The sequence below is a fragment of the Ursus americanus genome, chromosome 8, assembly GCF_024610735.1.
Source record: "Ursus americanus isolate L20-20 chromosome 8, mUrsAme1.1.p, whole genome shotgun sequence".
Taxonomy (NCBI): Eukaryota; Metazoa; Chordata; class Mammalia; order Carnivora; family Ursidae; genus Ursus; species Ursus americanus.
In genome coordinates, this window is record NC_142134.1 from 33,965,525 (window position 1) to 34,087,420 (window position 121,896).

At 34.0% G+C, this 121,896-nt stretch overlaps 1 long non-coding RNA gene and 1 pseudogene across 2 annotated transcripts; one reads left to right on the top strand and one right to left on the bottom strand.

Moving 5' to 3' along the window:
- Nucleotides 1-48,718: 48,718 nt before the first annotated feature.
- Nucleotides 48,719-121,400, bottom strand: LOC148109562 (uncharacterized). Of its 2 annotated transcripts, none has more exons than XR_015725403.1 (4): nucleotides 120,960-121,400; nucleotides 115,642-115,729; nucleotides 55,565-55,645; nucleotides 48,719-49,259 (listed from the first exon to the last, which is right to left on the bottom strand). It is a non-coding gene; the product is annotated as an uncharacterized LOC148109562 (long non-coding RNA). The 2 variants fall into 2 exon arrangements; XR_015725402.1 differs by lacking the exon at nucleotides 48,719-49,259 and adding an exon at nucleotides 52,500-52,716.
- Nucleotides 52,963-54,604, top strand: LOC123775913 (large ribosomal subunit protein eL13 pseudogene; annotated as a pseudogene).
- Nucleotides 121,401-121,896: the final 496 nt, after the last annotated feature.

Below are 121,896 nucleotides of genomic sequence, written 5' to 3' on the forward strand. Positions count from 1 at the left end.
GCCAAAGATGTAGTCATAACACTATTTAATTAAGGAGAAATATTATGAAGTTCACAAATCTCAGCAAGGGTGAGATTGTCAGTGAAAAAGCAATTCATCACAATGATAATGCAGTCACATGTTTACAACATTTATAGAAGGATCCAAAATAGAAAGAATATCATCACTGTGCTTTAACTAGATATAATTCCTCATCTTATTAAGACTCAGAATCAGTATTAAGACAAGTATATATAGATAAACTTGTTAGTGCTAAATCTATGCATAAAACAGCAAGAAAAACAGTCATGGAAATATGTTTATACTTTCATGTCTTCAAAAATATTAACAAAGTAGGATATTCTCATTATTTAAATAAATAATTTGTGCTGTTGAATCATACACATTGTAGATTACATGCATTTTTTTTCTCACTTGTTTGCCTAACTTAATTGTTCTGATGAAAGTGTCTATATTGTATATATACCCTATGCATTCAATCTGTTTCATTCAAAGACTCAGTGCAAGAGTAATTAGTGATAGAGAGCTGATAATCTGACTTTACAAGTGGGTCATAAACCAGATCTGTTATTGATGTTCTGCAGGCAGAGATCTTTCTAGCTCAATCATGTAATATAATCTAATATTTGATTTTTTACTTAAATCTTTTATGCTTCAGTTTCCTCATCTGTAAATAATGGGACTAATGCTACCTATTTCAAAGATCTGTAACAAGGATGAATGCATACATTTACAATATACCCTGCCTTGACAGCAGTATTTCTTATCAAATATTACTGGGTTTGGTCAATAAAGATGAGGGTTGGTTTACAGATATTTTTATAGGAAAATATAAATCCTGTGTAGTATTTTCATTTTAAACTGAGCTTGGAAATAGTTTGATCTTTTTAGATAGGGCTCTAAAAATAGACCTTATTCTAGTTTTTGCTATCCTATCATGCTGCAAATCATGCTGTCAGACTAATGAACACTAGTTGAAAAGCTTTGAGTTATTTGTAATTAAGCTGCTTTTTAAACCAGTGTTATTATTGTCATCTTAGAGAAACTTTTTGCCTGAAAAGTGTTCAGCACTTGAAAACAGCAGTTATATTAATTGCCTCTGTATCGCTATGGAGAAAAGAGAGAAAAAGAACTATCTTGATTTTTTTAAAAGATCTGGTATTTTGGTAATTGGCCATATTCATTCTACTTGGGGAAGTTTTTAAAAGTATTTCTCAGATTTTATTAAACATAATAGCAAAAGAACCAATAACAGCTCTAACCTATGCAAGTTTAATACGCTAAAAGCTTCAACTTCTATTATTTATTTAGATCACCTTCCCCCCTCCCCAAATTCTGGCATATTACTTATTACAGTCTGAATGTTTTTGTCCTTCCTAAAATACATATGTTGAAATTCTAACCCTTAAAGATGTTGGAATCAGGAGGTTGTGCTTTGGGAGGTGCTTAAGTTGTGAGGGTAAAGCTCTCAAGAATGGATTTAATGCCTTATAAAGAGACTACACAGAGATCCTTAGCCTCTTGCATCATATGAGGACACGGCAAAAGGCCGGCCATCTATGAACCAGGAAAATATCCCCAAACACTGATCTTGAACTCCCTTGTCTCCAGAACTTCGAGAAATTAATTTCTGTTGTCTAGAATGCTACCCAGTTTGTGGCATTTTCTTTCAGCAGCACAAATGGACCAACACATTACTGAACATCATATTATTTTTTTTAAAGATTTATTTATTTACTTCAGAGGGAGAGAGAGGAGGGGGAGGAACAGAGGGAGAGGGGAGAGAGAATCCTAATCCACACAGGACTCAATTTGGGACTCCATCCCATGACCCTAAGAACAGGACCGGAGCCAAAACCAAGAGTTGGTTGCCCACTTGACTGTACCAGCCAGGTCCCCTGAACATCATATTAGATTTGAATTTACAAGAATGATTATGGTGGGTATCCTCCTCCTGAGACGTTAATAAGAGTTATGCTCATTTCTCACACTTAATGAATTACAATTCAAGGTTTTTGTGTGGCCACCTAGAGTGACCAGATATCTTTTATTTTGGGAGCAATCTCCATTTTGTTCAAGGAGAAGGGCATTGTACCAGGGACTAAACTAGATGGTTTGTATGTTTTATGATAGTTAATCCTCATTACTGATCCGTAAGATTAATACTATCAACCACCAGTGAAAAAAGAACAGAGGTTCGGTGGTCCAGTAGCCTGTCCAAGGACATTCAGTTAGAGCAGCAAAACAAGTCTATTGCTCTAAGCCTCCTACGTCTATATGTTCATAAAGTATTTTCTTTAAAGACATTCCTCTTTATACACGTGTATTTAATTTATATAATTGTCAAACTCTGAGGCTTGAGTTTTTAAAAAATTCACTTAAGGCATAATTATTAAAATGGAAATATCTCTCTTGTGAAGCGCACACATCAAAACCATTAGATAATGGTTTAATAATTATGTCTATATAAGATAGCAGAGTTCTGAGAAAATGAAGTACAGATAATCAATGTTGTTTCATGAACTGAGTTACTATAAAGTTGTCTGTGAATAGTATGTTCCTAATACAGCAAGCAGACATGATTCATAGCAGGAGGTTTTTGGCAGTTAGAGTGGCAAATATGTGGAATAAGAGTAAGGTGGTGGGAGCAGGTTCAACAGAAATGTGTACGAGTAGATTAAAACCCCGAGATGATCATTTATTACATTTACATAAATTAATCAGTGAAATAAAAATTCTCTGTGCACGTACATATGATGTCCTATTTTAGATATAAAATTAAAGAAAAATAATAAAAATTTTGTTTTTGATAGAATTCAGATAGAGCCAATAAGAAAAAAATCAATAAAAAAGTAACTTTGTCAGCAGAGAAGGAAGGAAAACCTTACTTATGTCCACCAGAGGGTAGTATTGTAACACTGTAGCATTTCAAATGAGCCTGGCATCAGAAACATATTTTGGGTTTTTTTTCTTTCTCTCTCTCTCTCTCTCTTTTTTTTTTTTTTTTTACTGAAAACATTAAAAAATTTTTCTTAATTAGTAGTTTTAAAAGTTTTTATTTAAATTCCAGTTACTTAACATACAGTGTAATATTAGTGTCAGGTGTACAATATACTGACTCAACGTTTCCATACAATGACAGGTGCTCATCACAAGTGCACTCCTTAATCCCCAGTCACCTTTATCACCCATACGTCCCCACACACACACCCTCTGGTAACCATTAATTTGATCTCTATAGTTAAGAGTGTGTTTCTTAGTTTGCCATCCTCTCTCTCTTTTCCTTTTGCTTGTCAGAACCTCAGCTTTTTCGCGGATAGATCAGTCATGACCCCATCTAGTGAGTGTGTTGTGAGGATTAAACAAATTTACTAATATGACACACCTAACACAATACCTGGCACATGGTAAAGGATAGGTAATTTTGCTATTGTTATGTTTATTTAAATAAAAAAACAAGATCGACAATATGCGGAAAACATAGGAACTATGAAAAGCAACAAGGGCAAATTTCTTTCTCCTTTCCCAGATTAGGTCTGGCTCTATTGTGGCTAGTTGACATTTGCCTCATTTGCAATTCATGGCGCCTCAAGCCTAGATCAAAAGGAAAGATCAAGGAATCAAGGGAACACGGGCACAGGAATATTCTTATTTGACAGGCATTAATCTAAGATGGTTTCACATTCTCTCTAGACTTGCCAGTTGTTTTATTAAAAGTTTCCATGCTCCCTTGTGGGTGAGTGCATCCTGTTCTTCCTTGCTGAGCCCAGTGATGGGGAATCTTATCACAGGCAGAGTACCTCCCCTTCAGCGGGCTAGTCAAACTCTCAACTAGCCTTTGGCCTTTCTAGCAGTTCACTATGCACAGTCTTTTGGTATTGGGGTTCCAGACTGTCTGGCAAGAGCTTTCCTGGGTGGAAACTATTTTTTGGTCTTTATTTTTATTTATTTATTTATTTATTTTAATAATAATTTTTATTACGTTATGTTACTCACCATACAGTACATCCCTAGTTTTTGATGTAGTGTTCCATGGTTCATTGTTTGTGTATAACACCCAGTGCTCCATGCAATACGTGCCCTCCTTAATACCCATCACCGGCCTATCCCAATCCCCTACCCCCTCCCCTCTGAAGCCCTCAGGTAGAAACTTCTAAGATTAATTCAAGTTGACTTTTCTAACCCAGGCTCTACCTCTGACCTTAAAATTTTCACTACTTTGATCTGTTGACATGGATCAATCCTTTCACCTTCAGATTGCTCAGGCTTGGAGCCATCCATCAGTACAGCAAACACATGTAAATGCTCTCTGGGAGACCCACAGCAAGCTTGCTTTATAAAATATTTATAAATCTCTTGAACGACTCAACATTTTTAAGCTCTCAAAGTAAGTACCACTTATTTATTTACTTTTCACTTCGTACTTTCTTCCATAGTAATCCTATAAATATAGAAGTTATAATCATAATAAGAAACATCAGGTATGTGAGATAAGTACACTAGAGTCATTGCTACTTCTAGACCAGTACTACGATAATCTTAAATCATCTTAGAATGGATCAAAGCCTTATTTATTTCTGGGTTCCCAGTAATGCCAAGTAATGTGATTTTCATGTTTTAACATACAACAAAATTAATGACAAATAAATGAAATGCTTAGTTATATTTTACTTTATTTTTTAAAGATATATTTATTTATTTGACAGAGAGAGAGAGCACATGCAGGGAGAGCAGCAGGCAGAGGGAGAGGGAGAAGAGACTTCCCCTCCGAGCAGGGAGCCCCATGTGGGGCTCAATACCAGGACCCTCAGATCATGACCTGAGCTGAAGGCAGACGTTTAACTGACTGAGTCACTCAGGTGCCCTGAAATGCTTAGTTGTATTTTAAATAATTCATTTTATGAGACAGTCATGTTCATCTCATTTAATTTCCACTCCATAGTAAAGAAATTATTCTACTTATTTTCTACTTAAACTATTCAACTATTAACTGATGGGGAATTTAAAAATCAAAAAAGCAAAATCAAGACTGTGAAATATTCTTGATATCCAAACAGCTATGTAGTAGTGGTTAAGAACAAGATGTTTGTACCAAGTATTTCTAAATATTAGTACAAGTCAAGCTGTTTACTCATTATGGACTTGTCAGGTTAAAGTTTCTAAACATTAATTTCTTCATTTGTAATGTATAGATAATATTCATGCCTTCATCATAGTATTTTTTGGCCAAAATTCAGTGAAATGCACACTTAAAATAGTTATTATAACATTTATTGCATTGTAAGCTCTCAGAACTAATCAGTTGTTTTTTGGTACAGCAATGTTATCTTCTTTATTTCTTTGTTATCATTATAATATTGATTAGGTTATTTTCTGTTGCTGGAACGAAAAATGAAATTCAAATTAGTTTAAGCAAAGAAAAGAAAATCTACTGTCTCATACATTTTAACCATATAGGGTTCTGTATAGCATCAAGTACAATCTAGGTGTCAAATCATATCACCAGGAGTTAAAAGATCTCTTCTTTGCTCCGCTTCTTCAGTACTTAGTCAATTCTTGATCCTAAAATGGGCATGAAAACATTGAGTCCGATAACTACATTCTCTCTTGTTTCGAGCTGCAGGGAAGAGTTCAACGCTATCCTCTCCAGCATTCACAATAAAGAAAAAAAATGTGTTGCAAAATACATCACAAGGCTTTCACTGGGACAGGTGACTAATATTTTACCAAATTTTAAGGCCATTTTAGAAATTTCAAAAACAATTGGCTCAGAACAGGACCATGTTTTTTCTTCCCCTGAAGTCAGAGTTCAGGGCCTTACTTAAACTTTCGGTTACAAGAACAGGTAAAATGAATATCCAAATAAATGTTAATGGGAATACTAGGAATGCATTCTGAGTACCTACAACATGTTAAGTATTTAATATTTCAAATTGGTAAGCATATTTAATGTGTAAAATGGAGGAATAATAAGGTTTTCATAGCATTTTTAAAAATTTTTTATTGTAATATTAATCCCAAATGAAACTGTGCTTAAATTTAAGTTAATTTTGTTATTATTTTATGACCACTTTTATCTAACCTTTTCTAAATTGAAACATAAAAACAAATATTACAACTTTTGCATTCTATTGGGATTAGGTCAGAATAAAAATATTTACTTGGAAGAAAAACTTAAGTATAAACATATACAAAAATATTATGTATGCAAAATATTTTAAATTTCAGTTCAAATAGATACTCTTTGGTATTAGGGATTTGGAGAAAAAAAAAGCAGACAAGTTTTCTATCCCAAATATTCTGACCTACAAGTGGGTACGAGTGTGAGAGAAAATGAAAATGTACACACAAAGAAAGGAAGGTAATATGAGAGAAAGTTAATGTAATATAGAGTGATAAGAGGTTTATTATAATGAACAGTCAAGAAAATTCAAGGATAATTTTAGGACTTGAATGACCAGTTAGAGTTACAGGTAAAAATCTGGAGGTTGGTGATGAGTAGTTATGTTGTCCTAAAAAGAGGGCACTGTGTACAAAGCCTTTACAGGAGTATGTTTGGAAAAAAAGAGAGAGAGAAAGACATATATTTACTAACCTATTCCGTGTATGATAAAGCATGGAATATATTTAGTCAATGAAGTGAGGAGGAACCCAATTATGATAGTGCACATTATTTTTGTTTATTTATTTGAGAGAGAGAGAGCATGGGGGATGGGGAGAGGGAGAAGGAGGCTCCCCACTGAACAGGGAACTCAGATGTGGGGCTTCATCCAAAGACCCTGGGATCATGGCCTGAGCCACTGGGGGATGCTTAACTGACTGAGCCACCCAGGTGCCCTTATAGTGCACATTCTAATCAAAGTAAAAATGGGATTTTTTGTTGGCAATGGGAAACATTTAAACAGAAAGTTATCATGAGACTGCTTCGATGCATGAATCACATATATTTTTATATTCAACTATCCCCATTAAAAGAGAAGGGAAGCAAATTATGGGGATGGTTACTCTGCAGACTGTTGTACTCCTTGGCCATAGAAACCTACATTAGATGTAATCAAGCTTGAAACTGCCAATGCTCACTGATTAAAATATATGGAAAGAATATTTTTAAGAGCTTGCAAATTACTGAAAAAATAAGTTAAAAGGTTTGCTGTAGGTAATTAAGATTGCTGGATGAAGATAGCTTCACTGACATTCTTTAAAAAATTGAAAAATTTATTGAGGTCCATAAAGAAACTTCGATTATAGAAAAATTAGAGTAACTGATATGGAAGATACATTGTGGATGATATAACAGTATTTTAAGTGTAATTTTAAGTGTAATTGAATTTTCACACTTTGTGAGGACTTAAGGACCTATTATCCAAAAATGCAACTCCAAGGCAATCATGGTATGACACAATATTGAAATGGAACTTTTATATATTAATTACGCCTTATTTTCCAATGGTCTGCATAAAACAATACAGTCATGTGCTACCATATTCAAAAGTATACATTACTGAAGAAAGTCTGTCATTGCAGCTGAAATTCATGTTTAAGCGTTAGAACAGTGTAGTTTAAAGAGGTGAAGAAATTGGATTTCTTTGGAGATGGTTTATAAGAGTCTGTGCCCTCCTTTTTTTGTTTTTTACGATTTTATTTTTAAGTATTCTCTACACCCAATGTGGGGCTCACCCCCCTAATCCGAGATCAAGAGTCGCATGCTCTACTGAATGAGCCAGTCAGGCGCCCTGACTCCTTGTTTAACACCTCTTGTTTGCACGATGAGAATGTATCTCCTTCAACTCAAACCAAGTGAGAGAATATTAATTAAAGGTAACTCTTGGAAAGCTTTGTATGTGCTCCAACATTTTAAGGGGGCTTAGAGGCTGGTATTAACAGAGGGCCTAAAACGATTAAAAGTGAAATGCTGCGGCTTAGTTGCCTAGCCTGGCATTCTGAGAATATATTTCCACCGAATATTAGGGTGAGGATGCAGCTTTCTTGAGCTCATTTCCTTTTTAGAAAAGCAATTTGTCCAGAGGGCTTCCCACCAGGAGGAGGCTGGCAAAAACCATCAGATGCAAAAGCTGAGGGGCATGTTTAAGGAAGCCAGCTCAAGGGCAGAATTGCCCATATCAAAAAGCTACCTCTGGAGGCCCCAGAGCAGGTACTCAGAAGACCCATGAGGTCCCTCTAAAGGGAAAAGAAGTAGCGTGGAGAATCTGCCTCACCCAGAAGGCAGCCATGCTAGGCTACATACAGATCACTAAGATACACAGCAATTAAGTTCTTCCCTACCTTTTCCCTTTCCTTCGCCCTAGCCCAGAGGAGCAGAAGCAGACTCTGTTGTTACAGTAAAGAAGCACGCACCTGCTGGGAAAATAGAAAATCTGTCCACATCCATATCCATACTGCCGTTTTCCTGCCTAAAGCGGGTCACAGCAGGGGAACAAAGAAAGCTTTACACTGGATCAGTGCATGGAATTACTTTGCAAAGATGCTGACTGAACATTTTAATTACTGAAATGACACTGTTCTTAGCAGTCAAAATGATCATAAGACTTTTATTATTGGAGACATCAAAAAACTGTGGTTTCTCTAAGTGGTAGGGCCTCAGAGTGGATTTGAAGGGACAATGCTCAAGATTTGAGTTGATTTTTCTAATTTCCCATTTGTGTCTCATTACTTACAATGAATTATATATATATATATATGAATGAATGTAATATGAATATATACAATGCATTATATATATATATGTATATATATATATGCTTGTTTTCTCATTCACTAGTATGTTACACTTTCTCATTCACTAGTGTGTTACACTTTCATAGTCTGTGCCAAAACTTGCCTCAGTGCTATGCTTCTTGAAGTAAATTTGAGTCATGAGTTAAACAAGTACATGGAAATACAGAGTATATCTGGGTAAGCAAAGTGGTGTAGACTTGATCTTGCCCCTACTAGGTTGTCATTACTGGTGATGACAGGGTTGAAGTGGTCTTCTAGGATAATTTGCACAATAAATTAAATGCATAGAACAAGCTCAAAGAGCACTGTTTAAGAGTTTTCCATACCTATCTGTATGTTAAATACTTTAAAATTAGAATGTAGAGAAGTATTTTTGAGATAATAGCAATATTTCATGAGATGGAATGTAGAATGTACAATAAAAAGAAATTGAAAGATAAGCCTAAGAAATATGAGAAAAGTTTGGTTCTAATGACAAGAGAACTGATAAAAGAAGTTGAGATGATCCAATGAATATTAAATAAAAATTGCTATTTATAATGAAAATCCTGGTTGTTTGTTCCTTCCTAGCATTTACTCTTTTTCATTCTGCCCAATAGCTCTGTTATGTTAAGTATATAGAAAAAAATTGTGTCTTGGGATACCTGGATGGCTCAGTTGGTTAAGCGTCTGCCTTAGGCTCAAGTCATGATCCCAGGGTCCTGGGATCGAGTCCTGCATCTGGATCCTTGCTCAGTGGGGAGCCTGCTTCTCCCTCTGCCTGCTGCTCCCCTTGCTGTGCTCTCTCTCTCAAAATAAATAAGTAAAATCTTTAAACAAAAATTTGTGTCTTGAAAGTGGTAAAAAAAAGATCAGTAGATCCTTTGTTAATTTTTTATGTAATTTCCCTGTCTATGTTGTACTCTGCTGAATGTTTGCATTGGCCCATGTGGTCAGTGAACATTCTGCATATAATGTCTGAATTCAAGTAGCAAATTTTTAGCCTGGTCACTGGGTATCACCAGAGCAGATATTTTAAAATACATTTTATTTAGTGATAATTTATTTTAGTAAACTTCATTCATTTGAAAATTTAGAATTTGATGAGTGTTGACCTAATACGTTGCTAAAACCCTCAAATTATATAAATAATGGCAATGCAGAATGTTTTTGTTCCTCCTACACTGTTCCCTCATATCTCTTTATAGTCTACTCTTTCCTTCACCTTGTTGGCTCCATACAATTACTGATCTGCTTTTTATTAATATATATTAGTTTGCATTTTCTTGAACCTTATAAAAATGGAATTATATGATATATAGTCTGTTTCTGGCATCTTTTATTCCACATAAAAATTTTGACATTAATCCATTTTCTTGCATGAATCAATAGTTGTTTTATTGTTTGGTTCTTTTTAAATTACTGAGTAGTATTTCATTATATGCACATATATTATTTAATCTTTTCATCATTATTGGGTAATTAAATTGTCTTCAAATTTTGCTGTTATAAAAAAGATATGAATATTTGTGTTCAGATTTATGTGTGGATATATGTTTTTACTTGTTTTGGTTGAATACACAGCTTGGAATAATTGGATTGTGTTTTAGGTGAATTTTTACTTTTATAAGAATGTACCAGGTTGCCTGGGTGGCACAGTTGGTTAAACATCTGACTTATGGTTTCAGCTCCAGTCCTGATCTCAGGGTCATGAGATTGAGCCCTATGCTGGGCTTTGTGCTCAGCATGGAGTCTGGTTAAGGCTCTCTCTCTCCCTCTACCCCTCCCCCTGCCAAAAAATAAATGAATCTTTAAAAAAAATTAAAAAAATACAGAATTAGCCAATTTTTTCTAAAATAGTTGTATCATGTAAAATACTCAACAGAAATGTATGAGAGTTTGCCTTTCTAAATCCTCGCCAGTGCTTAATATTATGAAACTTTTAAATTTTAATGGCCATTTGCTGGTACTTGTCATTTTAATTTTCATTTATTTGATAGTTAATGATGCTGAACATTTCTTGATATGCTTATTGGCCATTTATATATTGTAAAGTATTTGTTAAAATCTTTACCAATTATTAAAATTTATTTGTATTATTGAATTAAGAATCCCTTGTACTATGTACAATTTTTTTTATCAGATATATGGTTTGCAAATTTATTTTTCTCATTCTGTGGCTTATATTTTCATTTCTCAACATGGTCTTTTGAAGAGAAAATGTTTTTTAAGTTATCAAGTTTTGCTTTCAGTTTTTAATAATTTGTGCTTCCTATGTAACAGTCTTGTCTATGGTGATACTGCATACTATGCTATCTTCTATGAGTTTCACAGTTTAGCTTTTACATTTATATCTATTATTCATTTGGGTTAATTTTGTTATTGTTTTAAAGTAAGGGTAAAAGTTATTTTTAAAAATATGGATATCAAGTTTTTCCAGCATCATCTGTTGAAAAAAACATTTATTGAACACCCCATGAACTAGAATACACTCTGATTTTGGGAGTCATTTTTCCTCAATTTTTCCTTCACCGCAAGGAAAACAACATGCCAATCAGCCCATTGAGCTGCTTTAACACCTTCTTCCATCAGTTTTTCCACAGTTAGTCATAGTACAGTCGCCTTCCAGATAGCATGCTGTCTGTCCATCTTGGAACTTCCATCTGTAAACCAAGAGAATTTTGTTGGTCAATAGAGAGTAGATCATAGCGTACTGCCCATTTGTCAAGAAATCCGTGAACTCTTCAGGTGGTTCCAAAGTCAAATCTAGAGGAAAATAGCCTGCCTGCTCTCCAGTACCTCCTTGCATTCCTTCAATAGCATGCCTTTGAATGAACCATTTTAATTTTATTATGGCAATCACCTGGGCACTGCTTTTTTTATTAGAGTGTTTCTTCATCATTATCTAAGACATTATGGATATTTCAAGTTTCAAGAGTATTTTATGTATTTCATGATAGGGACAGTTTCAAATAATGCCCAGTAGTAATCCAGTGATTGTTTCTCAAACAGTATGTACTATAATGTCATGTCTGGAAATTTTCTGATCCAATATTCCAGAGGTCACACTGGGCTTTTGCCATACATTCCAGTCTGGAGAAGTATAAGTTGCAGATACATCCAAAGTGATATCTGAGTGAGCATCACACAGACTGAAAGGCACTGATGGAGTCACACTGTTGTCCAATGCAGATATAGTCTGCTCTTGTTTAGGCCCCATTCAAAGATGTCGTTTTGGGGACATAGGACCTATCAGTATTCTCAGATGTGGAATATAAATCCTCCAAAATACAAACATGACCAGTCTCTACACTTTCTGCTTAGTCCCAGAGATTGTGGATCACAATCTACTTTTAGTTGCCTCTAAAAGTCATAAGTGGCTTCTATCTAGGTTATTTTAAAAATTTCACCATTTGGGCAAAAGCCTTTGGACTTTTGTTGGTTTTATTAAGCAGCTTCTGTTAGTCATGTGTGTCAACACTATGTTTAAGTCAAACCTAGATTGCTCTTCCCTTCCAGATATTAACTTATCATCACTGTAGTGTATTACTATACTCAGGATTTGCATTAAGTCCAAATCCCTTCTAACCAACAATAAGTTGATGAAATCAAAGAACCCTGCAGCATACAGTGAATGTAAACTGGATCTTCTTCATGTGAACGGAAACTGGTTGATTCCTTTTCCAGATTGGTATTGAGAAAAAAACAAAACAAAACAGAAAAACATTTACAAGATCCTTGATCACCAATCTTTTTTATTATGTTTTACTTTCTGCACTTTTGAAACCATATCAAGATCTGCTTGTACTAGAGGTGGTATGTGCGGCTTAAGAGCTCAGTGGGGCTGGAAGAGAGAGTTAAGCTTTAGATGTCTGTCGCAGTAGCCAATTAGAAAAACAAGCCAAAAACTAAAGAGTTAAACTGTTAATCATTTACTGTGATAGTAGAATTAAGAGTCAAAAACTCAAGAAGGTGTCAACTTCCTCTGTACCATTTTCTCCCATGGAATGGTACACCATTTGAGTGCTAAGTGGCTCAGCACAGATGTGGAGGTCATCTCACTGTTGAGAAAGCCCTGAACAAAAGACACTGTTAGGTTTGTGGACTCTGGAGTGGAGAAAGGATAGGGGAAGGAGTGGAAAAACATTGGGTACTGAGTCAGTATGGGGAAAAGGGTCTTCAAGTTCTCCCCCACCTATCCTCCATAAGGAGGTCTTGGAAGAGGCACCTGAGGAAGCCCTCTGCCCAAGACCTCAGATAAAGAATTCTAGGAATGATATCACCATCAGGGCTGGGAATGTAAACAGGTGAAAAGCTTGACTAGCCAAGGGAATCTGAGTCTTTGTACAACTCCCTTCAGAGACTGGGATGTACTGGCTAGGCACCAAATCTGGTATGGAGAGGGCAGATTCCTACTGTGAGGCTTGCCAGGTAGAGCCATTGTAACTGCCTATGGTCATGCCAAAAAAATCACATATAGATTTTCAACCAGGAGCTGGACTCCTTTAGTATACTTTACTCACATCTTAATAGTCTACTCTTAGATGTCTTTGAGCCATCCATCCTTTTCATGTGTCATTTGGGGTTACCGTACAGGTAATTTGTTGGTACTATCAGTCCAGCTTCAATCATGCTGTTAATTAAAATGGCAGTCTCCTTTTATTTAGCAGATATTCTGTACTGTTTCAGTCCAACAACCTGTGTGGGTCTGGGCATTTCTATTGATTCTCATTTAGCATGTCCAATTAATACAATACTTGCCAAAGGGTAAACTTATATGCTTTTTGTTTTATAATACTTGTTAGGGAATGTGTTCCCTAATTAGGCATAATATCCATCTTAGTATTATATTCAAGTAAAGGAGATGCAACCACTTCCCATAAAGTCTGTTCAAACTTTCCAATTTCTATCCAAACTTTCTCCCCAATCCCATCAATTGTTATATCCCATATCCTTCCAATTTAACTGTAACCCCTATTAGGTTTTCACCAACAGGTTTTGGAATCACAGTGCATTAGGGTCCCATGTTGAGAATCCCCAAATAATTTATCCTCCACCCACTGGTCATTTTATACACACACATGCAAATGGCCTGGGGTCCATTCAAGAAATCTTGTCTCTTTCCTCAATCCTTATCCCAATTAATTTACTGATCTATTGCCCCCAGCAATTTGAGGTCAGGTTTCTCATTGTTCTCTTTGCTTTCTATCTTTTTAACTTCTTTCAATGTAGGGTATATACAGTGGATTCAGTTAGTGCCATTTCATGTTGAGGGACCATCTGGGGATCCTATTCATTCAGGAAACCTTTAACAGTGTTGCATCAGACTTTTGTTTCAACCCCATCAAGGTCCACGTTATTCATCCCATTTCTTAGCAACCATTTAACAATTTCTATCCTGTTGGGAAAAAAACTCAGGACCAGCCACTTTGGCTTTCCTCATTCTCTTATAAATCCCTCTACCTTTCTTAGTATCTATAATAACCCAAAGGGGAAGCAGAGACAGCAATCATGATGTAGCTTCTTAAACCATGGCTTGATTTCGCAGTAGTAAAGTCACACAGTGCTAATGAGTTACATTGTATCTCCCCCCAAACTCATATGCTTAAATCCTAACCCCCAGTACCTCAGAAGGTGATCTCACTTGGACATAGAGGTAATCAAGTTAAAATGAGGTCATTAGGGTGGGTCTTAATCCAATATGACTGATGACCTTAAAAAGGAGGAAACTGGATACAGAGACATACATAGAGGGAAGATTATGTGAAGACTCACAGGGAGAAGACAGCCATCTACAAGCCAAGGAGAGAGACCTGGAACAGAGAAGTCCTTCGCAGACCTCAGAAGGAAGCAGCCCTACTTATACTGTGATTTTGGACTTCTAGCCTCTTGAATTGTGAGACAAAAAATTTCTGTTCTTTAAAGCCAAGGAGTCTGTGGTAGTTCGTTGCGGTATCCTTGCAAAGTAATGCACATAGAGTCTCCATGCAGAGGAGATCTCCTTAATCACAGGATTTACTATGATCTGGGTAAAGGTCATAATAAGTAGGTGAATATCTGGATCATCATAAGGTCAATCCAGCATGACTTGCATATACGGCACGTCAGCTACTTCATCTGGGAATTTCCACTTGACTTTTAATGGATCAAAGGCTAATTTCCCTTCTCAAGATTAAACAAACAAACAAACAAACAAACAAACAAACAAACAAACAACTTATATAAGTTTTCATCTACTCTCCCAGGCTACTGTCCCCTGGGGAACAACGTGCTATACGTTTGGATCATGTATAGACATCTGTGATTGTGCAATCGTAATTTGTGCATTCTGCATCAACCCAGACATGCACCTCTGTTCTGCAGCATTCAAAACCAAGGAGACTGCTCCAAAGTTAGTCACTCACAAAATCCATTTTAGTGATGTTCTTCAAGAAGCTGGTAACATTGACTCACACAATAGGACAGCTTTACAGTGTATCCCCTGGTTTCAGGGGTTTCTTGGTTTCTCCTAGCCCCACCACCTGGGATAACTTCGTGGTGACAAGATGTCATAAAGGTACTAGGTGTTGTTCTAGTTTAATTTCCTCCTTTGATAGAATCCCTGAAGCTTCGTACCATAGTTTGGGCTGATGGAAATCTGAGCTCAGCGCAGTGCCAGGATTTGCCCCAACAATGTCCTTTAATCCCATTTCTTAGCTAACAGAGATAACAATTACCAAGAAATGATATGTTTAGCTTATTTAACGTTTTCTTATGCATCCAATGAGCTAACTCCTCAGGAATTGGGTCTGTCATTTCCTAAATTCCATTGGTTACTTTTATCTTCATTAACTGACATCAGTGGAGTTGTCATCTCATGCCTGACAATGGTCAGGTCACGTGGCAGCTATCCAGCTACCAAAATTTTAGCATTTTCTATCTTCATCCTTCCTTTTCCCAAACCATGCTTTTATCTTGTTTCAGTGAGTCAGTGATGCTTTTTATTTTTTCTTCAGTTTTTTTCTTTGTTTTATGTTTGATAATTTATAATACTGTGTCTTCAATACCACTGATCCTTTTCTAGAATGTCTAATCTACAATTAATCTCATTCAGTGTATTTTTCTTCTCAGACATTAGAGATTTTATCTCTAGGGTTTCAATTTGGGCCTTTTTATAACTTCTCTTTACTAAACATGCTCGGTTTCATCCAACTTCTTGAACATTTTGTCTATGTAATAACTTATATTTCTTTTCTAATAATGCTAACACATCAGTCATTTTTGAATCATTTCATTTGATTGAAATGAAAATACGACCCTATGCTTTATTATGCTATTTATGTCTAATGATTTCTTATGTGATGCAAGTCATTGTGATTTTTCTTTGTTGATTGCTTGATATTTTTGTATTCATATAAATATTCTTGAACTTTGCACTGGTAGTTACTTAAGTTACTTGGGAATTCTGAAGAAACAATAATGACTCTCCCCACAAATGTCCACATCCTAGTCTCCTTAATCTGTAAATATATTATCTTCTATGGCAGAAGGGACTTTGCAAGTGTGATTGAGTTAAGGATCTTGAGATGGTGAGGATGTCCTGGCTTATTCTGGTGGCCCAAATATAATGATCAGAGTCTTAGTAAGAAGAAAGGAGGAAGATCAAAGATAAAAGTAGAAGAAGATGTAACTAAGGACGCAGAACCACACGAATGTGCACTTGCCGACATTTCAAAACCCTTTGTATAAAGAGACACATTTTATGTGGTATGTGTCTTTCTCTGTCTGACTTATTTCACTCAGCATTATACCTTCTAGGATTGTCCACTTTGTTGCAATTGGCAAGATCTCATTCTTTTTTATGGCTGAATAGTATTCCAGTGTGTGTGTGTGTGTGTGTGTGTGTGTGTGTGTATGTGTGTGTGTGTGTGTATACAACATTTTCTTTATCCATTTATCTATTGATGGACACTTAGGCTGTTTCCATAACTCAGCTATTGTAAGTAATCCTGCAATTAATAAGGGTGCATATATATTTTTGAATTAGTGTTTTCATTTTCTTTGGATAGATACTCAGCAGTAAAATTGTTGGATCACATGGTAGCTCTACTTTTAACTTTTTAAGGAATCTCCATAGTGTTTTCTATATAGCTTCACCAATTTACATTCCTACCAACAGGACATGAGGGTTCCCTTTTCTTCACATCCTCATCAATACTTGTTATTTCTTGTCTTTTTGATAATAGTTATTCCCACAGGTATGAGGTAAATATTTTGTAGTTTTGATTTGTATTTCCCTGATGATTAGTGATGTTGAGCATCCTTTCATGTGCCTATTGGCCATCTGTATATCTTTTCTGGAAGAAGATCTGTTCAGATTCTCTGCCCACTTTTTTATTGGACTGTTCTTTGTTTGTTTTGTAATTGAGATGTATGAACTCTATGTATTTTGGATATTAACTTCTTGTTGGATAAAAAATTTGAAAATATCTCCTCCCATTAAGTAGGTTGTTTTTTTCATTTTGTTGGTGATTTCCTTCACTGTGTAGAAACTTTTTAGTTTCATTTAGTCTTATCTGTTCATTTTTGCTTTTGTTTTCCTTACCACTAGTTCAGATCCAAAACAAACAAACAAAAAACAAAACAAAAAACCCACTCTAAGACCAATGTTAAGGAGCTTACCACCTATATTTTCTCCTAGGAATTTTATGCTTTCAGGTCTTACATTAAAGTTTTTTAATCCATTTTGAATTAATTTTTGTCCATGGTGTAAGAAAGTTGTCCATTTCATTCTTTTGCATGTAGCTGTTAAGTTATCCCAACACCATTAATTGAAGAGACTGTCATTTCCCCATTGTATATTCTTGCCTCCTTCACCATAAATCAATGCATTATGTATGTGTGAGTTTATTTCTGAGCTTTTTATTCTGTTCCATTTATCTATATATCTGTTCTTATGCCAATACCATATGTGGAATCTAAAAAAAAAAAAAAAAATCAAAATCCAGACTCAAAGATACTGAGAACAGATGAGTGATTGCCAGAGGAAAGAGGGCTGGGGGTGGGATCCAAAATGGGTAAAGGGCATTAAAAATTATAAAGTTTTGAGTTAAAAATAAATAAGTCATGGGAATATAATGTGTAGCATGGGGAATATAGTCAATAATATTGTACTAACTTTCTTTTTAAAAAAGATTTATTTATTCATTTTAGAGAGAGAGAGAAAGAAAGAGCGCTCATGGGGGGGAGGGGCACAGGGAGAGGGATAGAGAAAATCTCTAGAGGACTCCCCACTAAGAACAGAGCCTGACACAGGGCTCAATCTCATGACTCTGAGATCATGACCCTGAGACTATGACCTGAGCCAAAATTTAGAGTTGGATGCTTAACCGACTGAGCCATCCAGGTGCCCCAATATTGTATTAACTTTCTAATGTGATACATGGTAACTAGACTAATTGTGGTGACCATTCCTCAATGTATACACATGTTGAATCACTATGCTCTATACCCGAAGCTAATATAACATTGCATGTCAATTATGACTTAATAAAATTTAAAAAAAGATACAGCAACCAAATTTTTATTTATTTTAAAGATCTTATTTATTTGACAGAGACAGAGTGAGCGTGAGCAGAGGGAGGGGCACAGAGAGGGACAAAGGGAGAGAGAAAGGGCCAAGCAAACTCCTTACGGAGCATGTAGCCAGAATCGGGGCTCAATTCCAGGACCCTGAGATCATGACCTGAGCCAAATTCAGACGCTTGACCAACTGAGTCCCTCAGACGCCCCACAACCAAATTTTTTAAAAAGCCTACTACACTGTTATGAAATAGAAGAATGCTATATGCCTTACAAAAAGAAAGAAATATTTAAAATTTGTCCTAAACATAAGCGCTGCTATGCCTCAAAGTGAACAAAACTCCAAAGTTCCAGCAATTAGAGTTAGGATGAAGCCATGCTTAGCTACTCTCACTGGAAAAGTGGTTGCCATTCTGAAATTCAAATCTCTTCTGTTTTGTAGGGTCCATGGAACCCAGGGAAATGCTTTCTTTTTTTTTTTTTTTTTTTTGTTTGTTTAATTTTGTTTTACCTTCCCAGGCCAGCTTAGAGCTGGGAAAGACTGAAAGGAGCTATGAGCAGACATTCCTTACTACCAGTTTTGCAAAGTACAGATTTCTGAACTATTATGTAACATTGCATCTGATGACTTTAACCATCTTTACTCCAATTGGTGACACTTAGTTCTCATCTTACTCCTGACATTGACCATCCTCCTTGTCTGTATTAGCTGCCAGACATCTTATTAGGATTTGCTAATGTTTCTAGAATGCAATTATTGTGAATAACTATGTTAGAAGTTTTTCTCCTTCTTTCTTTTTCATAAATTATTATTTTCAGATATTTTGCTGCCTATACTAGAGTATGGTTCCAAAAAACAGCTGCCTCTGAATTTGAGGTGGGAAACCGACAGACTCATGATGTTATTTTGAGTGAAATTTCTTTCTAGTGTCACTTCTACCATTTACCTATTTATTATGTCTTCCCGTAGCAGCCATGAACAGGCACCGCTGAGAATGCCCGCTGTGCAGCGTAGATGACTGGCAGCACCAGCTGCTGCCCCTCCAGGCCCACAGTGGCAGTCACCCTAAGCCTGACCATTCCCTGGGCTATTCCCAGACAGTAATTTAGCACAGCTGCAGTACTAGCTTCGACTCATTGTGATGGGTCATGAGACTTGAATAATGGGTAACTTTGGCTCTGGTCTCTGCATTAGCCTAGCTGAAATTTTCAGAATTTTGCTGAGATTTAAGACTCTTTCTATCCAATTCTCATACATTCATCCTTTCCTGTGACATGTCAGACTGCTTTAGAGTCTGAAGGTTATCCTTACCTACTCCTTCTCCACTCTTTTTGCTTCACAGGAGTTTCCTGCAATAAATCTCTCACCATTCTACCCCCTCTTGGCACCTGTTTCTTAGAGGATCCAAACCAAAGCTCTGCCACTGAGGAAAATTGTCTGTATTACCTGTGTGCGCGTGTGTGCATGCGTGCATATGTATGTGCGTATGTGTTAGTGGGAGTGCTATTAAAATTCATATCACTTATGGAAAAACCACTCTTCTTTGGCTAGGTCTTCCATATAAAATGGCAGTGATATAAAGATAAAAAAGCTTAAGCTATTACAGTTTAATCATTTAAAAACATTTCAAATATTTTAAAAAATAATTATTAGAAAACAGAGAACTTAATAGGGGAGATAAAAATGTGTGCCAAAAGAAAATAAAGATAAAACACTAATATAACATTTTATTTCTTTTCAATATTTTATGATGTTCTAAATAAGGAAAATGTCATAAAATTGCCATTGATTGGCTGACTCCTGACATTGTTATCTACATGCTTTAGAAACTGTAAATTGGATAAAAATGGTCAACAATAAGATCAAAATACCTCCTACACATATTGATTATCTGGGGAATGTGCAGCTACAAATAACACCATGTATTCTAGAGATAAATGCTGTTTATATAAACTTAAGAAGGCAGTATCACTTCTGTTTCCTCTCTAAGCCCAATTAAACTTCCTCAAACTTTCAAATGTTCCATTTTATTAACCATTTTGTGTTCTATTCTCTAGTAAAGCCCTGCTGGAATCAGATTATTCCATAGTTCTTTCTAAATAGAGTTGTTTTGTTTTCTCTAATTTCTCCTTTGGGGTTTGCATAAAAATGACATTCTCCCGCTTGATAAAATTACCTTGTAAAATAAGATTAATTTTATTAAGCATATATTTACTGCTAAAGGAGGTGAGGCTATCACAAAATAAAAATCTATTTTCTAATATTTGCCCTTTTTTCTTTATATTTACATTTGTTATATGAAGTGCTGTTAGAAAAAAACTATGACTATGTATGAAGAATGTTTGAAAACATTAAAAATATTTGTTGATTAATTCAGTTTCCCAAATATTCCTTTTCTATGCTTTTGTCCATGCTGATCTATTTGTTTGAAATTTCTTACCTAACTTTTGTATACAAAAAAAATCAACTAATCTTCTGTGGCAGATCTTATATTCTAAGATCTGCCACAGATCAATTCTCACATTTCATAGGCTGTTCTCACAATGAGATGTCATACTTCTCCTATGGAGAGGTGGGTCTATTGCATTCCACTAGCATCTAGATAGACCTGTGCCTACATCTAAAGTATATTTTATAACTTCCCAAAATTATATCATAAAATGCAATACCACCCACTTGACTGTCTTCAGACGCTCACTTTTGAATTCTAGCCACCGTGCTGAAGGTGAGGCAAGAAGAGCTTGCAAACCACTTGAGAGAATCATCTTCACCTCGATTCTTCCAATTCCCAATCAAGCCACCCTGTCTCAGGCCGCAACGGTCAAAATGAACCTTCCCTGCTGAGTACTTCCCAAATTGTAAGCTCAAGGTCTTAAGTGTTGATTATCGTTTTTTGCTGATAATTGTTAACTGTTGCTTTAAGGCATTGGTTTGAAGTGGCTTATCATGCAGTGATACTAGATGGAGCATCACTGTTTTAGTCTGGTTGAGGCCGCTACAACAAAATACCACAGACTCGAATGACTTCTATACGTAGAAATTTATTTCTTGGGGGGCTTAGATGGCTCAGTTGGTTAAGCATTGGACTTGATTTCAGTTCAGGTCATGTTCTCAGCGTCATAGGATCCAGTCCTGCCTCAGGCTCTGTGCTCAGTGGGGAGTCTGCTTGAGATTCTCTCTCTCCATCTCCCTCTGCCCCTCCCCCAGCTCGCATGTGCTCTCTCTCTCTAAAATAAATAAATAAATCTTTAAAAATTTTTTTATTTCTCAGGTTCAGAGGTCAGGATGCCATTATGGTCTTGTTCTAGTGAAAGCCCTCTTCTGAGTTGCAGACTGCCAGCTTCTTGCTGTGTCCTCACATGGTGGAAGGACCAGAGATCTTTCTGGGACCTCCTTTATGAGGATACTAATCCTCATGACTTAATCAAACCCCAAAGGCCTCACTTTTTACTATCATTACATAGGGCGTGAGGTTTTCAACAAAATTGGTGGTGGTGGGATACAAACATTCAGATTATAGGAATCACTCTCCAATATCCAACTCAAATATTTCCTCCTTTGTCAACATTTTGGTCAAATCCTCCAGAAACCAGTAAAGCATTGCTTCTCTGTACATTAAAACATTATTTTCACATCTGTAACCCAATGCTCATTTATATGCCTAGCTCTTTTACTATACTAGCATGTCTTCCAAAGAGTGTATGATGACTCACATGGTTTTCCTATTTTGTTGCCTATCTTAGTGCAGGACATAAGGGAATTTGTGAGAATGTATATTAAATGAATAAATCTAAGTATATAAATGAAGACAGAAATGATTAAAACAATGAGTGATTGACTAAATAGTTGTTTGATTTTGAATATATTAATGTATCTGAATGTTAAGATAATAAAGATATTTTCATTTGTTTTGCTTACATATTTTTTACGTTTACCTCTACTTTATTGCATTTCTTTGGCCAATTTTATGCCCTCATTTTCTGATTTAATATTAGACTCTTAGAATTTAGAAATAAATTCTAAATGGCCTTAGTCATCATCAAATTGTTTTCTAATTAAGAACAAACATACAGAGATAATAATAACTGACCCAGAACTACGTAGTATAAGTAAGAAAACTGGACCAATGACTATTTCTCCTTACTTTAGGCCAATATAATTCCTTTTGTAAAATTTTATTTCTTTTTTTTTTTTTTTTAAAGATTTTATTTATTTATTTATTCGACAGAGATAGAGACAGCCAGCGAGAGAGGGAACACAAGCAGGGGGAGTGGGAGATGAAGAAGCAGGCTCATAGCGGAGGAGCCTGATGTGGGGCTTGATCCCAGAACGCCGGGATCACGCCCTGAGCGGAAGGCAGACGCTTAACCGCTGCGCCACCCAGGCGCCCCTGTAAAATTTTATTTCAACACTCATATTTTCTTACTGAGGAAACCATAACCCAGAGAAGTTCTATAATTTGCCTTAGATCAAAAAGATAATTGGTAGCAAAACAAAACTGTGTATATTTTAAAACTAGTGTTTGAAATCACAATCTGGTCTCAATCACAAATCAGTATCTCTCATACTCCCACGCATTGTATATGGTTGTGCTTAATAATTTGTTTTAAAACTCAAATCATAGAAAGTTCATCAAAACTTCATAATGCAATATAATGAAAAAAATCTCACTTATTTAGGAAATTGTAGTACTATTATATTCCCCAACACCTTTTCACTGGTCACTGAAGCACTAGTAAGTCATACAATTTTCTTACGAATATGGTGTGTCCTTAGTCTATAAGACTAAATATATACATTCTCCTCAGAGTATAAGTAAAAAGACAAGCCATAAGTTTGTTTCCCAAGTTAAATTTAAAGTTTCACCTACATAAACTCATGACTCATTTTATCCCTATAGTATAAATGTTACACACAGTATTAAATAACAAGCTTCTTGGCATCAGTAATGTGTTTTAAATATCTTTGTTTTTTATTTACTTAGCTAATAATATCTGATGAATTTCATATAGCTACAATTTCTTTTCTAAATGTGTTTGATAAACTTTAATTTATGCTTGCCTAAGTTGTATGTTCCAGATCATTTATTTCCCTGCTATACATTTCACCTTATTGTTAGCATATGATATGCAGAGCAAAACCTCCAATTTTGTTCTCCTATTTGGCTTTTATGCCCCAAATTACTTTTCATGGCATAGAAAATGTCTTATAACCTTTGCAAGTTTTGCTTGCACCAAAAATTTATCATTATTCTCCCAGAGAGTATTTTATGCTTACGCTATCAGATTGCTTTAACTGTTGCTCTGTGCACTTTCTATCCTATTAAACAGTCATGGCCTTCTCTACATAGTGATGATAAAATAATTTTAAGCCCATATATAATAAACCATGTTTTGCCTATCCTCTTGATCTTAAAGGAATTCTAGAAGTTTGAGAAGCTGCTTTTGTGAAAATATTTGCACAAGCAGCCTTGAAACAATATGAAAAACATTTATAAAACAAGAAAAAATAGCTATACTCCTATCACTCCAACAAGAAAAATGGTTTTAATTTAGAGTTTATTCTTTTCTAGTCCTTCTCCATATCTATAACTAAATTTTACTTAATGATTAAACTATAGTTATTTTGAAGAAGAAAAATAAAATATTTATTGTGAAATCATGTTTTTATGCAATTGTTGCACAAATCTTTTCTGTGCATTAATTCAGTAGATTTTAATATGAAAGGAAAAGATCTCTGACAAGCCCTGATATGTGGAATGTCTCTAAAAAGCAAAGTGAAATTGAAAATAACAGGAAAAAACATGAAAATGGCAATATACTTTCCTGAGATAATTGTGGTCATCACCATTTTTGGACAAATGGCACAATATTATGTTATCACAAAAAATGGGTACATATAATAGCCAAAACCCATTCAGATCAATTTAAAGTTAATTTTTAATGAATTGAAATAAAATAAAATAAAAATTCAGTTTTCAGTCACACTGTCTATATTTCGGGTGCTCGTAGTTTAATATGACTAGTGGCTATCATATTGGAGAACATAGATTATGTAACACTTCCATCAGTGCAAAAAATTCTACTGGACAGAACTTTTTTTTAATGGAAGATCTTGTATAGGCCCCCATATCTTCTGATAACTAATTAAATCAGTAAGTCAATTTCTTTGAATATCAAGATTCTGTATATAGCTCTTTTTAAACTTCTAATTTCGCAGTTGAGCCCACAAGAGAAATTGGCTTGAGTACATCGATCTCCCCACTATTTTAAGAATTGGTCATGTTTACTTCAGCATCATTGTGTATATGTCACTTACAGTGTTTGACTATTGTAGATAACTTTTAAGTTAACTAGGAAAGTAAATTATCTAAATTAAAAACAACAATGAGTTTGCCATGAGGCAAACCACCAGGAATTTTTGAATTATTGAGAGATAGAAAACAATTTTTTTCCTATATTCTGATTGCCAAAAGGGGAAATTTTTCCCTTAACTCACATTCTTTTACTCCTTTTACTCCTTTATTCATTACACATCTGCAGAAGAGAGTGATTTATGTATTGGTAAATTTGGGAAGGTAGACATCACTCTTTCCTACCCTAATTCTTCATGGGAATGAGACCTGGAAAGAGAACCAGTATGTCCCATTGCCTGTTAAAGCCATCAATATTTTGGTTTATATAAATCTTTTTCTCATCAGTTAGTCTCAAGCATGGAAACAACAGCGTTAGCCAACCAGTTATTGCCTTCTGAATGTTATCTTCTCTTGGCCAACTCCTAAGGGCAATATTCCATACTACACCAAAGACTGAGGAGCCTTCCAAACAATATCCCACCAGCTTTTTATAAAAAATCACAAGCATATTCTACTATCCATGAGGAAATTCAAAGGATCCAGAATAGGTAAATGATTCTGAAAAAGAACAAAGTTGGAAAACTTAAACTCCATACTTTCACATTATTGTCTGGTATTGACACAAGTATAAAAATACAGCTCAGTGGAACAGAAGGGAGACCAAAAATAGGTGCATATATATATATATATGTTTTCAATTATCTTTTGAAAAAGGTACTGAATTTATTCAATGATGAAACAATAGTCTCTTCTACGGGTATAGGAAAATGATGGGTATCCATATGGAAAAACAAAACCAAAACCCTTAGACCAGTGTTTCTTTTTTTTTTTTTTTTAAGAGTTTTTTTTTTTTAATTAATTAATTTATTTATTTGACAGAGAGAGACAGCCAGCGAGAGAGGGAACACAAGCAGGGGGAGTGGAAGAGGGAGAAGCAGGCTCCTAGCAGAGGAGCCTGATGTGGGGCTCGATCCCAGAATGCCGGGATCACGCCCTGAGCCGAAGGCAGACGCTTAATGACTGTGCCACCCAGGCGCCCCTAGACCAGTGTTTCTTAAAACTTTTTTTTTTTCATTCTCATTTTCCCTTCACAGTAATCTTTTTTTAGTTTATTCTTCCCTAATCACCCCTAAAACTGTGAGAAATAAAATGTCTTTTTCTGACTCTGTAACTAAGTAGAAAGCTCAGAGCTTGGTAACATTATACAGGTTTAGGTGAACTCTATTCTCAATCAGAATGCTATTTAGTTATATTCTAAAGTCTCCCCAAAAAGAAATTTGAATTTAATACAGTCTCAAGCAGAAACTGTAAATGATTTCCAGAAGATTGTGCCTTAGGCTGAAGTTACTCAGCCTTACAACCTGTTTGCGTAAATGATTTTAAAAGTGTCTGAATCTAGAATACAAGTCTTTGATCCAAGGCAATCAAATACAGTTATTTAATGGAGACTTCTGGGGTTTTAGACTCAAAGCTGCCTTATGCAGCTTCTTGATATATTCCTACTGAAAAGAAAATTACTGGTTTGTTATTGAGTGTGGAAAGAGATTGCTATCAAGGAAAAGCATACGATCCTTGGTAAAGGGAATAAAAATTTGAGTAGAGACAGAGTAGCTCAGCAGAGTTTGTTGATAAATGGGAAGTGGCATAGCATATTCAAGAGTATTTCACAAGGGGAATTTCAGGAGCAGTTTACCACATATTCAGTAGTCCCCATTACTCATAGGGGATATGTTCGAAGACTCCTAGTGCCTGCCTGAAACCTTGCATATACTATGATTTTTTTCCTATACCTATGATAAAGCTTAATTTACAAACAATTCACAGTAGGAGTACAATAACTAATAATAAAATAGAATAATAACAATATAGTGTAATAAAAGTTATGTGAATGTGGTCTCTCTCTCTCTCTCAAAATATCTTACTGTTCCATGCTCACCCTTTTTGTGATGACGTGTGATGATAGAATGCTTACGTGATCAGATGAAGCGAGGTGAATGACATAGGTATTATAGCATAGTGTTAGGCTACTTATAATCTTCTGACAATATGACATAAGGAGGATCATCTGCTTCCAGACGTCAGTTGAATGTGGGTAACTGAAACTACACACACACACACACACACACACAAACAGGGATAAGGGAGGACTACTGCATACATAGACTGCCTCACTGCCTGTGTGGCCAGTGAAAGAGCATTTTGATGGTCAGTCTACTCCCTTTGCTGTAAGGTCTGAACGCTATGAATTTCTCCCTGCCAAGCTAAAACATGCTATTTACTTCACTGATAGTAGTTCGTTAAATGAAAGTTGTGAATTCTGATGAACTTATAGATGGTAAATTCTGGCAGAAAAAAAAATGAGACTAAATATACACAATGGGATAGCTGAAAGTCATGAGTGTATTTAGCAATTAGTCTCCTGCCCAAGGAACATATTTGGATATTGATATACCATTGCGCTGAATCTAATGACCTTATGATATGTTCAGGTAAATGGGTCCTAGATCGTGGAATGATAAAAAAAAATTCACATATAGGGTACTAAGTTAAGGAAGTCTCTAGGGGAATTTAGAGAAAGAATGAAGGTGATTATCAATTATATGCCCACCATAAAGACCCCGTTGCTGGCTTAGAAGAGGGTCGGAATACCAAAGCAAGTGCTTCATTCAGATCTCTAAAATTAATGAATTTGGTTCATGAAATGACAAACATGGCTTCATCAATCCATGTACAGAAAGAGCAAATGACAATCCATTATCTCTTCACCAAGGGAAGACACTAACGTGCAAGGAACTGTACTCAATACCCACAGAGGGGAAAATACTTCAAGACGGCTTTAGCAAAATTCTTTTGGATAATTGTTAATAAGTAGATGACCTAGGAAGTCCTTACCTAAGAATGTTTCAGCAGATCTCTTTAGATGGTGCTCTTTAAATTGCTTATGGTAAATTAACTTGAATTTATTGGATGCAGCTAGCTGGAGAATGGAATTATACACATAGACTCTCTACCCACATGCCTAATGAAGTATAAAAACTAAGAAGCTCTGAATTAAATGATTTCCTTTTAGCTAATGTGATGCACACTTAGTACTCTTCCATTACTCCAAAAACAAAACATGTGCTAGTTCAGAAAAAGATGCATTTCTTTTTCCTTCTTTTTCTTCTTCTTCTTCTTTTTTTTTTTGAATCTGCATCTCATTGTTTGAGTGTTTTGCAGAGATTGATGATGCTTTCTTTTGCACTTGCTTTTTGCTTATATCCTTTGCTAATAATTACTAAAGTTTGGTGTTGGGTAAAATATGATTGTGTGAGCCTGCTTTTCAATAAATTCTTAGTGATTATTCTCTTTTGAACTTCTTTTTTTTTTTTTTTAAGATTTATTTATTTATTTATTTTAGAAAGAGAGTGAGCAGGGGGCCGGGCAGAAGGAGAGGGAGAGAGAGAATCCTGAAGCAGACTCCCCGCTGAGCGTGGAGCCTGATGTGCAGCTCTATCCTAGGACACTGAGATCATGACCTGAGCTGAAATCAAGAGTATGTCGCTTACCTGACTGAGTCACCCTGGTGCTCCTCTTTTGAACTTCTTATTTAAAGCACCTAACACTTATTTAAAAACTAAGATATTTCAGATTTTTCTCCCACATTATTCAGAATACATTATGGTTTTAAGTCTATGGTCTATTTTGAGTTAGTTATTGTGAAAAGTATAAAGTCTGTGAGATTTGTTTGTTTATATTCTTCTTCTTTCTTTGCACGTGGATGTCCAGTTGTTCAAAAATCATTTGTTGAAAAGAATATCTTTTCTGTATTAAAATTGTCATTGTGTCTTGGTCAAGATCAGGTAACTTCTCTTGTGCATGTACTACGTGGACTTAAAAAAATAAATAGCATTTAGATAAAGTCGGTTGGTGTTGTCATTCGAATATATATAAATGTTTTATTCTACTTTTTCTATCAATTCCTGGTAGAAAGCTGTTGAAATTTCAAGTATGACCTTGAATTTGTCTGTTTCTTAACTCTTTCAATTTTGCTATATTTTTTGATGGCCTATTATTATTTGGATGCATTTTCTTGATTGCTATACATACGTTTTTGATCAATTGACCCTTATTACTAAGATATACACATCTTTAACTCTGGCACTATCCCAGTCTTGAACTCTACTTTGAACATTTAATAAAGCCATGGCAGCTATCCTATATTCATGGTACATTAGTTTTTCATCCTTTTGGTTTTGATTTTTATGTGTCTATGTTTAAGGAGTGGTGTTTTTATAAGGACTACACAACTGTATATTTTTACTTTTTTCTTGTGTAAAAAAAACATATAGAGACAATTTCTATAATAGGGAATACAGGAACACTTTTGTGTGGTGGGAGTGATTGATGAAAAGGAAAAATAAGAGTAACCATCTTGAAGATGGAGGTACGACTGATTTACACAGGAATTAACACAATACCTAACTTAGAGTATAACACAATAATACAACAGAACTCCATATTCAGTCTATTTTGAGAGCTTAGTTTGTGTATTTCCACCCTGCACAACTGCATTTTCAGTAGACTTACATTTAAAATTCTTTCTAATAGAAACTTGCCTGAGTGGAATTTAATATCAACAAATTACTGAGATTGTTTCTTATAGAGAATGAGTGTTGGAGAAAGCAACCGTGAAAGGTTTTGGTGTCGATTACATCAGGTAATTTGATGTCAAATTCAGAGTACAAAACTATTTTTATACATTACTCAAGAAATCCCACAAAGAAAATAACAAATGAGCATAAGTTTTATCTTGCCTTACTCCTGCTATTTTATTTAGGCTTAATTTTTAAAAATTCATTTCTTCCCTAGATTGGAAGTTGTTTTGTCTAAATATATAAGTGAATTTTACAGTTGTAATGAAATAAGTTTTCATCACAAGTATTCTAAAACATGACTAATGTTAACTATAATTGTTACAGTCTTGTGTGCCAATTAAAAATAAATAGTAAATAGGTCATGTAAAAATAATGTGCATTACTCTTAAAATTGAAATTTTGTTTGGTTTCTCCATTGTTTATTTATTTAAAAGTCTTCTCTTTAAGAAATGAGTTTAAAAATGAACTAGATTATTAATATCTATAATTAACATTAAAGGAAACAGACATCTATAGTATGATGTATCATTACTATTTATCACCTTTATCCCTAAATATACTCTATTTTGAATCTATAATCTTAAAAGTATGATATCTTGCTTTTAAAATACTCAAGATATCTTTACTTCATCCTGTTTTCTATTAATCCACTTAAATCTAAAATTTCTTAGTTACATACATATAATTCCTTATTTCTGTATTTGATGGAGGCTTTGACTCAACAGAAAATCCTTTTCATTATATAATTGAAATTTCTTCCTGATTTGGGAAATTGGAGGTGGAATGGTGGCTGTCAGATCAATGATGTAAGAACCTCTATGCACAGGAACTGTCCTAGGGACTGGGTTTATCAGTATAGGAGTGAACAAACTAGACAAAATTTCTGTTTTCATGGAGCATACATTCTAGTAGCGTAAGAAGGTAGATAGATAAATTGGATAGATGATGATAGATAAATAGATGATAGATAAATAGATAGATAGATGATAAACTAGATAGGTAAAGATAGTGATGAGATTTATGAAGAAAAATTAAGCAGGCCCAGGATTGGAAAGTGACATGTATTTATTTAGATGGTGACATCAGGAAAGGCTTTTCAAGAGAGCTTCAAACATTTGAACTAAAAACCATTAAGAAAGTCATAGAAATCTTTGAGGAAGACCATGGAGATAGATAACCAAAAAGCACAGAAGTCTAGAAGGAGACTAGATAGAGGGGCTAGAAGCTTGTGAAGAAGGTAGAAAGTGGTATTCAACATCACGTAATCTCATTCTTTGTCCTCTACTCAAACTCCAAAATTCCATCAGTATTCTTCCTCAGATTAAAGCTATAAGACCCCCAAAAATCTGTTCTCAGTGACTGTTTTCTTTCTTTAAGTGGGACTACTTTCAATGTGTTCTCGCATGAGTGGAGAGAATTCTCAACCAGAACAAGTGAGAGCGTTGGCTACGTAATTTTGATTTAGCCGAACTATGCTCTACCTCGTCAAATACCAGCTACATTCCCGTTCAACTACATGTACTTTAGTTAGAAGTATGTAAAAATTCTATAGTGTTGGATGGGTTGAAGTTTCCTGATTATATTGACTTAACACATTCTATTGTTAATAATCTAACACAGAATATCTCCAAGTACACATAGCCACATAATTATACCTATATAATTCATGTAGATTTCTAGAACGGTGCTATAATCTAGGTGTTGATTTAGACCAGTCTTGTAAAAGAAATCAGTTTAAGGTTCAAGGTGATCAAAAAGAAAGAATACAGGCACTTGATTTGGGAGACTGAGAATAGTATTTATATAAATATGCAGTAATTGAGATTATACTAATACAAATATTATTTATAATACTAGAAAAGACCCATTCTTTCCATGGCCTTCCTGATTTGGGACAAAGGTCATCAGCTGATCTTACCAAGTAAGACAGAATTTTTCATGTCCTAGCATTGAAGCAGGGAGCTAGGGCCTCATGGGAGCCCCTGTAGCCCTGTCATTTTTATTTCATTCTTTCAACACATACTTATTTATCTCCCATTCTGTGTCAAAGAACTCTAGCCTGTCAAATTATTCAAGTTTTAGTTTAGCATGTGTCAAGTCCTTTTATTAGTTTTCTATGCAGCCAATAACTCTATTAGCCAACCAGTTTTTTTTTTCTTTATTTTCTCATACCACATTCTGTGGGGAATGATAGATAATTAGCTAGATATTTGATTCCTTTTCCCTGGGGTATCTAAGTTCCAAAGTTTTACTTTCACTCTTTTAACATGGGATAGTGTATTTTTAAGTGCACAGCTAAAGGTTTCATCATCAAATTTAATGGTTGCAAAAATTTATCATGAACCTATTGTTAATACTGACACAAAAATATTGTACATCATTATTTTAAGTGTGTTAATGAAATCTAAAGATCACAATGATTTCCATAATTGTCCATTTTTAAAAAGTGTGAATAATTGATACTTCTTTCTATAGCAGTTTTAAATTTTCTTTCTTTTCTTCTGAATTTATAATGTCTATTTCACTTTCCCCAAATACTAATGCAAAAAATTTTTAGTTGTAATTTAAATATTTCAATAATATTTTAAATTTTTTATTTTCATTCCGGCTAGCTAACATACATTGTGATATTAGTTTCAGGTGTCAATATAGTGATTCAACACTTCCATACATCACCATGTGCTCATCAAAACAAGTGCACCCTTTAATCCCCATCACCTACTTCACCCATCCCCCTGCCCACCTCTCCTCTGGAACCCTGTTTGTTCTCTATAGTTAAGAGTCTGTTTCTTGGTTTGCCTCTCTCTTTTTTTCCTTTTGCTTTTTTTTTTTTAAGTGTTTATTTAAATTTTTGTTAGTTAACATATAGTGTAATATTGGTAATATTGGTTTCAGGAGTAGAATTTAGTGATTCGTCACTTACATAGAACACTCAGTGCTCATCACAAGTGCCCTCCTTAATGTCCGTTACCCATTTAGCCCATCTCCTAACCAACTCCCCTCCAGAAAGACTCACTTTGTTCTCAAGAGTCTTTTATGGTTTGCCTCCTTCTCTTTTTTTTCCTTCCCTTATGTTCATCTGTTTTGTTTCTTAAGTCCACATATGATTTAAATTATATATTTGTCTTTTTCTGACTGACCTATTTCGCTTAGTATAATTAGTTTTTAAATCCCAATGACCAGGTTGTTTTATGTGTTAACAATCTCTTAGATTGTTATCTTATAAGATAATATTAATTCATACCTGATAAACATATTATATAAGAGAAGTCATGAATAAGTGCATGAAACCTAAAATGGCAACTAAATTATAATTATAACTTTTAAAATTTATAGGACATAGATATATAGGAAAATAGGATATTTCCTATAGATATATAGGATAGGATATTAGACAATTAAATGACCATATGAAATTGAAAAAAATTATTATAGATAGGATATATATATGTAGGAAAATAGGATATTTCCTGTAGATATATAGGATAGGATATTAGACAAAGAAATGACCATATGAAATTGAAAAAAATTATTTTAGCATTTTACTGTGGGCTGTGAAAATACTACATATTTATATTCAATTTAAAATGACCCCCCAAAAAATAAAATGATGTGTACCTTAAGAAAAATTGTCATAAAGGAATAATAAAAAGAGATATGGACATGTGAGGATTGTTATATATGAAAGAGTGATTTTGTGTCATGCTTGAAAACTAAGTTCTGGAGTTACATATTTGACAAAATTTAATAACATCAATATCTGAAAGGGATCAATTAATGCTAATTAAATGAAGTTGCTTTCCTAAATTTTAAGCTATTATGTTTTGAATTAAATTTGGTAACACTTGCACTATCCTTATACATAAAAAGATATTCCATTTTGAAAGTGTAATTTAAATGGCATTATGAAAATTACCAACAAATACAAAAAGAAATATTGAGTCTCTGGTAAATAGGGGACTTGAAAATTTTGAATTAAGAGTACTTTAAAGTGCATTATTTATAGAGGAATCACTAAACTATTCCATTTATGTTAAGCTAAACCTAATAAGCACATGGTAAAAAAGGATAAATGTTCCTAGAAGTAGTTGATGAAGGACAGGGAATAAGATGCTTATTTCAAAGTTAAAAATAATTTATTTGAAATAGTTAATAACGTTAAAGAAACATTCAAAACATTTATTTTATGAATTGAATAAAAGAAATACAAAGCACTGTTAGGACCTATGAAAATTAAACTAAAGATATAACGATGTTTTAACTTACATAGGGAACTTCTCTTCTTTAAATCAAGCAGGAAGACCAGGACACAGGTGTATGAGAGAGTTTACTATGTTTTTGTGTTTTGAGAACAGGGAAGATGAAAATATATTCTTAATAGCAAATCGTTATTTTTCAGCATACTCTTTTTACATGTCTAAAATATGATTCTAGGATGGATAAATAGTTGGATGAGAACTACATTAATACATAGATGTCAACTTTATTGGTTGGATGAAATAGGGCATGATTACCTTTAATATATCTTATTGATACTTCAGGAATAATTATTCAAGACAATAATTGGGATGAAAGAGTTGAGCTGCTTAAAGAAAACTATCATTTTTCTTTATTTCCAGTGAGAGCAGCAATGTATTAAAAATATGTTTGTGGTACTTTTTTTGGAATCAAATTATATTTTTGTGGACGGGCCCTTCAAAGTAGCTGCTATGACATTGTTGGATGTATAAATCTAAAGTACAATTTTAATCTTACGTGATTCTCCCCTACCATGTAATGTAAGCAAACTTTCTTCACTTTGCATTTTAGTGTAATCGTAGAACTTTAGAAATTTATCAAGTTTCACACATAGTATACACATCAACAAATCTTAAATTTTGGATTGTCAGTTTGTGGCTGTGTCATTTGCACAACAAAAGAAAATTAATATCAATATGTTATGATCTACACTAAGGTTTAAAAAGTCCCTGCAAAGCCAAGATGTAGTCCAGGTATGTTTTTTCCCTTTTGTTGAAAACATGGAATATTTTTACTATATCAAAGGTAAAATACAAGAATACTATTTAACATCTTCTAACAATACATGGCCACTATCTGATACCACCTGTGGTAAAAGGAAAATTTTTTAAAAAGATAAGACTTTTTTTTTTTTTTAAGGAGTCTCCACGCACAGTGTGGGGCTTGAACTCGTAAGAGTTAAGTGTTGTACACACTGAACCAGCCAGGTACGCTAGTCTAGCTTCCTTAATGTAAGTAAGCATGGCTGGGAAAGAAATAAAACGATGATATATTCCTTAGCTGTTTTGATAATAAAATAATTGATGTTAAATGGAATTTTAAAAACAACCTTATTATAACTTCTGAGAATTATCTAACGTAAGTCCTCACATATAAAAACATTAAGGGGCAACATTTTTCCCCAGGTGTTAAGATGATCTTCAGCCAGTCTGCCCTTCTTTTTACTGACAAGCTGAGTGTCAAATAAACATAAATATTTGAGTTGCCAAAGTCCATCACAGATAGAATTTTGTGATCCTCTCAACTTTATTAATGTCCTCAACAGTGAGTCAATTTATTTTTATTTAATTAGAGGTGGGAATAAATCATTTCTATAGTTCTAGTAAACAGATTTGCCAAGCCTACTGTTTTGAAAAGTATTTTTGAAATTCTTGATTTGATTTCCTCCTTTTCACATTGAAGACCTAGGATAATTATTTCCAGACTAATGTTAATCCAAGTCATTGGTTACAGAAATCAAATCACGATTTTAAACTGCTTTGAAAATTATGCACTCACACGAACTGTAATGCTAATGTGGTTTTCTGAGAATTATCGAATACAATAAGTGGTGTGATACAATCTTGTGAAGTTTAATTCAGTTGCTCAGTGAAATAGTATAGATTGAGTTATCCATCCTTGACCCGCTGTTTTAATTGCAGTTACTTTTTGAGAGTTGACTCAATTTTAATATATATAATGCGAGACAGTTACCATTCCCTTTATTGCTGATAAGAATATTGGTGATGATACGCACAGCTATGTCCATTAGAACTAGAAACCAATAAAACAATGTGGTGAAAGATAAAGCACAATTTTTATGTTCTGTTTTCGCTAGCCACTGTAAAAAGAAGAATATTTGTTTGACCATAGCACAAGGTCAGGTGACTTGGTTGCTTCTTCAGGCCGCTGTGGCTGACATTGGGCCACAGACCTGGTATGTGTATCTTTTTTCTTTTCTTTATTTCACTTTTGTCTCTTTCTTTTTCTTTCTTCCTTTTATTCTGATGATGCTTTAGTCCTGTAGGCGATGTCTCTAGATATGGTGGTACTCAGAACTAAAGAACTTGCTGACTCTATCAGAACTCACTATGTAATAAATTTAAAAAGTCAGAGAGCTGACTGAATAGTTACACACTTTAAGCAAGGCTGAAAATTAGCAGAATATCATATTGTTTCAAGGAAGCAGCTATTTGTTTATAAGGTATTGTGTATTTTTGATGTGAATTTACTTTCAGTCCTTATATTAGTAAATATGTATCTTCTGCTGTCCTTAAGAAGGGTGAGTGTTGATAACGTGTTAGTCTTGTATGTTACATATCCCTATTTTGAGAAATCTCTTTCAAAATAATGTGGATTTACTTCACATAACTTAACAAAAGTTTACCAATGTATCTTATGTACAAGACTGTCTCACTCCATTTCTCTATTTTTCATCACTCATACTATTGAATGTGCTTTCATTCTTACAACAACCTTTGATGGATTTTACAGTCATAGTGGACTCATTCTAAACCTACTTCTTCCTAGATTCTCTTCCTTTACTTGACCTATTTCTGGGAAAGATAATGAATCTTATGTTATTATCTCCACTCCCATAATTTAAATCCAGTTCCAGGCCAGCTATCTTGAAGATAATTCTAGCTTATTATCAAAGCATTATGTAAAACTCAACACATGCCAAATCACCAATTTTATTTTTAAATTGTCAAAATGTCCCTACTCCAAAACTTCAGAACCACCTTGAATATGAGGACAATCTGGTCAAATCCTCTCCTATCCCATGTGGATCAGAACTTGCTCGTGGATCTCTCATGTTATCTAGTGGTGTTCACAGCAGTCCCCGAGAGAGGAGTGTTTCCTTCCAAATTCTCAGTGTTGTCATTGCTACAATTTAATACTGACCTCCATCATTCTATGTGCAATATCATAGTAATTGCCTTCTGGAAAGCCTACATGACCCCGGGTCCTCTCCTTTTTTCTCGAATGCTGTACAATATTTTACCCAACTTCCTAGTGCACTGAATTTTATGTTTGTATCTTGCTTATCATCATTTACACTGGAGATTTTATTTTGAGAAATGAGTAAACCATGCCTAGTGGTCTTAGAGCAATAAAGAGGCAAGGTTAGATGGAAAATGTGTGTCTATTATCTTCATTCATATATTCTCAGGGTCTAAGAGAGGAAATAAAAAGAGAGACTTTTTATTTGTTTAAGCACATAGTGTGTGTTAAAAAATACGCCAGATGTCTTGTGACTATACCTTTTCTCCAAATTGACTGTGACAAGGGAAAATATTTGCATGTGTGGGTAACTTATTTGATGGTACTTCTAAAGGATAAAGTGAAATCCAGAGTTCATCTGGAGATAAGGTTGTTGGAGATGATTTAATGTTGTCCAATTTTATTTACGCTACCTTGTTTAAGTGGTTGGCCCTAGTGCAATCTGTGATGAGACTCTAGAGAAAGAGGTGCGGGTCTCCTTGTTTTCCCATGGCTGGATTATAGAAATGTATAATGTATATAATGTACAATCAGGTTCATACATTAAATTAAAGTAGAAATGATACTGTAGGAATAGTAATAATAACAGTAAAACTCAGATAGCCTTTTACTACACAGCAGGCACTATTCTAAGTTATAGTTTATGTATTAGCTGATAAAATTTTTACAATAATCTTCTGAAGTAAATAACATTATCAATATTTTTACATCAGAAAACTGAGTCACAGAAAGGCTAAGTAATTTGTCCAAGGTCATACAGCAAGGAGGAGCTGGTAGAACCATGATTTTAGCATAAGCCAACTGACAGCAAATCCTCTATGCTCAACTTCCTTGCTGTATTACCACAGGGATGGGTGTGGGGAATAAAGGGATAATGACCATCAAGTCTTTCACCTGGGATAGTGCAGGATTATGGTGCTTTATTTTCATGATGTGCCTTATGGAGGCACCAGGCAGTTGCCTGAGGATAACCTTCTATGGGATTATAGATTAACCACAGGAAAAAATTAGTCATTCAGTTTTTAAATTCAAATGAAAAGAAATCAGACTAATGAGAGTTTCTAGATGAAAAATTAACTAATACAGAGGATGTTCAAATGATACCCAAGGAATATCCACTGTTAGGTTTTGAGTATTATATGCTGTATATCTTGTGGTGCCTATGGGGTTTGCCATGGGCAATCTGGGAACTAAAAAGGAGTGATTGCCTAACCTTGAAACAGATATAAATGAGATGAGGATTCTACCTGTATTGGTTGAAACATTTTCACTCTTTAAGAAATAATTATTTATTCTTTTTCTCCATTTGAGCCCTTGAAGAAATAGTCAAAATAAGGATAATTTAAGAATCACAGGGACAACTTAAATATGTGCCAATAAATACCTGGAACACTAGCATCTTTTTTGTTGTTGTTGCATTTAAGGTCAAGATGGCAAATGTGGATAATGAGACAATACAATGTTTTGATTTTTTTCTATGTTGTTTTATTCACTCAAACTTTTTATTAATTTTATAAATAAATATTCATTGAATATTTTAAGTGTAAAGTGTTTTGTGGGAAATTGTTAATAAATTACACCCTACAATAGATTAATATTCATATGTTGAAGTTCTAATCCCCGACATGATGGTTTTTGGAGGTGGGGCCTTTGGAAGGTAATCTGATCACGAAGGTGAAGCCCTCATGAGTGGGATTGGTACCCTTACTTGAAGAGACACAAGAGAGATGATCTCTTCTTGGCCATGTGAGGATATAGAAAGAAGGCAACCACCTGCAGTCCAGGAAGAGGGCTCTTACCAGACACTCAATGTGCTGACAGCTCGATCATGGACTGGCCAGCCTCCAGAACTGTGGGAAACAAATATTTGTTGTTTTAAGAAGAGATTTCTTTACTACTTTATTTTAATTTGATAATTTCTGAGATGCTTAAAAGAGCTAATAATTGAAGTTGTACTTTAGTTCAGGGTTCATTAACTCAAACAAGAAGAGATAAAGGTAAATGCATTTCCTGTAGTTGGTTTTTTATCACTCAAACAGTTCATTCTGATTCTTAATTTTTGGAGGTAATACTTAATGCAGGACATTATTTCTGATAAAAGTTCATTGATTTTTATGATGAAATCACAGCAATTAGACAGATATGGAATGAGGATCTGCAGACTAGATAAGAAGAAGGCAAATTAAGAAAAGGACACAAAAAGAACGAAGAATGATTCTAAAAAGAGCAAAACAAGTTTAAAGCACTATAGAAAATTACAAAATGGAACAAAGAAACAAAAGTAAATGTGAACAAGGAAAAAAAAGAAAATTGAATAGAAGCAAAGACAAAAGAGACAAGGAAATTAGCTTGTGGGATTTTTTTCTTTCCTTTCAACTCTGGAGATTCAGGTTTTTAAAAAGCAAGCTCTAATTACCTATTTAAAAGTTTCAGAGCTTTCAGTCTTCATTTTACTTAGGATTAAACACACATAACACACACAGACAGTAGAGTAGAGTGTTATGTAGCACAGAGGATTCATTAGGATTTATTTATAGCAGAAATACTTAAGATATAACATTCAAGCAGTAAAATTAATTTTTAGACAAAATACTAAAAACCTAATTTTATTTACTTTTGACTTTGAATACTCACTCCATTAATGTGAGATTTAAATATCAAAGATTCCAAATTCCTTCACCTACTAGAGAATTTCTCTTGAGTATGAGTTAATTTTATTGCAAATGAATTATAATTGTTTGTTCTTCTCATCAATCTTTAAATATATGAATTTTTTACATCTCACCCAAGAATTGCTTCCACTGTAAAATAGGGTGAAAAGTGGTATGCACAAGTAAAATTCTAAAACCTGCACATTAGTCAATTATTAGTTAGCATAAATACACATTCATTTTTAAAGCAAGATATCTGACATTTCCAAAGGAGTAGAAAAAAACAGTATTTACAGCTCAACAGGCCCAGAGCAGGTCCTTTTGTGATCAGCTAGAGTGAAAAACCTCATAATTTATGACTCATAGGACATTTAGTAGAATTCGCAGAAGTATTTTGCTTCTGTATTGGGGAAATTCTAGTCCCAGATTAATCACTTCTCTGTACTCTAATAGCAAAATTTAAAGAAAATATCCAAAAGAATTTTAAATGGGTATCCTATTAAAAATTATCATTTATACAAAAAAGTAGAAAAATTAGACCCACTATTAACTAATTGAAACCAACCCAGAAATAATAGGAGTTATAGAAATAGTGGATAGAGGCACTAAAAGAATTATTACAACTGTATTTCATATGCTTAAGAAGTAGAATACATATTAAGTAGAGAAATGGAAGATGTAAAAAAAGACCCAAATAGACCTATTTCAAATCAAAACTGCAATGTCTGAGAATACACGGAATGGAATTAATAGCAGATTAGAAATTGCTAAAGAATAGATTAGTAAATTTGTGAATTTGAGTCTGAAACAGACTTTAGCAAGAGAAACTATGCAAAATAAAATAAATAAACAACAAGAAGGGAAGAAAATGAATAGTGCATTAGTGAGCTCTGGGGAAGTTTCAAGTGTCCTAATATATTTCTAGTTGGAGAATTAAAAAGAGAAGGAAGAGAAAAGGCAATAGAAAGAATACTTGAGAAAATACAGAATATTTTCCAAATTTATGGAAATGATAAAACAGCAGATCCAAGAAGACAAATAAATGTCAACAACAGTTCCAGGGCTAGGAGAGGAAAAATGAGAGTATATTACCATTAGGTTCTTAGACTATATGTGAAGGGCTATGATATACCCTGGGTGTAGACTGTGACACATTAAAGATATATACAATAAACTTTAAAGCAACCACTATTAACAAAAATAATTATAACTAGGAAGCCAACAAAGTAGATGTAAAAAGAGCATACAACACTCACCTAAAGAAGGCAGAAACAGAAGAAAAGGGAAGCAAAGGACAGTTAGGACAAATAGAAATTATAGAACAAGATGGTGTATTCATATCCAAAAATACTAATAATAACACTAAATGCAAAGATACCTAATTAAAAAGCAGAGATTATTCAATGCATAAAATTTGCAAGAACTAATTATATGTTGCCTACAAGAAACAAATTTTAAATATAAAATACAAACAGGTTAAAGAGGATGAAAAAGATATCCCATGGCTAAACAATTGAAACAAAAAGTTAGATTGACTATATCAATATGGAAAAATCATTTTTAGAGCAAAGAATACTATGAGGAATAAAGAGAGTTATTTCATAATAAGGGAAAGCTTATCAGGAAGCTAGAGCAAAATATTATGCACCTGATGACAAAGCTTCGAAATCTATGAAGCAGAAAGTTATAAAACTACAAGAAGAAATAATCAAATTCACAAATATGTTTGGTGTGTTCAATAGCCATCTCTAAATAATTATTGAAATAAGTAGCAGAAAGTAAGTATGGCTATAAAATACTTGAGCAATACCATCAATCCACTTGACCTAATTAACATTTATAAAACATTCCACCAAATAACAGAACAGTAACATCTTTTTATGAATTTGTGAAAGATTTACCAAGATAGAACACTTTCTGAGCCATAAAACAACTGCCAAATCTATACAAAAGTCATCAACTTATACAAAATCTGTCCTCCGATAAAACTGAATTGAATTAGAAATTAGTAGAATGATACTTGGAAAACCTCCAAATATTTGGGAACTAGACAACACAATACAAAATATTTTATGGTTCAAGATGTAATTAAAAGGGAAATTAGAAAATGAAAACATGATGTCAATATTAGTAATATGGAGTTAAAACAATTAGAGATATTATTATAGCACTAAATACTCATTTTAGGAAAAAAGCCCCGGTCAATGACCTCAGATTCCATCTAATAAACTGGAAAAAGAAGAACAAGTGAAACCCCAAATAAGCAGAAGGAAGGAAATAATAACGATCAGAATGGAAACCAACAAAATAAACAGAAAAAAGAATAGAAAAAACAATGAAACCAAATAGGTTTCTTTATGAAGTTCAATAATATTGATAAACCTCTTGGTTAGGAAAAAATAGAGCAGAAACAAGTTATAAAATCAGGAATGAGATAGGAGTCATCAAAACATATTAAAAGTACGGTAAGGGAATAGTATAAAAAAAAATTCATGCCCCCAAATTCAATAACACATTAAGTAGGCAAATTCCAAGAGACACACACTTCCAATGCCCACTAAAGGAGAAAGAGTAATAAGATACTTTCTATTTAAAATAAAATGAGTTTAAAATATCCTCACAAAGGAAACTTCAAGTCAGGTGGCTTTATTGTCAAATTTTACCAAATATTTAAATAAAAAATAAGACCAATTTACTCAACAAAAGACAAAAGCAAAGACTGCAAAATGATGAAAGCATTGGCCAATATCTGTCTTGAACCTAGATTTGATAATTCTTTAAAAATTAAAAAAAAATGAATGTAGCAGCTTATGAAAAGAATAATGCATCAACAGTAAATGGGATGTATCTGAGGAATGCTAGGTCAGTTGAAAGTTCGTAAATCAATGTGAGATACCATATTGACAGAATAAAAACACGCGCACACAAAAATACTATTTCAATAGAACGTGTTCATCGTCGGGTGACTTGATATACAAATTGTGTTATATCCAACACTGAAATATGACTCAGCAACAAAACAGAATGAACTATTTACACTTGCAATACCATGGGTAGGCGAATATGAAAATAATTATGCTAAAGTCAGACAAAATACACTATAATTCCATTCACATGACATTCTAGAAAATGCGAAGAGATCTTTATTTTTTTTTAATTTTTAAAAGATTCTTAAAATGTATTCATTTGAGAGAGACAGAGACAGAGAGAGCACAAGCAGGGGGAGAGGCAGAGGCAGACGGAGAAGCAGACTCCCTACTGAGCTCAATCCCAGGACCCTGGGATAATGACCTGAGCCTAAGGCAGATGCTTAACCATCTGAGCCACCCAGGTGCCCCTTGAAGAGATCTTTAGTGACAGAAAGGACATCGGGCATTTCTGGGGATGGATGTGTGTGGCAGGGAGGTATAATGCAGGAAGGAGAGGAAATAGCTATTACCAAGAGGCATAAAGAAGCTTTTGGGGTGATGATAGTTTCATTATCTTAATTGTGGTCATAGTTTGTGAGTATATCTATATATCAAAACTTTCCAAACTTTACACTTTAAATATTTTCAGTATATGATATATCAATTATATATCAATAATGTTATTTAAGAAAGGACATATTACTTTTTGACCAGTCTACAGTAAAAAAAAAAAAATTAGTAAAGCTCATATGAAATGGCTATTAATTTAAGGTTCTGATATTTGAAAAATATTTCCCAGATAATTCTGAAATAGTTATTTTTCAGCTAACAGCAACAATTTTAAGTCCTAGTATTGAAAAATTAATAAAATTACAAATGGATTAGACACACAAAGTACTTTAATTCCATTTATTCGCTTCATCAATAATTACCGTTTGGCAATTATGTACATATATATTTACAATATAAAAACTGTATTCCAATAAATGAGATAAAGAATAGGAAGAAAATAAATGATGGTGATGATAGATAGATAGATAGATAGATAGACGATAGATAGATAGCAATAGATGTGTGTGTATGATAGAGTGAGTACGAGCATGGCCGGGGAAGTGGAAGCTAATGTTTTAGGTAGAGCTGTCAAGCAAAAACCTCTTTAAGAATATGAACAATTAGAAAGTCATGAAAAAAAAAAAAAAAGGAAAGTCGTGGAGCAGTTTACCACCGGGAAATTCCTTCCTCCCTTTCAGAACATCCCTACTGTAGAATGGATCTTTACCTAAAATCTTGGGACTAGATGCGTTCTTAAATTCAGAATTTTTAAAAACATTTTTTTGGAAATAACATGCTCAGTGTTGCTATAAGCTGTACTCTACTCAAACATCCATAGTTTTACAGTAAAACAAATGAAACATTTCATGCTAGTGAGGTAAGTAAAATCTCTAGATAGCTTTATGTCAGCTTAGGTCAGATTTTAATACCATGTAATTTTGGACTAGGACCGGCTTTTCACCAAAAATCATAGAAAAACTTGTATCTGTATTATTTTACTGAATACAGCTTGGAAACCCTAGCCATTCTATCCTTCTCAATTAGTTGCTGATGAAGGTATAATATAGCATAGCTACTTTGGAACTAGAAAGAAAAGGATGCATTTGAGGGATAGAGTAAAATAAAATGTACAGACAATTAATTCTACCTAGCACAAAAAATAAGTACGATAGGTAACAGTTAAGGGTCTGAAACAAGAAACACTAGGTTTTAAACTTGACTTCACCATTAATCAGTTATAAGACCTTGAATAATTGACCTAAATTATCTAAAATTCGATTGAGTTACTTGAAATATGGGTGTAATAATACCGTTAAGAAAGGCTCTCAAAACTTGGAAATAAGATAAGTGGTTATGTAGTAGTAGAGGCCCATCTGAGGACTACTTAATTATTTAGGAAATGTACTTTGTTCATTCCCTGCTCACTGTTTATTAAAGGTCCCAGAATTAGTGAAATTACATGTTACTTGTAGACTTTTTTCTAACAGATATGTAAATTATTTCTGCCCAGTAAAAAATATAGCCTCAAAATTTATGGATTATTATCTTATAGGATATTAATCACATTAATCAGTTTTGTATCTAGACTATCAATCTTATTCAAATATTATTTTATTTAAATATCTATAAATGCCTAGATCTTCAAATACCTTGTACTAGCCTTACCATATTATTCCAGTATAAATTCCAGGATGATTCCAGTAGAATGAATTTATTGAAATCTTTTATACATATGAAGTTTATATTTGTATAGGGGGTCATATTTTTAACATTTTAAAAATTATAATATTAGCAATATTAACATTGTAAGGCTGGTTTGAGAATTAAATGAGATAATCTAGGCAAATGGCAAGTATTCTGTAACTTTATCTGTGTTATTTATTTCATTATCTTTATTGTTTTATATTCTTTAGAAATTCTCTAGTGCATTTGGTGTAGAAGAATGTAATTGCTGCCCAGATGCATCTGTGAAGTGAAGTGTATTACTGAAGGATATAAGCATTCATAAAACCTCTCAGATCTCAGCACCAATGCCCCAAGTGCTCTCTCTAGCCTTTGGGGCAGTTGGGTGGGAGAGGGGCCGGTAGAAAGTATTGAGAAGGAAAGAACTTTCTTCAGAGAAGAAAGGAATGCAGGAACTATGCTTAATTTTGTCCATTAAGAAAATCTCATATAGCTTCTCCCATGAAGAATGCTGTCAAATTTCATTAATTTCTAGGAAACATTTTGTAATCCCTTTTATATCCAGACAACTCGACTCTTAGAACAGGAAGCAGAAAAAACAAAACAAAAAAACAAACAAACAAAAAACAACCTCATGTTTTATTATAGGTCCTTTTTATCACATAACATTTTATTTTTATTTCATCCATATAGCAACTCTCTATGAAATTAATGTCATCTCCATTTTAGGGGTGAAGATACTGAGGCTCAAGGAGTTTTAACTATTTTTTCAATATCATAAAACCCATTTGTTAAAGAACCTGAATTTTATTTGCCAGTCTCCAAAGCTTTTCTTCTTTCATTGATACTTTACAACCTTTAAGAATGCAGAAAAATACTCAAGACTTTATTTCTTTGGCTGTAATTGCTATGTTTGAAAATTAGGCAATCATACTTTACTTGTACTAGTATGAAAATTTTCTTGCATCAAGACAGTTTTTTTTCTCCTTTGATACAGTATCTTTTTTTCCCCCATCAGATCAGCATTTCACACCTCATGCGGAGAAGTGCTAACAATATGCATTATCTCTTTCGTCTGCATACAGAACACATTCTTTTTCTTTTTACTAATTTTGACTACATTTAACTTAAAAATCCAGAAAATGCTTGTAGATTATCACATGGATTGATTCATGGCTTTCATGGTTATCCTACTAAGTATTAGGATTCCAGATTACATATATATAATCCATAAATATTCCCACAGAAACTAATATTTGTTCCCAATTTGCTACTGTGGGAATTCTGATTGTTGTGTACTTTGAACTGTTTGGATTTCTGATTGCTCTGTACTTAGAATGTTCTCAATAATTGACTGCATAAAACACCATAAGCATTTAGGAATGCAAAGTCAGAATTTCTCTTTCCAGAAAGCAGAGATAACAATCCAGTAGGTAGCTGTGAACATTAAGTAAATTTTGCATATATGGCACTTAAGAATTCTCAAACCTGAACTAAACTAATATGATTAATAGCCATTTTATACACACTCAGTAATCATCTTTTTCTGATTCCTGTCAGTACTCATGGAAAATGAGTTGGGGTTGCTGGTTGTCAGACTGAAGCATATTTTCATTTCCATCAGGTTTGTACTCAGCGAACACTTTTATGAATTGTGTAATCAAACCCCAAATGGTAAATCATTTGATTTATGGACTGGCCCTACTTCATACAGCAACATTTCTATCTTTTCTTTTCTAGACAACAACACAGTCAAGACACCTCCAGAATACTCACTCTATTCTTTTGTTTTCTGAGCCACTGTGTGACTGAAGACCTGAGTTAGTGGCTTTGTTATCATGAGATAATCCTGCAGTTGCTTTTGAATTACCGCACATGACTGTAGTTAGTAATTGCCACTCTGTAAATGCAGATAATGCTTAGCTGCTCTTGAAGATAGCCTTGTATTTAAGCATACCACAGCTCTGTAAATTAGCAATTCTCAAACGGGGGCCGTAATCATAAACTCATAGTTTGCACGAGCAATTTAAGAGAGCTTATTTTAAATTATCACTGCTTTGTGTTTGTTGTAGACTGCCAAATAAGTCAATGTTTTGGTTTTAGTCCTATTATTTAATTTTTAATTTCAAATAATGCTAGCGTGGGAAATAAAATTTCCATGGGTTTATGATAAGCCATAGAGCATAATACCTAAAAGTCTGAGTTCACAGTTGGACTATTTGGCTCAAATCTCATATTTTCTTCATATTGGCTCTACGACCTTGCGCAAACTACTAAACTTCTAGAGAGTCTCAACCTATAAAATGGGAATAATAAAATTTAGTTACTTCATAAGTTAGGTTTTGTGAGTTAATGCATTGAAATTATATAGAACAATGCCTGAAAGAATAAGTGCTTAATAAATACTATTTTATTCATCAAAAGAGGTCACAGATGTTCTTTAAAAATGAGATATACTGTAAAAACCTAATAACATGGGCTGCTAGACTACAGAAAATCTAGATTCTAGTGTTGACCTTGATTTTGTACAAGATATGCAGGTTTCTTAAACCTCTCTATACTCATTGACTTTATTTTTTTTCTTTTTTTAGAGGATATTCTAAATAATTACTTCAAATCTAGTCCAGTTTTTTTTTTTAAAGATTTGATTTATTTATTTGACAGAGAGAGACAGCCAGCGAGAGAGGGAACACAAGCAGGGGGAGTGGGAGAGGAAGAAGCAGGCTCCCAGCGGAGGAGCCTGACGTGGGGCTCCATCCCAGAACACCAGGATCACGCCCTGAGCTGAAGGCAGATGCTTAATGACTGAGCCACCCGGTGCCCCTAAATCTAGTCCAGTTTTACTGATTATCTTTTATTTATTATTATTATTTTAATTTGAGTATAGTTGACACAAAATGCTACATTAGTTTCAGATGTGCGACAGCATAGAGAACCCAGAAATAAACCCACAATCATATGGTCAATTAATCTGTGACAGAAAAGAAAAGAATATACAATGGGAAAAAAGCAATCTCTTCAATAAATGATGCTGGGAAAACTGGACAGCTACATCCACAAAATAAAACTGGACCACTTTTTGATGCCATACACAAAAATAAACTGAAAGTGGATTAAAGACCTAAATGTGAGATCTGAAACCATAAAAATCCTAGAAGAGAACACAAGAAGTCATTTCTTTGACTTTGGCTATAGTATCATTTTTCTAGATAGGTCTCCTAAGGCAAGGGAAACAAAAGTGAAAATAAACTATTAGGACTATGTCAAAATAAAAAGCTTTTACACAGTGAAAGACGCCATCAACAAAACAAAAAGGCAGCTTACTGAATGGGAGGAGATATTTGCAAATGACATATCCAATAAGGAGTTAATACTCAAAACATAAAAGGAACTTACATAACACCAAAAAAATGAAACAATCCAATTTAAAAAAATAGGCAGAAGACCTGAATAGACTTTTTTTTCCCCAAAGAAGCCATATAAATGGTCAACAAACACATGAAAAGATGCTCAATATCACTAATCATCAGGGAAATGCAAATCAAAACCACAATGACATATCACCTCACACCTCTCAGAATGGCTAAAATAAAAAAAAAATACAAGAAATAACAAGTGTTGACAAGAATGTGTAGTAAAGAGAACTCTCATAAACTGTTAGTGGAAATGTAAATTGGTATAGCCACTGTGGAAAAGAGTATGGAGTTTCCTCAAAAAATTAAAACAAATACAATATGATCCAATAATTCCACTAATGGGCATTACCAAGGGAATGAAAACACTAATTCAAAAAGATATACACACTCCATGCTTACTGCCAGCATTAGTTACAATAATCAAGATATGAAAACAACCTAAGTGCCCATCAGTAGACAGGTGGATAAGGAAGATGTGGTGTAAAAACAGAATGGAATATTACACATCCCTAAAAAAGATGAAATTGTGCCAGTTGAGACAATTAGAAGGTATTATGCTGAGAGAAATAACTCAAACTGAGAAAGACAAATACATATGATTTCGTTCATAAGTGGAATTTAATAATATTTATACTCATTGACTTCCAAAGCATGTTAATATGTACTCTGCTTATCTCATGAGTTGGTTAAGATAGAGTAATATAATAAATACAAAATCTGTTGACATTTTGAAAGTGTTATTATCTTTTATAATATTAAACAAGTGAAATAATGAGCTATCTTTGATGGTGTATTTTAAAAACATTTTTAAAATGTATTTTCTAATATAAAAAGTATCATCAAACGCAAGGAAATTTAAACAATAACCCTATCCAACTTTAGTTGTGTATATAGTATATTCAGACATTATCCTATATGCTTTACAATGTATTTTTATCATTTACTGCATGACATCAATCTATTATGTTGATGTTATAATATCAACAATAGAGACTTTTTCTCATTTAATTTATAACATTATCAGTGAGGCCTAGAAGATTTAAGGAATGTGTTCAAAGTCACCAAATTGCTAATGGGTGAAATCTGAAATTCCAAATCAGTTGTGTTTTATGCCAGGGCTTAAACTCTTACCACAGTGGTGGGCTGTTTCTCCACTCTAGGTATACACTTCTGTAGTATTCTTCATTAAACTAGAGAAATATTTAGAAAAACCATAACAAAAAGTGTAGTTTTTCACATCATTCCCTGAAATGACAAGAACTGCTGCAAAGGCTACTTGACAGTGGGTCAGGATGAGAATTTTTAGCCTCAAGAGGAACAAACACACCAGAAGTGTACTGGAATGGAAAAAAATAGTCTGGTAAATATATGGCTTGGATTTCTTAGTGGGGAGTTAAATGACAGGAGGCAGAAAGCAAATGTAAATACCTGATTGAAAGCTATTGGAACACAATCATGTCAGGAAATACTGGTCCAAGACTTGGGAAGTGAAAGGTGCCTGACGCAAAATGGAAACAGAAGAAAAAATAAGTGAATAGTGTGTGAGATGATTAGTGAGTGTTTGTTGTTCAACATTAAGAATTGGAAGCTCTTGTGGAGAATGAGTTTACCAGGCTGGTTTGGAGTTTTGAGTAGACTTATCTTGTGATTCACCTCTTTTAAGCTCTGTGAGATACAAAGTAAAGCCTTGGTCCTTTTTACAATCACAATCCACTATTAACATTTTCTTATGTTATTGTTATAAATCATTTTGTTGCAAGTACAGTTCTTTACCAATGTTAATACTTCAAAATGTGGAGTATTAACTCCGCTCACTGTGCTAGTGAAAGAGAGTAAAGGAAAGGACAGTTAACCTTTTTAAACACCTAATATCCACTAACCACTGGGAATATGATAGTGAATTGAATTTTCAAGCCACTTTCCTTGGTTGTATTTTAAGAGTAGGAATATTTAAAAACACTTAAATCATAAATAAGTAAATTAAATAGATTTAGATTAAATAGATTTAGTAAATTAAATAGATTAAATAGATTTAGTTGATTAGATGATGTAATAGGCAATGATTTATCATTTCCATTTGAGCAGAGAAAATCAGGGAATAAACTTGGTGAATATTTCTGGGAAAATAGGTTAGTCAGAAGGAATAACATATTCAAAGGCCAAATTGGGAATGAGATTGACTATTGCTGTAGACTGAATATTGTGCTCCCTCCCCCAAAATTCTTAAATTAAATCCTAATCCCCAATATGATGACATTAGGAGATGGGGTCTCCAGAAGGTGATTAATTCATGAAGATAGAGAACTCAGGAATGGGGTTAGTGCCCTCGTAAAAAAAGACTCTATAGAGCTCCCATTCCACTCCTGCCATGTGGGGACATGGAAAGAAGACAGCCGCCTGTGAACCAGGAAGCAGGCAGGCTTTACCAGACACAGAATCTGCTGATGCTTTGATCTTGGATTTCCCAACCTTCAAAACTACGGGAAATAAATTGCTGTTTGAGCCACTCAGTCTGTTGTTCTTTTATAGCAGTCTGAACAAAGACTCCCGCCCAGGGGACATTGAGGAAACCGGGCTGGAATGTGGTGAATAAGGGAGAGTCTGACAAGATACAAGCTCAGAAAAGGAGGTAGGATAGATCATGTTAAACTTACCTCCTAGAATAAGAAATTTGGGTATCATTCTAATACATGGCCAAATATTGGTATGAGTCCTATGATTTATGCATATACATAGCCGTGAGCATTTGGGTGGGTTATTTGAACTAAAGGTAGAGAACGCATAGGAAAGAGAAGAGTTAGGAGTTGGGTACAAAAGCTGACTATAACGTGGAGAAAGCTTATGAAGGTGAGCTTAGAGATAAAAATGATCAAACAAAGGATTTGGTATTGCAATGCTTGTGGAACTTAAGGGAAAATAGAATTCTGGCCTGAGCAATGGAATGAACGATGACTCCATTTATTAAACAGATAAAGTTTGAGATGAACATATTTTGAAAGGGGGGATATGAATAATTGGGTTTTGGAGATTTTAAGTTTGATGTACTTAATTAGCCCTCTCAGGAATGGTGCATAGTGGTTGGAGATAAAATTCTAGAGCTCAGATCCAGGCTAGAAAAAAAAATGAGTATCATGGGTCATCATATAATGTGAAAAGTGTCATAATAGATGTGTGGCCAATTTATTTAACATGCCTGGCTGGTTCAAGAATGGTTTTACAAATAAGGTTACCTTGAAACAAATTTTTCAAGGAATAAAAATATTTAGTATATTAATGAGCATTTATTTTCTGCCAAACCCTTTATATATAGTATTTCTGGTTCAGCAATCTAAACATTATGAGGCGATTGAGGCACACCGATGACACATTATTTATCAAAAGCCATTAATGGTAAGAACTAGGGTTAGAACTTGCTTTTGTTTTGAGTGGACACCAATGTCCCTTCCCTCTGTACCACATGAATCCTGGGTTCTGCCCAACACATAGAAAATGCCAAGCACAGAGAAAGCAATAGGACAAATGTACAGAAAGAGATGGAGCACAATTTGAACAACAGAGGCCTCTGTGAGCTGAATTGGGGTATGTGTAGGGGTAGCATGTTTTAGGAGGTTGGGAAGAAGGTAAGGGCCAGGTGTTACAAGCCCTCACATGGTTTGTCCAAGAGTTCAACCTTAGTCCATACAAAATGCAGAGGCCATTCAAGCCTCTCAGATGGTGGGTGGAACCATCCAGCGGGGGTTTCATAAACATCTAGTGTGTTGGTAGTGTGGGGATGTAGTAACCTACATTTCTTTTTAGTTATTTAAATAACAAAACTGTATTCTATAACACAAGAGATAGATATGAAGAGCCAAAAATTCACAATTAATTGCTAACATCAACTAACATTAGAAATTTCCCAGCAGTTTAACCCCAAAATTTCTTAGAATGTGTTTTTTTTAGTTTTTCAGTATAACTACTTAAAACAAATAAAATTAAAAATCCTGTTATAAGATTTATTATATTCTATAAGAACTGTGATGTTTCAATATCATGTCATGATAACATATCATAATTAAATAACATCATGAGATTCTCTAGTTGAAATTAGACTAATTTCCAGAAATCTGATATTTGTGAAGGAATGAAAATGCATTGGCTTTGGTTATCCTCTATACATATCACCCTGATACAGATAACTGCATATAATTTATGTATGCTTAAAATGTCCATGTATTGTGATATTTTACAATTTAAATATTTCACAAAGCCTGTTACGAGCAGTGATCTCAACCATGCATATATCAATGTGTGTACCAATAATTTGCGGAACACCTTATGATATCCAAGTTCTATGTACTGGGAACATAGGAAAATAAACCATTTCTGTTTACACCTGAGAAGCTGGCATCACACTTGCTTACTCGCTTTCAGACCCTGGAAGAAACACCTTTATTCTTTAACAAAACTGCCTTTAGAAGGAAGATAGGAAAGTTTAATGATTAAGGTTGAACTTAACTGATTGAGGGTCTTAAATTGATTTCACTCCCAACAAAGACAGAAAATACCAAGAGCAAAGTAAAGGTATTATATTCTTATATATCTATTATTTGAAAAATCCCTAATTGCCTCACAAATTAAGTTGAATCTCTATGTTCTCAATGAATAATCATTATTTTCACATCCCTACTTGTTTTGCTTGCAAATGCACACACACGCATCACAAAGAAGACAGATCATCTAATGTGTCAAGGTACATCAGTGATAATACTTTTTAATTATTATTATAATTATTTTCTCATAGGTTATAGCGGCTGAGGATCTCTGAAAATTGAATAGCCAGGATGATCGTTTATTTTCTTAGTGCTGCTGTTCTTCCACTAGGTGTCAGCATGACTCCAGCTCTTTGGGACAGTCAACCAGCAAAATGCCATCTACATCTGTTCCACTTAATGTGCTTTTCAACAGAAATTTACCTGGTAAATTGATAAAAAATAATTATAAAAATGTCTGGTTATTTAATGACAATAGGAAAATTATAAGCTGGAGTGAGGGTATTCAAAATAAAACTTTTTCAAATTGATTTACAAAAACAGTGTCTTCAAGTAATATTCTAATATTCAGTTCTTTCTCTTTTGTTACAGTCAATGTATTGTATAAAATTTCACATATTCTCTGCATCTGGTCACCCAGGCCTGGAAAAATATCAGTCTTCTGAAACAATGAATCCCCATCTTTTCATGAGAAGGTGAGGTTACCTTTAGGTGTCCTCCATTTTCACGGTCACCAAAATACTAAGGAAAGCCCAATCCGTACAAACCAAGACATTGTCCCATTGCAGCCTGCCCTTTATTAGTTTTAAAGTATTCAGAATGATTATAAGCTTCTTTCAAACAAAAGTTATTGGAAGCTGTGGAGACAGATGGCAAAGGGTTTATTTACTATTTGTCTGTGCTTAGTTACTTACTGGCTTTGTGAAATGTCTGAAGTGACATTTCCGTAATGGTTATTTCTTTGCCAGGTTGGAGAGGAGCATGAGGCGTAACCAAAGTAAGTCTGAAATATTCCAGAAAATGCTTCACGATCCTCAAGTTTATTTTGCAACTGAAAAGAAATACTCCCAAGGGATAAGAGGAAGAAACAGAGATAGGAGCGGTATGGTAGGTTAGTATGACATCTATTTGGAATGGGCTTTAGACTAATTTCGGCCAAAAGGGTAATTTTTCTACTTCGGTTTTCCTTTTTTCTAAAACAGTTTGGTCCAAGTGGTTTAGATGTGAAAAAAACCTCTGTAGCCGGAGAGTCAAACATACAGAGAAAAAAAAAAAAATCTTTAACAGTACTAAAAAGGCGTACAGGGCCATCTTTTATATATTGTCTTCTTTTTTTTTGTTGTTTCTTTCATGATCAGTTTTATTCTTTTCCTAACAAAGTTTTCTTTCCCTTATTTTTAGTTTGTGCCTCCTTTTCTTCTCTAATCTCTCCCCTCCCATACCTTTTTTTTTTCTTCTTTCTTGGTTTCTCTATGCATGAGAAATTATTTTCCTCTAATTTATTTAGATAAACATATTTAAGAATTTTGTTGTTTGTGTTTGCATTTTTGGTTTTAAAATAAAGAACTGGTACCACCCGGGGTGCTTTGCAGCATCAGTTCTTTTCTGCTGGCTGTTCTCTCTCGGAGCAGCCTGTAGGCCGCAGCCAGGGTGGAATGGCATGATCCTGAGGCCCCACTTCCACAAGGACTGTCAGTGGCACGTGGCCACGTGGTTCAACCAGAGGGCGCGGAACATCTGCAGACGCAATGCCCCAACAAGCCAAGGCAGGCACCATGACCCCGCACCCTGCGTCCAGACCGCTCGGGCCCATCGTGAGGAGCCCCACAGTTAGGTACCACACCCAAGTGCGAGCTGGCAGGGGCTTCAGCTTGGAAGAATTACGGGTGGCTGGCACCCACAAGAAGGTGGCACGGACCATTGGGATCTCAGTGGCTCCAAGAAGGCAGAACGAGTCCACCGAGTCCCTGCAGGCTGATGTGCAGGACTGAAGCTGAAGGCCAACCGCTCCAAGCTCATCCTCTTCCCCAGGAAGCCCTCGGCCCCCAAGAAGGCAGACAGCACTGCTGAAGAACTCAAATTGGCTACCCAGCGGACAGGACTGATCATCCCCTTTCAGAATGTTTAGAAGACGGAGAGAGTCCAAGTCATTCCAGAAGAAAACAACTTCCAAGGGGTTGGCAGTCTTTGCACGGCCCGTACCAATACCCGGCTCTTTGGCATCCGGGCAAAAAAGACCAAGGAAGCTGTAGGGTAGGATGTTGAAAAGAAAAAAATAAAGTGCCATTGGCAACTTGTGAAAATTAATTAATTAAGTAAGTAAGTAATATGTAGGTGTATTAGGCCAAAGGTTGAGCATTCATTAGCTCACTTAATTATTTTTTTTAATGAATAAGTGATTTCTTGGGAGAAACCATGCCTTTCAGGAACTACCACAGCTTTCAGCCTATTTAAGTAAATTCATATTCCAAGCAATGATTTAGTTCAAAATACATGAAAATACCATTGTTACAGATAAAACTGAAATTCTGCCTTCAAGTACAAAGCATTTAAGTGTTAAGTTGACAAAATAATTGTTATCCTGCAACACCTACATTTCTGTTCTGATGTTATATTTTTAGTAATAAAAGAATTTTATTGCTCGGTCAGAATTCCTGTAGCAGAGATGTTTGTATAATGGTGCAAAATTTAATATATATTTTACAATATAGATCGAAATGACATACATCTCAGAATATATAGATAAATGCATCTTAATTATTTTATTGATATTATTATTATTATTACATACATGTCTAGTGACATCATATCTACAGCAGTTAAGTGCCATATATGTCTGTCCATATATATATATTTTCCCCCCTTCAGGTGTCAATCATTTGTAATCTATTGGTTTCCCAACATTTTACAGCACTTCTCATCAGATTATTAAAAGGGTATTTCATTTCTCTAGACTTGAAAACTTCTGAAGTGTCCAAATTTCCCTGTGCTACAAGATTTGGACTTGCTAAGGATGTCATATTTAGATTTTTTTTTAAAAGAATTTAAACAGCATTTGTTATGAAGCACTCTTAAGACTGACAAGGAATAGTGCCTTGGTTTACTAATTCACTTTGAATTCTGACATACTGCTTTCTCTCTCTAGGCATATATGTACATGAGATAAATTTTTTTGTTATGGATTTGAGAGTATTAAGAGGTGGTACAGTGGAGTAGTTGCTTATAGGACAATAACAGGACATAATAAACTGCAGCAAGGAAAGCATCTTACTTGATAGTTCCAGAAAACCACGCAAATGTGTGCGTGTTCTATCGTCAGAATATAGGTGAATCCTTTTGAGGAAAAAGATGCCTGCAGACAACAAATCCAAGAAAAAAAAAACATTAACAAAATTAGACTGACCAATGTCAAATACAGTCATGGAAACAGAGATGATATTAGTAATGGTGTAATATGAAAAAGCTAATTGTCCTGATTTTGTGAAATTCTACAGATTACATACGTAAATGAGAGATTATCAGTAATTCCATATAGGAATGAGTAGATAGGTAGATCTTTGATGACATTGCCTTATTCATGCTTGTAGACATACAGTAAGCACTCAAGCTTGTTTGTATCATAAACTTGCAAACTTTTCTATCAGAGCCACCTTTTCTACAGCAAGTCTGAACTTAAATATTTCTGCAGACATTGAGTATAAACTTGCCTTTATCCTTCTTAATGCACTTTGTCTTTCTTCTACAAAACATATTTTTCTTATCTTAAGTGGATAATGAATGGCAATTTTACCGATAGCTGATTTTGAATTCACAAACATGAAGTTTAAATGATATTCACTCATTTATTCTCTCACTCTACTATACATTCAATAGATATTAAGGACACTATGTCAAGAAGAGTTCCAGGCACCCAGGGTCCAGACAGAAACGGAGAGATCTGGTTCTTGTTCTTTCCATTTTAGTGGGAGAAGGCAGACAACATATATAGGCTAATAAATTAGAAGCATGGAAAACATCATATAAATAAGATAGAAACTTTAACTGATAAATTTTGTATAGGGACCAAATCACAAGTGACTCCGTAATGCCATACATTCCACATAAGCAGGAACTTTTCTCCACTCACCCCCCGAGCCTAACTAAGAGGTTTAATTTTTGGAAGGTGCTGAATATATAAAGAGCAAAGAATAATTGAAAAGTAATTGTGAGGGTCGCCTGGGTGGCTCAGTCATTAAGCGTCTGCCTTTGGCTCAGGGCATGATCCCAGCATCCTGGGATCGAGCCCTGCATTGGGCGCCTTGTTCTGCTGGGAACCTGCTTCTTCCTCTCCCACTCCACCTGCTTGTGTTCCTTCTCTCGCTTGTTGTCTCTCTCTCTGTCAAATAAATAAATAAAATCTTAAAAAAAAAGAAAAGTAATTGTGAATAGTTAGTGGTGCATTTGAGTGATTGCATGGAAATGGATATTAAATGAAGGATTTACTATATTTTTAAGTAAATTCTTAAAATAATTAAATCAAATGTCATATTTGGCTAGATTAAAAGATCCAGTATAGCAACTTCCTGAAGGAAATTAAAAAAAAAAACAAAGTTTAGTTTTCCTCTACCTATTTGAGATTACCGAATCTTATCTTTTATCAAACATGACTACACAATCTTTTAGTTTTAGTAAAGGCATGATACCCTCATGGATGTCTTCCTTCACCCTAGGTGAGATTTACCTTCCTAAAGTAGCTAAAGACCTACTTTGCCAGCGTCCCTATCATCATACTTCTAAGTTGTCCCTTTATTCTTCTTCTTCCCCACAGTTTACAAGCTCTGTAACAGCAAAAACTTTATCATCTTATATATAATAGTGTGCCCAGTGTTTGGAAGAATTACCAGCAGGTGATAGATATTTAATGTGCATTTCTTGGATAATTGACCGAATGATGGTTGTAAATAGACAACACTGATTAAATCCAGTTCTTCAACTACTGCACATTGACTTCCCTGCAACTTGAGTTAGCTGAAGAAACATTTGGAAAGCTGAAGATTTTTCTCAACTTAAATTCATTAATACCGACCCATGATATTCCCTTAGTCTTTTCACTCTTCCTCTGTTTTAGAACATTCTTTGTCTTCACTCTTCAAATCCCCAATACTTCCTCTCCCGTCTCCACTGTTCACTATATGCCTTGGTTCCTACTTCACAGAGAAAACTGACTACCTCAGAAGAGAATTTCTATAAACTGCTCTAGCCTGTATCTTTGCCCACATTCTCTGCTATTTTTTTATTCGTACTCTCTGTGCTTCTCTATGTTGACATTTTCTACTTGAGCACCTAACTTTTCTACTCGAGGATAGAGTTCCAACAGTGCTCACCTCCTTCTCCTAAATGAGAGGTTCTTGTTCTGAATTTGATATTTCTGCAAATTTGATCTTTTCCAAACACTGCTAATATTCCCTTCAGGAAAAGAAAGAAAGAAAGAAAAACACATCTTGCCTAGAGGTTTCATCCTCCAGATACCACTCAGTTTTCCTTTATAGCAAGATTCTCAATATAGAGTAGATGCCAGAGGACTGCAGATGGAGTTCAGAAGATTACACAAACAAAAAAAGAAAAAAAAAAGCTCTTTATTTTAACTGGCTGAAGTATAATGTCCTTCATTCAATTTTTCATGTTGACAATCCACCACACAATATTAGCACTAAACAAATACCCTTTTTATCATGTTAGATTACTGCAATATCACAAAATGTCTTCTATATTCATCATCACTTTGAAATTAGAACACGAGCCTCTTCCTATATATTACTATTTAAAGAATAAGAACTAGTGCTTTAGAGTAATACTCTGAATATTTTGTTGATGTTCACTTTTTAAATTACTTTCTTTCTTACCCCTTTAAAATCTTTTCCAGTCAGGCTTCTCCTCAGACAGCTCTACAAAATAGCTTTGTCAGAATCACTGATCACATGAATTTGCTAAATCCAATAATCAAATCTGAGTCTTCTTGAGAAAGTATTTGTCTCATTTTGCTGGCTTATAGTTAACGCACTGCCTTCTCTTCCAAGGCTGCATTCACCTGTTTTCCTCCTACCTCACTGCTCATTTATCTTTGAGTTTCCTTTGCAGGCTCATCTTCATAAACAGAGCCCATTAAAGTTGGACTACTGCAGTTCTCCGTCCTTAGACTCTTTTTTTTTTTTCCTTTAGTTGATCCTCTCCTGTGTGATATCAGCAGTTCCATGAGGTTAGGTAGACCTCATGATGATGATTCCCAACTGTATAACTTTTTTTGACCTCTCACCTGAACAACAGATTGCGATTTCAAACTGCGCCTCAACATCTATCTTGAATGTCTAACAGATATTTCAAAACAAACCTATACAATATTGAATCTGGATCTCTCCACCCCCACTCCAACCTCCATAACCTCCACCCACAGCCATATCCATCCCAGTTATGGTGTCTTTTTAGTTGCTTGGCCCAAAATCTCAGTCATCTCACTCCTCTCTATTATATTTCACTAATAATTTATCAGCAAATCTGGGCAGTTCTACATTGAAAATATATTCCATATCTGACCACTTCTTATTTTTTCAACACTTTTCATGCTGGTCCAAGCTCACTTTCGTAACCTAAATTATTTTAAGAGCCCACTAATAATCTCTCTATTTTCACCCGTGCATCCCTTCAATATGTTCTAATGGCAGAAGTCTAAGTAACTTTGTTAAATAGAAAGTCAATTCATTTCATTGCTCTGCTCTGAGCTCTCTATTACTTTTTCATCTCACTTGGGATAAAAGCAGAATGCCAGTACATATGTTGGCTATCTATTTACATCTTTGACATCTATTACTTTCCGTCTGCCTTACTCTGCACAAGGCACCTTAAGCTTCTCTCCTCTGAACACAGAGCTATATCTCTTTCTCGGGATGTTTGTACTTTCTTTCTTTTCTCTCTGGAATATTACGCTTCTATATCTTTGTGACTCACACACCGACCTCCAGTATTTATAAAATGTACATTTCTTACTAAGGTCTTCCTTTGCTCCTTTATTTATATTTTGACAATTGCCACTTTCCCCATTTCTATTCTCCTTTATCTATTTGTTTATCTCTGTGAAGATTATTGTCCTATAACATATATTTTACTTATTGTGTTTGTTGTCTACCCCTTCCCCTCCCTTCAGAATATAAGTTTTATGACTCTGTCTATATCCACCCCCCAGGGCCTGGAATGTTGTCTGACAGTAATAGTCATGCAACTTTTTTTTTTAATGAATGAAAGAATAAGTGAATAAATGAATAAATGTGATTTTACCATATATCTCTTCATTTCCCTATTTGAATTATCCACTCTCAGAGGGTATAACAACAAATTATAAGAACCTAATAAACATGAATGAAGTAATGAAGTGATGCTATATACTGTTTAGTTCACTAATTATAGTTTTACTTTTTAAAAGACTACCATATACATTTGGAATGTCTAGTCCCTATTCAGTGTGGGCAGGGATATGCCATATCCATCTTTGGCTATACTTTTATTTATTTATTTATTTATTTATTTATTTATTTATTTATTTATTACAGATTTTATTTATTTATTTTGACAGAGATAGACATCCAGCAAGAGAGGGAACACAAGCAGGGGGAGTGGGAGAGGAAGAAGCAGGCTCATAGTGGAGGAACCTGATGTGGGGCTCGATCCCATAGTGCTGGGATCACACCCTGAGCCGAAGGCAGACGCTTAAGGACTGTGCCACCCAGGCGCCCCTTGGCTATACTTTTAAAAACAATTAGAAGCCTAACTTGTAATCAAAGAGTGTGAAAATGAAACAAAATATTTTCTAAGTATCAACCAAAACATAGTTTCACATATTAAATCTTATTTCAAAACCCTCCTTTCACAGCTCTTATGAGTTGTACCTCATTTATATTGTTTGACTACCTGAAAGAACAATTTAAATTATTCATTCAAGAAAGTAAACTACAGGCCACTATCTCTGATGAAAGCAGATGCAAAAATCCTCAACAAAATATTAATAAACCTAATCCAACAATACATTTTTAAAAAATCATTTAAAAATAAATTATTCATTTCTTGTTGATTTTTATTTTATTAAAGATAAAGCTATTATTTAATCCTACTTTGATAAATTTATTAGAATTTATAGAAATTATTTGTAGGGGCGCCTGGGTAGTGCAGTCGTTAAAGCGTCTGCCTTCGGCTCAGGGCGTGATCCTGGCGTTCTGGGATCGAGTCCCACATCGGGCTCCTCTGCTGGGAGCCTGCTTCTTCCTCTCTCACTCGCCTGCTGTGTTCCCTCTCTCTCTGGCTGTCTCTATCTCTGTCAAATAAATAAATAAAATCTTAAAAAAATAAAAAAAAGAAATTATTTGTAAATAAATATATATGAACAACTAATTGAAAAAAAAAGTTCTTAAAAATCCAGATGATAATGATAGAATTAGTCTAGGAAAGATTCTTCTCTACCAGTCTATTAACAAATAGCATCCAACAATTAATAACTTTATCCAAACTGACATTTACCTGAGTAGGTTTGAAAAAAGTAATTTCAGTTGAGATGATTTTAAACTACTTAAAAATATTTTTCTTTACCATCTATTGATTAATTGTTTTTCCTCCTAAATAACCTCTTTTATGAAAATAAAAAATGTTCTGTTTCTCTTTACAACCCTGATGAAAAGAACATACGAACCACAGACTGATTTTAAACTTTTATATCATTTTATAGTATAATTCTTTAGAAAAATATTAAAGGCTTCTAGCAAATTTTCTTTCTATTTAATTGGACAGATAGAAAACATAATCATCTGTTTCCAATAGTCAACATGAAATAGTAATAATTCTACTTGGGATTTCTCTTATTACCAAATTTGAGTTGAATTAGATATCTTAATTATATTAAACATTTAAATATTTAAAAGATATTAAAATCTTTACTTGTAATAATAAGTAACAAATTTTTGAAATTTATTATATAACATTGCCCTATCTAATTGTATGGATTCAGAAACATCTCAAAGATAAAAATCACATAAACCAAAAACATCTTCACACATAAGCAGATTAGATCTGTACAGGGAAATATGGATTGAGGCATAAAACCTAAATTTTATTTTTTAATTTTTTAAAAAGCTTTTATTTGTTTATTTTTGTGAGGGAGAGAGAGAGAGCACACACAGGTTGGGGGGGGGGGAGGCTGCAGAGGGAGAAGCTGACTCCCCTCTGAGCAGGGAGCCTAATGAGGGGCTCAATCCCAGGATCCTGGTATCATGATCTCAGCAGAAAGCAGATGCTTACCGAATGAAGCAGCCAGGTGCCCAAAACCTAAATTTTAAAATGTCCCAATTACATTAAACCAGATCTTTAGTCATTTCCTTTCTCACATTAAGCTTTCTTCTAAATAGAAATGCTCCCAAAATACTAATACAATTATTGGTCATGGACACTTTATTGTAAATCATATGTTAATCATTTCCTCTATATCAAGAAAAAAAAAAGGTCAAGAAATATACTAATTACATTTGTATGAGTGGTTGATGAAGAGGGAGGTAATAAAGATGCCATAAAAGGCAGGCACTGGCCTGCACAACATTGCTGAAATTTTGACTCTGTCTAAGAACAGCTGGAAAATAGGTTTCATTTCTTTGTTATTAGTGGATAGTGGGGAAAAATACCTTCTCCCAAAAATTGAAGAGGAGGGAATTCACTTCAAAAGGCCAACATTACCCTGATACCCAAGCCAGGTAGAGAGACTACAAGAAAACTATAGGCCAATATCTCTGATGAATATACATGCAAAAATTCTCAACAAAATCTAGCAAACTGAATTCAATAACACATTGGAGCATTTATCTCTGGGCAAAGATGTTTGAACATAAGCAAATCAACAAGTGTGATACACCACACGAAGGATAAAAATAGGATAAAAATCCTATCATAGCGATGTGGGGTCACAAACAAATGGTCAAGAAAGAATTCTTGAGATGTTTTTGGTGCAAAAGGTGCTTTTATTATAGCATGGGGACAGAACTTGTGGACAGAAAGGCACACTTTTGCTGTACGAAGCCAGTGTTTATATGCTGAGTGCTCATGGGGGAGAGGAAGTGCAGGAAGTATTAGATCATAAATGTCTTCTTCAAATTTCTACTGGTGAAACTGCTTTCACAAGATTTCTCAGGTGCTTATCATTCAGCTCAATATTAAATATCAGTGATATGTACAGGCAGTCATGAGACCCTTTACAAATGTAACAACTAGCTTGTATTTAATCCTTATTGAAAATATACAAGCTACTGGTCAGCCTTCTGAGCTAAAGATGAACATTTTTCTGCTTCTATCTCTCATCCATAGGATAAAAGTTATATGATCATCTCAACTGATACAGAAAAAGCATGTGACAAAATTCAACATCATTTTATGATAAAAAAATACCTTCCAGAATTCTTATAACAAAAATGTTACAACTATCAGGTAGAGTGTTGGATGTTTATATGATTTTTCCTTACCTAACAGAATATTAGAGAATGCTTCCTTGAAGAAACCTCTGGGTGGGGTAGTCCAATTGTGGGGGAGCCCAGCATAGTCTCACTAATGTAACACTGCTTCTAGCTCTCACATCAGTTATGTGAACTTCACCATGATTAAAAATCCATGCCTGCATCCTCCAAGGCTTAAAATCTCCTTGGAAAAGATTATACTCACATAAATTAGTCAACAAAATTAAAATTTGAAAAATTATCTTTTTGAATGATCTGTTGATAAAAGGCAGCTGTAAAAAATGATGGCAAGTATACAAAATATGTGAGAACAGGAGTAGTTAGAAAGGAAGCAAATTCCTTAAGGATCGTGTATTCTCAGTGGACTTTGTTAATGAGATAGAATGTGAAGATGGCCTTGAATATATGCTGTGGTGTTGAAAATAGAAACAAGTGGGTTGTAGTTAACAGGTGGGAAGATGATAGGATCTGTCTACTTGTAGTCAACAGTAATATACAGAAGAAAAGATGCAAAAGAAGAACCAGAAGTGTGTACTGTTTCATTGAAAGCAGATTATGGTGAACCTTTAAATCCAGAGGCCAATGTTTAATTTTAACTCAGGAAGTAATGAGAAGCCAAGATCATTTCTTTTAAAAAATATATTTTTTAAAAATCCTGTGTAGTTAACATACAGCGTTGTAATAGTTTTAGGTGTACAATACAGTGATTCAACAATTCTATACATTACTCAGTGCTCAACAAGATAACTGTACTCTGAATCCCCTTCATCTATTTCAGCCATGCCCCACTCTCCTCCCCTCTGGTAACCACCGGTTTGGTCTCTATAGTTAAGAATCTGTTTTGTGTGGGGCACCTGAGTGGCTCAGTCGTTAAGCATCTGCCTTCGGCTCAGGGCATGATCCCAGAGTCTTGGGATCCAGCGCCGCATCGAGCCCTGCATTGAGCCCCGCATCGAGCCCCGCATCAAGCTCCCTGCTCCGCTGGGAGCCTGCTTCTTCCTCTCCCACTCCCCCTGCTGTTCCCTCTCTCGCTGGTTGTCTCTCTCTCTGTCACATGAATAAATAAAATCTAAAAAAAAAACAAAACACAAAGACTCTGGTTTGTTTATTTTGTTCATTTGTTTCTTAAATCCATGTATGAATGAAATTATATATGTCTTTCTCTGACTGACTTATTTTGCTTAGTATTATACTCTCTAGATCCATCCATGTTGTTTCAAATGGCAGGATTTCACTCTTTGTTATGACTAATATCCCATTGTATATATACCACATCTTTATCCATTCATCTATCAATGAACATTTGGGCTACTTTTGTATTTTGGCTATTGTAAATAATGTTGCAATAAACATAGGGTGCATATATCTTTTTGCATTAGTGTTTTTGTATTCTTTGAGTAAATACTCAGTAGTGGAATTACTGGATCATATTTATTACTGGATCATACTGTATTAGTGTGGTCCATTTATTATTTCCCTTTTTTTGTGCAAGAAACATATAAGCTAGGTATAATAAATACCATCATCCTTCTGGAAATGAGAAATTTGTGTCACAAAATAATTAAATATTTTTAAAACCATTCAGCCGGTTATCAGCAAGTCTCAGAACTAAACTCAGACTTTTTTTCTCCAGAAGTCATGCTTTCTCCATGTTACACAATTCTAAGATTTACTTTTTAAAATTAAACATTTAGGAAAATAACAGCTACTACATTTTAACAAGAATCATGGAATGTTTTTAGCACTATCATCTCATGTTGTACATGTACCTAAACTATTTTAAGAACTTTCCACATGCCAAGAACTGTTCCAATCTCCTTATGAACACCATTATTATCTTTATTACAAAGATGATATGCAGATAAATTGAAAAGCATTAAATGGAAGCAGTTTCATCAGGGAAGCACCAATTATAGAATTCAAACGCATGCAATTGAAGTCCAAGCAAAAATAATTCTGTCCTAGAAGAAGGGTGAGAAAATATGTCTCCTGGAATTTCTTATTTTTAGTTCCTGCAAGATTGAGATGAGGAAAAAGTTATCTATGAGTCTATTTTTTTAGAAGAGCGTATTAGTTATTATTTAAATTCTATTTTATATCAGACGATGTGAGTAACTATAAAATATCTTAGAGGATTTATTGAGGTAGTACTGGATATATAATTTTTTTAAGTACGAGAAAACCCAAATAAAGCAGTTGTTATGACTCATAGTAAGAGCGACAAATGTTTACTATATGCAATGCATTATGGTAGCTACTTATATATATTTGCTTACTCATTTTTTATGAAAATCCCTTGCAACATTTTTTTTTCATATTACGTATGAGAAAACTTTGTCTCAGGGAAGTTACCTAACTTGTTCAAGATGGCATAGCTAATAATCTGCAGATTGTTAAGTTTGAATACAGAAGTTTTGGGTTGTAATTTCAAAATCAATACTTTTGTAATTCAGTGATATAAAAATAGTGCTTATATTACATTGAAATCAAATTATATTTTAACTCTTTAATTATGCTTTCATATATAATTGCTACCATCATATATATTGTCAAAGACAGTAAAGTGTAAAGCCATGTTTAGCATTTATAACCAGTGTCTGTTTATGGTCATTTCCATAAATATAAAATTTATAAATTATTAGTAACATCTTAGTTGAAAATGAACAAAAATATTCTTCATGATCAGAAAATAGGACACAATAATGGAGTGTAGAGTAAACTTCTTTCCTTTCTTTTTAAATAAAGATACTTCATTTAAATTTTGGAGTTGAGAATTAACTCTGAATCAAAGATTTGAAAATTTTGCATGCATTTTCAATGCAGCTGTCTGTCACTGCTTCCTCTGGAGTTTCCAGTTCCTGCAGTGGCCTGCATTCTACTCTACCCTACAGTTTCATGGTCTGTAAACCAAGTCCTACCACTGCAGTATTGACACATACATTTGTTGCAGTTGTTTAATGTTGGTCTGATTTACAAATCCGCTCTAGTAGTTGTAGTTTTATAGAGAGTTCATTTAAAGTTTACTTTTGTATAAATACCTTTAATGCACTTTTTATGTGCCTAACATTTTTCTTCCAAGGAGATTTTTCTTAGAAACAGGTTGTATTTTGTGGGTGAAATCGATTTCAGTGCATTCGTACATTTTCCAAGTGCAAATTCTCTTTCATTTGTTACCTGAACTTTATTTCTCTTAACGACATAGATTAATCCCAAATACAGCACAGAGTTTTTTATACTTGATTCAGATTTCTGCAAAACATCTCAAATATGGGCTTTTAAAAATAAATTCAGAAGGCAGTTGTTCTTAGACCCCAATCTGATTCCAGGTAATTAAATAGCAAGAAATTGAGGGCATGGATCACTAGCTTTTCTACTTAAGGAAGTGCAGTTAGCTCGGTGGTTAAAGAAACAGACTGAGTGTCCATCCTTTCTGTCAATGCTTGCTTCTACACATGAATGACTATATATGCTTTTTCACAAAGTCACTTAAGCTCTCTGGCTCTGGATCACCCATCTGTAAAAGAGAAATACAGTAATCTTCCACTTTCCAAAAAAGCTGGGGAGAGTGCAGCTAATTAGTATAGTCAACCAGATTTAGAAACTTCAAATGCAGTGTAGGTATGAAAAATATTTTGGCTTTTGCACAATTTCTTTAGGTATCTCAAACACAACAGCAGCAAAATATTTTTTTCTAAGCAAATTAAATCACCTCACATTTTAATACATACATGAAATGTTGACAATATTTACTGTCAAATAACAAAAATGACTAATACTTGTAAGGAAGGGTTCTAATTTGGCCTTCCTTCCTTCCTTCCTTCCTTTCTTCCTTCCTTCCTTCCTTCCTTCCTTCCTTCCTTCCTTCCTTCCTTCCTTCCTTCCTTCCTTCCTTCTTCCCTCTTCCCTTCCTTCCTTCTACCTTCCTTCCTTCCTTCCTTCCTTCCTTCCTTCCTTCCTTCCTTCTTTCCCTATTTCCTTCCTTCCTTCCTTCCTTCCTTCCTTCCTTCCTTCCTTCCTTCCTTCCTTCTTTCCTTCCTTCCTTCCTTCCTTCCTTCCTTCCTTCCTTCTTTCCCTCTTTCCTTCCTTCCTTCTTCCTTCCTTCCTTCCTTCCTTCCTTCCTTCCTTCCTTCCTTCCTTCCTTCCTTCCTTCTCTTATTTGCACTCCATGCTCTTGAAGCATTCAACTTCTATGACTTTATTAATATTTTCTTCACTACTGCTAATAGCCAACTCTTTGTGTACTGCACGTTTGTTACTCTGATTGCTCTAGTAACAGCATGAAAGCTCCAGTAACAATGACCTGTATTCCAGAAACTTCAGTTTCTCTTCTTTGAAGAAACTATCCTTACCCTATTATTTTATTATGCTTGTCAGATGGGAGTTGAAATCTTCCTACATGACTCATTTTCCCTTCATCCTATGATGGGGTGTAATTTGTAGGAACTGATCAAGCAAAGCCGATCTTGATATTCCATTCATTTGCCACCAAGATTTATCTGAGGGCTGCAGACAAGCTGGGTGAATTAAAATCCTATTCCTATTTCAGAATTGTTTTGAAGTAGAGCTTGGAGAAATAACCATTTCAGTTTTAATAATTAAGTAGTGGGATTGTAATAGTTAAGTTTCTCCTAGCCACATGTACTCATCTCACCATTGTCACATTTTCATTGCATATTTCCTTATCAATATAGATCAAGCTATAATGGAAGAGAATAAAGCCAATATATAGAAAGAAACAAGGTCAAGAGATAGAATCCTGATGGTATTCAAGTTTCAGGCATTACTATGTTTCCTGCAATTTAGTTATGTAAACCAGTAATCCTCAACCACACAGACTAGCCTAACCACACAGATTATATATTTTTTGGCTTAAAGTGTTTAGTTCCTAGCTTCCATGGCTTAGGATAAAAAAAAAATACTGGCAAATACACTATACTTCTGGGGAACAAACTCATAAAATAAACTGAACATAAAAACATTTATGAAGGAAAAGAGAACTACCTACCTTTTCTATTTTTTTTGATACTTGAATATCTATATCTGAACATGTGGCCTGATAGCTACTCAGTTCAACCACAGCCAACCCAGAAATATGGCCTGAATGCCTGTAGTGTTCATAATAGGTAAAAGTATCTGACGAAGAACAAAGAACTACCATGAAATATCAAGCAAATTGTTTAATGGCAACTTAGGTAAATTCAGTCATTTAATCAATCCACATGGGTAAGGTAGGATTAGAATACAATGGCAGAATACTTTGAACTAAATTTCATACATATTCCCCCCCTTTTATTCTGAATATTCCATACTCTATTTATGACCCATCTATTTTAGGATTCGATCTAAATCTTACATTTAATCAACTCCCTCCCTTTCAGACTATGTGGATTTGTTTTACTTCTCATGGGTTTGATAGGAAAATAATAAGCAATCTTGAGGAACCTAATTAATTTTAATAAAAGGATACTTATTAAAATGGGCACACTCTCTGCACATCAGCAAATGCATGCTCCAGTTTAGGGCAGCTTTAGCAGACTCAGTACAAATGTTGCACAACCCGCTTCCTATCATTAAATGACATTTTAAGTATTTGTCACCAGGAATATATCCAAGAAAAAGAGTTCAGTGGCTGGTGTGATGATAAAGTAGTCAAGGTTCCAGAGTTCTTTTTCCAGTGATTGCAGCAATCATTGTTGAATATTTCTGACACTTTGACATGATAAAATTTCTCTTCTAGTCACTAGCAAGCAAGGAGAATGATGGAAATAAAGTAAATGTAGCTTATCCTGATGTTAGCTACTCCAGGACATCTGGGAAAATCTGAACTTGGTTGCTGATACTTGTAATATTAGCTGTTGTCATAGGTGGAAATTGAAGATAAGGGTTTAAGATTGTCAAAGTAAAGAAGGGTTTAGGGACATCAGTGTATCCTTGTCCTTAATCTTTCACCGTGCTATTTTTCCAATAGTAGTCTTGATAGAAAACCAGTCAAAGATACTTTAACATCTAGTAATTACAGAAATAGATTCTACAGATCAAGCTGGCTGCTGCCTAAATCTTAATTATTACTTTTGCAAGCATTTACACATGTCTGTCTGAATATCACATGTTCTAAGGTAAAATCATCTTTACTTTCTTGCGTGAATTATAGTTGTTGGAGGCATAAAAGAGCTACAAACTCAAAATTTCTGGAAGATTCGAGCCTAGAATATTTTTGTCTAGACCATATATCAATATGCTTCCAATTGGAATTCCTATTGGGCTTTTAACTGAAAGATTGTTTCAAAAAAATATTGTTTCATAGAAGAAAATCACTTTCTCTGTAATTATCAGCACTAATTATCTTTCCTTCCCTGATTGAGTAAATAGCACCAGTAGTGACTCACCCATACAAAAGATACATTTTCACAAAGATAGAAGTTTTATAAGCCATAAAAACTGGAATAAGCTAGAATTCTTCCATTTCCTCACTCCTCTCTTCATCCCTTTGTCAGACAGTCCAACAATGCCATTAGCTCTATTTCTAAAATAGCTTACAGATCTGTCCGTACTGTTACATCACTTTGATCGCCACCAGAGTTCAAGACAGCATCTCTTCTGACTATTGTATGATCTCCTACATGACCTCTGTGCTTCTACTTTTGTCTTCCCCCATCCATTTACCAAATAGGTGATCTTTTCACAAAGAAAACTGTATCTTTTACTCCCCTATTTAAAATTTTTTTATAGTTTCCAATGCCATTTAGAAGAAATTCCTAACCATAGCACACAAGGTACGATGTGATCTTCCACTGCCTTTTCTTTTCTTTTCTTTTCTTTTCTTTTCTTTTCTTTTCTTTTCTTTTCTTTTCTTTTCTTTTCTTTTCTTTTTTCTTTTCTTTTCCTTTCCTTTCCTTTCCTTTCCTTTCCTTTCCTTTCCTTTCCTTTCCTTTCTTTTCTTTTCTTTTCTTTCCTTTTCTTTCCTTTTTCTCTCCTTTTTCTCTCCTCCTCCTCCTCCTCCTCCTCCTCCTTCTTCTTCTTCTAACTTCTCACTAAACTCCAGCCACACTGGCCTTCTTATTTTTCTTTCTAAACTTGCAATCATTTCATTGCCTTGATGACTTTTCTTGCTGTTGCTACTGTTTAAAAACATCTCTACTGGTTCCTTAGAAGTCTAATATCTTAAGGTCTTAGGCCTGTGCCACCTCATCAGACAGGTTTTTCCCTGATCACTCAAATACCCCTTCTCATGACACCTTTTTTGTTTGTTTATTTTAGGTGCTTATCAGTAACAGATGAGATACCATTAATTGATTTCCTTATTTGTCTCCAATGTAAGCTCTGCAAGGCATATTTCCACTGTCAGCTCAGTGCCTACACTAATGTCTTGGAAATAGAAGGTACTCCATAAATGTTGTTGAATAAATTCATTCATATCCAAATTTATTTGTCAAGTGTGTATAATTATTTTACTTTTTCCTCACAGGTGATTTCTTACTTCACTTCCATTGTTAGTATCAAACTTGCTCCTCCCAACACCAATCAAAATTGTTATTGAAAAGGATACTACAAATCAACACTTAAAACACAGATAATGCAATTTAAAAATAAACATGGTTTTTCAATAGACATTTTCTCCAAAGAAGATATACAAAAGATTAATAAGCGCATGTAAAGATGTTCAGCTTCATTACTCATTAGAGGAATGCAAATCAAAACCACAATGAGATACCATTTCGTACACCTTTGGAAGTCTATGACCAAAAAGATATTTAATAACAAATGTTGGCAAGGATGTTGGGAAATTGGAATCGTTATAAATTGGTGTCATCAAAGTATGCCGTGATCACTGTGGAAAACTATCTTTCCTCATGATGTTAAACACAGTTAACATGTGACTCAGCAATTCCACTCTTAGGTATATGTCAGAGAGAAATGAAAGCATGAATATTCAGAGCAGCATTATTCATAGTAGACAAAAATAAAGTAAAACAAAACAAATGACTATGAAATGATGAGTGGATAAATGAAAAATAAACAAAAAATTCATGCAATAGAATATTATTGAGCAATAAAAAAGAATGAGGTACTGATGCATGTTGTGATATGGATGAGCTTTAAAACCATTATGTTCAGTGAAAGAAGCCGGTCACAAAGGACCATATATTTTATGATTCCATTTATATGGCAAGTCCAGAATAGGCAAACCCACAAAGACGAAAAGGAGACTAGTGGTTTCCAGGGGCAAAGGGAAGGAAATTGGGCCCTGGCTGATAATTGGTATGGAGTTTCTTTTTGTGATGATAAAAATCTTTTAAAACTAGATGTTAGTGATTTTTACATAACTATGAATATACTAAAAACTGAATTGTACTTTAAAAGGGTGAATTATATATCAGTAATTGCAGCAGCCCCGGCCGAGAGCTTATGCTAAGGATATAATAGGAAAACATGTTTGTGACCTTGCGGGCTTTAGCGTAAACGTCAGAGCCCAGTGGCCGGGAGCGCCCGGCTTACACAGCAGTTGGGAACGCTTAGCTAGCTCAGGGTGGAACGCTGCCCTCAGATAACCAGGGGCCAGGAACGCCTGGTCTGCTACAGGGCAGAACACTGCCCCAACCGAAACGTGATTGCTCTTGACAATAGCCCGTGGGATCCATAGAAACATGTTTAAGATAGGCCTCACTTGCCGAACATTACATCATCCAATCCCGTGACCTTCCCCGTGACCTACCACTATTCACTAGGATATAATACGGATTATTCCCTTGATTGTCTTTGATTGTTTATTGCCAATAAATATATGAGGTTGCAGCTGTTCGGGACAATTGCACTCTTGGTGGTGGCGCACCTGGTGGTTGTCCCCTGCACCCATGTCTCTTTTGCAAGCTAACCTGTCTGTGCCTAGTCCTTCTCCCGAATCAACACCGCGGCGCTGCGGGCAGTGTCACAGCAAATAATGGCAAAAATAATAAAAGAATTTTAAAAAGTAAAATGGTATAAAATCTATTTTGTTGTTTCTTTTTAACATAGCTAAAGCAATTTCATAATTCAAACAAAATCAAAAATTACACCATAACACAAAATAAGCTAGGATCTTAACTAAATCATAGAGTGAGAAAAAAGTTCAAATAAGGAAAATATGAAATCTTTGCAAACATTCCATTTACAAAGTAAAGATTTCAATACAATCACAGCTAACCTGATTCTAAGGTCAGTGACATTTCCTTTATTATCTTATGAATTAACCATATGGTAGCTCCAAAAGTCTGCTACAACTTTATTTGGATTCCTTGGTTCATTGGATCTAGATGAATTTTCCTCACTCTCCAGAAACACTAAATTTCTTGACACTTTGGCCCTGCTAGGACAATCAAAAAACAAAACAAAACAAGACAAAATTCTTCCGAGGATCCTCCTACAAATTGCTCCTTCTTATCTAAGAGAATTAAGGCCGTTTTGTGACGTATAAGGCAGTAGTGTGGAAGCGAATGAAGATCTCACCATAAAGACAAATTCTACTCTGTAGTTGTAATGATAGTTAACATTATACAATAGTATTTGCTGCACACTTATTTTGAACTTTGGAATAAACAGTCTACTTACATTATTTCACTTACTCTTCAAAAGAATTCAATGAATTAGGCATTGTTATAATCTCTATTTGAAAAATTGAGTAGCAGGCACAAAGAGGGTAAATAAATTAGTCAAGGCTACACAATTACTAATGACAGAACAAGAGTGTGAACTCACGGCATCTAACTGATGGCCTTATGCTGTAATACTTTCCATGTGCATAGAAGCAATAATTTTCCAGAGGATAAATGTTAACATCCATTCAGTGAAAATTACACACAAATACACATTGATTAGATGTGGGATATGGCCTTCATTATCCTGATAGGACTGGATGTTTCACTTTTGTTGGCCAAAATGTGTTTTTTGCTTTCCTGACTCCAGTGTCTCTATAAGACTAGAGAAGCTAAAATCAGGCATTGTGTTTGGAGAAATTGTTTTTAAATTGCATGATTTTTTGTAAGTCATTCTTCACACAGAATAACCCAGACTCTTGCTACAAGGTTATCAAAAGTAGATCAGCATGAATATATAGGGACACAGAGCAGTACATGTTTAAAGATAAGGGCAGAAATGTGTTTGCCCATGTATAACCCTTTGTATAACTACTATAAATAATACTGGTGATAAATGAGAAACCTGAATATTAGATATATGAATTTTTGAGGGAGGGTTTGCAATGGGGAAAGTAGACCATCATGCTTGATTAATTTTTTAAAGTATTTTTTCAACTTCCATTCCTTGAAGGACACTAATTTTTGCACTAATTAGGAATCTAATTTGCTTGTTTAAAGTATTATTATCATATCAACTCCAATAACTGTAGCTTTCCATTCTGACAACCTTCCCTTTATGATATCTAGTAGAGAATAGAAATCTCTTTTGCCTTTTGTGTAAAGATGTACCTTTCCAGTTAAAAAATATGAAAATATTTTAAATATGAAAAATAAGAAAAAATATGAAAATATTTTAAAATTAAATTATGTGTATAAGTAAGCTATATATATATATATTCTATATATATATATATATTGAATATATATATATATATATTGAATATATATATATCCAAGAACTTATGACCCTGAGATCAAGATCTGAGCTGAGATCAAGAGTTGCATGCTCAATTGACTGAACAATCCCGGTGACCACCAATTTGTAAGATTTTATATAGGAAATGCAACAGACCTTATAGAGACCAGAGGATTAAGTGTTAATTTATTTCTTGGAATGGATTAATGGCTGGTATTAAGAATGTATGTAAATTAACTTATCAATTATACTCTGGAATTGGGACGGTCTTAGAAATCATACTGTCAATATAATCTGAAAATTTATAAATTTAATTTCTAATAAACTACTTTTGAGTGTTTCATAAAAGTTGTATTTATCATATTAAATCATAAAATATATAGCTCCTCTTTTATATCAGATAAAAAGTTCAATTTATTAATTATGATAAATTTAAAATGGGTAAAAATTGATTATATTTTATATAAAACTTAATTTGTTTTCAATGGATTAGAGAAAAATTTAACCTTATGGTTTTAAATGGTAAATTAGATATCCTTATGAAATTCCTGAAAAATAAATATAATTCAGGATGGTTTATGATAAGGATCAGAATTAAAAGTAAAAAAAAAGGTAGATGATATAATGTAGAGATGATTGAGGCATTTAATGAAATTCCATTTTGTATAATAAATTATTTAACAATAAATTTTTTTGTACTCCTTTATCAGAGAAATTCATTCCAAAGAGAAAGACAAATCCAGACTCACTGCAATTCACTTTCTTTTTTTCTTTCTTTCTTTCTTTTTTTTTTTGAGTAAGCTGTACACCCAACATGGTGCTTGAACTAATGACCCCAAGATCAAGAGTCATATGCTCAAAGAACTGAGCCAGCCAGTCACCCCTGCAATTCACTTTCTTACTATCTTTCTGACTCTTAGAGAAAGACTCTTATAATCTGTGCTCAATTATTTTCAAACATTTGATTCCTTCTCAATAATAAAGGGAAATATTTTGTACGGAATATTAACACTGTAATCTGAGAGTATTTTCTCCTCTTCAGAGTTTCTTGTGTATTGCTCTTTTACTAACACTTTGTGACAGGTTTTTAACTGCTAAATCAACTCCCGGATGTGGAAAGAAAACATAAGGAATCTGTTGAGAGACACCTTGTCTCAATGTCAGTGTACTGCACACCATTAATTTGATAGGGAAGGTGTCTTGCCCTATTTTACTCTGATAAGTTTCAGAGTGTCCGTGACATACATCATAGTTTTCCATTAGGGAGACCAAAAGAAGGAAGGTCTACAGATCAGAAATTTAGATTTTATCCCGTAGATTGTTGTAAGTGTTTAGACGTCCTTAAAATATATAAATTATTTGCCTTGCCTTTAAACTTAGACATTTTTAAGGCTTTAGTAATGAAATTAATACTTAGGGTATTAAATTAAGACCAATAATAATTTCAGTTGAATAGCTTGAATAGTTTTGTCAATTACCAATTTTATTTGACCAGATGTGTTCAGTTTGTTTGGATTCCTTCAAAAAAATATTCTGAACATTATTATCTACAATTCTCCAACAAGGAGACCTGCAATGAATGCCTTCATTTAAGAGAAGCTGAAGTAGAATTAACAAAGGAATTTATAAACTTATTTTATAAGCTGAGAAAGTAGCAGCAAAATCAATAATAACAACAAAAAGAATTTAGGACTATCTTAATGAAAACAATTATTTCACAATAACTAACACTGTTTCACAAAAATATGTAATTTTTAATAACAAAACATTATATGATGAAAGTTATAAGTAGGCAATGCATTACCCATATATACCATTACCTGTTTAAAGTATTCATTGGAATAAAAAAATAATTACATGTACATTTAACTTACTCAACTCCTGGTTTATTTTCCTTACATTCTTCTCATTATCAGCAAACTGGGTAATCTACATGGACTGCAATTCTTTCTCATTTTCAGTTTAATCCTCAACCTATTTAGTCTAAGTCGCACTAGAGTGCAGTTTTTCCAAAGGTCAATCAATGGCCATCTAATTTTTGACTACTTTGCAGGTTCCACCTTCGTTATCTCTTTTTCCTACTCATAAATTCTAGAGTTTCCCAAGGTCCTTGCTTTAGATCTGGTAATGCTTTAGTTCCTGAATTGTCTTTTAAAAAAATCTCTTTACTCTTAGTTTCTATTGCATGAAAAATGTCAAAAAGAAAAAATTAAGCCATTATCCAAAAGCAATCAACAATTCAATAATTCCATTTGACTTTTTGGATGGCTTTATTTTGTTACATATTTCATTGTTGTTAATTTAGTAGACATGAACTAAAAAAAAAAATCAAACCCATGTATAATTCCATCACTCAGTGAAAACCAATGTTAATAATAGTCTGGTATATAATCATCCAGTGTTAATGCGATAATAATGGCTTTCTATGTGTATTTATCATATTGTATTTTAATTTTTTAACAATCATTACTGTAACAATAGAGATAAGATTCTGCATGTTGGAGATTCTTTTTCTTGGATTTTTAAATCTTTTGTATCATTTATCATACCTGGAACTCACTGCTAAGTATATATTTGATGAATAAATAAATGAAAAAAATAGGTAGATTTCATCCATTTTCAGGCTTTAACTAATATTTATATGCCTATGATTCATGTGTTGAATGCTTTTTAGTTTCATTTTATCACCATTATTTTTAAATCATATTACCACTGCCAGCTCATATATAGTTTGCAGCGAGTTCAAGATCAACAAATCCATAACCAACTTTTTCTGTTTAAGAGGTAAGAAATATTTTATATGTTGCCCTGGCAAACTACTTACCATGTCTTCTAAGTGAGAAATTGAAAAATGTATCTCTGATTCCATCATTTCCCAGTCTTCTAGGAAAATAATTATTCTCCAATGATATTTCTGCTACCTGGGATTTACTCTCCATATTTCAACCTTATTTCTTCTTCATCTAGATATGTACAATGCCACAAGCAAATTTCTTCATTTCTATTTTCTCCCATCTTAAATCTCTCCTCTGCAATGCTCCCCTTGTTGCTTTTGTAATATATAGATTGTCAAGTATATTTTCCCTTACTTTATGTAACAGAGTCAATGATACCCATCCACTAAATGGTTTCTCCTTTTCTCTTGAGCATAACTAAACACTATATCCACCCCCAACTTTTGCTGAATGGTTTTATGTTTATAGTTCTGTTCAATGGAATATTAAAAGAAATGGTTAAATCCTTGAACTAGACTCTGAAAGGTTGCATATAATATATTTCTTCTTTCTCTATATTATCCACAACACTGGAAGGGAAGAAATGCAAAATCATAGAGAGATCATAATGAGGTATTCAGACCTCCTTGTCATCAATTTCAGAAGGGATGTTTGGAGTGGGAGTGGGGAGCAACTAACTGTTATTTGTACAGTGCCATAAGTAAGTAATAAACTTTATTGAGTTAAGTCATTAAGAATTGTGGGTTTGTCTATTATGTCAACATAGCCAAGAGTATCCTGACTAGTACGGAAAAAGTGATCAGGATAAGGATGCTGTTTTGACCGAAAACTAAAATACTTATCATTAGTTTATCATTTAGGCAGTGAGTTCCTAGGAAACAAATACCAGAGGCTAGAAACTTTATGACCCATGTTATACAGTGGCAAAACATTTGTTAAAACTGTCATCTACAATAATTTTGGAGACAGAGAAATGTGCTTGCTTGCCTGACAGCTCTAAGAGAAGAGTTAGAAAATACAACGTCTAAGTATTGTGTGCTGGCTACTAATGACTGTTTTGGAAAGATGTTACAAGAGATGGATAGGCTCAGATGTGTGCTAACTGGTTAGAAAAAGTTCAGAAGTTTAATACTTTACAGGACTAGAAAAGCTTCTGTTCTGTCCTGAGGGAAATATAATTGAAGAAAGATATTGAATAACAAAGACCCATTAAAAGCTAACAGTTGAATAAGTGACTTGGGGTAAAATTTGAGTTCAACTGGCTTTCCAGGGTACCCTGTTACCTAGTTACACTGAAACATTTGCTTTTCTGTAACCTATCTTATAATTTCATGTCTTCATGAATCTTTTTTAAATTGTAAAACCTCTTTAGTCTACAAGGACTTTCTCCTCTTTTTCTTTTCAGATAAATGTTTAGTTAACCTTCAAAAGCAAATTTAAGTATCATCTCAAATATATAATGTCTTTTATTCTGTGTTTGATTAGCAAGTACTTGGTGTGGGGGCTGCATATTTCATATTCTCCATTGTGCCCAACTTTCCCTTCTGACTAAGAATTGTGTCAGACATTGTATTTTGTAGAATGATTTCCTTCTTGAAGTTTACACACTACATGAGTCAACTCTTGACTCAGCCTCTACTCCAAATTGGGCTTATCATAGTGTCTCTTCAACAAAGGCAGAAATCTTTCTGATGGGAATTAAACATTAACCAAATATTCTTTTTATCACTTTCCTTCATTCTTTTCTCATTCTATGTTTTTTCTTAATCTTTCTCACTTTTCCCCGTTTCTTCATTAAAAACAAATGAATACATACAACATTTCAGATACTAAGCTAGATGATATAGATTTGAGTTTGAATATAATGGGATACTCCGAGATAAGAAACAGTTATGGACTATCTGAGACTGAAGTTTCTGGAATTCTCTTGTTTGGAATTGAACAAGACCTATTTAAATAATTAAAAAATATATTCCTAACTCTAAATAGTCCTTTTGTGATAAATCTACTTGGGAAATTAGGATTCATCTTCCATTGTGGCATTATTAGTCAATGCATTGGCACTTTACTTATTATTTTTTAGTGATGTACTCTAAATATCATTGTTCTAGGAAAGGGATTGATTCCTCTTCTGCCTTTAAAAAAAGTGAATATTGTATGTTTTTTGTCTCTAAAGGTTAAGTGATTTGTGTGTGTGTGTTGGAAAGCATATGCAATACCATGTTGCAAAAATTGTTTAAAGTGTATAAAACTGAAGTTTTTCAAGTCTTTTTTACCTTTTGTTGTTTGTTTCAAGTTTTTATTTAAATTCTAGTTTCTTAACATATAGGGTAATACTGGTTTCAGGAGTAGAATTTAGTGATTCATCACTTACATATAACACCCAGTACTTATCATAACAAGTGCCCTTCTTAATATCCACCACACATCTAGCCCATCCCCCACCCACCTCCCACCTTCAGCACTCACTTTGTTCTCCATAGTTAAGAATCTCTTCCCTCTCTTGTTCTCTCTTTTTTTCCCCCTTTCCCTATGTTCATCTGTTTTGTTTCTTAAATTCCACATATGAGTGAAATCACAGTACTTGTCTTTCTCTGACTGACTTATTTCTCATTGCATAATACCCTCTAGTCCCATCCACATCATGGCATATGATAAAATTTCATTTTTTGATGCCTGAGTAATATTCCATTCTCTCTATATAAAACCTCTTCTTTACCCATTCATCAGTTGATGTATACTTGGGCTCTTTCCATAATTTGGCTGTTGTTGATAATGCTGCTATAAACATTTGGAAGCATGTATCCCTTCAAATCAGCATTTTTGTATCCCTTAGGTAAACGCCTAGTAGTACAATTGCTTGGTCATAGGATAGTTCTATTTTTAATTTTTTGAGGAATCTCCATACTGTTTTCCAAAGTGTCTGCACCAGTTTTCATTCACACCAAAAGTGTAAGAATATTGCCCTTTCCTGGCATCCTCACTAACATCTGTTGTTTCCTCTGTTGTTAATTTTAGCCATTCTGACAGGGGTGAGGTGGTGTCTCATTGTAGTTTTTAAATTAGACTAATTTGAACTAATTTTAGTTTCTAAGTATCATTGTCCAATAAATAGAATCATGATTTCTTAGCAAAAGTGATGATTCCAGGGCTAGGACAGAAAAAGTCCATACATACATTAAAAGTTTCTTTTTATGGAAAAAAGTCAGGATGCACTAAAAAAAATTACAGGAATGTGTCAGAAATTCAAGGGAGCTAGCCTGAATGGGTTTACATTGACTAACAGAATAATTTTGGAATGGACATAAATAATTTGGGAATGAACATGATAGTAATGGATTATAATCCATCAAATAAAGTAAGATTCCTGAGTCCTCCATATCAAAAATTTTTAAAAAATAGGAAAGAAGGAAAATATCTTTCTTACAGTAAAATATTAATAAAGGTAAAAGGAATAATTATTGTTATGCAACACTCAGTAACAACGAATTATAGAAGAATGGATGTTAAAACTAATGAATGAAACTTTGATGATGGGCAAGATATTCCTTGTCTTAAAGTATATCATCATTCCCATTTCTTACTTGTTACACAATTAACAATAGTTATTTACAGAGAGTGATCTGGAGGCTACTACTTAAATGAATGATCAAAATTTACATCGCCAAAATGGCACAAACTGCTATCATCTGCCTCTTGATATGTTGCACTAAAGAAGGAGCACTTACATAGTATCACTGTCCAAAATGCATATTCTAAACTAAACGATAAAGAACCATCAGACACATCCAAACTGAAGGACATTAAACAAATAAATGGCCTATGGTCTACAAAATATCAAAGTTTTGAAAGACAAAAAATTACAGATGAATTAATCCAGATTAAAGCAGACAAAAGAGACAGTAAGTAAAGAGAAAAGTAAATGCGATGTGTGATCTTGAACCAGAAAATTTGGCAAAACATGAGTAAAATTGTAGGTTGGATAATAGTATTGCAGCAATGTCAAATTTCCTGTGTTTATCACGGGATATATATATTGACATATTTAAGCAAAAAGTGTCATGATGTTTGCAAGTTATTATCCAGTGGTTCTGAAAATAATGGGAAAAATATACATATGTATCTATACTTACATATATATGCATGTACACATAATTGCGAGAAAGAGAGAGAGAGATTGAGAATAACTCACAGCAAAGTATTTACAAGTGAATCTTGAAGAGTATTTGGGAGTTCTTTGTACTAAGCTTGCTACTTTTCTGTAAGTTTAAATTTGTTTAAAATTATTTTAAAAGTTAAAAACTCCAATTAATTATTTCTTTTTTTAGTTCCAAGTTGTTATAACTTTGAGACTCAATTAGCACACTTTGAGGATGACAGAAGAAAAGCAGGGAATTTATGAATTCAGTAACAATAATAAAAACAACAACTAGAAAAGAGGAATAACACTAAGTAAACAATTGGTAGTATAATTTAAGGTAAATACTATTGGTTGTTACGTCACATTTATTATTGAAACGTTTTACTCATTTTTGGTGTATATCAAGATGCTTTAAGTTAGTGAAAAGGAATTTAAAAAATAATAATAAGTTTTCAAAGAGTAGCAGCAGTGGAATTCAGTGAGATAGAAGGATGGGTCTCTCAGGATTTCTAAAGCTCTTTTCCAATGTGCAGCTTGCCTAGAGGAAATCACATCACACTAAAATTTGTTAGGATGTCATTAATGAGGCCTGTGCACATTTCAGCCCAAATTAACTTTGACATTGGTCTACATGCCCCAAAACTGGTTCTCTGCTACTATCATCAGAGGGAAACACTGTCTCCATGCACATGAAAATGAAACAAGTTAATTACAAATATTAAGACTGTAGGAAAAGAAGAAATATAAAGACCATTACAACAAAGTAACAATTTCTAATATTATTTCAAAACATCCCAGATTCACAGTGCAAAAATAGATTCGGTTAATTTCTTTAACAGACTCTAAAAGTAACTATAAACCAAACACTAATACTCATGTTTTTAATGTGCACTAGCAATTCCTAGGAATTGGAAATTAATGTTATCATAGTCTTATTAATTATAAATATATTAATTTCTCTATCATAGTTACATACATTTGTCGATTGATAATCTAATCAACACATTTAAGTGGATATTTTCTTCAGACTTGTAAACAATAATATTTACATACTAAGTAAAATACAGATGTATTGATTGCAAGTGCTTTTAAATAATGAATAAGATTCATAATTAATGTCAAGCAGTTGTGTATTAAACATTGATTAAAATATGAATAAAGTTCAGTTACAAAATGAACATTTTATCCTTCACTGAACTGTTATATATTAGTTTTTTTCCCTATATGATTAAAATTCTAACACCATATCTGGCATAAAATAGGTTCTATTTTTTCTAAGTTTGACAATATCTGACAATCCATGACAGCTTCTTATCTATCAAAAACTGAAGTTACAAGACTGTCCATTGTTTTTCCCTTTGTTTATGCTTGAAAACTGCATTAAGGATAACGTAGAGAAGGAAATAACCATAATACACCACATTTGTTATTTTAAATCTACTTTATAAACAATACTTGTATCCTTTATAGAATTTGATTTTATTCTATTCTAGGTAAAAGTACCAAACAGCCCTTAAAACATTTTTTTTCCTAAAATATTCTCTGCATTCTGGCCAATGATAGAAATAAAGGCAATAAGTAAGAAAATTAATTAATCAATGAATATAATACTAAAACTCAAGCAAAGTGTAAAAAAAAGATTATCAATTTTAGTAGAAATCAGTATTATATACCAATTTCTCTCTCTCTTTTGATATATGTTTTCATTTTCATGATTCAGAAATTAGTGTTCATGGAGCTATAATTGCCCACATAAAGTAATAAACTGTGGTGAAAAATTGACAATCATTATGCTAATTAAATCAATTAAATTGCATATCTCAATATTCTCTCCTCATTCATATTAAATAGTATGTGAATTATTCAATTGGTTGTCAGCATTAGTCATCATTGAAGAAAACTTGATTCTGACAACCTAACTCAAAGTATCCCATCTGTGATGTGGACACTGCATGGATACACCCTGTTCTATTTTCTGATACAGTGTTAGATACAGAATCTGATCAGCATGTGCTTGAGCATTGCAAAGTTAAGCTCACAATATTTTTTGTCATATGAGTGATGGATAATGCCTAACACCAGCTGTCTTTTCAGCTGTGACCTGCCATCTAGCCCGTCAAATAACTCAATCAAAAAATCAGTATGATATGCTATTCCATTTACTGAGAGAAATGCCTCAAGTCATAACATTTCACAATACCCTTTGGTGATTTACATAAAACTGTTTCCATACCACATTTTCTTCTTCTCTTATTGATGTTAGATAATGACAGATTTATATAAGGCTCATTTTGATCATCATTAGACACTTTTCACATTTTTCTTTTACTTATTTATTAGACTCAGTATATCATCTTACAGAAGGCACTAAAGTATCAAAGAGCCCTAATGACTATTGAGCCTAAATTGTTTGACAGATCTGTTTAGTTTTAGTATTCAAGTCTAAGAGATATGCAAAACAAACCATAGCATTTTGTTTTCTGATTAATTCCAACTCCTGAGACAACTCTGTAGATATATATGTAAAAGTTTCGAAATGGGAGTAATGAGATCCTCAACTTTCTATGTAGTTAAGATGACCATCCCATAGTTACAATACTGTGTAAATAACTTACTTTTCCAGGAACTTCATAAACAGGAATGTATTTCCTCTGCCACTTATTTTTTTACTCCATCTTTTTGAGGCAGTCCATCAGCATCATGAAAAATTAATGAGTGTCATGCTTTATTGATGTACATGCTAAACTTTATGAACTATGAAGTATATTTTTACTTCTGCTCCACTTACATTAATAGGAACATTGTGGGGCACCTGGTAGTGCAGTTGGTTGAGTGTCCAACTTGTGATCTCAGGGTCGTGAGACTGAGCCCCACCCCCCAGTCCAGATCTGCGCTCAGCACGGAGTTGATTCTCTCTCTCTCCCTCCACCCCTCAGCTGGTGCTCTCTCTCTCCCAAAATGGATAAATAAATCTTTAAAAAACTAAGGACGTTAAGAGTTAGGAGATCATTATATCACATGACAAATTGAAATAGAACCGAACATCTTGAATTAAATTAAAATTGGATTAAATAAGTAATGGGGTCCAGTTCAAGTCAAATTTTTCTAATGTCTTTATATAAGAAACAGATTCAGAGCAGTGGTTATCAAATTTCCTTGTGCTTATGGGACTCATTAAAAAATGGAAAATAATGATTTTTTTGGCCTCCTTACCTACAGATTCTGATTCTTTAGGTGTGATATTCACTCGATGTTTCATTTTTCTCAATTCCAGGTACATGGAGATTCTTTACTTTTTATCCCTTTAAAGTTATGTGATGCCATGACCAGTTCTAAACAACCAGATGTGACAAGTTACACTCCGAGCTGAGGCCTTTACTTGAACAAGCTCTTTCTCCTCTTACATTAAGTTGGGGCAAAGGTCTCTTTTCCCATGATGACCATATTAAACATGTAAGATGAGTAAAAAAAACCTTTCTTTTTCAGGGGACTGTGATTTGGTCATTGTATGTTACTGTAGAATAACTTTGTCCATGCTACCAGCAGGCAAGAAGTAGGATTGTACTAAAAGTCAGCATTTTTGAAAGTGTTATCAGTTATAAATTATACATGTGGTCCATGGATCACATTTTAAGAAATATTACTGATTTAGCCTACCCTATTGAAATTATAAATTTTTTTCCATGACACATATAGTGGAAATTTGATAATTTGAAATTTGGTAATCATTGCACTTAGTCAGATTCCGCTATAAGGTAATAGAGAAATCTCAGTTGAAGTAGCAGGTCAGATCTCTTTATTCACTTAATTCAGTAAAATTCAAGATGTTCAGTTTTGTTTTAGTTTCAGTTTTTCACATGAGTCCAGTGTTCCCTTAATGTTTTTTTAAGACCATATTTTTTTATTTTTTCAGACTATTGTTTTAGAGCAGTTTTAGGTTTACATCAAAATTGAGAGGAAGGTACAGAGATTTCCCAATTATCCCTTAGCTCACACATGCATGACCTCCCCCAGTATCAGCCAGAATGGTAAGTTTTTGTTTTTGTTTTTTGCAATGGGTGAACCTACACTGAAACATTATAACTACCCGAAGTCCATAGTTTACCTTAAGGTTCACTTTTGATGTTGTAGATTCTATGGATTTGGACAAGCGCACAATGGCATGTATCCATCATTTTAATACACAGAGTATTCCCGCTGCCTTTAAAATCCTATGTGCTCTGCTTATTCATCCCTCCTTACCACTCCACCCCTGGCAATCGGTGTTCTTTTTGTTGTCTCCATAGTTTTGCCTTTTCCAAATAGCATATTGTTGAAATCATATAGCACATAGTCTTTGCAAATTGACTTCTTTCACACAGTCATATGCATTAAAGGTTTCTTTATGTGTTTTTGTCATTTGATAGCTCATCTCTTTTCATTACTGAGTAATATTCTATAGTTTGGATGTACCACAGCTTATTTGTCCATTCACCTGCTGAAGAACAACTTGGATGCTTCTAACTTTGGGCAATTATGAACAAAATGACTGTAAACATCTATGTGCAAGGCTTTGTGTGGACACACTTCTCAACTCCTTTGGGTAAACACCGAGGAGTGTGATTGCCAGATCATACGGTAAGAGTGTATTTAGGTTTATGAGGAACTGCCAAACTATGGCTGCAATATTTTGCATTTCCCCAGCAATGAATTCTTGTTGCTCCACAACCTGGCCAGAATTTGATGCTGTCAGTTTCTAGGTTCTGGCCAATCTAATAAGTATGTAGTGGTACCTCACTGTTGTATTATTTTGCATTTCCCTGATAATATATGATACGGAGTATCTTCTCATGTTTATTTGCCTCCTGTATTTCTTCTTTGGTGAGGTATCTGTTAAGGTCTTCTGCCCAATTTTTAATTGGGTTGTTTGATTTTTATTATTGATTTTTAATAGTTCTTTGTATATTTTTTGAACAGCCTTTTATCCAATGTGTCTTTTGCAAATATTTTCTCCCAGTCTGTGGCTTGTCTTTTCATTCTCTTGATACTGTTTTAGGCAGAGCAAAAGTTTTAAATTTTAATGAAGTCCAACTTATCAATTATTTCTTTCATGGGTGGTATCTTTGGCATTGTATCCAAAAAGGTATCACCAGTTTCTTAACTTTTTAATGTTCCTATAAATATAAGTAGAATGAAGGTTAAAATCTATCCCTTTCTTAGTATGTGCAGTCATTAATTCATGCACTGACTGCTCATTCAATCAACATTCAACATGCTTTTTAGAATACTAACTGTGGGATAAGTATTATCTATGTGGAAAGAATAGGAGATAGAAAAATTCACATGTAAAGGTCTGCTTGGTGTAGGCTTTAGATTTAGTAGTGAATTAAAGACCTTTCTCAAATTTGTTCTAAAATACCTTACCAGTATAGATGTAATGGTCTAGGGTAATTAGATATTTTTGCACTTTATTTAATGTATGGAACCAATGATTTAGTGGAATGGCCTGAAACAAAGTGTCTTTTTTTTCTTTTTAGTTGTTCTCATTTCATCCTTACTGAATGACACATTAGTGGCTTGAAGGAGAAAATCTCATTCCCCCAGTCTTCTGTATTTACACTAGCAAATTTGCTCTTCTACGGTTGGAAAAATATTGACCAGATTTATTATAATTATTCTGGAAAAAAAATAACACTTTTTAAGAGTTTTAAAGAAAAGTAGCAAAAGTAATCTGGAATTAAATATTGGCCTTCGTTAATTTGTAGTGATCTTAGTTAATTTGTAGAGTTTTTAAAACAGACTGGGATGAGTCAGATATGATTGCTCTCTGAATACATGCAGAGGCAATTCCACATGCTACATAACATTTGCTGCCTCAGATCATTTGCTTTTCAACATCTGATAAAAGTTTACAAGGGAGAAAGGACACTTCTGATGAACAGTTTTTCTACGTTAGTCCATCTGGTTCTCTTTGTTTCTTATCTGTCGGTCACATCAAATCACCATAAAGCCATATGCTTGAATCATGTGATATAGTTTCCAAAGTATAGGACTTAACCAAACTCCTTTACAGGATATAGCCATCATTTTAATAAATAATGAGTACATGCAATTTCTGTTTCTTTTTCCTGTACCTCACTAGCGCAAGAATATAAATAATCCTATGAGATGCTTTTCTGCGTTCCCAGAGCAACTACTTCAGTGATTACCATCGAGGCAGCTGAGCCCATGCTGCCCTACATTTATCTTAAGGCTCTACTAAATCTTCATTTTATTCCCCAGGGGACATCCGATTTTGTAATACAAAAATGAAAGTTTACTTTATACTAAAAATTCTGTAGGGAAGTAAGGAGATACATTCCTTCATTTGGCAAATATTTACCAAATTTCCTTCAGGTATTAGGGTATAAGAGTAAACAAAACAGGCTCTATGCTCTCATGAAGAAGACAGACATTTTTAAGGGGAAGAAAGATGGTAACAATAAACAAACTAAACAAATATTATGTAGCAAAAAATGATAATAATTGTGAAAAAAATAAAGCAAAGTGAGAGAGCACAGAGGGGGGTGAAATTTCATGTAGCACTGTCAAGGAAGTACCCCTTGATATTTAAGAAGAGAGCTGGAGGAAGTGATAAGCGAGTCATGTGGGCAGCTAGGATATATAGGAAACAGATGGACAAAGGGCTTGAATTATGAGTGTACTTGGGATAGTTACAGAACTGCAACGATTACAGTGTGGCTAAAAGCAGTATAAACCATTGTGGAGGTGATGTATGACGAAGCATGTTCTTGTGCACTGTGCCTGTGCACCCAACTTTCTGTGTTTCTTCCCTCCTCTACATGCTTAGATGTCACTCCCTCCCTGCCTTAGCTTCTTGAAAAATTTTCCCTGGCTTTTGTTCACAGAGTCAGCCTGAAGGATCATTTCCTTTGTGCTGCCTCCCTGTGCTGATGCATAAGCCCCAGTAAAAGTCTTGCTTAGAAAACCTCCGTGATCCCAGTGTATTTCTACTGCTTGGAGGACCCAGGAATCCAAGTGGGTAATAAAGTAATTTAGTCATCACAAGAAGAAGGGTGAGTATACTACAATACGATATTTTGAGAGAGAAAGACCACATTCATATGACTTTATTACAATATAGTTTTATAATCATTTTATTTTATTTTTAGTTATTATTGTTAATCTCTATGATATTGTGATTTACAAGAAACATACATTTGGTCATTCAGATAACCTTTGTCTACTGTTTCTGGCTCACAGATCCCAAAACCTGTGGAATTTCCTAAGTATGAGGGGCAATAAAATTGTTTTTGTTGTGTTAACGAAGGTTACCCCGACCTCTGGGAATGGGCTGGAGGTGAAGCAGCCAATGGCCAATGCTTTTGTCAATCACGACCATACAGTGAAGCCTCTGTAAAAGCACAAAAGGACAGGATTCAGAGTTTCCAGGTTAGTGAACACATCAACTTTGGGGAGACTGGGGAGACGTGGGGAGAGTGGAATTCCACTGTAGAATTCCCCAATTGAAACTTCATGTCCTTTCCCCAAAGTTTGCCCTATGAAGCAGCCCTTAATATGGCTGTTGATTTGCATTCTTCATCATATCTCTTACGAAACTGGTAAACAAACATTAGATGTTTCCCTGAGTTCTGTGAGCCACTCTAACAAATTAAAACAACCCAAGGAGGAGGCCTTGGACACCTACAATCTATAGCTGGCTTGTCAGAAGCACAAGTAACAGCCTGGGACTTTAGACTGCCATCCGAAGTAGAAATAGATGAGCAGTCTTGTAGGACTGAACCCTTAACCTATGGAATTTCATGCTCTCTCCAAATAGATAGTGTCAGAATGGGATTGAATTCTCAGACACTGTGCTGGTGTCCGAGAATTACTGTGTTTACGGGGGACCCCCATGTTGGAATTGGTCCAGGAGCACTGAAAGAATCTCTTACTGTGGCTAATTTACAAATCAAACTTTATCATAGGTATGTATACACAGGAAAAAAAAGTACTAGCCATGGTTTTGGACATCTCCTGGGGGTCTCAGAACATATCCCCAACAGATAAGGGGGATTATTGTATTACTTTTTAGGACATATTAAGTATTTTAAATTTCATTCAGTGTAAGAGGGAAAACTATTTGAAATTTTAGTTTGAGGAGTGAAGTGAGGATGCAAAACAAAACGATAATAAAATCCCCTATAAGATAGTTCTCATCTTTTCAATATATATATATTTCTCAATGCACTCCATTTTTTTCCAGATCTTACTCCATTGAACCTCTACAAATCCTCTCTATTGCCTAAAAATCCAGAAAATTCCATGCTGTTTTTACCTAATATTTCCCATGAGCACAATGAAAGATTAGAACTAAGGTCGTAAAAATTATTTGGTTCTTCCAGATTAACTTTTGATTGTTTCCCTAAACCTCCTTCCTACTTCCAAGTATTGTATCACATTATTTACTTTTCAAAACTGAAACGCAAAACAAACGAAAAATCAGTTAAAACTGGTATGTTTCTGTGAGGGGGGAACACTTTGTGGTTCACAGAATAAGATTTTTTCTATATTCTTGTACTCCTCTCTGCCCCCCTTTCTTAGAACACTCATAAATTTCTCATAGTTTAATGTCTCTATGGGGCTTATGTATTTTTATTCCTCTCCATTCAATAACTTTGGGGGAAGTAAATGAAATGATTACTAGCTAGCAGTTCTTAATTCAACATTTTAGTTTTGTGACTGACAAAAATATTAAAGTCAGTTTTAATTAAGCTTTATTGATTCCATTGATCTTAATCTACATCAGACACAGATAGAATTGACCTGTGAATGCATTCCACCACTTCTGTGTTGTATTTTCTAGGTTTAAATTACATAGTAGAAGTGAATGGATGTATATTTCTGTTTATCTTCTAAAATATCATCACCTGTCAAAATATTTGTTTAATAATAAAATGCTAGAATAACATGCTCTGAAATTTTGAGAGACAGGGTTTCATGAATAAATAGCAGCTAGCATATTTACCTTGTCTGGAAGAGAAGTAACAGAAGCACTTTGTGTCAATCAATATGAAAATGTAATTTAATCCAATGAGACAAAAATCAATTTTCCCTTTTCAAAGTTTCAAAGTAGTTAAATATCACCTGTTCTGCTTAATTAGTTTTTGATATTTGTACAAACTCACCTTTAAACTTCATAACAATACAGCTTTTGTTTGAGCTTCAGATTTCTTTTCTCTCTCCTAATTGCATTCTGTGTTAGCTGGTGTGAGAGAGGAAGGGAAAACCCTTTTTTGCAGAGAAAGCATGTTGTTTCCATGGTGGTACATAGGACTTTCAGGCTCCGATGATCAGGACAGTCTTCTCCTGCGTTCTCAACTGCTGTAGTTAGTAAGTGAACCTTTGCCTGCAAACCACAATTTACCACAAACCCACCATGATTTTGAAAAAGAATGTTTGAAAGTTATATTGTTGCTGGTGTTTATGAAAGCAGAAAGGAAAGAGGAACTTCTACAACCAGCAATTGCCATATTTCAGCAATTTAAGAATTTAAAATCTGATTTGAAATGCCAGACCAAATGCTTTACATAGAATTAATTACGTAAAGTTGAGAAAAGAAACATAGGTTTGAATGGACATATCCAAATGTACCACATTATATGAACTGGTACTTCTAGGGCAAAATCAACTTCAGTTTAGGAAGAATAAAGCTAGGGCTCATTATTATTGCCAAAGTTAGTTTGTATGTCTCAGGAGAGAAATAGCATCTGTGGATATGGAGAAGTACAACCCAGATTCCTTCAAGGAAGGGGAATACAGGGGCGCCTGGGTGGCTCAGTCGTTAAGCGTCTGCCTTCGGCTCAGGGCATGATCCCAGAGTCCTGGGATCGAGCCCCACATCAGGCTCCTCTGCTGGGAGCCTGCTTCTTCCTCTCCCACTCCCCCTGCCTGTGTTCCCTCTCTCGCTGGCTGTCTCTCTGTCAAATAAATAAATAAAATCTTTAAAAAAAAAGAAAAAGGAAGGGGAATACATTCTTCTTCAAGGAAGAATGTATTGTCTAGGCTCCCCACAACCTTCAGCTATCAGAATTTTCAGGATAGTCTCAACCACAGAGGGCACCCTTGTTCAAGGTCATGTCCTTTCTGGAGTGACCCATAAGTAATGATTAATAGAAGTTGGGGGGATAAGGGAGTGAGAGGGGAGAGGGTGTAAGGGCTTCAGTATTTTCTGTTCAATTCAGGAAAGCTTTGATGGGCCATTTCAACTCCAGAGTTTCTGAGAAGCTGGCTGAGTATTTTGCACCTGCCCTGTCTTGCTTTGCCTGTTTTCTTTCTTTTTTTTCTTTTCTTTTCCTTTTTTCCCCCATAGCTGTTGACAGGAAGGGTTTTGTTTCTAAGAAACATCCTCATACTAAACTCTGACTTACATTTGGCTTCCCTCAGAATATGACCTATGACAGTACTGTTGTCATGAACCACAGAATATCATTGATTCCTAAGAGATATGTGCATCAATTATAGTGATTTTTTTTATGCTGTCAGCCAAATGTTTTATTGGTCACAGAATATGGCAAAACAAAGTGACAATAATAGGTAGATTCCATGAAGCTTTATTTGCTGTACTGTCATTTCTCTGGGACTATACGTTTTTTTTTTTTTTTTTTTTTTGCCTTTAAATTAGTAAAAGCTATTTTAGAGAGATGTGGTTAGGATTACAGAATTAAGTAAAACTGTATGGACACTAATTAAATAAATAGATACTTTTAGAGAGAGAAAGAAAACAAAAGCATAGTTGTTAAGAAAATGGACTCTCGTGTTAGTCTGATTTTATTCAAGGAATACCTGGCCCCTTGATGATAATGGGTCCTTGACAATTTGTTAGCCTCAGTTACCTCTTCCACAAAATGCGGTTGAGAGGAAACCAAAAATATCAATGTTTTGTGGAGATGAATAAATTGAATAACGTATATAAAGTTTTTATATGATATTTGGTTCATAGTAAGCCCCCAATACATAGCAGGTATTTTTTTAAATAAAAAAGAAGGGAATATGAAATATAAGCTTTGTTAATATTAACCTATGTGCTTAAAAATGTGGAGTTTGTGACATATAAAAACCATGCTGATCAATTATTAAATAGTAATGTTCGCCCTGTTCTAAGAAGGGGGGGGGAAAGGCGTAATTCTTCCATCCAACAGAAATGTAAGGAATTATGAATGGGGCCTTTTTTTTTCATGACTAAAAATATATGTGTTGGAGAGGAATTCACCTCATTCTACATGCTAAGGGAAGCACTGTTCGTTACTATTATCCCTTCTAAATTACCATCAAAGTGACTTACTTAAAAATATAAAATTTGGGAGAGAAATCTGTAGATAGACCAGAAACCAGCAAGGGTGTTCTGCAGGTTATTCTCCATCTGGCCTGTACTCCTATTCTCTGACTTTGTTTGCCTCGCTCTGCACATAAAAGGTTGTATCCTATTGTATACACAATGGAATATTACTCAGCCATCAGAAAGGATGAATACCTACCATTTACATCGACCTGGATGGAACTGGAGGGGATTATGCTAAGCGAAACAAATCAATCAGAGAAAGACAATTATCCCATGGTTTCACTCATATGTGGAATATAAGAAACAGCACAGAGGATCACACGGAAGGGAAGGAAAACTGAATGGGTAGAAATCAGAGAGGAAGACAAACTATGAGAGACTCTTGACTCCAGAAAACAAACTGAGAGTTGCGGAAAGGGAACTGCGATGGGGGAGGGGGGTGATGGGATAACTGGGTGATGGGTATTAAGGAGGGCATGTAATGTGATGAGCACTGGGTGTTATACACAACTAATGAATCATGGAACATTACATCAAAAACTAATGATGTATTATATGTTGACTAGTTGAATTTGAATTTTTAAAAAAAATGTAAAAAAAAAAAAAATCTATATCCCAAAGGCAACATGACAAAGATTTCCTGACCAGCTGGCTTCCTGGAAGTTCAGGCGGTGAGGAGATACTTACAGGTTATAGGCGACGGAGAGGAGAGAGATTTTTTAAAAAACATTTTGCTTGTTTTTGATTTTTTTTCTCTCTTCCTATTACTTTATAACATCTCTAGCAATAGCTGTGTCATTCCCGGACTGCAGCCCTTCCCCCACAGCACCTGTTCTCTATTATCTCCAGTGACCTTAGTTCCTCCCTGGTCCATTTAGTCCAGAGATAGTTTGGGTTCTGCTGTTGCTGATTATTGATTACCTCACAATCTTTGCTTACTTCTTTAAGCTTGCCTCTACCTATGAGAGGATCCTTCTCTTGCAATCCTTTTGTTTGCACCATCTGGGGTAAATTTTGGTTCAGATCAAACCGTCCTCTGTTTATTTATATACGAATATTTGTTGACATTTTGGGGTTGTTCTGTAGCACCTCAGATATGGTAATTAGACTAATATTGTTTTTTTCTTTCATTCTCTGAACTTACGAGGACACTTATACATAACACTCGATAAATAACTATATATTAATAGGTATACTCTTTCATTACATGTTAACGTAATTATGGGTATTTAGCTCTCCACTACATGTCTATAGTGTTTGATTCTCTCAGATTGAATCTCATCTCTAAGAAAATTATTTTTTAAGTTTCATTCCAGTCAAAAAAATTTATACAACAACAAATTAATTTCCAAAAATAATAAATATTGCACTAGCTCAAAGCTGAAATAACAGAATTTGGTTTGGAAGTGATCTTTTATTTGACTGAGAAATTTTGAGTCATAGTAGTTTTAATGTTTTGGATATGAACAAAATTTACTAGTTATCATAATCCATATTTTTTATTAAAGAATTCTAATCTGCTTTGATTGCTCAAATCTAAACAATTGCAAAATTGGGTCTCCACGCTTCTAAAATAATAAAAGAGTGATTAATGACTTGTTCATCATTCTTTTAGAAAAATTTTTATAACATTATTGCTAAGTAAAGATTCAAGAGAAAAATTACAACAGTGACTCATGCTGGGAAACAGAAACTAGAAGCTAAAAATATATAATTTATTACAGCATTTAAAATTAAAACTACACCAAAGAAAACCATTTGCAGAGTCTCACATTCTTAGTGGATTCAATATTGTTTTCCACCTTAAGTTCATTATTGGGAGGTCTTAAAATCCAACTCAGTGAAAAACATTCACCAAATTAGATATTTACTGACTAGGAATCATGTAGTGCCTCATTCACAATAAATAGAAACCCAAGAATGTGTATTTCTTCATCATATTTTCTGTTTAAATAATAATATTTTAAACAAAGGGAAAATTTAAAAACATGAATGAGAACAACTTCTAGACAATTTTCGTATTAGAGGACACATACAATAACAAAATAATGTCACAACTTCATAGCATTTAGTAAAATAATGCCAAATTGTTCTTGTAAATAAATAATATTCATATAAGGAATCAATTGTGTTTTAATTGGGTGTCTATGAGAAATATGTATTCATTTAATTACAATGTATAACTCATTAAGTCAATGTCACTGAAATATAAAAGTCATTGTATTGAAATATAAAGTAACTAGGAAAATTTGATCAGATTTCACATCTGATGAATACAGAACCACACATTTCATGTTGTGTAAACTTCTGCTTAGTGAAAATGACATACCTGGAGTGGCTGCTTACTGACATTTTTCTTCAAATATTACAAATATATATATATTTAAATCTCTTATATTACAAGTATTTGTTAGATAATTTACATATAAATTCATTAATTCTATGAAAGCCTCATGAGAATCTCTGTAACTAATTATGACCAATCATGAAAGACTGCCTGGCCTTTTAGTTTCATAAAGATTAGAGACAACAATTTTAGTTTGTCTCTGATTGAGGTCAGGAGACGACATCTTTACCTTGATGGAGCAAGAGATCAGACAGTGAGCTGAGGGTGAGTGTTGACAGTTATCTTGGGATAGCAGAGGCCAGAGAAGAGGTGAAATGGTAAAAATAGAAGCAATTGAGGCCAGTGATTACCCCAGTCAGAAACCAAGTTTGCTTTCTGAGATCATCTTAGGCTGTCTTTAGGGATTCCCAGTTACACATTGGAGAATTCTCAGTGAGGGTTAACACTGAAGCTCAGACATCATTTGATCTTAAGTTTATCCACACAATGATGAAAAATTTGGATATTTTCAATACTGATATATTTAATTAAATATCATTATTATCTCTTTGCCTAGAACAGAAAAATTATATTACGGGTTTTTGTATCTTTCTTGATAAAGTTAAAAATTTTTGCAAAGTACTGTAGAGAAATTTTATGAACATCAGTCTTGATGAAACTTGTTAAGACAAGTAGAGTCATAAGAAATGGGCTCCTATTAAAAAAAAAAAAAGAAATGGGCTCCTATTTCACTAGTAACTTTCTATGATGTGTATCAGGTATTTCACATAAAGGAAGTACTCAGTTAATAATAGATATTTCTTTCATGCAATAGAAGCACTCCTCTCACTTTTAAACTGAGTAACCTATGATATTCACTTCATCATTTGAGAATAAAAAGAACTACCAAATATATAGGCAATGTTATGTTCTATTTCTGAAAAATAATAGGTAATTAACGATGACATATAAAACTCGGAGAAAATTAGGAATTTAAGAAGTCATACAATTTTAGAATTTCTTTTACAGATCATTTAAAATATGCATAATAAAGCTTCTGCTACCTTATGCATAGCTTCTCAGTTGCTTTTTAATTTAAATTTGGTTTTAGTACCAGAAAAAAAAAGACAGCTTTCTTTACCTCTCCCTCCAATCAATGCAAACTATGATTTCCTTTCTTTTCATGCTTATCTAAACATTATATAAATCATCTTTACGTAATAAATATTAATAAAGTCCGATTCAGTTATAATTTCAGTTAAAAACCCATCATCTTTACATACAGTATAGAGTGACTGCAACAAAATGTGCTACTGCAAACATATCTTATTGGAAACAAAATAGAAGCTTATTAACACTAATAAAGTAGATGATTTAGGGATTAAATTCAGGGGCTGAAAAGTAGAATCAGAGATTTTATTGGCTGTGGTGGCTTTGTAATGTCTCACTTTCTCGCTATGCTGATCTACCTTTCCCAGATCTCCTCTCCCTGAAAGTTTCCATTGAAGATGGGCCACATAGGAGGTCTTCGTGCAAGATTAGGAGGGCTGGGGCGGAGCAGCAGCTGTGTTACAGTTACACATGTGGTCACCAATCTACTGGCTCGTCTCCCTAGCATAAGGCTGCAGGTAGGACTACAGCTGGTCTACCATTCTTGGATCCTACTTCAGCTTTTTCAACTTTTGGGCCAGTTATTCCTCTGTCTTAACTAACTTACCTTGGAGACTCCAGGCTGTAGTGTCAGATGGATGCAGTAACCTTACAGAGAATACCCAAGCAGCTCCCACAATTGTGTAAGATCAAAGCCCTTGGCAAATTCTGTATTATATCCATAAATATCTTCTAATGGTTTAGTGCTTCTTATTGAACCTTGACATACTGGCTCTTAATATAAGCCTCTAAAATGTTTATATGCTTTAAAAGTTCAGTGATAAAACATTTATTATCTCTGGAGAATTTCAAATTAAATTGTTTGAAATGGTTTAATTTCAATTAAATATATTAAAATACATTTACTTGACATTAGAATGCATAGTTGAATTAATGATAAAATCCACTGTAAGTCTTATGTCATTTATAAAACTGCATGAAAATAGCTTTCTCTTTAGGTTACCTTGCTTCTGGGTCTATTCACAATATCCAATTTTAACATGAAATGTGTAATTTGCTTTTGCATTATGCACAGATAAGCTCTAGAATTATATTTTCTTTATTATAAAGGGTCTTTTAAAGTCCTTTGAATTACAAGTACGTTTTCTTCGTTGAGAGGTTTGAGAACATAATCAGTGGACTGAGCTAAAACACAGAAGAGACACTGATTTTTTTAAAGGAATATATATCAGACAAATTAGCCCAAAAAGTATAGTCACTCATAGAAATAACTTTGGTAAAGTTTTATTTTGATTTCCTCATGAAGTATTAAATCTACAGAAATTTCAAGCAGTTGTCAAAGGAAACTTAAAGCAAATCAGAGAGCTCTTCTTCACCCATTTTAAAGACTGTAGCTTATCTATAAGAATAGGTGGATCTGAAAATCCAACAGCCTCCAGTAGAGAAAACTTATAGAACAAAATAGTTACAGAAACAATTCTCATAAACTAAAAGACTCATTTATCTTTTTATTCTACTTGAAAACTTCAGGTTTCAAATGATAATTACAAATGTGTGAGGAAAATGTTCTTGTTAGGTTATGATATTGGGAATTTCAGAGAAGTGAAATAATTTTGCCTGTATTCAGTATTTGTATTAAAATCACAGACTAGCAATGCAATTGTACTGTAAAATCAGAAGAGAAATTGGGACAAAATTCAATACTATCAATATAAACACAGCATCTATTTCCTGAATGTCTCTCTTTGGTATGTATGGTCAGACCTAACTTCAGTTTTCCTTCAATGTGGTTAGCTTTGAACTTTACCCATTTACCTGGCTCTCAGATAACTTGTTATATTATTCATCCCTTATGAAAAAGAATAAAGAATATTCTGTTAGTCATATTCTTTCATTTATTCATGATTTCAACTTTGTTCTTTCCCTTGCCAAGACTGAGGACACAGACACAGGTTTCTGTGATGAATTAAAAAACGATCAAAATTCCCCCAAAACATACATTACTAACCATGTTTTGTTAACAAATTTTTGTCCTTAGCAAATTGTCAGTAAAAAACTTCAACTTGTCAAAGGATTTTCAGACACTGAAGGTGTCCTGCTCAGAGCCTCTAAAGCCCTAATACGTAGAGGAACTCTAAGAACAAAGCTGTCACTGCATACTGGAATTTTGTGGAAAGAATATACATTTGAGTAATAGCTTTGAAAAATAAATTAAATAAAAGGTAAAGGGAAGAAATGAGATTATTGCAAAGAGAATATTTTGACATAAAATATAAACTTCAATACTTATTTAAATGCAATACACAAGAAAAGCCTGCTAAATGTTTGAGTATCATAGAGAAGCAACTTCTTTTAAGAAACTCATTTATCTTCAGTTTGGGGTGATTTTTACTGCCTGAAAATGATAAGAAGGCCTGACACACTGCCAATGCCTATTTCAATGTCAAATTGTTCCATTTTATATGATTTTTCATCATTAGATGACAACTTTTTCATAGTAGAGCAACTCAGAGACTTATCTCTTGGCACTTAGAACAAAGTGTATTATTACTGCTTAACTAATTTTATTATTTTCTCAACCACATTTTGTTCTGGAATATAATTTATTTCTATCCCAATTTGTGTTCAGTGAGTGACAAAATTACTCTGAGAAATGTGTATTATCTCAAGAAGTCTTTCAAAATTCAATCAGATATTATTGAATAAAAAAAGAAATGTTAGTAGGTTTAATGTAGCCAGAGTTTTGGCAGATATGTTTTCGTACTCACGTGTAACAGCAAGAGTGACATTTCCCTATAGATGTAGATTTGCTTCAGTGAATCGCAACAACCTCCTCTTAGTCCCCGTATGCTGTTTTAAGATTAATTACAATAGAGACTACCACTAAAAGATCGTATCCACAGATGCCTCTGAAAGCATGTGCTCATTTAATGCAGTGCTATTCACTTTTCTGTTTTATGTGTCTTCTACATTAACTCTTCGAGAAAAGATAGGAACATCCAGGTGATCCCCATTTCTGTCCTAAGAGACAGGACATAATTGCTTTCCACATTTCCCTTCTATCACCTCTTATTTTAGCATTTAATCTTTCACTCATTAAAATAACTGCTTGAAGATGGCATTTCTTGTTGGAAAGTCGTAGATATGCTAAGTGGAGGGTGACAAATGAATTCTATCATTTGAAAACCTACTAGCTATCAGGTAGTAAGCAATGACTCTTGCCAGTTTTATTGACTATTAAAGAGACATGATATAGCACCTGCTGCTATAGATACCCTATTTCCAAGTTAAAGCTCGATGCGCTAAATTCTACGTTGGCCCTTTTGATACTATCATTCTGGAGCCAAGGCTTACATAGGTAGATAAAAGTTGTTGCTTTCCACCTCCCCCACCCCCAGGAAAGAGCACATTGTCTACAGCTAAATTATATGTATCAGTACCAACTCTGGGTATTTTAGAAATGCCAATCTTGGTAGAATTTTTCTTTTTTTAATTAGAGAGCATAAACATATATATGTGTTAAAACATGTGTTAAAATTTATTTTCACAAATTGGTAAGATTTTATTTTTATTTTTATTTATTCTGTAAGCAATGATGTACTCTCCCTCCGAGTTACCTGACAATTTTCTCTTTAAAGCAGTTCTCATATTGCAATACAGTTCTTTACATGGAGTTATGCGGAGCCTAATAACAAGTCTTACTAAGGGTACATGGTGTATTATAGAAAGGTCTTGGAGTTGTGACTTTGAGACTTTGTTGTTTACTAATTTTGTGTTCATTCCTCTGAAAGTCTCAAGTTTCTCACAATTAAATTGTATGGTTGTGGTGAGGGTCACATTACATGAAACATATCATATATACTTTTGTAGTTGATTTGTTGTTGCTGTTTTAGAGAGAGAGTTGGAGGGGGAAGTGCAGAGAGAGAGAGAGAGAGAGAGAGAGAGAGAGAGAGAGAATCTTAAGCAGGCTCCATGCCCCAGAACAAAGCCCTGTTATCATGACCTGAGCTGAAATCAAGAGATGGGGGCTTAACCCACTGACCCACCCAGGCATCCTGAAATGTATTGTATATTTTGAATGGTGGCTGACAAACAGTAGGTCCTTAATAAATATAAATACTCTCCACAAGTACTTATATATCCAGATATCTCAACCGTGTTTTTAAATATTTCATGAAAGAAATAAATACCTATTTTTTAATTCAAATCTCTTCTTCTTAATAATCATTCCAAGAGATGTGCTTGCTCACAGGATTTAAACAATTATAAGGTGGTGATTTATATACAATAAAATCTAAAATTATTTTTAAAGAACTATTGATAAATGTTTGATTCTTTTATAGAAGATAATTTAACATTAGTGTGAAATTTAATTATGTGTTTCCTTTCTCAAAATAACAAACATAGTAAAAAAATCAAAAAACAAATAAAAAAACTAAAACAAGCAAAAAAGATTACAAACACAAACTGTTTTTCTCTTTTCCAATTAAAATATGACACTTATTTTCAAGTTATTATCTTTTTATCGCAATTAAGATGAATTGCAGCTTTAATTACATGATTCTTTTTGAGGCATAAATAGCCAATATTTTAAAAATCATATTTGAAATTTCTGGTGAAAAATATAGTCACTGTAATAATGCCAAGTGGATCATCTATTTATATTTAAAATAAAAGTCTGTCAACAGCATTAATTTTGTAAAGTTTACCATAATGATCAATTGGTACAACAGTCATTTCATTAGATTTTGCCATGTAAGCTTTTCTAAGAAAATGAATTATTTAAAAGTTTATTGTCAGCAAATGGAATTTTTCCCTAAACCCATGATACTCTTATGAGCACAGTCAGTATATAGTATAAGACGGGTAAATGTCGTAAATAGGGAATGTGGGAGTAAAAGAGGAAATGTGATGTGTATATACAACTTAGACTGTTTTCATCACTTCAAATAACTATTGTTGAAAAGGAGTAACATTTTAAATAAAAGTATTTCTTTTAATAAAATTTTTCATAGCATTGAAAAAGCCAGGGAGAATTACATTATTTCAAAGAGATCTTAGTTAAATCTACATTATTAAAAAAAAAATTCAGACATGCAAATTCATTAATAATCTATGGGGAAATGCTTATTTCTACATTAAAAAACCACCAACTATATAATGATGTTAAAGCTTTTTACAGATATTTCATCTTTAAATTTATAGCATATATACCATCATTTCAAAGAATATATATTTAGGCAATTATTGTTCTATTCAATATATTCAAAAATTAAATTCCATTGCTTAAAAATAAAAACAACTTGTTGATATGCACATAAACATATCAAATAACAATTTCAGAAGCTATGACTATTTTATTTTACCCATATAGTTATATTTTTAAAATACAAAATTATCTATCAAACTATATGGTTCCTTTTTTTAAAGACTTTATTTTTTTGTCAGAAAGAGAGAGACAGAGAGAGAGCATAAGCGGAGGGAGAGGCAGACAGAAGGAGCTCCTTGCTTTGCAAGGAGCCTGATGAGGGACTTGATTCCAGGACCTTGGAATCATGACCTGAGCGGAAGGCAGCCACTTAAACAACTGACACAACCAGGCTCCCATGGTTCCTTGAAAAGAAATATATTTCCAACAAGACTTTCTTTATTTAGAGAAAAAAATAGATAAAGTTCATAATGACTTATTAATTATAATTAATATACTTAATTTCATGTCATTTTGACAGTTATTTCTAGCTGAATTCTGAAGACACTTACGTTTTCCTTTTAGACATGCAACCAAGTCTTTTAAATCAACTCAAGTAAAATAACACAAAATAAGAACTTCTAAAAGAGCATATTTATGAAATATAAGATGGATAAAATACTCTAGCCACTCCGAGATAGTTCCAACCCTTGGTTTGGAAATTGTCTTTAAATTTCCATAATAATGTCTGTTGAAGCACTACCAAATTTCTAAGGTCTTTACATGTGTCAGGTGTCATATACACCCAACTCCTTCTTAGAAATAGGAAGTTGATGATAAACTGTAACAAAAATATTCCAGGAGTCAAAGAATTGTGAAGTACTATACACAGTTGTAACTCAGGTAACATGTTTCAAATAAATCATCTCAGAAAGAATATGTAACAAAAAAGAAAGAAAGAAAAAGAAAGAAAGAAAGAAAGAAGGAAAGAAAGAAAGAAAGAAAGAAAGAAAGAAAGAAAGAAAGAAAGAATATGTAACTATATATTTACTATCACTCCATATTATTTCAGCTTTATTGGTACAAAGAACTTAAAGCTTTTATTTTGTTCAAAAGCTTGCTATACTAAATTTAAATACTGAGATTAAAATAAAATAAAACAAAAAAAAAAGTTTACAAGCACAAACAACACTGAAATTGGTTGCAAAAGAAGCATCCCTAACTTTCTTTTGTTTTTAAAATTTTATTCATTTATTTGAGAGAGAGAATGCAAAAAAAGAGAGAGCATGAGCAAGAGAGAGGAACCGGAGTAGGGAAGAAAGGAAGAGGGAGAGGGAGAAGTAGACTCCCTGTTGAGCAGGGAGCCCAAGCCAGACTCCATCCCAGGACCTTGAGAGCGTAACCTGAGCCAAAGGTAGACACTTAACCAACTGAGCCACCCAGCTACCCCCTTAACTTTTAATTTAATTTAATTTTTTAAATTTAAATTTTAATTTTTTTAAGATTTTATTTATTTATTTGACAGAGATAGAGACAGCCAGCGAGAGAGGGAACACAAGCAGGGGGAGTGGGAGAGGAAGAAGCAGGCTCATAGCGGAGGAGCCTGATATGGGGCTCGATCCCATAACGCCGGGATCACGCCCTGAGCCGAAGGCAGACGCTTAACCACTGTGCCACCCAGGCGCCCCAACTTTTAATTTTAAAGAGTCATTTATGTGGGAATGATATCCCTTCTCTACTCTCTATATTTTAATTTTTTTTACATTCTTATTAAATTTTTCCAAATAGCATTTTTATTCTTATTTTTTCTTGATTTGTTCAACTTATATTAAGATTAGTAGGGACCAAGATTTACACTTATATTTATATCTACAATCCATATTGATGATAATAGTCACAATGATAGTTTATACTTATTGAGCAAACACTATGGTTGGGCACCATGTTCAACAGTTCACATGCATTTGTACTTTAATCCCCACACTCTTATAGTGTAGATTCTATTATTACTTCAAGTTCACAGATTAAGAAACAGCTTTGGAGATGTTAATAACTCAACCAGGTCAGACATTTACTAATGCTAACCATTTGACACCAACATCCAAGTTCTTAAAGTCATTATTTGGTATACTTTATTAAATAAGTTTATTCTCTGCTCTTGATTAAGATTGTATGACTCTAATTTTTAAATTTTATAAACTATTTTCGGTATAGAAAAGTATACATGCAATAAGTAATAAGCATTCATATACTTATCAGTAAGCATAAGGAACAAATCTGCATAGCAAAAATAAAATTCACTGCTTATACTACCCATGATACAACCCTTTTCCTCCTGACATCAGTCAAGAAGTATCTGCTTATATGTGCATACTCCTAAAAAATACACACAGCATTGCTTTGAGTATTAAAACAACAGCAGATCACATAAGAATGGTATTATGCTATATAATTTATATTTCCTTTGCTACTTGTTTTGTTGTTTTTTGGTTTGATATGTTAGCGACATTCATTTTTATCAATTTGAGTGGTTCCAATTTATTATTTATTTATTTATTATTTATTTTAGAGAGAGAAATAGAGAGAGAGAGGGCATGAGCAGGGGAAGGGGCAGAGGAAGAAAGACATTCCCAAGTAGACTCCCCACTGAGTGCGGAGCCTGACGCAGGGCTCGATCCCAGGACCTTGAGATCATGACCAGAGCCGAAACCATGAGTTGGACCCTTAACCAACTGCACCACCCAGGTGCCCCTGTGGCTTCAGTATATTTATTTTCATGGTTTGATAGCACCCAATTACATGAACAACCAAATAATTTAATTGTCCTTACCCTCACTGAGAAACACTTTTTACCATAACGGAACAAGGCTCTGATTATTTCTGTCTATCCATCCAATCCCAACATGTGAGAGCTTCTAGGGTATGTAACTCAGAGTCGAACTAGGTCATAATTTGCGGGTATCTTTTCCTCTATTAGATGATGCCAAATTAGTTATCAATTGCCTTATGGATAAACTCTCAAATATTTCTATTTCTATTTCTCAACATTTCTACCAGCCTTAAGATAGCAAATATTAATTTTTGGCAATCAGCTTGGCCTTTAATGGTATATAATTTTGTCAGTAATTTGTCCACCCTTAATAAGTAGTAATATGGAACATCTTTTCAAATACTGTATCTAGATCATACATGTCTCTCTTCTTTGAATTTCCTTTCTGTGTGGATATTCATTATTTTTTTATTGATTTGATGTAACTTTTCATATAAGTGGTAAATATTATACTGTTATTTATTTTTTACATTGTATGGTATCCTTTGATAAAGTTGTAAAGTTTTATATGATATAGCCATCTTTTTATGTTCTGTGATATTTTTGTCTTGGCATGGACTGTGATTTTAAGTTACATTAACATATAATATAGCATATATTTTCAATAGATACTTGAGAATTTTTTTATCTGAAATAATAAAGATAATTTATCTTGTGATTTATAAGCTTTAGAAAGAATGCTTTCTTCATTTAGGTCTTTAATTGACATCAATACATTTCGTGTACGCTGTTCAGTAGCTATCAAATTCTTTCCCACAGAGGTAACCAATTATCTAAGCACGATTTATCATATAGTTATGCTCTGCTCACTGCTATACATTGCCTTTGCGTCCTACGTCTGTATGCGTGGGTCTGCTTTTCGACTCCATACGCCCTTTAACTAATCTGTTATATAATCTGGTGTTGATGGCATAGAATTCATTGCTCCTGACTTAACATATTCTAGTATTTGGTAGGGAAATTTCCTAGTTTTTTTGTATATTAGAAAGTTCTTTCCTTCATTTAGATCTTTGCTTTCCTATGCAAATTTTAAAATCGGCTTCTTGGCTTACATATAAAATTTCCGTTAGTGTTTCTTAATTGGAGTTGCATGGTTTTTTATTGATGAAATTTTGGAATTCATATATTTACTCTAAGGAATCTTCCTACTCATTAACATGATTTAATTTTATTTCTGTTTTCTTGAATGATATTTTTTAAATCATTCACCCTCTTCTCATTGAAGGTGATAGTATGTTTCTTGTCTATTTCTTATTCTTATTTCTATTATTTCTTACTAATTTTTATTTCATGATGAGTGATTTTATTTCCTTTTACCTTCCACTGAGCATTGTTACTCCAATAGTGCCTTCTTTAATCACTGTATCTTTTATATATTTTTTATTATCTAGTAGGACAAATCTGTTTTCATTGCTGTTCTGTATAGGGACTCATTTTATTTTCATTACATGAGTCATCTTTTCAGAAGAATGTCTCTGATATATATCTATATATATGTGTGTGTATGTATATATGTATATATATATGGAGCTTTAATTAGACCCATATATCAACAAATATATTCATATATAAGTATGAAGTATGAAAGCAGTTGATCTAATTATAATGAAGTCACTAGAAAATAGCATATTTCCTCATTTTCTGTATTAAACTGATTCTTAGACACTTTTATAAAAACATTTTGATAGAGAGATGCACTTAAAATTGATGATGCCACAGCTTCATTAGTTTTTGTGTTCTATGATACTGGTAGTGTATAGAATAATAGTGTCTCTTACAAAAGAAGTATCTTAGATAAAACAAAGTGAGTTATTTTCCTCAATTTTCAGAATGCTTTAGATTCTATCTTCTATATATTGTTTAATTTTTCCTATATATTTATAACATTCTTGCTGTTACAAATAGGATCTGGATATGTGCTTTTGTGTGTATACATGTGCATGTATGCACCTATGGCTTCTTTTTGCTTATATTGTGTTGAAACCGTCTAACACTATATATTAAACATTTTAAAAAGAGGTTTATCCTTATTGTTTCCCTTTATTCTTAAATGGCAAAATCTTTTCAATTCTTTATATGATTTTTACTTATAATACCTTAAAATATCTATTGATATTTTCTCTAGAAATTTCCAAGAAGAAAGAAGGAAACATGCATTTGTTCAAATTGTCATCTTGACCAGATTTTTCAACAATGGGAAGCAATACATGTCACCATTTTTTTTTTCTTTATTTTCCGGCTTAGAGTTAAGTGTTGGTGTTGTCACTCTGCAATTGAATGAAATCGATCTAATTTCTAATTAGAAGGTCTCATATTTAGAATCTCAGGATAGTGGGACGGGATTGCTTGACATGCTGCTATTCCAGCAGGGCAGGTGCCAAGTGCTTCCTTTCGGCAGTGTCCCCTTACGTATTGGTGTTATCCAGGTCTTTTTTGAGCATGCTGTGGCAACTGTCTGTTACTACCTCTGTCTCCTAGAGCTAGCATTCTTCCCACAGGGCTATCACACAGAGATTAATGCAAGAATGTAATTACTCCACTCCATTTTATCAGTAGGCCATGAAAATAAAAAAGTGAGAGCCTCCATGAAAACAAATTTACTTTTTTTTTTTTTTTCTGAGTAAGTTTTTGTAAAGTAGGGCTCTTGGAACATTTCCCATTTGTGTTCCTATAAATTGGGAAGCAGTATGATAAAATAAAACATAAATAATGTGTAATTGTGTGGCAATTAAGAGAAACCCTAAGATATGTCTCTTCTTTAGATGGCAAGTTGCTTCTTTAGAAAGGGTTTTCACATGACTTGTGCTGATGCTGTCATTGGTAATGTTATTGCTGATGTGGGTAACGTTGGTCCATCTGTTATTAATCAGAAATTCAGAAAGTTACATAAAAATTACTCAAAGTATTTCTAAATGACTGAAGGAGAAAAAAATTAACTAAACTCAGAGCTATAATAGATCACACAGAAACTAGCTGAGAATTCCAGAGAGTGATTTTCTTTAAACTAGATAAACTATGTGTCTAATAGAGCATCAGTTGGACCGATGGAAAACAGGAAAATTTCTAGTTGGTTCAACCATTCTGAGTTCCTTAAATAATTCCAATCAGTCAGGAACTATGCCAAGACTTGTGTCTTTCTGGTTTTGTGGTGTGATTTTGGTCTCTATGTGGCATTAGCCTCTCTACAGCAGACCTGGTATTCACTGTGCCTGAGGTAACTACAGGGAAGTTCTAGGCCTGAAGCCTGCTACTGTGTCATCTAGTGTCAAAAATCCATAAATAACAAAATTAAAACCACACGATCGGTAACATAGTGTTTAGTAAGAGTATTCAGTATATTGCATATATATTAATAATTCATAAATTGGAAGCTCAAGTCAACAGTGGAATGAGGCTTGGAGGTGCACTGTACCAGGACAGCTTACACAGTGAAAATGCAGAAGCTGGTTTTCTTTACAATAATTTTTTTTTTAAAGATTTTATTTATTTATTCGACAGAGATAGAGACAGCCAGCGAGAGAGGGAACACAAGCAGGGGGAGTGGGAGAGGAAGAAGCAGGCTCATAGCGGAAGAGCCTGATATGGGGCTCGATCCCATAACGCTGGGATCACGCCCTGAGCCGAAGGCAGGCGCTTAACCGCTGTGCCACCCAGGTGCCCCTTCTTTACAATAATTAGTGATAGCATTAGAATTTTCCTATCCATGCTGCTATGTGTTAAAAGTGGTCACCTCATCTCATTTGGGGGAACAGCTGAAGTTTCATTTATGATTTTCAGAGAAAAAGAAACAAACTAAGTTTCACTTAGGTTCATGAAATAAGCTAGATTTAGTTTTGCTTATGTGATTTACATGGTTTTATCTACCTAGGAAATTTACAAATCTGGTCTTCATTTTGTGTTTAATTTTAACAATGCACTGATGCTTGTCTCACTTTTCTGATTTATGTTTTACTTTTCCATGGTAATAGAAACTTACCCTGAAGCCTGGCCTTCTTTATTTGGTCCTGGAAACTTGCTTGGCTTCTCGATGTCTTTTCCTCCATGCCTTATTGTCCCAAACTACTTTAATTTTAGGTGGGGTCATAACCGTATATAACTCTTCTGGCCACCACAACTAATTGTCCTGTTACCCGTCTTATTTTTAGTATTTCCTTCCAGACAAACATGTTATTCTCAACTATATTAAACCTATAGGATATAAATCGAACACACACACCAGGAACTGGTACAGTTCTAAAATCTCAATTCCTACTATTTCTGAATGAGAAGTCCTAGAATGCTTCTTGATCAAGTAGTAGTAAGCTCTTTTTTTGGTTATATTTGGATTTAAAAATGTTAATTCCAGAGTCCTTATCCACAGTCCTAATATTCCCTTCAAAGACTGTCCAGTATGTGAAACAACATTTTCTCATTATTTATTTTTATATTTTTATATAGTTCACCTGGAATACAATTCTTACAGTAAATCTATTGCATATATCAACTTCAAAGTGTTAATGTGTTTTTTTTTCTCTTTAACAAATAATACCAATTGTAGATAAAATCTAATTTTCAACATTTATAAATATACCCTATATGTTTTCTATTTGGTCTCAGAACTATTTTTTTAAGATTTTATTTATTCATTTGAGAGAGGGAGAGAGCACAAGCAGGGGGAGAGGCAGAGGGAGATAGAGAAGCAGACTCCCTGCTGAGCTGGGAGCCTGACATGGGGCTTGATCCCAGGACCCCAAGATCATGACCTGAGCTGAAGGCAGACGCTTAACCATCTGAGCCACCCAGGTGCCCCTTGGTCTCAGAACAATTAACAGAAGAAAAATAGTAGGTATAAAATGCAATGATTTTGAAATTTTATTTTACATTAATAGTTGACAAAAATAAGTCTGTAAGCTGTCATCTATTTACTTATGCATGCTTTTGAAATATTTATTTAGGGTCTATTATTTGGTAATGTAAATCAGAAGTAAAATAAATCCAGAGCCCAGTGTTCCAATTTTTAATCTAGTACTCTGATCACAGAAGATCTACTACTGTATTTGCAGCCGTAATTGGTCCTGATCTATTGGCAAAATGTTGTATTATGAATAGTTTTGGTTGCAAATAAGTATTCATCCTTCAGAAGCTTCATCCTTCTAAATATGGCCCAAAGTTACTTTATAATTTCTACACATATCACTGTGTAAATATCGTGTAACCTGGTAAAATAAATAAGTATATTTGATTTGTTTTCAAAAATATCAAGCACCATTGGTTTTTTGTTTCATCTATTGAACACATTTAATTAACAGAAATATTTATTATAAATATATGTATTTTTTCTCTTAATGGTTCAAAAAGAGAAAAAGTTCTTAAGTTTCCATTTAAAGACTAACCTTAGTTTTGGCAGGTGATTTCAAACTCTGTCTAACCAAGTAAATCCAGAATACTGATAATTGCAGTATAAGGTGGAATATATATCTATGATTTATAGATATTGTCATGTGTGTATATTTAATGTGAGAAAGTGGCAACAGTATTTACGATAAAACATATGAAGAAGTTCAAAATATATTTTAATGGGAAAGGATTGGATTAACTATTAACAAGGACTAGATAGTAGCCAATTGATTTCCTTTTTAAAAAAGATTATTTATTTTAGAGAGAGAGAAAGAGATATAGAGAGTGTGTGAGCAGGGGAGGGGCAGAGGGAGACAAGGAGAGAGAATCCTTAAGCAGACTCCAGACTCCCCACTTAGTGCAGAGACGTGGGGCTCTATCCCACGACCCCGCGATCATGACCTGTGCCAAAATCCAGAGCTGGACACTCAACTGACTGAGCCACCCAGGCACCCCTAGTTAATTTCCTATTAAACCTCCTCAACAAGTATTTCTAGGAAGTGTTCTCTTTTGATTAAATCAGCAGATAGGTATTGTATATTGTAACAGCTACTTTATAAAAACATCTCATCTGTAAAGTTTTCAGGAAAATATTTTAGATTAAATTCTCCATTAGTCTGTTAAGGGAAAGATAACAGAATATTTCTGTGTTATAACATTTCTAAATTAATCTAACATAGGTAAGCAAATTTTATTGATCCATTCTTAGGTCTTTGTATGACAATGAGGAATACATAATATCACCTTTATTTTCTCTGAATTGTAAAAGTTACAGTGTTTCTCATGCACACCAGAAACACTAAATCTCTTTGTCTTTTGTTATAAAATCTGTTTTATAGTAGCACTAGGGAGGCTACTTTCATTTATACGTTAATTGAAAAACAATAGTGGAAAAATGTTAGCAAGATGATAAAAAGAAGCCTATTTATTTCATCTAAACTTAGGTGTCACTTGTTCATTCCTGTTAGATAGGAAAATAACAAGACTATCCAATTAATTACTTGCATAGATTGAAATTTTGCAGCTATCTCCTGGCAAAAATGAGAAATCTATTAATCAATGAAAATGAAATGAATCATAAGCTCCCCTGCCCCTTATGCACAATTTTAATTTTTGTCTGATATGGGCTGAGATGTATGTATAGATTTGAAGATGAATAAGCTCATTTATTTAGTCAAATTTCATTCATTAAATTGTTCCATGTGTCTCTGATGTTATGATATTAAACTACTCTAGATAAAATCTTACTCAGTTTTTAAGACAACAGGCTTATTATCCCTAAAGTATTGCTAGAATGTTGAAAGCCAATATGTGATATGTTTATAACTCCCTTGTTTTCAGCATAATTGAGACAATACTATTTATAAAGCAGAGGGAGCAGTACTACTGCACATACTTAATCATACTGAAAAGTTTCTGGTGAAATTATAATGATGTTTCCTATCAGATTAACTTTGTATGTGTGGGTAAAATAGTCTAGCTAACTGTTTACTAAATAAAACTATTTATGAATTTCCTTTTAGTGGGAAAATATAATATTTGTAGGACCACACTTATTGTAGGTTGATTTAGAGTCTTCTAAACTCCTGCATACCTTTTTTATTCTTTCTTTATCTTTGGAATAGCCTGATCCAATGTCTTTCATTCAAATCTGTAGAGAATTCTGTGTCATAAGTTCAATATTCTATCAAAATAACTATATCTCTATAATTCTAAGTTCATTACAGAAATCATTGCAATTTAGAAAGGAGAACAACAAGAAAATAACAGACCCTTCTATAGTCTTAAGAGTAATGTTATTGACTTAAGCAAACTATATCAAAAACCAGGTTGAGAGGATCATAGATAAATATTAGTTGTTATGAGATAAAAATTAACTAGGAATATTAAATTGCTCTCTCTGTGATTTTATAAAATCTGTTAACATTGAGTAAATCCATAGATATATTTTGGAGATTTCCATCAAGTCAATTAGAAACTTTCCCTTCAGTCAGGCCTCTTAACAGAGTTTTGAAATTTAACAGCAAGAGAGGAAAAGTATGTAGAGCCAGTTGCCAGTAATTTTGTGATATATCCTGGAAAAATTGTTTTTATTGTGCCAAACCTTAAGGGCAATGTGTTCAGCTCTACTTAATACTATCAACAACTGAAGAGACTCTCTGAAAATAGGAAGAGACTCTCATTGTCTCTTCTGTCCCCCACTACTTCACCTCCATCATGTATCCATGCAGATCTCAGTGAGATTCCTCTTATCATCATTCCTCTGACCACTTAGGTCCACCAGCTCTCCTTGCTATTTACATGTTACCCTTATGCTTAAAGTAATTTTTCTTCTGTTCCAGCATTGGTAAACCTGTGAAGCTAGGATCTGCCATCATAAATGCAGAGTAAACTGCCTTTACCTAGAATATTGCTTTATCCTTAGAGCTTTTTCTTAAAATTGAAATGATATCCTCTGCTTCAAATTGCACAAGTGTTTCTAAAAGTTTTAGTTACTCCTTGGTGTTTGGTCTGTGGTCTAAAGGTTTCTACCTCTGATATCACAATATAACTCTCAACTACCCCTCCATCCAACCATGTATCCATTGATCAATCATTGATCCATTCATTCATCCATCTACCTATTATTTTAACAATATTTATTGACCATCTACTGAATGTTAGGTTCCTGGTGCAGGGACTACGTAATTACACAAAGCAGATAAAGTTTTTGCCATCATAGTCTCACATTCAGGTAGGGTAAGGAATAAATAAATATATTATGCAAGAAACAAGTGTTGGTGAAGATTTGGAGAAAAAGGACCCCTCTTGCACTGTTGGTGGGGATTCAAACTTGTTCAGCCACTGTGGAAAACAGTATAGCGATTCCTCAAAAATTTAAAAATAGAATTATCCTACAATCCAGCAATTACACTACTAGGTATTTACCCAAGGAATACAAAAACTCTAATTCAAAGGGATACATGCACCCCTATGTTTATAGCAGCATTATTTATAATAGCCAAATTATGAAAGCAGCCCATGTGTCCAACAACAGAATAGATAAAGAAGATTATTCTGTCATAAAAAGAATGAAATCCTGCCATTTGCAATGACATGAAGGGAGCTAGAAAGTATAATGCTAAGTGAAATAAGTCAGTCAGAGAAAGACAAATACCATATGATTTCACTCAAATGTGGAATTTAAGAAGCAAAACAAATGAGCATAGGGAAAAAAGAAAGAGAAGAGAATCAAAAAACAAAATCTTAGCTACTGAGAACAAACTGATGGATACCCGAGGGAAGGTGGGTGGGAAGATGGGTGAAATGGGTGATGGGGATTAAGGAGTGCATTTGCGATGAGCACTGGGTGATGTATTGTTGGATCACTATATTGTACACCTGAAACTAATATAACACTGTATGTCAACTGTACTGGAATTAAAATAAAATTAACAAAAAAGAATTAAAAAATGTGTGCCATGTAATTATGTGATGCCTGCTGATAGGGATAAGGAATCTTAGGTGTGTCTGACTATTTCATAGAGGGCAATCAGGCAGACCCTCTATGAAAAGGTCACATTGGAGCAAGTTAACAAAAAGAAGTATAGGAGTGAGCACCTGTGGTGGCATCAGGATGGTTTCAGAGACAAAAGGGCAAGTGCAGAGGCCTTGAAATAGGAATCTTTTTGGTGTTTTCCATGCCCAGAAAAGAAGCAAATATTACTGAAGAGAATAACCAATGGAAAAAAAGGTTGAAAATGAAGTCAGAGAACCGGATATGTGGTAGGGAGAAGACTACACATAGCTTTTTAAAGAATTATAAATACTTTGATTTATACTCTGAATAAAATAGGAAGCTATTGTACTTTGTAAAGACTGTTAACATGATTTTATTTTGTTTTTAAAAGATCTCTGACTGCTATGTAGAGACCACATGTTGGAAAGAGAGAGAACAGTTAAGATAATATTAAAATAATCCAGGTGATAGATTACTCCAGTTTGCACCAGAACAAAAAGGGTGATTGGATTGTGTATGTATCGGTGTGTGTGTGTGTGTGTGTGTGTGTGTGTGTGTGTGTGTGTTTGTTTGCAAATTATGTGAAAGAAAAATATTTTTGGTATTAAGATGATTTGAACGTAGGGTAAAAGAAGGGGATCAAAAATAGTTCCAATTTTTGTGAGTGTATTTGTGTGTGTCTTTATGCATATGAATGTGTGTGGCACAGTATCTAGTTAATGTGTGTCCACCAACTGAAGTGTCAGAGTGTGGGAGAATAGTTTTACTGAAAGGATGTTTTTTGTCCTGGATTAAAGTTTGAGGTAACTTCTAAATGTAGATATCATGTTTGCAGTTTGACACACAAATCTGGGTTTAAAGGTAGAGTCTTGTGTGAAGATGAAAAGTTTGAAATCCTTAGCATGTTAATGATATTCGCAGACACGAAACTCAAAAACACTCAGTATTGAGTACAAATAAAAAAGAGAATGACTCCTCTAAGATGTAGAGGCCTACATCTTAGAAATTGGGTAAGAATTTACAGAAGGAACTGAGTAGAAGTCACACATATTACAAGAGAACCAAAATGAATAGTGTCCCAGAATTCACATGAAGAAAGTTTCTCAAGAAGGAGGGTATGATGAACTTTATCAAATACTCCTGACAGTTCCAGTAAGATGAAAGCTAAAGGTTTTGCATTAGTTTTGGCAAAATAGAAGCCACTTGTGACCTTGACAAGAAGTTTCTTTAAACTAGCAGGCAGGATGGTCTGACTAGAATAATTTCAGGTAATAATTGGAGGTGAAGAAATGGAGATAGTGCGTGTGAAGATGTTTATTTGTTTGTATTTCAAGGGGAGATGAGAAATGAGGTAGTTGCTTAAGGGAAAAGCAAGATCAAGAAAATATATATTTTTTTCTCTTGGTATGCAGGAGATGTTATAGTGCCCTTTACTATTATACTTCTGGCATTTGTTTGTTCAATCAGAATGATGGTTAAGAGGAAGAATATAATTCCTAGAACAATGTCATTGGTGGCAAGAAGGGATGAAATTGAATTTACAAAGAAGGTTGTTGTATAAGTGTTTACCCATCCTAACAATTCTTAAAGCAATTTATGTGGAAGCAAATTTATTTATGTATAAAAAGAATGTGTGGAATGTCTTTTTTAATTGCTCCTATTTTCACTGAAAAATAAATAGCATGTTTATCAATAGAGTTTAGGGGCAGAAGAACACTATCTGGAGGTTTGAAGAGATAAGAGAATTTGTGAAAAAGGCACCTAGGAAAGTGGGAAAGTGGAGTAGAAAAATGAGGCAGACAAATTGGGAAACACATAGAACTTACTAAGTATTTTTGTTTTTGAATATAAAGTGAGTGTAACCAGTGCAGTTTTCTGAGGTTTTCAAACATATCCACCCACCTAGAATTGGGTACAAAGTAGATAATACTTTGGAGTTAACCAGAGTAGGGATTATGACTTGTAATTGACCATTGTGTAGGCTAAACTGAATGGACTTTGTTACACTTTTATATTAAAAATGAATATGAGATTATTTTTACTGGAGAAAATGTAATTTCTTTTTCCCTATGTTTGAATCCATAATAGCTGAGAAAGAGAGAAGAGAGAGAGAGAGAGAGGTGGGAGGATTTCTCTTCCCTTTGTTACCATTCTTACCTTGTATTATTTTAAGGTCTGATGGAAGCAAAATCACTTTTTTCCCCTAACTGCATTTAGGGCTAATTTTCCTAATCTCATTGATGCAATTTAAGGTCAATCCCATGGCTTTTTTTTTTTTTTTTACCTTTTTTAAAAGATTTTATTTATTTATTTGAGAGAGAGAGCACAAGATGGCGGGGGGGGGGGGGCGGGGAGGGAGGTGGAGCAGCATCCCCACTGAGAAGGGAGCCTGATGTGGGACTCGATCTCAGGAGCCCGGGATCATGACCTAAGCTGAAGGCAGACGCTTAACCCACTCAGCCACCCAGGCACCCCCTTCTTTTCAATTTATTTAGTAAAATTCTCCAATCTCTTTTAGTTAAAAATAAATCCATTGTATTGATTAAAATATATACCTATTTGTAATGATTAATTTTATGTGTCAACTTTGTTAGGCCATGACACCCAGGTATTTGGTCAAACACCAAACACAAAACTGTATTTTAAGTATACCAAAATTAAAGTAAAACTAAAAAACCAGTCTAGATGTTTCATTAGGGTATTTTTTAGATAAGATTAACATTTGAATCAATAGATTTTGATTAAAAACAGAACTATAATCCAGCAATTACGCTATTATGTATTTACCCAAAGAATACAAAAATACTAATTCAAAGGGATACAAGCGCCCTGGTGTTTATAGCAGCATTGCCTACAATAGCCAAGATATGGAAACAGCCCATGCGTCCATTGACTGATGAATGGATAAAGGTGTGTGTGTGTATATATATATATATATATATGGTACATATACACACATACATACACAATGGAATATTATTCAGTCATAAAAAATTAAATCTTGCCATTTGCTATGATGTAGATGGAGATAGAGAGTATTATGCTAAGGGAAATAAGTCAGACAGAGAAAGACAAAAACCATATGATTTCACACAAACGTGGAATTTAAGAAACAAAATGAATGAGCAAGGGGAGAAAAATGAGAGCTAGGGGCAAACCAAGAAATAGTCTCTTAACTACAGAAAACAAACTGATGGTTACCAGAGGGGAGGTGAGTGGGGGGTATGTCTAATAGGTGATGGGGATTAAGGGTCACACTTGCATTGAGCACAAGGTTTCGTATGGAATTGCTGAATCACTGTATTGTACACCTGAAACTAATGTTTAATTACACTGTATATTAATCAACTGGAATTTATTTATTTTTTAAAATATTTATTCTTTTTAAAAAAGCTTTTATTCACTTATTTGAGAGGGAGAGAGAGAGAGAAGAGGAGGAGAAGGAGAGGGACAAGCAGACTCCAGGCTGAGTGCAAAGCTAGACATGGGGCTTGATCCCAGGACCCTGAGATCATGACCTGACCTGAAATTAAAAGTAGGATGCTTAACCAACTGAGCCACCCAGGCACCCCAATCAACAGGAATTTAAGTACAAACTTAAAAAAAAAATTGAATCAGTAGACTGAGTGAAGCCCACTACCTTCCATTATAGCCTCATCCAATCAGTTGAAGGTTTTAATACAAAAAAAAATAAAATTCCCCGGAGGAAGAGGAACCTTTACCAGCAAACTGCCTTTGGACTCAAACTGCAGTTCTTCCTTGGGTATCCAGCCTGCTGGCTTCACCTGCAGAATGTAAACTTGCCGGCCTCTATAATCACAGGAGGAAATGTTTTAAAATCTCTCTCTCTATTTTATAGTTAGATGACAGATGATAAACACTTAGATACATAGATATATAGATCATTGATATATATACATAAATACACACACACACACACACACACACACACACACACACACACACACTCTATTAGTCTGATTCTCTAGAGAAACCGGATTAATAATAGGCACATTCTGAATTACATGGAGATAAACTTATATTCTCCCTCTGCCTTAGCATGCTCCATTTTAGACTTCTGAAGTGGTGGTAATTGATTCTCTAATTTTCCCCAATCTAATGCTTCTTTGCCTCACAATCTCTTCAACTTGCTAAACCTGGTTAATGATCCTTCCAATGTTGGAGAAGCAGCCAGGGCAGTCCCAGTTGACTAGTACTGTAATGATCTGTCACTGACATTCTCTAAGTTCTAGGTAATCAGACTCTGTCTTTCATGGAATGCTTTGTAGACTTTTCAAACTGTCCTTTGCAGGGGACCCCTCACCTGTGTCTCACTTAAGAGAAGATATATTTCCACCAGACGGCCACTTAAAATTCCTCGCCTAACTCTCTTGATAGGGTCCATGCCTCCTTAGGCAGCCAACTGAGAAAGATGTAAAAATAGCTGCCCCCCAGCTTTTTTCTTACTCCTGAGAGACAGCCCTAAGCCTTCCTTGCCCCAACATACTCTCGGAGCTGTCCTCAGGAAGGTGCCTCTCCAGGTTCTGTCCTTCATTAAGTCCTCCTGAAAATTACCCTTCGAGCTCTGTGAGCAGACTCCAGCCCACAAATACCAAACTCTGCTCTTTTCATAAAGCCCTTTTGGCTAAACTTAATGCAAGATTGCAAATAATTCTTTCCCTTTTTCCATTGTGAGAGAAGAGTATGGATTGCAGAGTTGTGATACTCACCAAGGAAATTCTAGTATCCAATTTATTGAGGTTTTAATTTAAATCATTTTTTTATATCCACCATCCGAAATGGACACCAGTATTATAAAACGTAACCATTAAACCTAAGTGAAGCAAATGTTTTCTTTTCATAATTTCTGTTTTCCTTTGTGTATCTTCGGAATTATAAATTGCAACTCTAATGTTATAATATGTAATTCTAAACATAAATATAAATACGTATCTGATCCTTTCTATTCCAAATAAGAATGTTAATTCCAAGGTTTTGCTGTTTATGTTGTTTTGTTCTGTTTGTGTTTATCTCCACTTTTAAATTTGTTCATTTCTCGAATAGGGCTATTCTCCTTTATTCCTTTAGGGTTTAATTACATTTTCATTAACTACTGGAACAAAAGTACATAAATACATAATAAACAAACACAGAATTGAACAATTGTCTGAGGACCCTGGAAGTTTATCCTGATGATCTGAAGCAGGGATGAACTCAGAGAAGTGACTTCATAGCCACTCACACTGGGAGAATCAAATTGGGACTTGAGCACGAGAAAGTTTGCATACAAACTGAATTTTTAGCCATTATGGGAAGTAGAGATTGAGTTTCTGTTGGAAACTGAAATATGTGTTTCTCTTTTTGACGGTTAGAATATATTTTTTCCTTTTTCAGAAGCTTTCCTAAGAATTTTGAAAAGACGTTGTAAGAAGGGATTTTTGTACCCACATTCACTGAAGCCTATTTTTCTTATTGCTGTGCTAAGACTTTATAGAAACTAATTCTCAGTTGGAAAAAAATCACTAAAATATGTATTATAAACATGATCATTTTTTAAAATGCAGTTAGTGCCTCTCACAGCCTATGTTTTTTATGAGAATGTAGCCGGATGACTTATCTTGTGAATTTCCCCAGAAGCTAGTCTGTTTGTCAAGAAGTAGCAGGAGGGCAAGGAATTAAATTTTTATTAGTGCTATTGTACAAGCTTATGTGAAAAACATATACAAAATACATGTGTATTGATTTATTTTGCTTAAATTTAAACCAAAATGTAAAATTTTAAGAAAGATGCAGAAATTTAGTTTAGTGTTGTATTTCCCTTAATTTATTTGAATTTTTAATTTTATACTACAGAACTAGACATTTAGAAATAATAGAAATGATGGCATTTTATTCCATTAATAATATTTAGATAAAAGGGAGCTTTTATAGAAGAAATATTAAAATTTGAGATATGTTTTGATAGTTTGCTTTAGCTAAACTTATGACTAATTTCAAGGTATTTAAAGGGTTCTTTATGCAAACACTTATTTGTGGTAATGATTTAGTATGCACATTTAGTGGATATCAATTATAATATACATATATTACTAAAGCTGCAAAAAAGATAAAATGATTCAATTCGGAGGAAATAAAGGCTACAACATATTCTCATCAAATTGTTAAATCATGATTTTTTTTTCTGGATAACTTCTTCTGACAACATGCTTGGTGCTAATCTCGATTTCCATTTTCTGTCCTATTTTCTTTGATCCAACAACTTTATGGAACACTCCTTCTTCCAATGGGATAAGTTTAGTCTGTACAGGAAGCTTGTAGAGTCAGAGAACAGAGAAGTTGTGTTGTAGACAAAATATAAGGATAAGTAAAACTTTGTGGGAGGTGAAACTCTCTAGTGGTGCTCAAATAAAGCAGATGTATAATCAACTGAACCTTGAATACACTCTAAGAAGTTCATATTCAATTATTATTAAAATTAAATCTTCATCAGATTACTGATTTTTATTGAAACATTCAGTATTTTATACATTTTTGTTGAATTTTCTCTGTGCTAGACACTGCATTAGGCGTTTGTAGGATTCAAAAACCAAAGTGGATATTATTTCACAAAATTTTGATATGACTCATCTATTGGAGAATCCATACTGGGGTACTGCCTAGGACACATAACATGTATAATACACTATGTGTTAGAGACACTATAAATTCATAGTGATAGCATTGTAATAATTACTGGATTACTGAGTTATAGATAATTTCTGAATCCAAAAGATATTTTATAACCATGTGGTCTTTTTAAACAATTGGTAGAAAATGTCCCTTCTTTAAGATTTTTGAACTTGGAGACCAAAGGTTTTTTGGTTTTATGTGTTCCTCATAGTGGCTAAAGCTCAGCAGATACTGGTTGCCTGGTTTTCTATAACATATAGAAAGTTAATGTGTAGAAAGAGAGGAAAATGAATTGGAGCTACAGAAAAATATAGAGATCGCAAGTAGATAGAAAAACCCAAACCCAAACACACTCTCTAGCCCTAAGTTATCAAATTCCCAGCTGTGAGTTTGCTCAACCAGACACTTTTTGCTCAACTCCCCTTTATATTTCATGAAGTAGCCCTGTGTCCCAACCGTAAATCTCCCTCACCCACCCTTTTTTGTTTCACATGGTTAAAGTTGATTTCAGTCACTTCCAATTAAAGTAGTACTTATCAATACAGGACATAATATTTTTTTATACTAAGAAGAAATATTTTGTGAAAACAGAATGACATACTCTGATCTGCAGGAACCCTATCACTCAATTCCAATTTCAGCCCAGTTTTTGCATACATGTGCCATTTTTCTCAAAATAAGAATTCAGAATGAATGAGTTGTAACTGAAAACATAGTGGAATGCATTCAAATAATCTAAACAAAATAGCCTACTAAAAGAAAAGACCTAATTCTCACACATTCAGTTATGTTTGCGATAAAAAAGAATATAAGTGACACAGACAAAAATCTTGAGAATTGGCTTTTAAATATTATATATTGTAGGTTTTTAAATATCTTTTAGGATGACTTGTGTATTTATTAATAATATGGTTATAAGACTACTGTGAATAATTATCTTGAGTCATTATATATTCACATTGCTACACTCCCACTCCCATTTGCCCCATGTTTTCAAAGTTGTTGGCAATATTAATATTTTAACTACTGTTTTGTTTTGCTTTTTTAAAGATTTATTTATTTACTTTAAAGAAAGAGAGAGTGCACATGAGCGGGGGGAGGGGAAGAAGGAGAAGGAGACAAGCAGACTCTGCATTGAGTGGGGATCCCCACGTGGGACTCAAAATCAAGAGTCAGAGGCTTAACTGACTGAGCCACCCAGGTGCCCCTTGTTTTGCTTTTAATAAGGAAAAATCAAACTGTCCAGCCTCGAGCCTTATGCCATCTCACTAGCTACATTCTCTTTCTCTGTCTCTTTCTCAGGGATAACCCAATTCTCTTTTTGTGCTATGATTAATCATTTAGTGAAGATCTCATTGTCAGTTCCGAGTGGCTTCACAAAATATTTCTTCCCAGTATATGCAGTACTCTCATCAAGAGGAATTCTAATGAATAACACTACCCTTGCACCATTAAAGTATTTATCAGATAACAATATGCAAGAACATTTGAGCCTAGTGGGGTATTGTGGTCAATACCAGTCAGGGTTATTGGTTGCAAGCAATAGAATTAACTCTGGTTGATATAAGCAAGAAGTAGAATATTTCAAAGGTATGGGAATGTGAATGGGTCACTAAAAGGCTGGAGAAGTAGTTTTTAAATAGGGCCTCATCTAGCACATCTGTGGAAGTTAATAATTAAAAATAGTCAGTCAGTGCATTTCACCCCCTCCTGTATATCACCATTGCCAGTAGATACAGCTGTCCTTGCTAGATACCTCTTGAGTATTACAATTTACTCTTTCTTTCCAATTGAGTCACTCAATCAAGAACCTAAGTCGTTGGCAGGAGAGACTAGGCTATCTATCAATGTCCTGTCTGGGGGGGGGGGGGAACAGGAAATTGGGGAATAATGTCCAAGGGGAATAATAGAAAATTCCCACAACTTGTTAGCAGATTAAAATGTCCTATGGGCAAGAAATGACAAATGCTGGATCCCTATTTACTACAAAAATTAAAGACATGGACAGCAAGTAATAATAAAGAATAAAATAAGAAGCAGGAAGAATCTTACAGTATTTTTGCTCAAGTATTTTTAATTAAGTTTGTTTAAAATCCATCTGATTTGTTCTAATTAAAGAGTATATTAAATCAATTTAAGATGCACTTTATTCATGAAATGTACAGCAATTAAAAATAGCAATATTAGTATTCAGGAGTATGAAAGAAAATAGTTGTACTGCACTGGTCAGGAATGCATAAACTAGGAAAAACCATACTGGAAAGTTATTTGATAATAAATAGAAAAACATATAAAATATACATATCTTTTGATGGAGCATTTCATGTTAAGGCCTTATAATTACATGAGTAGGGATATGCACTATGCTTACCAATAAATATGATCTCCTGAGAGTCTTTGCCCCACTCTTAACACTCTCCTTCCGCAATCTTGATTGTTCATGACCAGCCTGCCAGCAATTCCTATTTCCTCTTGTTCCAGAATTTGAACACAACGTACAATTCCCACTGTTGCCTCCCCAGTAGAAGTCCATCGATTTTGGCCTTGAGCATTGAAGCAATCTCCTAACTAAACTAATCTCACGGCTTCTCTGTCCACATATTACTCTATCCTTAACTAGATAGCCAAAATAACACTAATTCAGATCATGCTACTCCTTTTTCTTCTTAAAGAATTCCCAAAAGACTTATAGCTTCTTCCCCAGTAAAAGGAAATTCTAAGTATTGACCTTAAAATTCAACATGACCTGACCCTCTGCTACCTCCTAATGTCATTCCCAACTGTCCTTTCATGTCTACTTCAATCCAGCACTTTGGCCTCATACCCATGGTATGCTGCTGCTTTGGGACTTTGTACTTGCTGTTCTCTTTCTGGAATGTTCTGCCAGATACCCATGTGACTGGTTTTTGATTCATGTCTTCATCAAAATAGTTTCTCAGAGAAGCCTTTCCTGATCATTGTAATATTTCACAGAGCAAATCCTGATAATCTGTATATGCTTTTCTAGTATTTAACACAATACAAAATATTATATTTATACTATTCTATATCATTTAGTATTGGTTCTCACCAAGTAAGATTGCAGATTCTGTTAAGGGTAAAGATTTCTGCCTATTTTTATCACTAGTATTTCCTAATAACAAAGCATAAGAATAGAAAGTTGGAAATAAATCTCTAACAGATAGATAATTGATTTTGATATATCATACAATGAAGTCACTAAAATATTATTGTACAAGAATACTTATTAACTTAGGAAATAATTTATTAAATAATTTTGTATTAAATTGTTTATGATAAACTTTTTA